We start from the raw sequence: 144,179 nt of genomic DNA on the forward strand, positions 1-144,179 counted from the left end.
TGACAAACTTTGCAAGTTCATTGCAGCTGTGGTCCTCTGTGCCCTGAAGCCTGCGGAACTGGCCTGATCCATCCACCAGGAGCGGAGAAATCGTCACTGTCCCATTTGGGGATCAACGCTGTATCTTCGTCGCGGAAAGCCACAGAGCCGCGAGATTGCAGCATATGAACCTGCAGCCGAAGTGGATTCGGCTGCTGAAGTTTGGTCCGGAGTGCGCTGGGGGTCGATGAGTAATTGCAACCCTAACTGGTGGCCCCTAGAGCATCCATCCGTATTTACACGTGAGTGGCCCCTGAGGGCCCCTCTCCTTTCCACTGCTAGTGCGAACTAGCAAACTATTCCCAACCCTTGGAATCGACTCTGCACTCAAGTGGGGACCCTCCTTGAATAATGGGAACCTATTCTGCATCACCTCACCTACAAAAGACCCTGTTTCACCCATTTGAACCACTGTGTGCGCCAGCTTCGCAAGTACATTTGAGCATTAGGCTCCCTTCATTTTAGGGATGGGACTGCCTTTCAGTTAGGACTGTGTTTGATGAAGAAGGGCCTAAAGACTATTTGCACTGCCTGCTTCCTCCCCTGTTTATGTTGTGGACCCATTTGGTGCATTCATCCTTTAGACCCCATTGGTCTTGTATATGTGTGTATAGATAGGATTGTATTGGTTTAATACTATTGCTGTGATTTTATTACTGTGTGTTGAATTGCAAAGGCCTTGTAATACATGTATTTGTATATATATATATATATATATATATATACATACATACACACACACACACACACACACACACACACACACACACACACACACACACACACACACACACACACACACACACACACACACACACACACACACACACACACACACACACACACACACACACACACACACACACACACACACACACACACACACACACACACACACACACACACACACACACACACACACACACACACACACACACACCCCCCCCCCCCCCCCCCCCCCCCCCCCTGACTGGGAGTGATTTGTAAGTGTCCTTTACTCTGTGTGCTCATTGAGGTCTTTCAGTCACCCTCACCCCTCCTGAGAACTAGGGCCTCATTCTGAGTTGGGTGGTAAGGGTTAACGGCCACCGGTAATGATGCCGGTGCCGGTAAACCCTTACCGCCCAATTCCGAGGTCCCTTAGCGGGACCCGCAAAGGACGTGTGGTCTGACCACACATCCTTTGTGGGTCCCGCTAAGGGGCCAGGGCGCTAATAACGGACCTGCTATTTGCGGGCCCGTAATTAGCACCTTCCCCATTCCCATTGAGCCCTATAGGGGCTCAAATGGGAATGGGGAATGGTCTACAGAATGGGGATTTACCTGGTCCTCCAAGACCGGAATGACCCAGTAAGTCCCCATTCTGCCAGACTGGACCCGGACCCGGGTTTGGAGGCAGCCATGGCGCTAATAGCACCATGGCTACCTCCAAACTTGTAATGAACACCCTAGTCTTGACCGCGGCCAAGCTTCCTTGATTGGTCTGGCTTGTTCAGAAGTTTACCCTGTTGCAAGAAACTAGGCTGGCCTTCTGAACCTCTGCCCACCAGGTCAGAGTTCAGAAATCCGTCTAAACACTTTGCAAGCAAGTTATTGCGAGGAAAAAGAGAGCATGTAGAAGGCATTTGGCAAATACCGGTGCAACCATTAAAAACAAGAACACAGCAAAATTCTAGAAGTTAATGTCTTCCATTTCAAGTGGGGAAGATAACATTGCCCAATGGAATATCCTTGAGAAACATTGATGTAATTATTTCAGAGAGCTATTTCTGGAGGGAACAGTCTATGATGTATCTAATTGCAGACTTTGCGCCAGTGAGTATCATTTGCTGGATCCACTGGTATTTACGTTAAATCAGATCACTGAGGCAATCATCTTTCAAAAAAGTAATACAGAATTATGCCCCAATGAAATACCAATTGACATATTCAAATCTGAACAAAAGGTATGGGCTCCTTATTTGTTGATGATAGAGACTTGATAAATAATTTTCAGGCAGGCTTCCGGAAAGGTGCAAGCACAATAAATGAGTCTTTTAGATTATTCTTATTAATTAAGAAGTATGTCACGTTGCATCGATGGACGCAATGTGGGGAAAGGATGTAATGGCAGAGGTAACACCAACTGTAATTGTCACAACTGGATAGAAGCCAAAGCAGAACATCCACAATTAGAAGAAATATGTTATGCTTATGAAGAAGAAAATGTATGTAATGTTCATCGACATTCGCACGGTTTTCGATGGAGTACCACTTGCTAAGCTCTTGGCAAACACTGTGTGGCCAGGGGATACCACATACCTTGCTCTCAGCCCTATTGCTGAAATAAAGGAATAACGAAGACGTGTTAAAATGGTGCCTTAGTGGGGAAACAATAATACCCTTTAAGGAAGAAAAGGCATGCAGCAAGACTGTGAAATTTAATCTCAGAAAAGTCCCCATTGCTGTTATTTGCAGACGATGCACTGCTTATATCGCTTATATCACTTACTCCTACTGGACTTAAAAAGCAAAATTCATCTTTTCAAAGAATTATGTAATGAAAAAGGTTTGGATATTAACTTCCATACAACAAAATCTATGGTGTTTACATAAAGAAAGAGAAGGCAATTGACTCGTCTACTAGCAGTAGATAATTGACTCGTCTACTAGCATTAGGTACATCTGACATTGAGCAAATCAAGGGGCCTCATTATAGGTCTGCCGGTCTGGAAATGAGGGTGCCTGTAGCAATGTACTGGTTCCCTTTCCAGACCGGCAGACTACAACTCTGCTTTCCTGGGCCTGTTAGCTCAGCAGGTCTGACCTACCGGGCGCAGCAGCACCTGAAAGTAGAGTTGTCACAGAGGCACCGTTAGCAACGGTGCCGGTTCTTCCGAGTCCCCATTCCCGTGGAGTCCTATTGGATTCCACGGGAATGGGGAACATTTTCTGTTGCCTGATATCCCAGGCCACCGAGACTTATAATGTCCCGGTGGCACCTGGATATCAGGCGGCGGAAACAGTATTTCAGTCCGGCTGCAAACCCGCCGGTAGCACCCGTTCGTTACTGCCGGACTTATATTGAGGCCCAAGGTATTTAATTTCTTAGGTTTAAGACTCACAAGTTCAGGTAATTGGGATTGCCATCTAGATAAACCCTGCGTCTAGCTTTCAAGATATTGTGGTATCATTTCCAAGTTCACCCATGAACACAGCAACGGGGCAATAAGGCCATCCTTGAAAGCATACAACCTGCAAGCCATAAAAGCGGCCCTATATAGGTCAGAGATCTGGAGCTATATAAAATATATAAAACTTAGTGTTACTGAAAACACCTTTTTAAAGAAAATCATGGGATTACCTAGTAGCCCATCTACAATATTATTAAACGAAGAGCTAGATTGGCCCTATCTTAATCAGATTGTTGCTCTCAAGTCTCTGTTATAGTGGGTTAGATTTTGGAGTATCCCAGAATTAAGTAAATACAGAGATGCAATAAAAGAAATACTAGGGAAGGAGGGAGTCTTCTTTGCCATGGTGTGCAAATGTTAAAAATACTTTGCACGGAATAGGGTACATGGATCTATGGTCAAACCCTTCAAGTATAACAGGCCGATTCATGTAATTCCACACAAAAGTGTCGCACGCGGCTGGCGCACAGCGTGCCCGTGCGAAGGTCTGCGCCAGCCACGTGCGATAAAATCAATTTCCGCGCACAGCGTATTCATGGATTCTCGCCTCCAAAAGCAGACGTGGCGCAGAGTGGCGCAGCGACCCTGCAGCAGCGCCAGTTACGCCCCCAAGAACGCCCTCGCGCAAGGAAAAGCCATCAAGATCGCAAAACCATCGCAAAGGGCTGCGCCAAGCTTGTACCAGTTTACCGGACTGGCAAACGCAAAGCGGGGAACGTGTATTACGGGTTTCGGGAACACGCGTGCGCGAGAAGTCTCACACGCGATCTGGCCTGGGGGAGCGTGTGCGTGTATTTCAGGGGTGCGCGAGAAGTTCCACACGCGATTGGCCTGGGCGCATGTATTCCAGAGGTGCGCGAGAAGTTCCACACGCGATCGGGCCTGGGGGAGCGTGTGCGTGTAATTCAGGGGTGCGCGAGAAGTTCCACACGCGATCGGGCCTGGGGGAGCGTGTGCGTGTATTTCAGGGGTGCGCGAGAAGTTCCACATGCGATTGGCCTGGGCGCGTGTATTTCAGAGGTGCGCGAGAAGTTCCACACGCGATTGGCCTGGGCGCGTGTATTTCAGAGGTGCGCGAGAAGTTCCACATGCGATTGGCCTGGGCGCGTGTATTCCAGAGGTGCGCGAGAAGTTACACACGCGATTGGCCTGTGCACGTGTATTTCAGGGGTGCGCGAGAAGTTCCACACGCGATCGGACCTGGGGGAGCGTGTGCGTGTATTTCAGGGGTGCGCGAGAATTTCCACACGCGATTGGCCTGGGCGCGTGTATTTCAGAGGTGCGCGAGAAGTTCCACACGCGATTGGCCTGGGCACGTGTATTTCAGAGGTGCGCGAGAAGTTCCACACGCGATTGGCATAGGCGCGTGTATTCCAGAGGTGCGCAAGAAGTTACACACGCGATTGGCCTGTGCGCGTGTATTTCAGGGGTGCACGAGAAGTTCCACACACGATCGGGCCTGGGGGAGCGTGTGCGTGTATTTCAGGGGTGCGCGAAAAGTTCCACACGCGATTGGCCTGGGCGCGTGTATTTCAGAGGTGCGCGAGAAGTTCCACACGCGATTTCAGCAAGGTACGTGTATTTCAGGGGTGCGCGAGAATTTTCACACGCAATTTCAGCAGGGTACGTGTATTTCAGGGGTGCGCGAGAATTTTCACACGCGATTTCAGCAGGGTACGTGTATTTCAGGGGTGCCGGGGAGTCCTATATGTGATCCTCCCAGGTGTCCCCTGTACACCCTCCACGGCCCCTGCAGGCAGCCCACACCACAGGGGACTACCCTGCATCCCTGGTCATGTCCCGCAGGCAGCCCAACCAACATGGGCATGCCCCCCAGCAAAGGCACATGTCTCCTTACACTACTGATCACCAACTCATGTCCCCTTGCACCCCCACCCCCAGCATTGCCGGGCACCTGCCAGCAGGCCCCCACTCATGTCCCACTCATGTCCCCCTGCACCCCCACCCCCCAGCATTGCGGGGCACCTGCCAGCAGGCCCCCAATCATGTCCCCCTGCAACCCCACTCCCCAGCATTGCGGGGCACCTTCCAGCAGGCCCCCACTCATGTCCCACTCATGTCTCCCTGCACCCCCACCCCCCAGCATTGCGGGGCACCTGCCAGCAGGCCCCCACTCATGTCCCACTCATGTCCCCCTGCACCCCCACCCCCCAGCATTGCGGGGCACCTGCCAGCAGGCCCCCACACATGTCCCCCAGCCAACATGTCATCACAATCTAGATCCCTGGCCCTTATGGTCAGCCTCCAAATGCAAAACACCCACTCGAGTACTGCATCCACCCACTTAGAAATGGCAATGACATGATAGAACCCCAATAGCAAGTTTGGAAATGAACACATGGCCCTCACATACACCCAATGGGTGTCAGTGAATCTCAAAACCCATATCAGGATATGCATGATACCAATGAGATGATACTACACATTGAAGTTTGATGAAAAAAATGTATTAAAAACAGCATAAATGGAATAAAAAATAAACAAATGACAATGGGAATCAAAAACCAAAAGCAGCATGTCCGTAAAATAATGAAAAACGACAAATCATAATCCAAAGGAAAGGTGTCCAAAGTCACAGTTCAAGAAAGTAAATCTAAGGTAAAAACAAAACCGAAAACCATTGCTCCATCGGTAAATCAAAAAAAATAAAAAATAATCCAACAGTCAACTATATACAGATAAACAAACCAGGGTCCATGATCCCAACTGAAGAAATGAAACCTACATAAAAATACTACCTAATAAAATAAAACTATATACAAAAATGTGGCCCATTGTCCAAAAGGTCCAAAATAAATAAAAAAGCAAAGGAAACCTAACACTAACTACATAACTATTTACAAGGGCAGCGGGCTAGTCCGACGGCTCACTGGTTGTTGTCATGGGCCAGAGCATCATCGAACTCCTGTTCAATGGCTTGGAGGCGGGCATGTTCCGTGGCCCCGAGGTCCCGCAGGGATAATGCAGTGTCCAGCTCCAACTCCCTGCGAAGACCCTCGAGGCACTCAGCCGGCCTCAGCGCCCTCTGCATGGAGTCCTCCGCCCTGACCATTGTGAGCCGTTCCTCCTATGCCCGCTGCCGCTCCGCACCTATCTGCTGGCACAACCGCTCCCACACGGAAGCCACTTCCATTCCAGGGTTCTCCTGCCCTCCGGCCGATGCCTGCACCCCTGATGTTGATGGCCCCGAACCATGATGCCTCCCACGTTGAGCCTGCTGCTGCCTCCGACGCAACTGCCTGTGCCAGCACGATGGCGCCGTCGTGCACGTGCCCTGCCCGATGATGCAGTCACATCCTCCATCTGCTGGGGTCCAGTTGCTGGTGTGTCCACCCCTGCTGGACCTCTGACTCCCGACTGTGGCAGGGATGGGATCCCCACCGAGGTGGCTGCATTGGTCGGGGCAGGTCCACAGGGGGCCCTGGTGGCATCTGGGCCGGAAGACGGCATGGAGTACGACTGGCGCATAGCCTCCACAGAGGAGGAGAGGGTCGCCAGAGTGCCCGACACATGTACGAGACCGCTGACCCTGACCGCTCCCAACTGGGCCACGTTGGCACAGTGCTCTTCGTGATGACGTGCGTGCTCCCCCCGGGAAGCACGCACCTCATCACGAATGACAGCCGTGCGCAACGTGACACCAATCAGGACCTTCTCCATACGGCCAGGGGTCCCCTCGTCTGCAGGTGGAGGGGAGTCAGATGACATGGACATCCCCCCTACCTGCGGACGGGCCTGGGATGGGGCATCCCTGCTGGTGCATGGTGGTGCAGTCACAGTGTCAGGGACAGTGACATGCACAGGCACCTCCACGGTGACCTGTGCTGCCTCCTGCCCCTGCCCCTGGACTGCACCACTTGCACCAGCAGGGATGCCCCCACCAGGCCCCATGTGCGGCTCAGTAGCAGCCTCCTCCTCCTCTGTGGAAACCACCAACCTGGATGGCTCCACACCGTCTTCCGCCGTTGCAAGCCCCTGTGGGGGCTCACCCACCCCTTCCGCTGCAGCCGTGGGGGCATCCCCGCTGCTTAGCTCCACAGCGCCGTCTCCGCCCTCTTCTTCACTTTGCGCTGTGTAGAGGGAGACATAGAACACAAGCAACAGGGTACTGTACAATGGTCCCCTAGACAGGAAGCAATAGCAGATGAGTGGCACTGTCAAAGATCACTTCCATCATGTCCCTCCACAACACATGGGTCAGTGCAGGCAAAACACATGCAGTAACAGGCATGGCGCATGCTATGGACATAAGCAAACATGTCCAAGGGACACTTGAGGCATACAATGTTGTTTTTGGACTCACATGCATCATGGGTCATGCCTATCACATGCACACACTTCAATGTACTTTCATCCATCTGGACTCGTACACCCCAGACACAGTGGATGCAAGGATAAATAGGCTGCATCAGTGAATCTGAACATTGTCACAGACATGTGTCATACATCCATGGCATTCACAAGTCACAGACACGCAGGTCAGAAACACAGACATGGACACCATACATGTACATGGCATCAGCACCCATCCCTCACCCACACCCATGTCCAGGAACAGAGACTGGCATGCTCTCATGTGTCCATTCCGCATAGGCCTCCCCATGTTACATTTAAACAGATACACCAACCGTGTGCTTCACACATTACAGGTCTCACATGCATGACCATGATGTCCCTGCACACACACACGCGTACATGGCCTATGTCACACATACAGGCAAGTATCAGACAACCAGCACGCTGCAACATGCCGTGTCTCACACAGCAATGCTTGGCCACTTACCGCTCAACTCCAGACGGGTCTGCCTCTCAAGGATCTGGGCATGGAGCGCTGGGCGTACGCGTTCCAGGACCCTCATCTGGATGGTACTCATGGTGCCCCGGCCCCCCTCCACGAGGCGCCGGGCCTTTATGAGGGTCCTGGACCTGAAGTCCTCCCAGCGCTTCTTGACTTGCTTGATGTTGCGGGTTGCCACCCCCTCCGCGTTGATGGCAACCACAAAGTCGTCCCAGATCCTGTCCCGTCCTTCCTTGTCAGCGCGTGGTGATCCGAAGAGGGCATCATAATGCCCCAGGACAAGCTCCACCAGGACACCAACTTCCTTCTGACTGAAGCTGGTGGCCCTCTGTGTCAAGGCGAGTTCCGTTCCACGCAGAAGCAGCACGAACTCCTATCTCCCCTTGGCGGTCTTGGTGCCTGGATTAGGCAAACGCAGGTCACCGCGACCCCCACGGGGAAAGAGGGTTGGGGTCCTTGGATTGGATGGGTAGAGGGTTATTAGGTACACCGGGTTGAGGTTTAGGGAGCGGTTATGGATAGGCAGGGGATTTCTAGGAAAGGCATGCTCCTTTGCTCTGTCCTCGGCTAGCTGTTACATAGGCAGAGGTTTTGCAGCCTTCACGGCTTTTTCCACATCACATGCATACCCTCATACATGCGTTACCCTTTCTGAGACCAAGACATGCATTCAACATTCATGCATGCGTTACCTGCTTGGTGTCGCAGCCCCACACTCTGTTATAATTAGCACAGAGGTGGAATTTGAGTTGCAGGTTAGAAACAATAACATAACAGATACTAGTCAGTGTCTCCAGTTGCTCATGAAAATAAAACTAAATACTGAATTGAGCACTCCTGCGCGTGCACAACAAGACAGACTGTTTTCATGCATAGGCAAATAACTTATTGGCACTTAGCTCTGGCTTCGCCAAGCGTCCTGCTCCTTTGCGGTTTGGACAGATTCTGTAGACTGCTAGGGCTGAGGCGTAGGCTGCTAGGGCTGAGGCGTTTCCGTTCCTGACACACACAAAAAGGAAACTGTTAGAGCGTGCCCCCCAGAAGTGTGTAGATCCTGTCTCCCAATCAGCCCAAACAATGCCCGCAACTGGCGAGCATAACGTAGCATGCAGTTAGGAGTTAGTATGGTGAAGCGTTCCGCTATTCACTCGTGGTCGCTTCCCAGAAGTTAGTATTCAAAACTGGTCAGAAACCCGCTCCGGAAAACTTCCGTAGCAGTGATACTAGAGCGGCACTTATCTCGTGAGGCGCGGGGCCAAGGATGGTGTTTTTCCGGCGAGGACGGGCCCCGCGAGGGAGGTTTTGCCGGAGCTCCGCTGACTGCGTCCTGTCCGATGCAATCTCAAGCGCGAACAAGCGTTCGCGGGTTGCGCATGCGCGGTTGCTCGCTTGCGCATGCGCGATGCCTTGGGCGTGGGCTTGGGCGTTGCCTGGGCCTTTTGCAGGTCCCGTGTGCCTGGCTTGTTCCTCCAGAGAGTCGGCTGGGCAGCTGGAGCTGTGGTCCTATGCCCGGAGGCTGCTGGGATTTGAAGTCCTGCTACAAGCCTCTTCCTGCTTCTAATTGTCCTGCTTTTACACCAAGCACATCTGTAACCTGGACACAAATGACATCTACTTAATGGCTTACCCATACCTGTTCCAGCAGCAACTTTATGCTTTCCTTTATTAGTGTTTGCCTTTACGACACTCTGCCCCTCTGGCTGGGGGTCGCCAGTGGTCTCGGATGGTGTTTGCCCCGACATGGTGACCCCCGAGGCAGGCGTGGGTGGGCAACTGGGTCCTGGGGCTGGGCTGTGGAGCGATGGTATCCCAGTCGGGAGTCTTCTGTTCCAGCAGGGGTGGACACAGCAAATGGACCCCTGCAGATGGCTGATGTACAGGCACCAAATGGCAGGGCACGGTGGCAGCAGGCAGGCAGGCAGCAGCAGATGGCTCGTGGGAGGCTGCTCGGGGCTCTGGGGGGCAGTAATTCGGCCTTTTGGGCAGGAGCGTGGTCTTCCGTGTGCTTACGCGTGGCCAGCTTGATACGGAGTGATTTGGCACGTGAAAATTCTGCACGTCGGCGCGTAATTCGAGGAAAGGCCCTTAGGGCGTAAGCGCGCCAGCACGCATACGCGATTCCATTGGACCAAAGGCCCTTAGCGCGTATGCGCGTCTGTGACGTATCGCGCACGGGCGTTGCTTTTCGTGGGGTGCGGTGCGTGTGTTTTGCAGGCGTTGGGGTTCACACGCTATCACTTCACAGCGGGTGGGTGTTGGCTACGCGTTCTTCTCCATGCAAGGCAGACGGTGAGTGGTACCCTGCTCCCCCAGGCCCGATCGCGTGTGAAACCACCCGCGAGCCCCTGAAATACGCGCGCCCAGGCCAATCACGTGTGGAAATTCTCGCACACCTCTGAAATACACGCACATGCTCCCCCAGGCCCAATCGTGTGTGGAACTTCTCGCGCACCCCTGAAATACACGCGCCCAGGCCAATCGCGTGTGGAACTTCTCGCGCACCCCTGAAATACACGCGCCCAGGCCAATCGCGTGTGGAACTTCTCGCGCACCCCTGAAATACACGCAGCCAGGCCAATCGCGTGTGGAACTTCTCGCGCACCCCTGAAATACACGCGCCCAGGCCAATCGCGTGTGGAACTTCTCGCGCACCCCTGAAATACACGCGGCCAGGCCAATCGTGTGTGGAACTTCTCGCGCACCTCTGAAATACACGCACACGCTCCCCCAGGCCCGATTGCGTGTGGAATTTCTCGCGCACCTCTGAAATACACGCACATGCTCCCCCAGGCCCGATCGCGTGTGGGACTTCTCGCACACCTCTGAGATACACGCACACGCTACCCCAGGCCCGATCGCGTGTGGAACTTCTCACGCGTGTAGGACTTTGGCGCACATTTTTTTCCTGCGCAGGGACGCTACCGCCTGCTTTCGTGTGGCGGACATGTATGGGCCTGTGCGCGTCTTTGGCCGTGCGCTGTTTTTCCCTATTCGATTCCATGAATACGTGTTGTAGGCGAGCGTGTGGGCGTTCTGCGCACTTGCCTCCTGTACTTCCCCGTGACGCCCACATTTTCCCGAGTTGTTCCCCATTCTGCGTGTAACGCCCCGTGTTACGCCTACTTTTGTTATGTGCGCCACGCTATGTGCGAATTCGCTGTGGCCTTATCGCACGGCGTTCGGTGACCTGTGCGCCAGCGTGCGCCAGCGTGCGCCGCGCACTTTTTCAGTGCACATCCCACATTTTGCGCATGCACGGACTTCCATGAATAGATGTGCGATGTTTTCTGTGCGATAATCGCACTTGCACTGCGATAATCGCACTTGCACTGCGATTTTCGCTATTTCACTGCGAATCGCACGTTTTCCCACGCGTGCGCCGTTTTTTTCGGCGCACGTTGATTCCATGAATCGGCCTGTAAGTGTCAACATGAATACATTAGTCGAGTAATATTTTTATACTAAATGCAAAATTAACTTACTGGACAGAATTCCCTTCCCAGTTCTGTATTGCTGAGTGTGTGCAGGGGGATACAATCTCATCAGGTTATAAAGCTTACCTAGATATAATAAAGCAAAGTTAATGCACTCCCTTTACATCACGCTAAGATTTAGAATTGTGCCACTCGCATATCGCTTGAATAAATGGGACAAGGCATTGAATAAAAGCCCTTGTTGCAAGACCAGTATTAAAACTGATGAGCATTTTCTTTTAATTTGTCCACTGCACTTGCACTTTAGAAAACTGTACTTGAGGCAAAGATTCCAACTTCAGGAAATAGAACTATCAATGAAGCCATGCACCTCTAAAAAAGGGCGAACAATGAAGCCACAATCTTTGCAGTCACCAAATTCTTATGTAGAGTATGGGTCAGAAGAACATCAGCACTGAAGTATGCGAGCTGAAAATGTAAAATGTTATCAAGTTATTAGCTGCCTTAACTTGCAGTAACAAGTCGTATTGATAAGGTTTGCATGCAGGTTTGTAAAACATTCGGTTCAGCATTGGCGGTTTTAAAGAGATTGTTTTATGATATTGTGGTATGTCATTTATAACTATGTTTTAATATTTTAATTGCATGGAATTCTTATGAAATTGTATGCCTAATGAGTTTTATATCCATTGTAGGCAAATAAACGACACAAAGACATATAGTACCTTTGGCAGTATATTAATTTTCATTGAATTAAGTCTTCTTATCCATGTTAGTGAAAGGTTCTTCCACAGTCTTAAATCCTTATTCACCTGCATGACTGTTGGGACAAGAGTCACCTCATCAAGGTGTTTTAAGTGGGTCGTGATATGAACCCCTAAGTATTTGATGCACTCTCCCACATCCTTTCTGGAAACAATCTTTTTCATGGCCTTTCACTCCTCCACCGGCTCGTTAAGGTTTAACATTTCTGATTTTTCCATAATAACCTTGAAGGTAGATGCCCTCTCAAACTTTACCAAAAGTCCTTGTAGCTCTAATAAGGAGGTTATACGATTGCTCAGCGAGAGCAGCACATTGTCTCTAACTGGCTGCACAAAGGATTCGATCGGCAGCGTAAATAGCAGAGGAAGCAAAGGACATCCCTGCCTAGTCCCCCTTTACAGATGGAAGGGGTCTGAAAGGTAGCCGTTTGCTTAAATTCTTGTAGCTGGGGAAGCATATATGACCATTACTGCCTTCCTCATTCTGTGGGCTACTCCAAAAGCTAGCAGGGCTTACCTCTTAAAATCCCATTCTACCTGGTCAAAGGTCTTCTCAGCATCTAAGGAGACCAGGAGGGAAGGGTACTTCCTCTTATGTGCAATGTAAACCAAGTTGAGAAGCTTTTGTACATTGTCAGCTGCATGGCGCCTTGCCATGAATCCACATTTACCCCCCTCTCCCCGAATCTCATACAATTCTGTTTGATCCTTCTTCTCAGAATAGATGCATATATCTTTGCATCAATGTTTAATAAAGAAAGGGCAATATCGGGAGCAGATTTCCAGGTTCTTCCTAGGCAAACATGGTCTCCCCCATGGATGATGTAATCGCTCCTTCTTCCATAATCCCATTAAGGGGGTTGGTCATGGGTTGGAACAGGGCCTCTTGGAGTATTTTGTAAAATAAGGGTATAACACCATTGGGCCCAGGGGACATCCTGAGTGTCTGTGCTCCCATTGCACGCATCACTTCCGCTTTACTTATCGGTTTATTGAGGAAATGTTCTTTTGGTCTGTGATAGCCTGGGGATGGATACAGAACTCAGGAACTCAAACTCTGCTTCTGCTCTGGTTTTGCTTGTGTTGAGGGTTTCATTGGAAGTTCTAAACAATTTCAGCTTGTTGATTTCCCTGTGGAATTTGACACCCTACTTGTTTACAAGCTCTGCCACCCTGTTATTTATTCTACAGGCCTTTAGTTGCTATGCTAGGAGTTTAGAGGGTTTGTTTCCAAGCCTGTCACATTTGTTATTGGACCTATGAAGCATACATTCTGCCTGATTTGTTTGATGGGATATACATTGTTTCTTCCCATTGCAGGTGGAGATGTATTTGCCTGGTTTCCTTTGGACTTATGAGCCTGTTCCAGTTCTTTGACCTTGCGCTGTAATTTCTCCACTGCTGCTCTGAGTCTTTTGTGCTGCACATCTTTTCTCAATCAGAGACCCTCATTGTGTTGCTTTAAATGCACCCCATACGGCCAATAGCAAGGTATCGTCCCTTGTATTATCTGAACAAAAGCTACAGATTTCTTGGTGAAGCTCTTTCAGATAGATCCCATGTTGGAGTATGTGTGGAGGGAGTTGTCAAGTCAGTGGTCTTTTCTCCTCTTGCTTTAAATCTAGAGTGCAAAATACAGGTGCATGATCCAATAGGATTATAGTGCCTATTTTCATGCTTCGTTTTCAAAGAATAGCCCATCTATTGTTTTCCATTGACAAGGTAGATGAATAGTATTTACAAAACATACAGCCAACAGTACTCCTCCTCCATTGACCTTGTTTCTTCTCCCTATCCCTTCCACTCTATAACCCTTAATCTTGCTGCATCACAAGGTTCCAGTTAAAACAGAACACAACACATCCTTCCCTTATCACCAGTGCATTTCGTGAACTTCACTGCATTCTCACCTTCGCCACCCTACTGCAATTCCAACAATGTCCTTTACTCATCAACACACTTTTCTAACTTTAACAACCTTAACTGTTTTACTGAAGGGAGAACATGGTTTATGCACCTTGAATGGTAACTTTATCTTAACACAATCCCCTTCCTTAACACCAACATACCCCGCCCTCCTGTTGATGTCGTAAACTCTCTTCATGCATTTCCTCTTCTCTTCCACCTTATTCAGGTGCACCTTTAGATCCACCTCAACCATTCCTTTCTTTAATAAATCTTCCATCCACACAGGGAACCTTTGAACCCTACATCACCTGTCTTTCATTATTTCAACTGGAGTCTTATACATACTGGAATGTTTTCTTGCTCTGTACGCATATAGCATCTTCCTCAATTCTTCCTCAGTATCTAATCTAGATTCCCTACTTAATTGTGTCATATTCTTCAACACTCTATTGAATCTTTCCACTAATCCGCTAGCCTGTAGGTGATATAAAGGTGTAGTAATGTGCCCAATTGCATTCTCATTCATAGAATTCATCATTTTACTGGATACAAATTGTGTCCTATTATCTGTGACAATCTCTTTTGGAATTCCTTCCCTTTGAAAAATGTCCTGTAAAAATGCTATAACTCTCTCAGTAGTGACCTCTCTAACGAACGTCACCGAAGGCTAATGACTGTAGTAATCAATCAATACCAATGCATTCCTTTTCTCTGGCCTTAGCCCATAGAATGCTACTATTATATCCATGGTAACTCTTGACCATGATTCTGATTGCAGTTTAGGCGACACCAAAGGAGGTGTCTTCGTAACCAGAATTATATCACTTTGATTGCACTGACGGCACTTCTTCACAAATCTGTCCACTGCTCTACCCATACCTAACCACCAGAAATGTTCCCTTACTAGACTTTTGGTGCCTGCCATACCTGAATGACCAATGTGTGCATTACCAATGATGGCTCCCCTAATATCATCAGGGGGCACCTCTCTCTCTCACCTGTCCTAAAAGGCCACCTTCCATGGACAACACTTCACTGATCAGCCCAAAAGATCTGATATTTGTTTTTTGATTTCTTTACCAAGGGCCATCCCTCAACTACATATTTGCACACTTGCTGAAGTGCTTCATCATTATTTTATATGCTCAACAAAGCATATTATGCTGTTGCACTACCTGTCAACACACATACCTCTGCCAAACTGCATCATCTGCTTCATTCTTGTCATCTCCTATCTCTTGAATTGGCATCAATGACAAGCAATCTGCAACTTTGTTGTGTTGCCCTTCCCTAAATTCAATATTGTAATTGTACTCAATTAATCTTGATGCCAATTTAAACATTCTCAGTGATGCCTTCTCAGCGCCCCTTCTTTTAACATTTTGAGCAATGGTTTATGATTCGTCCTCAACAGGATAGGATCTCCCCAAATAAACTGTCTATAATGCTGAGCGCCCCAAGCAAATGCCAAGGCTTCTTTTTCTATTACGGAATATCCCCTCTCAGCTTGTGATAATATCCTCGATGCAAAGCTGATTGTAACTTCACTTCCCTTTCCATCTTTCTGTGTGAGTACAGCTCCCAGTCCCTTATTACTTGCATCAATTGTGAATATAGTATTTCTTTGTGTCAAATGGCCCTAACGCTGGAGCTCTTATAATGCATGCCTTTGCTCTTTCAAATGCTTATGACTGCCTCTTCCGCCATTCAAATTCTGCCTCTTCCGCCATTCAAATTTACTTCCGTTTCTAATCAGTTCCCTCATTGGTACCACGGTTGATACACAGTCTCTCATACATTTTGTGTAAAAGTCAAATAAACCCAGAAATGACAAAAAAAATCCTCTTTATTGGATGGTTCAGGAGCTGCAATAATACTCTTCACCAATGACTCTTTGGGCTTTATTCCCAGCTTGGACAATGTATGACCAAGATACTCCACTTCTTCTTGGTACAGTTTGCACTTTAGTAGCTTTCCTGTCAGTCCGCATTCTTTCTACCTTATTCAGTACTTGCTGCATCCTCTCTTTATGATGATTTTCATCTTTTGTGTATATTAAAATGTTGTCTTGGCCCCGCTCGGGGGCCGGAGTTTCGTAGCAAAGGGCAGGATGGATTTGGGGGTGTCCCAGCTGCCTTTGGAGAGTGTCTGGGGCCAGATGGGCCGAGTTAGCAGGTCGCTGCATCAGGGCTGGAGTCCTGTCAATTGATGGGCCGTAAGAACAAGGAAGGCTGTTGGGGGGTGAAGGGGTCTGACCCATCAACCTTGAAGTGAGACTGTGCCTGTGGCGCTAGCTGGTGACCGTTGCTGGTTCAAGGATAGAGTGCCAGACAGTGCATGGTGTGCCACCCTGAGGAGAAGCAGGGATCAGGCTGCGGCAATGAGCCAAGTCAAGTGGAGGCCAGTGCGTTCCCTAGAGACTGAGAGATGGCCTTCCAGGCCAACGTAAGAAGGAGCTGCAAGCCCCAGACACGCTGCAGGCTCACTGAACTAGGAGCAGACCCAGTCGCTGGGGATCCCCCGGTGTGCCGGAGGTGCGTCAAGGGGTACACATGGGAGAACACACCCGCAGGGGGGATCTCGGCTGGGTATGCAGCCTGCAGGTACATCAGTGAGCACACTGTGGGGGGTGAGCGAAGGCTTCCACCTTTTTGCATGGGCACCCCAGAAAAATGTGCTGGAGTCCCTCTTTACTACTGCACACTGGGTCAGAAGGACTGGACCTGACAGGGAGGCCCTCGTGGTCCAGCCATGTTGCAGACTCCAATGTACATCAGGTGGGCTAATTGTGTGATTGGACTTGGTCGTCTGTGGAGGGGAATGGAGCAACCATAAGTTAAATATTTGGTTGGCCCTTCGGTGCGCAGGTGACTGATCTGCAGGTTGCCCAAGAGCCACCACTTAGCAGTTGCTTTAGCATGACACCCTCGCACCATAAGAAGGGAACCCTCTATAGTGCACTAATGGGAGGCGATACGAAAGTGAGCACTGCTGTGCAGAGAGATTACCACACTGTTGAGGAACACAGCGGACTACTGGGTGACGTCTGGGATGCTGTGGAAGGAAGACAGGACCTGCTGGTGGCGCGCTTACTCCTGTGCATGCAGACCCCACTGGGAGAGGAAGAACAGCAGTGATTACCCCATACATGGACTGTAGTGGTGCACCAAGTGAGGGGGGCAACAATGGCAGCAGGAAGACTGAGCACCTTGCAGCAGGATGTTCAAACAATTCTGCTTGACCTCAAGGCATTTAGGGCAGAAGTGCAAACCTCCATGGGTGCCATTGCGGACAGGGTCCCGAAGGTGGAAGAATGTGTGGATACCCTGAAACACGACCATCGCGTAGCCTAGAGGTGCGTATTAAGGAACTCAAATGTAGGGAAAGAGAAACCAAGAAAAAACTGAACTATGTGGAGAACAGAGAAAGGAGGAGCGATCTCAGGATATGGGGACTCCCAAGTAAAGCGGCAGAATCTCTGAGAGAGCTGGAGCACCTGCCGGGCCATGTGCTGAGGAAGTGTCTGGGATCGTCACCCTGACAGAGAGATCTGCTTTGACAAGAGTCCATAGAGGCGCTGGATTGGCAGGAGGGCCGCGCTCAGTGCTGGCTAAATGCCATTACCACAGTGACAAGCAGAGGTGTTGCTAGAGGGGGGATTAGGGGGCTACAGCCCCGGATCTTTTGGCTGTAGCCCCAGATAGAAGCGCTGGGCCTACACCCAAAAGGCTAGCTAGCCCCGAGTCCCGACAGTCCTGACATTAGCGTAGCCCCAGATCTTTTCCAGACCTAGCAACACGCCTGGTGACAAGGAGAACATCTTGCAGAAAGTCTGCAAAGTGGGAGAAAGAGAATGGAAAGGAGTCTCAGTGTCAATATTTCAGGACTTATCAACAGATTCCCTTGAGCATAGGAGAATATGCAGGCCCCTAACGCAATGGTTTCAGAAGGAAGGGGTGCGATACCGATGGCGGTTTCCCTTTGCACTTTCCTTCGACTATGGTGAAGAACATTATGAACTAAAGCAGGGGGAGGATGCGGCCCGCTGCTGTTAGAGTTGCAGAAGGAAGGACTGACGCCAGTCAGGAGGGCCAACGGAGGCTGCAGGAACACTTCAATAATGCTTTTGCGCAACCGAAGGGTCGCAAGAAGGACAGGTGTGCAAGGAAATCAAGGAAGATCTAGGAATCCCAATCCAAAGCCCTTGGTGAAGCGTGGGGCACTCATTGAAGAATGTTAAGTTACCCGTGTTAGAAGGGGGTGAAAAGGTTATTGTGATTTGAAATGTGTTGTTCGACTGGATACAGTCTCCAAGTTACCCTAGTGACCTGGGAATATGGCTGGGTGTCTCATGAAGGCTGGGCATGGGGTCCTGGCTGGGGGTGGTTATTTGAGAATGTTGGGGGAATACTCAAGTTGGGGGGTAAGGGGGGAGTGGGGGAGGGGTGTACATGTATTATTCTGTCGCAATCACAGGTTAAGGGCTGCTCGATCATGGTGGGGGACCAGGAAAGACCTTTTAGAGGAAAACATTGATAAATTCAAGGTGGCCACTTAAATGTGAAGGGGGTAAATTCCCTGAATAAGAGAGCTCTCATGGCGAACATGTTCCGCGAAACCCACTTAGCAGTATTGTTTCTGCAGGAAACCCATTACTGACGCGCACAAGAATGTGCTCTAAAGGGGACAGAAATTGAGCAGATGTACTGGGCCTCACACAAGGTTTCCGAAAAGGAGGGGTGGGGATTGTCCTGGCAAAATCCATGAGGTTGAAGGAGGTGCAAGTCTGGTGGGAGTTTGGTGGTAGGTTTGTAGCGATTAAAAGCGGTTTGGATGGGAGATTGTTTACCCTTGCGTCAACATATGCCCCAAATGTGGACCAGGTGGCATTTATCCAGAGAGTGTTTAATGTGCTGGAAGACTGGTGTGAAGACGCTATACTGGTGGGAGGAGACTTTAATATGATCACAGATACAGCAGTTGACTACTAGTCCGCAAGTGGAGATAGAACCAGAACAAAGGGAAGGGAACACCAGGAGTTTGCTCAATTGCTCTAGGAGGATTTTTGGACTGATGTATGGAGGTCCAGCTTTCCGCAGGCAGGGGGTACACCTTTTTCTTACCCTCACACCAAACATATACTAGGATAGACCTTTTGCTGGTACCCCAGGAACAGGGTAGTTCTGTAACCCATCCCAAGGTTGAGACTGTGACCTGGTCGGACCATGAGATGGTCACAATGCAATCGTGGGTAAAGAATGGGGGGAAGGGGATGCTTAGGTGGCGCTGCAATGACAGCCTCCTGCGAGATCCAATATTCAAAGATTTTATGGGAAAGGAGATTCGCTCTTATTTTAAGGATAACTATACTGGGGGGGTCCATCTAAAAGATGTGTGGGAAGTAGCCAAGGCAACTGTACACGGCCTTCTTATTACAGAAGCGATCTTGGAAAAAGAGGGAGAGGGTCATGGTGGAAAGGCGAATATGGGACAAGATTTGAGGCAGGCAGGCTCAACTAACAAAGCCAGGGGTGAATCAGGAGGTACTGCTGAGTGAGATGCGTGATAAAAGGCAAGAATTGCTGAGGTAGTTAAAAATGTGAGATATGCCAAGTAAAGGTTCTATGAAAGTGGAGATTGTGTGGGGCCCCTACTGGCGAACAGGATTTGTAAGAATAAAGTGTAGAGCAGAGTGGATTGAATCACTGATGCAGGGAGGAATTTGTTCATTGCCCAGGGAAATATCCAGGAATGCTTTGCAGAGTACTATGAACGCCTTTATACACAGCCTTCCCTGGCTGGGGAGGCGAGCATACAGGAATACTTGGGCAGACTCCCCATCTCACAACTGACTGCAGGGGAGAAGTCCATGTTCTGTAACCCATCCCAAGGTTGAGACTGTGACCTGGTCGGACCATGAGATGGTCACAATGCAATCGTGGGTAAAGAATGGGGGGAAGGGGATGCTTAGGTGGCGCTGCAATGACAGCCTCCTGCGAGATCCAATATTCAAAGATTTTATGGGAAAGGAGATTCGCTCTTATTTTAAGGATAACTATACTGGGGAGGTCCATCTAAAAGATGTGTGGGAAGTAGCCAAGGCAACTGTACACGGCCTTCTTATTACAGAAGCGATCTTGGAAAAAGAGGGAGAGGGTCATGGTGGAAAGGCGAATATGGGACAAGATTTGAGGCAGGCAGGTGTCGTCGGCCTGTACACGGCCGGGGACAGCGGGGCGTATCTCGCGCAGCGCGGGCCTCGCCACAAATAACACGCGGGGAGCCGAGGTGATTTCCAACTTCCTTTATTTTAACAGATGCGGCAACTGCCGAACTTCCCCTCCCGCCCCTCCCCTTCCCCTGACGTCACGTCCTGGACGTCGTCGCGTAACGGCCGCAACGGCGGCCGGCCCACGCATAACGATGCGGGTGGGCTGACATCTCCCCCCTTTTTAACATGAGGGGTGCTCCCATTTCCTTACCCCATCTCTTCTATCAGGCGGAGCGGCTTGATGCGACTCCTTTGAGGGCGCCTTACCCCACACGGTGTCGCGCAGTCTCTGGCCGGGGTTGCACCGTCCTTTTCGGTCTCTGACTCCTCGGCGTCTCCCTGGTAGGGCTCCTCTGCGAGATCATTTCCGTCACTGTCTCTGTCCCATTCCCACCGCTCACCATGATGAGGTTTTACTCGCTTGAATTGTGAGCTGTTTCGGGTGATGGACGTGCAGTCACTTCTTTGTGCTGTGACCATTGTTCCTTTCTTATGTGTGATGACGAGTGGTTCGGGTGCGAATGTCGCTTCTTCCTTCCTGTGTTTGGGTTGTCTGACCCATACTTCATCGCCTGTCTGCATCGGATTTTCTCTCGCCCTTCTCTTTCTGTCCGCTGCTTCCTTCATTTGTGCTTTGTTCCTCTCGTCGTTGACCCTTGCATAGCGTTCAAGGCTTGTCGTACCCTTGGGTCTTGGGTCCTCTGGTAGCCTTGTGGTGATTGGCCTCCGGAATAGCAAGTCTGCTGGGCATATGCCCGTGGTGCTGTGTGGTGTGTGACGATACTCCCTGAGCAGTTGATTGAGGGCCTGCTCGAACGGTTTGTTTTGGATGTGGGCGATCTGTAGTGTTCTCTTGATGTTGGTCATGAATCTTTCGACCATGCCGTTTGCCTGAGGCCATCGGGGAGTTATCTTTTGGTGTTGGAATCCCATGTATCGTGCGAACTTCTGGAACTCATGGCTTATGAATGTGGGGCCATTGTCTGACTTTATCACCTTGGGGATCCCGTATGCTGACAGCATCCGGTTGAGGGCGGGGATGACACTTGAAGTTGCGCTGCTGTCTACGATCTGGGCATCCGGGTATCTCGAATGTTCGTCCATGAGTACCACGACGTGCGCTCCGTCGTTCAATGGTCCGAACAGGTCCACAGCTAGTTCCTCCCATACTGTGGTGGGAAGCGGAGACATTTGTAGCGGATTTGGGTGTGGTGGTGGAGCTACCTGTGCACATATGTGGCATCCTCCTATGATTGTTTCTACTAGGTTGTCGAGTTGCGGGAACCACACCTTCTGCCGAAGAAGCCGTTTCGTGGCCGCTATCCCCCGATGTCCTTCATGGGCCAGATGTATTGTTCTTTCCCGGAGCGCTCTCGGGATGACGACCTTGCACCCTTTTAATAGTACCATGCCTTCCACCACTGTCAATTCGTCACGGACTAGATGTAATCCTTTGACTTCTTCCTTGACTTCGTCTGTTTCTGTCTTCGCTTGCTGTTTCATCAGGGTCCTCTTGTCTGTTAGAAGGCAGTGTCTGACGATGCGTAGGGCGGGATCGACTTCCGACTGTGCCGTTATCTCTGCCCATCCTATGGGTAGTGGTTGTAGGTGGTGAATGACATAGTTAATGTACGCATCCGCGATAGAGGGTTGAGATGCCGTGGATGTCGTGGGATGACGAGAGAGATAGTCGGCGGGATTGTCCTCCTTTCCGGGCTGGTGCCGGACTGTAAATTGGTAGTCTTGTAGCCTCAAACCCCATCTAGCTATCCTCGGTGGCATGACGGCTTTGGGGTTTCCATAGATGGTCAGGAGGGCTTGGTGGTCCGTGACTATTGTGAATTTCTTGCCGAAGAGAAATAGGTGAAAATATTCGCAGGCCCATACTACCGCCAGACTTTCTTTTTCCGCCTGTGAGTATGCCTGTTCTGTGGTTGTCAGGCTCCTGCTGGCGTACGCGACTATGTGGGCATTTCGCGAGTCCTCCGGATCTTTTTGTGTCAGGATGGCGCCAAGGCCTACCGGGCTGGCGTCTACAATTACCTCGGTGTCGCGCCGGGCGTCGTAATATGCCATGTCCTCTGCCTGTGAGATGGCTCTTCTGATGGCTTCGAACGCCTCTTGGCACTCCTTGGACCATACGAACGGCGTGTCCTTTCGCGTGAGCAGTCGCAGGGGGTTGCTGACTGTTGCGTAGTCCTTCAGATATCTAGAGCAATAGCTGGCTAGGCCCAAGAATGAACGCAGGTCCGTTGTGTTTGTGGGGGGGGGTGGCGGTGTTTAGCGCTTCAACTTTCTCCGGGTCTGGCCTCATGCCATTCTCCGAGAAGATGTGACCAAAGAATCTCAACGACCCCTTGGAGAATTCGCACTTCGCCTTGTTTAGCGTGAGGCCAGCGTCTTCCATTGCCTGACATACTTGGTGTAGCGCCCTGTCATGTTCTTCTTGCGTTTTGCCATATACCAGGACGTCGTCTGAATAGTTCAGACAGTTCGGTATGTGTCGAATTACTTTGTGGATCTCTTCCTGAAAGATCTCGGCCGCCGACGAGATGCCGAAACTGAGTCGTTTGTACTGAAATAATCCAAGGTGGGTGACGAAGGTGGTGATGTATCTGGATTCGGCTGCAATTTCGATCTGGTGGTATCCTTTGGTTAGGTCCAGTTTTGAGAAGACTCTTGACCCATGTAGAAGGTGGATCATGTCGGTGATCCTGGGCGCCTGGTGTCTCTCTCTCTCGATGGCAGTGTTGGCACGTCGCATGTCGACGCACAAGCGGATGGACCCGTCTGGCGACTTCTTGGGGACTGGGACGATGGGTGAGACCCAGGGGGTGCGCCCCGAGACTGGTTCAATAACGTCCATCTTGATCAGTTTGTCCAGTTCTTCTTCCACTTGTCTTTGGATGTTGAATGGAATGCCACGGTAGTGTTGGGCCACTGGTTTGACGAGTGGGTCTATGTGCAGGTGTACTTTCCGGTGTTTTAGTTTTCCCAGGCCGTGGAATAGTTTAGGGAAAGTCTGTTCGATGACCTCCGGCTTGGCAAAGTACTTGTGGGCCATCAACTGATAGAGGATGTGCACCAGTCCCATCTCCACTGCTGTCCGGAAGCTTAGGATGCAGCCACTGTCTGCTTCAGTTTTGAGGATGTGCAGTGGGATTCTTGCGGAGTGCTGCTTGTGGGAGCACCACGCTGTTATGGTGCCCTTGCACGGTAGAGGCGTTGTGGATCCATATGGGTAAATGTCTATGTCAGCCTTCCTGATTTTGGGAGGTGGAGTTAGTGCTTCATAGGTTTGTTCATTTATGATATTCACCGTGGCCCCGGTGTCGATGAGGAATTTCACCGGCGTGTTGTTTACCGTCAAGGTGAGTATGGGGCTATGCTGAGTGGCTGTCATATTGGTCTTGACAGCCCACACGTAGCCCTTTTTCCTCAGGTCATCCCCTGATGACGGGGTGTCGCTGCTGGTGGGGGATCGCGTTTCTATGTATCGGACATATCGTCTTCTGTGAGAGCGACGCGTGTCCTCTGACGGTCTCCTGTCGTCCCTGGAGTAGTGGCCGGATCTGCTGCTGTCCTCTCTTTTGGTCGGCTTCCTGTCGCTCTCTCCTCTGGATTTGGGCGGGCTTTGCCGGCTGTATCGACGTCTGTCTTGAGTTCGGGGTCTCGCCTGTGCATTCATGGGGGCGTTCTTGCACGTGGCCCTGAAGTGGTCCATGCCTCCGCATGCCGCACATTGTTGTCCCAGGGCCGGGCAGTCCCCGACGTGCGGATATTCATACCCGCACTTGTAGCAGGTGGCTTCTGCGCGTCTCCCACTCTGGCTGGGGCTTGTGTATAGCTTGTTGACGGATTCTGTGGGTTCTCCTGGTTGTTGTATGGAGACTTTCCCCAGGTTGTCTAGTTGTGAGTCCACGGCGGCCTCCATGCGAGCCAGTGCTAGGATCTCTTCGAGTGACCTTTGTTTTTGCAGGAGCTGTTTGCGAAACGGTTGCGAGATGCAACCTGCGATCACCTGCGATCTGAGGGCTTCTTCGTTTGAATACCTGTGGAATTCGCAGTGTTTTAGTTTTATGCGCAGGCGCATCACGAAATTGTCGATGGATTCGCCCTTTTCCTGCCTGGTTGTATGAAATACGTGGCGTTCATAATCGACGTTTGTGTGTGGAGCGAAGTATTCGGATAGTTTGGTGTGAAGTTGGCCGTAGGTTACTGTGTCGACATCGAGTAGCTCTCCGGCTATGTCTCTCACTGCTGGCCCAACCGCCATGAAAAGAGTGTTCTTCAATCTGGCATCATCGGTAAGTCCTATTGCTCCCGTGTAGAATTTGAAGTCCCTGAGCCATATCGTCCAACGGGGCCCCAAGTTTGACGTGTCCCTGATATCAAAGGGGTTTGGCATGTGGATCACCTGCGCCGCCTCAGAATGAGGGGGCTGATGGTCGCCATTTCCTGGCGCAGCCGCTGCGGTGCTTGCACCTCCAGTGGACGATGCGGGCGTGCTAGCGGTGTCAGACATCTTACCCGCTTGCCGCCGTCCGGTGTGCCCTTATTGGTGGTGTGTGTCCACACCTCTTTGGCAGCTGCGGGGCTGTGCCTGCTGGTCCTGCTCCTGATGAGGCAGTTGTGCCGTGCTGGCCGTCCTTGTGACCCTGCTGTGCCCGTGGGGCAGGGATTATATCTTTTTTTTTTTTTTGATTCTTGCGGCCGTGGGGGCGGGGCCTGCCGGTGCAGCACCCCTGCCGTGTGCGCGGGGCGTTAGCACGTGTGGTCCGGCGTCGGCAGCTCCCAACTGTCGTGGAGGTGCGCCGACGCGCCGAGCCGCCCGACAGCGGGCCTCCCAACGGCACACGTGGGCCGCGTTACCTCCTCGTCGCCATTGTCGTCGGCCTGTACACGGCCGGGGACAGCGGGGCGTATCTCGCGCAGCGCGGGCCTCGCCACAAATAACACGCGGGGAGCCGAGGTGATTTCCAACTTCCCCTCCCGCCCCTCCCCTTCCCCTGACGTCACGTCCTGGACGTCGTCGCGTAACGGCCGCAACGGCGGCCGGCCCACGCATAACGATGCGGGTGGGCTGACAGCAGGCTCAACTAACAAAGCCAGGGGTGAATCAGGAGGTACTGCTGAGTGAGATGCGTGATAAAAGGCAAGAATTGCTGAGGTAGTTAAAAATGTGAGATATGCCAAGTAAAGGTTCTATGAAAGTGGAGATTGTGTGGGGCCCCTACTGGCGAACAGGATTTGTAAGAATAAAGTGTATAGCAGAGTGGATTGAATCACTGATGCAGGGAGGAATTTGTTCATTGCCCAGGGAAATATCCAGGAATGCTTTGCAGAGTACTATGAACGCCTTTATACACAGCCTTCCCTGGCTGGGGAGGCGAGCATACAGGAATACTTGGGCAGACTCCCCATCTCACAACTGACTGCAGGGGAGAAGTCCATGTTAGAAGGGGACATTACGGCACAAGAGGTGTTGCAGACCATAGGCCATTTTAAACTGGGTAAGGCTCATGGGGAGGATGGTTACACTTCAGATTTTTATTAACAGTTCCAGGAGATCCTCTCCGAACCCTGGCCCAGGTCTTTAACTCAATTCGGGGGCCGACGACATCCAGCCCACATTTTTGGAAGCACTGATAGCCATCATCCCCAAGCCGGGCAGGGACTGAGTGAAGTGCTCTTCATATCTCATTACTAAATGTTAACCACAACATATATGCACGGGTCTTAGCGTCCAGGTTAGAAGTGCATGTCCCCAGATAGGTCCATCCGGACTAGAACTGGGTTCATTCACAATAGTCAAGGGTCAGATAACTTACAAAAGACCCATCACATATTGACCGCACTGGTGGTAAGGCATAGTGGGGGCCTGATTGTATCACTAGATGCCAAAAAGGCTGTGTACCATGTCAATTGGCCTTTTATGACTGGTGTTTTAAAGAAAATAGGTATGGGAGCAAAGTGGTTGGGATGGATTGCGTCATTGTATTCTTCACCAAGGGCTAGAGTGGTGGTGAATGGGGGAACGTCAAGGTTGCTGTTGCTGAACAGGGGCACCACCCCTGCTATATGCGCTTGTTATGGCACCATGAGCTATTGTACTGTGGATCAAAGAGGAATCACTAGTGTGCAAATGGGATGTATGAACTATAAGATGAGCCTCTTTGCTGACAATGCTCTGATTTACATTAAGAACCTGTGCACCTCAGTTCCCTACTTCAGGGTCTCGAAGGATAAGATCAGCTGTCAGGGTTCAAGATCAAACTGGATAAATTAGTGGCATGACTGGCGGAGCATGGGGTCAGGCGGATAGAGACTTTGTGAAGAGCCTTGGCTTCAGGATACAACCGCACAGGTTTCCATATCTGGGGGTTGAAATTACCAGAGACACTAATTTGACAGGAACTATCCTCCTCTTTGGGATAGTTCAGACAGACCTGCAGTCCTGCGGACGGTTAAATCTTTCATGGATGGCGTGCCTAAATTGCATCAAAATGATGGTTCTCCCTAAGTTACCATTTCTTTTCCAAATGCTTCGGACGATCATTCCAGCTTTCTTTATTGTGATCACTCAGAAGGCTCTCCTACACTTTCTATTGGTGGGGCGAAACCTAGGGTGGCTTATAGGACACTAGTCCTACCAAAAGCAGAGGGGCCGGTTTCCCGAACCTTATGACATATTACAAAGCTGCGCATTTACTCATCATGGTAGACCCTTTAGACCCCAGATCTCAGAAGCAGTGGGTTCATATGGACAACACAGTCCTCGCGCTGGTCACATTGGGAGAGTGGCTGTGGGTTCCAGAGAAAAAGATTCCCAGAAGGGTGTTGACACATCCCATACTGGAGATGTGCTGGTCGATATGGCTAGAAAGTAGCACCACATGTTGGCTGTCCATTTGTGGCCCTCGCCCCTTAGTTGTATCTGGGCTCCGCCCATGAGGAACTTGATTGTTGACCCATCGCAGTTCCAATCTTGGTAAGAAGCAGGCCTCTTGAAGGCTGGACAAAGTTGGGAAAAGAGTGGTCACTTACCCCTAGAGCAACTGGAGGAATTCCTCCATATAGGTAAAGGAAAAAGGTAGGGCAGCAGAATATGTAGATCACTGCGTTGATAAATAAAAGATTGTGCAGGGACCCTGCTGTCTATGATGGGGTTCAAGAGAGATGGTGCCCTTCCAGCCCCAATTGGGTAAAGTAGAAACAATGGTAGAGCCCTAGTCGCATTGGTGCTGGGTTAATAAGTAGTTCAAATTAGAGTATCATACGGTGTCAACGAATTGACCCTGAATACTAATGTTCATCATACGAGATATTTTAATCCAAATTCCAGCCAACACTCGTTTCAACCCTCCTGGGTCTTTATCAAGGCTGTACACACCATCATGCAACATACACATAAACATTAGCATAGTTACATCACCCCAATAGTGAATCCCAGTAAGGTGGTATATGTACCCATAGTGAGGAACACCATACATTAGAATTGTTAGAAAGAATTGAGTTGAGCATGTGTCTCAACAAACGGTATGGACACATCATAGATTGATAAAAAAGCAATAGCAACAATGACAGTTAATGTTAGCATACATAGAAATCAATTGTATATAAGACCTGTGGTGAGGGCTTACATTATAATGGACGAGCGAAGGAGATTGACCAGGGAGAGAAGAGCAGAACATAGTTAGTATCTTATTAGTCAATTTCTGGAAGGCTCAATAGGCCCAATGTGTAATATGCCAGTGGCACCCAATGGCATGTGGGTAAGAGCTTACAGTACGGTTTTAAGTAGGGTTTAATTGGTCAAGATGGTGGTTTTATCAAGTATAGATTCTGTTGAATCGCATATGATGTGCAGAACTGTCAAGGTAAAGTATAGGATGCCTTGTTATTAAAACATTATTTTGAATGGAAATTTGTTATAGTTAATGCATGTAGCACTTGACTGTTTGCCCACTAACACAGTTGTTGAGGCCCTATTACGGCCAGAGATATTGGCGTCCTTGAGAGTTATCCTGGACAGAAGTTGATTCTAATGTGGAAGGTCGCACACTTGTTCTGTAAAGAAACAAGCAATGATGTGGGACCAGTCTGAACAAGGTGAGCGTTAGCTATTGTTAAGGTAAGCGTCTCAAGGGTGCTGTGCACCTGTTTGTCTGGTTGAAGATTTTGGATTGGCTGCCAGACTGTCTTGCAGAAACACTGGTGAAGTTATGAGGCGGAGAACCGGCCCGACTCCAACCCAGAAAAGACACTGGGTTGAAGGTGAACCAGCTCCCATCGCCACAATGCGCTTTTCCCTGATTTACGTGACGTCAGGACAGTGCAAGCACTGGCAGGGGAAGAGTTGTTGTTTTACGTAGTCCAAAGGTGGTTGTTGTTGGATCTGGTAGGTAGTAAGTCTGGAAATTGTAATGGCCGTTGAACCTCCATCTTCAAAACTGAAGAGAGATGTAGACAGGTGTAGCAGAGGATCCAGAGCCTCTCAGGCTGGGCAGAGGGCAGGCGAGGCAAGGAACCAGACTGAGGCAAGGTGGCCCAATTCTAAGACAAGAGACAAGGACCCAGGCAGGGGAAAGGGAACAACCCAGGGCAGCAGAGGAAGCAAGGAGATGGAAGGAACTGGAGGGGGCCCCTACCCCCCTAGGAACTAGAAGGGAACAAGGGGAACCCAAGGCACAGGAGCACAAGGCAAAGACCCATAAAACAGGAGTCCTAGGAGGGAACAAGGACAGGAACAGGACCAAGGCTGACAGGGTTACCAGGAGCGAAGACACGATCAGGTAACCAACCGCGTTGAGACGCGACTAGCAGACTGCTTCTGCTCCTTTTATATGACAACCAGCACCTGGGAGGCTTGTAACGCAAGCCGTGTCATTCCCAGGTGCTGGAGTCCCCAGAACGAGGCTTGGAGAGCAAGCTCCAGCCGCTCCGAGTGCCCAGTGAATCACGCATTCGCGGAGGGCGGAACACGGTCACTCACGCATGCACAGGGGAGCATGATCACAAAACCCGGAAGTGCCGGGTAAGCGACACCCCAAGCGCGAAAGCGCAGGTAGACCCACCAATATGGAACTAGCCGGGAAGGGATGGAGTACCCCGGTCTCAGAGTAAGTGGCGTGACACTTTGACCCCTCCCAGAAAGACCCGGAGCCCCAGTTTTCCAGGGAAACCAAAGGTAAAATTCACGAACAAGATGGGGAGCGTGCACATTACTGCGTGGTTCCCAAGTTCGATCGCAAGCTGGGTACCCCTTCCAATCCACCAGGAATTGGAGCACACCCCGATGTATGCGTGAATAACATATCTCCTGAACCTCAAATTCGGGGACCCCCTGCACCTGGATGGAAGCAGGACGGGGGCAAGCACGTCCAAAGATGTCAGCCACAAAAGGCTTCAGGAGGGAGACATGAAAAACTGGGTGTATCTGCCAGGAAGGGGGTAACTGTAGGCGAAAAGCCACAGCGGACAAGCGTTTTATGATCTTGAACGGTCCAAAATAACGGGGAGCCAGTTTGGTAGGTAGATTTCGTACTGGCAGGTTTTTTGAGGATAACCAAACCAGATTCCCCACCTGGAAATTAGGTTCTGGGGTCCGACCCCTGTCAGCCTGCTTTTTCATGTGCTCTCGTGCCTGTGTCAGGGCTCTGGTGACATTGATCAGCAGACGGAACAGCACTGGGTAACACAGGACGAAAAGGAATCATTTTCGGATGTTGTCCAGTCGAGCAGTAGAGCGGACTGACCCCGATGGAAGCATGGACAGTATTGTTGTAGGAAGCCTCTGCCAGATCTAGATTTGTTTTCCAATTTGACTGAGTGGCATTCGCATAGCATCTAAGATAGTCTTCCAGAGTCTGGTTTGTCCTTTCGGTTTGGCCGTTTGTATGTGCATGATAACCTGAACTTAATGCTCTGTGAATGCCAAGGTGACCACATAATTTTCTCCAGAAAGAGAAAAGGAACTGAGATCCTCGATCGGAAATGATCTTTTATGGCAATCCTTGAAGCCGGTAAACATTGTGTAAGAAAGCCAAGGCCATCTGGGCTGCAGTAGGTATCTTGATGAAAGGAATGAAATGTGCTGTCTTGGTAAAACAATCCACCACGAGCATTATGCAGGTGTATCCTTCTGAAGGCGGAAGTTCGACAATGAAGTCGGTGGCGATGGTGTGCTATGGAAAAGGTGGTGTTTCAATGGGACGCAACAACCCCAAGGGCCTCCTCCTAGGTGTCTTGATCTGACGCAGACAGGACAGCTCTCAGTGTATTATTTGATGTCTGTTGCCCAACCAGGCCACCAAAACTGTCTGGATACCAGTTCCTGGGTGGCTTTGATACCACAATGCCCACCTACTTGTGAATCGTGGAAACCATGGCGTATGTTGGCACGGAGAGTACCTATGGGGATGTACAACCTGTTCCGAAAGAAAAGCAAACCATTGCGTTCTGTGACAAATGCTCGTTTCTGAAGATCCGTACGTCCCGGGTCCAATAAGGTCTCATTCAGAATAGTCTGGAGATGAGGGGATAGTGTACACAAAAAATGTTTGGGTGAAATCAATGGCGTATCCCGACTTAAGTTCTCATCTTCCTTTTCCAGAGAACGAGACTGGGCATCTTGTACGTTATGTGGAAATCCTAATGGGAGAACAAGAAAGCCCACCGAGCCTTGCGGGCAGTTTGACACTGTAAGGAACGCAGATACTGCAGGTTGCGATGATCTGTATGTAATTCCACAGGATAACAACCCCCAAGTAAGTGGTGCCTCCATTCCTCAAATGCAGTCTTTATGGCCAGCAATTCTCTTTCGATAATTGCATAATTTCTTTCACAGGAAGAATGCTTGCGGGAGAAGTAAGCCACCGGGTGTTCGATAGTAGTTTCAGGGTCTTTCTGCAGATGGATGGCACCGACACCAAAATCCGAAGCGTCAGCCTCAACAATGTATGGCAATTCGTCGTGTGGGTGACGCACAATAGGGGCTGTACTGAATGCTGTTTTCAGCAAGCTCAGGAGGCCCGTGAATCCCAAAGAAACGAAACCTTGTTGCTGGTCAGTCGTGTTAGAGGGGCAGTAACATGAGAGAAGTGGGGGACAAAACGCCTGTAAAAATTGGCAAACCCCAAGAAGCGCTAGAGAGACTTCACATTGTGAGGTTGTTTCCAATCCCGGATGGCTCGAACCTTTCCAGAATCCATGTGTATGCCTGAACTACTGATCACATAACCTAGGAACTCCATGTTCTCCTGGTGAAAGGAACACTTCTCGGCCTTGGGGAACAACTGATTTTGTGACAAGCGTTGGAGCACCTCACGGACGTGTCTTATATGTTCATCCAAGGTGCTGGAAAAGATCAGAATGTCATCCGAGTAAACCCAGACTGATATGCCTATCAGATCGCCAAAGATGTTATCCATAAGGCGCTGGAAGACTGCCGGGGCGTTACACAAGCCAAATGGCATCACCCTATATTCGTATTGCCCAAAAGGAGTCTTGAAGGCCGTCTTCCACTCATCACCTTCTTTGATCCGGACCAGATGGTAGGCTCCACGGAGATCAAGTTTGGTAAAGATTTGAGCTGAATGTAATGTTTCCAGGATGCTACGGATCAAGGGCAACCGATACTGATCCTTCTGGGTGATGTCGTTCAATGGACGGTAGTCAATACATGGACGTAATGTTCCCTCCTTCTTCTTGACGAAAAAACAATGGGAACCCCGCAAGTGATTTAGAAGGCACGATGCATTCAGCCAGGTAGTCCTGTAGTACTTGTCTTTCGGTCTGGGTCAAAGCATAAACCTTCCCATGGGGAATTTCAGCGCCAGGAATCAAGTCGATTGAGCAATCGAGAGATCGGTGAGGTGGCAAGAGTATGTCTCCAGGCTCAGAAAACATGTGTTGATAGTCAGCATATGCCTGCGGGACTTGATATACAGAACACAGGTCAGGCAAATTGCTGCCAGATTCAAGGGAAGTGATGGAATCATGAGACGAACCAGGCAAACAGCATGGCCTAAGACAAAATGCGGAGGTGAATGCCAAGGTACGAGTCTCACAATTGATTGCAGGATTATGACGCGAAAGCCAGGGTAACCCCAACACCACTTGTCTCAGGTTCTGTCTGATCTTTAATATCTTCACCAACCCCCTCCTCACCTGATGTCTTGAAGGTATTGTCTGTATCTGTGTCCCCGGAGTCGTCCGAAGATAGCTCTTTCCTTCTCAATCTCCAATTATCGATGGGCTTCATACACGTCCTTTTCCCCTATTTGGAGTGATGAGAGCGAGCTCCACCGGAGGCCACTTTGCCAGAGATGCGGCTTGCCTGGCAGCGGGGACCCCAGGGAGCCCATCCCAGGCCAGGGAAAAGCCTTGCCGAAAAACCCTGGCAGATGGTTATGGCTGAATGGACAACAAATCCCAGAATGCACAGTGGTGTTGATGAAGTGTTCCGTGATATCTCCGGGAGAAGATCCGAATGCTTGAATAACACGGACAGATGGAAACTCGGAGACTGGAGGTGAAAGGGAAAGGTAGCGTGGCGTGCACCTTGCGTAGATAGAACCAGCGTGCACGGGGAAGAAGGGGAATACAAGAGGTAGGCAAAGTAGAAGGCACAAGGAATACAAGCCGTCTGAGAACGGCAGAAACGAAGGGTATGCCGTTTGGGAGCGGCAAAGAGTACACACACACAGGAGCGCTGGATTGACTTCCGTAGCACCGGAAGTTGCAACGCAAATGCGTTAGTTGCTTCCTGGAAGATAAAGGCCGAATAGTCCTTCCTCTATTGCTCATGGTGACATGGCCGGCAAGCATCAAATGTCTAGACCGCGTACAGCGTTCTCAGGGAATAGTCCTTCCTCTATTTCCTCCATACTCTCCATGGCAGGCGAGCCGTGAGTTTCCATGGTAGGCGTGTCGTGACAGTATGACCCCTTCTTAGGTTTCCTCCCCCTGGTTTCCTGGGATGAAGGCAATGGAACCTTTGTATTAGCCGAGCAGCAGTAATGTTCTTAACAGGTTCCCAAGTGCATTCTGTCTTTGGATATCCTTTCCAAAATATCAGATATTGAGGAACGCCTCTTTTGTATCTGGAATCAAGGATGTTGGAAACTTCATATTCCTCAGCGATTTCTGTGATCTTGGGAGGATGTCCTTTTGTCTTTCGAAAATGAGGGTCCTTAACATATGGTTTGAGGAGTGAGGTATGAAAGACAGGATGGAGTCTTTTAAGAGTTGGAGGAAGATCCAATCTATAAGCTACAGGATTGATCTTGGCTGTAATACGAAAGGGTCCTAAATACCCGGGCGCAAATTTTCCTGAATGAACCCATCTGGGTAAGTACTTTGTAGCTAGCCACACTCGATTCCCTACTTCCCACTGGGGGTTTGGACTTCTGTTCTTGTCTGCCCATCTTTTACAATCCTGTCGAGCCTTTGTGAGATTGGATTTGGATTCTCGATGCATCCTGTGTATGGTATCTAATAGATGGTCTACTGAAGGCGTATTTGTAGGAGGAATACCAGAGAGAGGTATATGTTTCGGGTCATAACCGTACGTGCATTTGAAAGGACTCATACCTAGAGAGGCATGTGTAGTGTTATTGTATGAGAATTCCGCCATGGGTAGAAGATGAAACCAGTCATCCTGCTCTTGGTTATAAAAACACTGTATGTACTGTTCTAGTGTGGCGTTTAAACGCTCGGTTTGCCCATTACTCTCCGGGTGGAACCCTGAGGAAAGAGATCTTCGGATTCCTAGTGTTCTGCACAGAGTAGTCCAGAATTTGGACGTGAATTGAGGGCCTCTGTCGGACACTATATTGATGGGTATTCCATGTAGTCTGACTATGTCTTTAAGAAAGACTTCTGCAGTAATGCTGGCTGTAGGGATTCCTTTAAGAGGTGAAAAATGAGCTAATTTGCTAAAGGAATCAACAGTGACCATTATGGCAGTGTGTCGACTTGACTCCGGTAGATCTACTATAAAATCAGTAGAAATGTGTTGCCAAGGTCCTTGAGGTTGCGTTTCTTGCTGTAGGAGTCCTAAGGGTTTGTGGTGGTCGTACTTGTTTTGGGCACACACCGGACAAGCCTTAACATACTCCTGACATCCTTAATCAGAGAAGGCCGCCAAAATTGACGGGATGTTAAGTCCAAAGTGGCTCTTTGGCCCTTATGTCCTGCAGAAGCAATATCATGACACCAGGACATTGCTTGTACTTGGAGATTCCGAGTTGGTATATACAACGCATCCTTCTTGAAGAGAAGGTTGCCCTTCCAGTTTAAGTCCGTCCTTACGCCTCTCTTGTTCTGTTGTTCCGTCTTTACTTGTTGCAAAAACGTGTTTATGATATTGATGAATGTCTTTCCTGCCAACATGAGTTCCGGTTCTGTTGGATCTCCTGTTTCCTCACTCATGCTGCGAGAAAGGGCGTCTGCCAGAGTGTTGTCCTTTCCTGGAAGGTAGGTAATCTCAAAGTCAAATTGTGAGAAGAAATATGCCCACCTGGCGTGTCGTGAATTGCGACATTCCATCTTTTGAAGTACTTTAAGGTTCTGATGATCCGTACGGACCAGAAACGGAACTACAGAGCCTTGTAGAAGTTGTCTCCATTCTTCGCAGGCCTGTCGGATGGCCAGGAGTTTCTTTTCTAGAACGGAATAGTTACGTTCACTAGTGGTCAATGTGCGGGAATAATAAGAGACCGGATGTTCTAATCCGTCTTCCTCTTTCTGTAGTAAAGCTGCCCCAATAGCACCATGGGAAGCGTCGGTTTCCACTATGAATGGGCGTGTTTGGTCTGGTTGTCTTAGAACTGGAGCTGTTACAAAGGATCTTTTTAGTAGTTGGAAGGCCTGTTCAGTGCTGGAATCCCAGAAGAATTTCACCCTTTTCTTCAAAAGATGGGTGATAGGAAGAATAATCTCAGAGAAATGAGGGATGAACTTTCTATAAAAGTTCGCTAGTCCTAGGAATCGTTGCATCCCTTTGACATTGGAGGGTGCAGGCCAGTTGGTAATTGCATTAGTCTTGACTGGGTCCATCTGTATGTCATCTGCGGATAATATGAAACCCAGATACGGTACAGTGGATGACTCAAACACACACTTTTCAGGTTTAGCTAGCAGACAGTTTTTTCTTAAGCGTTGTAAAACTTCTGTAACCTAGATGCGATGTTCCGACAAAGTGGTAGAGAAGACAAGGATGTCGTCCAGGTAAACGACCACTGAGGAATAGAGCATGTCTGAAAAAAGGTTGTCCATGAATCTTTGGAATTGTGCTGGTGCATTGACAAGCCCAAAAGGCATTACTCTATATTCGTAGTGTCCTAGTGGCGTCCGGAACGCAGTCTTCCATTCATCTCCTTCGCGGAGTCTCAAAAGGTGATATGCCCCTCTCAAGTCCAACTTAGTGAACACCCGAGCACCCTGGACGGCTTCAATGATATCCTTCATCAAAGGCATAGGATATCTGTCCCGCACTGTAAGGCTGTTTAGACCTCTGTAATCTATACAGGGACGTAGTTCTGTTGTACCTTTCTTGGAAATGAAGAATAGTGAAGCTCCTGCTGAAGAAGTCGACTCTCTAATGAGCCCATTCCCTAAGTTGATTGCAAGATACTCTTTTAGAGCTTCTTTTTCGGGTAGAGAAAGTGGGAACATTCTACCAACGGGTTCAACTGCTTCCGGTATCAAATCAATCTTACAATCTTCCTTACGGTGTGGGGGCAAAAGACGTGGTTGTGCATCTGTGAACACATCCATGAATTCCCTATATGGGGCTGGTATCATGTTGACGCTGAAGGAATGATATAGTGTTGCTTGAATGACCCGGAGATCTCCTTAGTCAAGCAATGTTGATCACAGTATTGTGATCTGAAGTCTACTGTGTTCAGACTCCAGTCGATGTAAGGATTATGCTTTCTTAACCAGGGAATTCCCAGTATAACTGGGAAATGTGCTGCCCTGATCAGATCAAAGGTAAGGTATTCCTGATGGTTAGCCATCCTTATCTTCAGTTCCTGTGTTTTGTGGCTAATGGGACCTGAAGTGAGTGGGGTACCATCGACTCCTTCCACCGGTATGGACCTAATCTTTGGGCGTCTGGGTATTAGATGTTCCTTCGCCCACTTGTCGTCCACAAAATTGCCTGCTGCTCCACAGTCCAACATGGCTATGCATTCCACAGAACCCTTTGGATCCCATTCTATCAGTACCTTGATCACCATAAGACTGCAGCAGTCCAACATCGGAGGCTGTGTCATACGACAGGGATTTATGGTATTCACCCCTTCCCTTTCCCTGTTTAAGGTTGGTGTCTTTCATTTATCTGCCTTCTGGGGGGTACTTCTGGACAAACCCTCAATAAATGGCTGTCTGATCCACAATACATACACAAACCAAGGTCCTTTTTTCTTTTATGTTCGCTGGTAGAGAGTGGTCCTCTTGTAGTTCCAATCTGCATAGGTTCTTCCGTGGATCCCTTTTCAGGCACCGAGGGGGGGCTTGGTCCTGATACGAAGGTGCGTGGTCTTCTCCTCTCTGCCTTTCTTTCCGCCATACGGTACTCTATTTGTAAGACCAAAGAGACCAGGTCTTGGAAAGTAGTAGGTCTGGCTACTCTCGCCAGCTCGTCTTTAATATCTTCATGAAGTCCTCTTCGGAATATAGTCTGTTGGGCAGTTTCGGGCCATCCTGCCTCTGCTGCTATCCTTTGATATTTCATAACGTAAATCTGGACATCAGATGATCCTTGTCGTATGTCGAGCAAGTTTTCGAAAGTGGAATATAAGTCTTCCGGTCTCTCGAACCTCTCTCGCAGTCTTTGCACAAATGGGTCGTAACTGGTAAGGACTGGGTCCGAAGTAGTGACTAGAGGTGTGGCCCATGCGAGTGCATTGCCTGTTAGATTGGATATTAGGAACCCGACCTTCGTTCTGTCTAGTTCGTAGGTTTTAGGACGAAAGGTAAATTGAATGGTACAGGCGTCCAAAAACTCCTTTATCTTCTTTGGGTCCCCATCTCATTTCCCACATGACAGAGGAAGGGGAGGCAGTTCTCCTCTGATATCATCCCGCTGCGGAGCCTGTTGTCCCACCTGTTGGATCTGTTGCTGCAACGTAGTATTATCCGCTCTCAGAGACTGTACTTCAGCTGTCAAGGCTTGAATAGCGTTTACCATTTCTTGATATTGTTCTAGGGAGGCCATTTTCGTTTGGCGTTGCAATCTCTCAGGTTCTGTCTGATCTTTAATATCTTCACCAACCCCCTCCTCACCTGATGTCTTGAAGGTATCGTCTGTATCTGTGTCCCCGGAGTCGTCCGAAGATAGCTCTTTCCTTCTCTGTCTCCAATTATCGCTGGGCTTCATACACGTCCTTTTCTCCTGTTTGGAGTGATGGGAGTGAGCTCCACCGGAGGCCACTTTGCCAGAGATGCAGCTTGCCTGGCAGCGGGGACCCCGGGGAGCCCACCCCAGGCCAGGGAAAAGCCTTGCTGAAAAACCCTGGCAGATGGTTATGGCTGAATGGGCAACGAATCCCAGAATGCACAGTGTTGTTGATGAAGTGTTCCGTGATATCTCCGGGAGAAGATCCAAATGCTTGAATAACACGGACAGATGGAAACTCAGAGACTGGAGGTGAAAGGGAAAGGTAGCATGGCGTGCACCTCGCGTAGATAGAACAAGCGTGGACGGGGAAGAAGGGGAATACAAGAGGTAGGCAAAGTAGAAGGCACAAGGAATACAAGCCGTCGGAGAACGGCAGAAACAAAGGGTATGCCGTTTGGGAGTGGCAAAGAGTACACACACACAGGAGCGCTGGATTACCTTCCGTAGCACTGGAAGTTGCAACGCGAATGCGTCAGTTGCTTCCTGGAAGATAAAGGGCGAATGGTCCTTCCTCTATTGCTCATGGTGACATGGCCGGCAAGCATCAAACGTCTAGACCGTGTACAGCGTTCTCAGGGAATAGTCCTTCCTCTATTTCCTCCATGCTCTCCATGGCAGGCGAGCCGTGAGTTTCCATGGTAGGCGAGTCGTGACAACTTGATATGTGGGAGATTTGATCACATCAAGAGCAATCCGTTCCTTGTGTTCCTCATTCTGAAGAAACAATCCCACTGTGTGCAAAAGGATGGGACCCGAAGATAAGGGTGTCCCATCGATGACCTCTATTGGCAAAGCATTGCTTTTGGAAAACAGTGGTATTCCATTTGTTGCAGCAAACACTTTGTCGATGTAATTCCCAGAAGCCCCACAATCCAACAGGCCATGGACCTCCAGAGATCTGTCAAGCCAGTTTAATTGGATCTTCATAGTCATTAAGATGGCCGGTTGCATGGGATAGGGAAAGGAACAAGAACTGGAAAGGACTGAAAGCGTGGTAGGACCTGTCGTTGCCTTTCCTGTACACGACAGGCCCTCTAGTTTCCCGCCTTCTTTGGGGGACATAGGGCACAAGTGCCCAGATAATGGCCGGCAGCCCCACAGTACAAACACAACCGTAGATTTCTCCTGCATTCTTCTCTTCTTCTGACAAAGGACCCCTTATGGCACCCAACTGCATGGGTTCAGGACCAGGAGGCATAGTCCCAAAAGTACCGGCTGGAACACTTGGAATTCTGGTGTTCGATCTCTCAAACCGACGTCTCTCACCTCTTCGTTACGCCAATCTCTGGTCTATCCGGAGTACCTGTTCAATGAGACGTTGAAGAGTTTCAGGCTCAGGAATGTGCAGCAACTCGTCCTTGTACTCTTCTCTCAGGCCACAGCGAAACAGTGTTTTCTGGGTTATTTCTGGCCATTGTGAATCGGTTGCTTGTTGACCGAAACGGCTAATGTAAGCGATTATATCAGTGTTTCCCTGTTTGATGTCCATCAGTTGATTCTGTGCTGCCGAGGCCAAGTTGGGAGACTGAAAAACCTCTAGGAATGCCTTTTCAAAGGCCACAAAATCATTTAGAATGGGGCTGTTGGTAGCAACCAGAGGTGAAGCCCAGGCAAGAGCGTTTCCGGCTAGATTGCCCAAGATGTAACCGATCTTGGCTTTATCATTGTTGAAATAAATGTATCTGAAGAGAAAATGTATCCTGCAATGGTTACAGAATTCTGCCACACGTCGAGGATCACCATCAAACTTGATCGGTGCAGTATGAGCCATAGAACTTTCTGCTTGTGAAGCCACCCTGGCCCCCTGCGTCACTAACTTTCGTAAAGCCTGATTTTCCTGGTGCAACGCAGTCATCTCAGCACGAAGGGCCCGTAACTCATCTCGAAGACCTTGATCTTCCTCCATCTCAGAATCTGAAGGCAGGCATCTCAATCTGTTAAGGTAAGCGCCTCAAGGGTGCTGCGTACCTGTTTGTCTGGTTGAAGATCTTGGATTGGCTGCAGGACTGTCTGCGGAAAAACTGGTGAAGTGATGACACGGAGAACCGGCCTGACTCCAACCCAGAAAAGACACCGGGTTGAAGGTGAACCAGCTCCCTGTTAGGGAGAATTCTCATTCTATGGCTAATTTCCCTTACCTATAGAGTCCCCCAGCAGCTTTGCTTGGTTTGAAGGGTTTGTTTATTTTTCCTGCTAAGAGTGAGACTCTTTTTCCCACTCTTCGGCATTTTTGCTATGTGTGTTCTAGGCTATTTTTATGTTTAATGTCTATGGCATTTTCTCACCCCCACAGAAACCATCTTTACTCACATGTGTTACACAGCACCCTCAGTTCAGTGGCACAGGGGTGTCGTAGCGACCCCCAAACATAGACTCCATACCCTAGGACTGATTACTGTCTCCCAGGGCAAGTCCCAATTGACTTTACTAGTCAATATTTATGAACTAAACCAGTACAAACCATCTTACTATGGAGGTACTGGAAAGGGTTAATAGTTTTTCCCTTATGCTCATTTTCGAGAGGGTACCGTACAGGCCCTCTCTCAAAAGTTTCTGGCTGGTGGCAGTGGTTACTACCGTAAATATTCGACCGCATATATTTCCTTATGGGATTTTCCCATTGTTCGAGGCTACCACTTTTACTGACAGCCTCTAACATACCGCCAGTGTATTTTATATTAACCCTACTCCGGTAGGTTTTTATTGCCAGAACTTTAATATAACTTCTTTCTCGTGTCTTCCTCTAAACTCCTAACCCAGGTCGGGGATCCTTTGTTCGTCATTTTGGCAGGCTTCTGCTGAGAAGCCCTCCTTTCGGCGCCACTGAGTCTGGGGTGGGTCCATTGTGTGGGAGGGGGAGTAGGACCCTTGGACAGGGTTGCGTCAGCAACCCATGTCGCACTCTATCCTGATAGGCTGGAGGGTCTCCCGCCAAATGACCACTCCACTGTGTGAGTGACAGCTAGGCTGTATGAATGGGGATCTTTTTGCATAAAAGCAGGGTCCTGAGGACTGGAAGAGCAAGACTTCGCCACTGGAACTAAGAAGCCGAAGAGGAGAGAAGCCAAAGACATCTGCAACAACTGAACCACTGGTGAAGCCCTGCTGCAGCGTCTCACCACTTTTCTCCACACGACGAGAGAAGATCTTCACGTGCAAGAGCCTTCTTCCCTTGAACTGGTGGGGCCAACCAGTTTTCCAATCGCCTTCCCGGACCTGCCTTGGTCGAATCTCCCGTACCCTGTACTCGGAGGCCGGATAGCCAGGCACCAGTCCACCCGGACCGTGATTTAAAGGAGCGTACCTTTTATTCGTCGGGCAGCACCGTGGCTGGTTTCATCCCTGGGTAGTGCAGTAACTCGAACCTTCCTCCACGACAATAGCCTCTCTTCCTCTGCTGGATCACCCGAACTGCAGGAACTACCAGGAAAAACACCACCGCAGGAGCCACTTCTCCATTTTAAGGTACATTGTTCCGCCAGGCCGCCCTTTCTTCGCGGTAGCACTAAAGGTGTTTTCAATCCTTTACCTACCTGTTGGGTTGGCCGCCCCTCTCTCTTAACATTGTCTTTTCAACGTCTGCATCCGCCTTTTCCACTTCGTTAACCAAAGACTTGACTGCAGCTACAAGAACATTTTGCTCCTGGCCCCTTGCCCTGTACCAACTGACTTTGGCACAGGCCTACTGACTGTGGTCACATTTGTTAGATCTGCCTTCTTTAGATTGATTCTCAGCTAGAACTGTGTGGTGCACCTATTTTCTTCTAACTACCCTTTCCTTCCCATGTTCTAACCTTGTGAAATGCCATTTTGCTCAGTTTTCATTTAAGTAGTGCTTATACTGATACACTGCCTTGCTTAAACTGGTTCACAAACTGATGGGAAGTGTTGCTAGGGTGTGTAAGAACCTATTTCTTTATAACTTGTGCTTTCCCTCCCTTGTGAGGAATTGTTAGAGAATCCCTTGTGTGTAGTTGTCACTGTGCCGTTTTGCTCAGTTTTCACTCTGGTTCACTTGGTCTACAATTTAACTTGGGAGTGTGTATATTTTTCCTTTGACTTAATTTAACTTGCTTGGGGACTGTGATACATGTGTTTTATTAGAAATATATAAAATAAATATATATATATACTTTTTAAATACAAAGCTTTGGTCAGTCATTCCTTGTTCCATAGTCTAGTGGGCCTATTGTGTAAACCCTGAATACTTCTCATCTCCCTCTTGAGATAAGTCTGACTGCTAAGCCACAGCTACTAACTAAATCTTTCTGATACAAACTGATACCAAGGGGGTTTTATTGCTATCACCTGTGGTCCTAATCTTGTGTAGTGCTCCCCAAGGGAACTGCAGAGGATTCTGCCTAACACTTCCAACGCCACAATGTGCTTTCCCCTGATTTACGTGACGTCAGGACAGTGCAAGCACTGGCAGGGGAAGCGTTGCTCTTTTACGTACTCCAAAAGTTGTTGTTGGATTTGGTAGGTAGTAAGTCTGGAAATTGTAATGGCTGTTGAATCTCAATCCTCAAAACGGAAGAGAGATGTAGACAGGTGTAGCAGAGGATCCAGAGCCTCTCAGGCTGGGCAGAGGGCAGGCGAGGCAAGGAACCAGACAGAGGCACTGAGGCAAGGAGGCCCAATTCTAAGACAAGAGACAAGTACCCAGGCAGGGGAAAGGGAACAACCCAGGGAAGCAAGGAGGGGGAAAGAACAGGAGGGGGCCCCTATCCCCCTAGGAACTAGAAGTGAACAAGGGGAACCCAAGGCAGAGGAGTGCAAGGCAGGGACCCATATGACAGGAGTCCTAGGAGGGAACAAGGACAGGAACAGGACCAAGGCTGACAGGGATAACAGGAGCGAAGACACAATCAGGTAACCAACCGCGTTGAGACGCGACTAGCAGACTGCTTCTGCTCCTTTTATAGGACAACCAGCACCTGGGAGGCTTGTAACACAAGCCGTGTCATTCCCAGGTGCTGGAGTCCCCAGAACGAGGCTTGGAGAGCAAGCTCCAGCCGCTCCGAGTGCCCAGTGAATCACGCATGCGTGGAGGGTGGAACGCGGTCGCCCACGCATGCGCAGGGGAGCACGATCACGAAACCCGGAAGCACCCGGGTAAGCGACACCCCAATCGCGAAAGCGCGGGTAGACCCGCCAAGATGGAACAAGCCGGGAAGGAATGGAGTACCCCGGTCTTTGAGTAAGTGGATTGACAGCTATGCGATGGGAGGGAAAACCGTATATCATATTGGGTGGTGGTTGCCCTATAGAGGCACATGGGGTGCGAGAGAGCATAAGATCATGATCATACTTGGTGACTACCATGGCTGAATATTTATTGCCCAGTTTGTTGAAATAAAATCACTATTCACTCCGAGAGGATCAACTGTTTTCAGACCAAGACCCAATGCACCAGAAACCCTCAGACAAACGTTTGTCAGACTAGAGAGACTATGGACCAGGGAAATAAATACATTTTGGGAGAAGGCCACTCTCCAAAACTACTTAGAACAAGAAAGAATTCCTAAGGGGATCAGGATTATTATCTTCCCAGACATTAATAACCTAGAGAACGCAGACCTCTCACAGAACTGGGAAAGAAATCCAATATCTAGCTCTAAAGTAATGCTGGAACTACTTGTAGAACACACTGACCGTGAACACAGGAGAATAGTAACATCAATTGATAACCTCAAATGTGAAATAGTGACACATAATGCTCCAGCTACTACTAGTAGAGACATTTTTTTTGCACCTACATTATGACACGATTCACCAAATAAAACACGGACACATTCGCAAAACCATGCTTTCAAGTCCTTGCCAATGCTCCTTGCACAACATTCCTGCAAATTCATGCATGCTTTATTTTTGGAAAATGTGTCAAAATATACATACATAGAAGAGGCATTCACAAACACAAATCCAGAACTAGAAGGACAACATCAGGTCACAAGGTCCAGAGTCCAAAAGCAATAGAGAGAACAGCAAGTTTAGTACAGAAGCTGTCTAAACATATTGACACCCATGGAAGAATCAATGCTTAATACAGGCTAATCCTTTGCTCCGACGAGCACAACCTTGCAGATGCACATATTGATCTGTTTAAATACACTCACAAACGTAAGCTTAAAAAATTCTTTGCTAAGAAAATCCTTAGAAAGCTGCACGGACTGTAAAACCACAGTTCTGTGACATGATTATGGAAAACATAACACACACACATCTACTTCTCTCGTTAGACGACAGGGAGGACACTGACAATTTCCAAATGGGAACTAATCCAATATCTGGATATAGACGAACAGAGTATGAATATACCTGCATTATTAATAAGAAATTTCAAATTCACTCACAACCGTGGTCAACACAATTGACATATTGCACAAGGCAGTAACCTTGGATTTACATAAATTGGAAGACAGGACAAGAAAAACCAGGAATAGAGTAGTTAAGAAGGTAAGCAATGCAGAATTACAGGCTCTAAACGCTTTGAAAGACAATCACAACATCATAATCAATGAAGCAGACAAAGGTGGGAACATTGTCATTTTTGATCAAAATCAACTATATTCAAATGAGTACTAATCACATGGAGACACCAAATTGCTATGAACCCCTAGAATCCAATCCTACTGCAACCATAGTGACACAAGCCAAAGAATGAATTAACAAATGGCACAGACGTGGCCTCCTTACAGACAATGAACAGCAATACCTGGTGGTGGGGCACCCTCCAATGCCCACCATTTACTTCTTGCCTAAAGTGCATACACAGTTTGACACCATCCCAGAAGGGAGACCAATACTCAGCGGAATTGGTTGGGCAACAGAACCCATTGTAAAATATATCAACAATGTGATTAAAAAAGAGGTAATTAAAATTCCAACATACCTAAGGAACACCATGCACATGATACAAATCTTACAAGGCATAGAATGGAAACCTGAGTATCAAATGTTGACGTTAGACGTTGTGGGGTCATTACGAGTTTGGAGGCAGCCATGGTGCAAATAGCACCATGGCTGCCTCCAAACCCGTGTCCGGGTCCTTGGTGTCGGAATGAGGACTTACCGGGACATTCCGACCTATGCGGACTCGTTAAGTCTCCATTTCGAAAACCATTCCCCATTCCCATTTGAGCCCCCATAGGGCTCAATGGGAATGGGGAAGGAGCTAATAACGGGCCCTCAAATAGCGGGCCCGTTATTACCTCCTTTGTCCCTCAACGGGTCCCGCTAAGGGCGGCTGGTAAAACTAGCCGGCCCTAGTGGGACCCGCTAAGGGACCACAAAATGCGGCGGTAGGGGTTTAACAGCACCGGCATCCTTAACGGTGCCGTTAAGCCCCTACTGCAGTACCCAGAATGACCCCCAGAGTGTTGTACACATCTATCCAACATGCACTGGCAGTGGAGGCAAAAGATTTCACTTATGCCAAAACATAGGCATTTTTTTTCTGCCATCTGGAAATGACAAAAGAGTTGCTTGGATTCTTCCTATTTAACAATGTCTTTCTTTTTGACGGATGTTACCACCGCCAGAATAGAGGGAATATGTTAAAAGGTTCAATAAATGCTTCAGAGAGTTCACTTGAGTTGAGAGGTTTTATTCAGATAGATACATCCAGGAGAACGGCCCCCAGCAGTGGACCACGATGTCTGCTTCCTCCTTCTCCTCTCAACCCCTCACTCTTGGAATCCGGAACCTTTGCTGAATCATCACAGCAAGCATTCCTTTGTAGCTAGGTTACAATACAGGGAACAACTATTATGATTTAACTAGACACCTCGCAACACCTTCCTTCCTTTCATACAAAACAGGGAAAAAACAAAATAAATAATAATATAACACACTATATATATATATATATATATATACCACAATTGAAATTTTTGAGACTGCTGCAAAAAACAGTGCAAGAAGTTAGAATAACGAGGATGTTAAAGTGAAAAAGTTACCAGGGCAGTAATTTTAAATTACATTGGTGCTATTAACATGCTTGTAAAGTGCTATCCTCTCCTTATTCCAAACCCCACCTCCTTTGACAAGAACAGAAGATCCTAAGTCTTTCACAACCTGTTTAGGCTGAGAAAATAGTGATGCACCTTTGCGCACTTTGGTAGGCAGTTTAATCTTAATCCAGTCGCCTTCCTCAAGTTTGAACTCTCTACAAGCATTTCTTTTATCATACCACTCCTTAGATTTTACACCAGACTCAAATATCCTCCCTCTCACTCCTTCCAAATCTACTCCTACCAATTTGGATTTTCCCATTCAGCCCGGACACATGTCCTTTCCCTTAGTACCTCAAAAGGAGACACACCCGTAACACTGTGCATAGCCAATCGATACTGAAATGTCCTCTCCATTATAGTCCTTATTCAACCACCTCCTGTGGCCACAGCAATTCTGATGGCATCCATGAGGGTGCGGTTAAAGCGTTCTACGCACACATTGGTTTGAGGATGATATAATGAGGTGTTTACCTGTTCTTTGCCATGGCTACTCAAAAACTCTCTAAATTCCCTGGAAACCAATTGGAAACCATTATCCGACAAACATTTCCTGGGGAATCCTTCCCTCCAAAACAATTGCTCCAAATATTTAATGATGCCGCAGCTGGAGATATCTTTGAGTATAAATACCTCAGGCCATTTAGACAGTAAATCTATGACTACCAACACATAAGTATCTCTCCCCCCTCTGATATTAAAAGGACCCAACAAATCCAAAGCAACTTCATCCCACGAGACCGTAGGAGACTTCCTCACAGTCATGGGCACTTTCTGTACCCTGAGTCCCTTATTCCCTTCAATGCAATCACTACAACGGTTGACCAGTTCCTCTGTGTCTCTATCCACACTGGGCCACCAAAATTCTGCCCTAACCAAACCTTTGGTTCTAGCCAGTCCCAAGTGCCCGACATGAGCTAGATCTGTTATTAATTTCCTCATCTTGAGAGGTATCACCATCTGATGTCCCCTATGTAAATACCCCTTATCAATCCAAAGTTCTTCTTTAACTTTGGCAAACCCACCTAGATCACCAAGATAATTTCTTATCTTGCCTTCCGCTACCAATGTCAACACTCTCTGGTATAGCTCATCCTCAGAACATGCACTGTCCCACTCATTTTTCTTTACCGATTCATGAACTTGAAATGTTTCAACACCACCCTCACGACTCAAAGAACTCTCTTCAGTCATAATTTCTCTCAGTACCGATCTGGACAAGGCATCAGCAACTACATTGGTTTCACCACTGATGTGAAGCATGTTATATAGTAATCCTTGTAAATAAGTCACCCACTTCATGATGCGCCTGGAAACACCCTCCAGGCCACCTTTGGTAAATATCCCTATCAAAGGCTTATGGTCTGTGCACAATGTGAATTCCCTGCCCCACAGATACCTTTTAAATTTTTCCACTCCCCAGACACAAGCCAATGCTTCCTTTTCTACAACTGAGTATCTGTTCTCAGGTCCTTTGAGAGATCTAGATGCAAATCACTGGCATCCACAAATAGTAACGAGTGTTTACCTTCCTCAAGCGTTCTCAAAATAGGTGCATTGGCAATGGCATCCTTAATCCATCGGAACTCCTCTACACATGAATCATTCCACTTAAAAGTAACACCTTTCTGAGTCAACATCCTCATATTCCTTGACATATTTGACAGACCTCTAACAAACTTGCCATAAAATTCAACCAGGCCAAGAGAAGACATCACATTTGCTTTTGATTTTGGTGCTTCCTTCCTACAAATGGCTTCTATGGCCTTTTCTTTTGGTTTGACCCCTTCCCCTGTGATTTCATGACCCAGATACTCAACTTTGTCAGCTTTAAATATACATTTCTCTAAAGACACTGTAAGACCCACCTCTTTGAGTATGTTCAACACTCTCTAACCTCTTATCATGTTCTATTTCATCTTTTCCACACGCAAGCACATCATCCTGGTAGCACATAACACCTCTCTCACCTCCTAATCACCTGTACATTATGCTCTGAAACGCACTCGCTGCCGAAACCAATCCAAAACGGCATACGTACACATCTGAAAAGACCAATAGGAGTAATGAATGCTGCAAGGTCCCTGGAGTCAGGATGTAGCTCCACCTGATGGTATGCAGATTTTAGATCAATAAGGGAGAACACCTTGGAACCAGACACGCCTGCTAATAGATCATCTATCCTGGGTAATGGAAACTTATCAGCTACCACCATTTTATTCAGATGTCCGAGATCAATGCATATGCGTAGGGATCCATTACTCTTTTTCGCTATTACTATGGGGATGACCCACTCTGAGGAATCAATTTTCTCTATCCTTCACGTTCCATTCTTTTCAATTCACCTTCCACATCTTCCCTAAGAGCTGGTGGAATGGTGCGCAACTTAGCAATTTTAGGAATGGCGTCTTACTTCAATCGAATCTTATGCACAAACCCTTTCAAACACCCTAATTTATCAGTTGTGGCATTGGTTTGCACTCTCGCATCCCCTGTCACAGTACTGAGGACGGACTTTTCACTCTCGACAATTAACACCTGATCTGGGCGACTTGCTTCAAGCCGTATTTTCAGTTCTGTCTGATCACTCCAGGACAGGAGTTCTCCACCTCTATTGGCCACATGGACGGTCCCTGTTGCCTTCCTGTCCTTGAATTGCAACTCGGCTTCAAAGCAACCTATTATTTCTATTGGCACATCTCCATAAGCATTAGCTCTCACAATGTTCTCCCACAATGTACAACATCCAAATTTCTCTCTCCACACATGCACACTTATCAACGTGTAATCCGCTCTGCTGTCCATGAGCATTGATACAGGTACACCTCCAATTAGCACTGTTGCATATGGTTTCTTTTTCTTCACTTTTCCGTCAATGGCATTGACTGAGAACACCACTTCCCTACCAGCATCATCATTTGAGTCATAGTCATGTTCTACATTGACCTCATGTACTTGGCCTGAGGTAGCATTGAAATTCCTGCAACATCTGGCCATGTGTCCCCTAACCCCACAATCATTACATACAATGTGGATTGCATAAGATTCTTTGTCAGATGCTATGTGAGATAGACTCCCACATCTAAAACACTGCCTTGCTGGAGCAATTCTCGGGTAACCAGAGTCTCTACCACCCCTAAGTGCATTAGTCTCACTGGGTGGTGCCTTGGCCACCTTCATGGATGACCATTGTTGGCCCCATGCTCTGGTGGTGGGACTTTGACGACTCTCAGGCCTCCTGCCCATTTTCCAAGAGCGACGTAAAGTCCCTGCAACACTTCTCTGCACGACTTTTCGAAACCTTTTGTATCTCGGCCTCAGTGTCATCTGTCTTGGGCTTATCAAGAGATGAATTGTCTAGCTGAAGAACTTTTATACATTTATCTGTATGTTCTACCATCTTCGCAATCTCAATTGCCCTGTCAAGGGAAGGATTCCTTTCCTTCCACAATTCCTTTCTGATATTGTCATTCGAACACTTGATCATCAATTGATCCCTTACATGCTCGTCTTGACAATGGTCAAATCTACATTTAATAGCCAAGCCTCTAAGGGCAGTTATAAATTCCTCAATACTCTCTCCAGTTTTCTGGGCCCTGGTGGCAAACTTGTACCTTCTAGTATTATATTCTCCTCAATGCAATAATGTTTATCCAATTTCGCTAAAGTCTTCTCATATGGCCCCCCATCAGGAATGTCTGGAGGTTCTGGGAGTTTTTTCAACACTTCCTGCCCAGCAGCACCTAAACAATGAAAGAGGAGCGCCTCTTTGCGCTCATTTGAAAAATTGGGACCAAATGCAGCCAGCACATATTCGTAAAACCCATCCTTCCAGTCTAACCAACGCACCCTAGGTTCACCTGGCATTGGAAGAAAGAAAACTGGAGCTTGTATGTTTGCCATGTTTCACACTGGGCACTGTCAACCCCAGGACACAAGCAAACCCTCTCCTCTGAAGCACTGTTCCCCACAGTAGCAGGTAATCCAAACACTCAAATCTGCAAAGTTTCTCTAATGTATTGTGCATGCACCCAGCAGTAATGCCCTGTCCACAAGTTTCACTGTTGAAACTGTCACCACTTCATGCCAAAATCACGTATTCCAACTGAAACAAAACTTCCGTATGGTTGCGAAATATGGCAATCGATACGGGCCAAAGATGGCCGCCACGCCTCGAGGTCCCTTTCTCTAACGGCGTGATGATGTGCGGCTGCAGGAAGTAGGACAACCTGGAATACAGTCGCGTTTTGAGAACAAAGGACTGCAGTGACGTGTGGACGTACCAGCAGGTAATCACAATGCGGCGTTCTGTCGGTGTTCCTGAATGTAAACAATGGTGGCGGGTGCATCCAACAGTGAGATCGTACGATGACAAGATTTCGGGGCCTTGCGCTCAATGAAGCATTTGAATAATGCAACTCGTGTGAAGCCAACGCTAGGCTTCCCTCGCTAAGCGCTGCTTTTGTGAGCCACGCGGGCCACTCCCCGATTCCAAATAAAAATAAATGGTGCTCTTCTCACCTCCCAATTCTGAAAATAAGCGATGCCTCGCCAGGGCCCGCACTCAGCTTCAGGATGCACTCTGTCCGCTCCGGGACACAGAGTAGGTCCACAGGGTCAAACCGACCATGATACCCTTCCTGTGCTTCCTTGCACCGGGTAAAATCCAAACTGGTGACGGATTCTTGCTGTTGCCAGGGGCCGTGTCTCCCGGGGCCCAAACCTCGTCGCCAATGTTAAAATGTTCAATGATTGCTTCAGAGAGTTCACTTGAGTTGAGAGGTTTTATTCAGATAGATACATCCAGGAGAACGGCCCCCAGCAGTGGACCACGATGTCTGCTTCCTCCTTCTCCTCTCAACCCCTCAATCTTGGAATCCGGAACATTTGCTGAATCATCACAGCAAGGATTCCTTTGCACCTCCTAACAGAATGCTATGGCGCCACTTATGCACCTGCAGTTGCGAACTTATTAATGCATCATTTTGAAACTGTACACGCATTTGCAAATCCAGAGTTTAATCCCAACATTATTTATCTGTACCGATATATGGACAACGTGCGCATGATCTGCTCTGGTACCCTGGCACATTTAGAAATGTTTTAAAATGTCCTGAATTCCAACTCGTTTGGTATTCAAATGACGGGCAATCACAGCTATGAAAGCATAGACTTCCTAGACATAAGAATAGCAGCGAGCACCAATGGACTGCAAGCCAAAACATTTAGAAAACCCACCTCAGTCTTCTTTTTAACAAGCTGTCATAGAAGCAAAGTGATGCATAATATCCCAAAAGGGGACTGTAATAATGAAGGTGCATACCAAGCAGAATTTCAAATGCTCAAGGACATATTCACTACCAGACGATACCCAGCCAGGATTGTGGCGCAAGCAGAAAAACCTGTGGCCTAACTACCGAGTCATTACTTACTCCCAAAGAGAGATGTAAACAAGAGCAGGACACTACCTTACGGGTTGTAACACAATACAGGGATGCTAGCAATTGACTCAAACATTAAGCAATGGGTCTCTGAGAAACCTCCATCTTCATTCACCAAGGCACCCACCCTGAAGACGACCTTGAGCCCATTATTCATGAAACCCATATTCGATCCTTCCAAGAATTGGCTTCAAGCACTACAAATAGTGGGATTTCACAGGTGCGGCACATGCTTCATTTGTCCGTTTGCACACAACACAGAACAATCTGTCTTTAATGGGTCTAACAACCATAAGATACAGCAATTGATCAATTGTCATTCTAAATAGGTTGTGTTTGTGATCGTTTGTGTGTGCCAACTAATGTACATAGGAAGCATGATAAGAAAACTGAGGACAAGAATCAGAGAACATCTTACCATGTTGAGCTCACAGGACTCAAGATACCCCCTGGCAACCCATGTCAGAAAGAAACCAGACTCATCTGTAAATATAGATGTGTAACTGCAGGCCTTAATACTGAACATGAATTAAATGTCTTCTTGTAATATATGTACCATGTTGAAATAAAATTATTTTAGCTATGACTAACACGCTGCCCAAACAAGAAACCAAGAGGTACCAAGAGGTAGTTTTGGGGGATTGTGGATGTGCAGGGGCGGCCGCTGGCATGGAGGACCCACAATAGCTATAAGATTAAGAAAGGGCACTGTGCCCCCCAAACCGTGTTGTCTATTTCTAAATAAACATTCAACCAGCTATCCTCTAGATGCAGTCCATGTAATTATACTATTTAACTAGCTGTTCCCGGTGTAACATGTGCCGTTCTAGCAGATATTAAAGGTCAATATTTGTCCCCTTTCTTAAATATTGGAATTATCACTGATCGCTTCCAGGAAGGGGGCGTAGGTTCCTGTAACTTATTAATAGTAATCTATAAGGCTAAACATATGGCAACTGTCGTCTTTTGAATTTGAAAGGCCTGCTTGTATTGGATGGAATGGGGGGTAGGCGCAATATAAGAACACTATCTAAGTTCCACCAATTACACAAACCTCTATGGTGTGTCTTTGTAGATGCATAATTGTTAACCTTTTCCCATTGCAGATTCCATGTGATGGCATAAGATTACGTGGTAGCATACTTACAGCACCTACTTTCAGTTTGAGCTTGTGAGGAGGCATTTGTTCTACAGCGTTTAGCTCTTTAGCGACTGCAACGTTGAGCCAGTAATTAACTGTTCATTGACACTGGAACCGCCATGCCCTGTATGAAGAGAAGTAAGGGTGTAAAAGAGTAACTTGAAATTATTCTGAATGATTGCGATAGTGGAAGGTGAAGGTGACTGCGTAGAACCGTGTTCATTCTGTTTGTTAAAATGATAGCTGTTGTTGAAGTGGAAGGGCACACAGAGGTGCACTTTGCCATTTAGACAGCAGAGGGCAACCTAACACTGATGAATTGGATCAGCTGATTATGGAAAAATACCTACGCGTTTTATATATATATATAGATAGGCTACTTCATAGAAGGAATCCTAGTCCCATACTCCACATTCAACCCCCCCAACCCATGACACCCCTTCCGAATTGGAGATGTATAACCTGCCCCTTTACTTCATATACTGACTAACAATTTGGGCCAACATCACTAATTTGACTTAGCACACACCCTGTTTATAAGTATAAGCATTGGTATCTACTCGACGTCTTTTTTGTAACTATACACTTTATTGTTGAAGATAGAACCTCTGTTTTCCCAACAATAGACTTTGCTTTTTCTCTCCAAACTAACAGACAGTCACAATTTAGCAGGCTACCCATCACTCTATACTGTTTCTGGCAACCACCTGTCACAGTTGCACATGCGCACAGCACCACTTTGACGTTGCACTATTTAAAGACGTTCCAAAATGGTGGGCGTGATCGAAAGATCATCGTCACGAGACAAGTCTTGCAAGCAGGCCCGACACAGTCTTGCAGATAAGAATGGCTAACGCTTAATTTCTATTTCACTGTGCACGGCAGCTAAATTGTTCAAACTCAGCCATTCAGACACGATCCAAATGGAATGATGTATATTAAATATCTAACAATACAGTGTACAGTCATACTTCCCCTCGGAATGCTTGGCTGTACATTAATTTCCCGACCAGCACTGCCCGGCTGGCACTACGATTATCTTTCACCTAACTTGGACACCCTGCACTGACATCCATTATCATCAATGGCCTCTTTATACTCTACACGGGTAGTCATAGTCCCAGTTGGAACGCTCGGCTGCACATCCACCTCCCGACTGGCACTGCCATGCACAACAAACCTCCATTAACCAATTTGCACACCATGCACAGACATTCTTAAAAATCAACTGCCTCTGTATCGTACTCTACATGGGTGCTCCTCACTGCCAGACACGGCGGCCGGACAATATAAATGGCGATCTAAATGCTAAGTAACCGATATTGGGCCTGCGACGTACTACTACTATACTTCTCATCATCATTTCTGAAGCCATATATTTGGAGTCTTTACATCTAAATAGATGGAAATTGACACTTAGAGAGCAATTTTACACTTATGCTTTCACACCCCATATGCCTCTACAGGGCAACTGGCACCCAATATGATATGTGGGTTTCCCTCCCATCGCATAGCTGTTCAGACTAGTCCCACGTTATTGCCAGTTGTCGAAGTGAGCGGGAGCAGACGGGAGCAGTGCTCCTATACTTTTTTTAATTAAGTTTACATCTCCTATACTTTTATTTTAAAAAGAAACCGTTCCGGAACGGTGTAGTTAGAGGTTGTTACTTGCACTTTCAGTGCACTGCACTGAACATTCCCTTAAACTGCAGGCAAATGTGGTTGGGGGTTTGTATTGTGTGTGGGAGTGGGCAGGGCGATGGGGTTTGGGAGGGGCGGGGCAGGCTAGCAGGGAACATAGTTCCACTACTTCTTTTCTTACACTTCGACCACTGGTTATTGCTCGTTTCTTTACAGAACAATTGTTTGACTACCAAAGTAAAGATCAACTTCTGTCCAGGATAACCTCCAAGAACACCAATATCTCTGGCCATAATAGGGCCTCAACAGCTGTGTTAGTGCACAAACAGGCAAGTGCTACATGCATTAACTATAGCGATTTTCCATTCAAATGAATGTCTTAATAACGAGGCATCCTATACTTTCCCTTGACAGTTCTGCATGTCATATGTGATTCAGCAGAATCTATACTTGATATAACAATCACCTTGACCAATTAAATGTATTTATTTTATTTATTTGCATTTATAAAGTGCCCAACGAGGCCCGCGAGGAGTTAAGGGCGCGCTGTTGTCTGTTGTGCGGCTGGAAGAACTATCTGGTGCCCTGCTGGTGCTTTTGCTTGCCGTGACTCTGTGCATCTTTGAAAACATCATTTACACCCGACCCGCTCCATTCGCGTAAGCCTATCAGCATATCAGCTGGAGCTGATAGCAGTTTGACGCGAGCGGGCCGAGTGATTGCTTGGTCACGTGACATCGATCACGTGACATTTGAGACACACCCCCAGGAAGTGACATTTAAATACAGCACAGCGCGACCCTTGCGGCGTGAAGCCCGCGAGTAGTTAAGGGCGCGCTGTTTTCTGCTGTGCGGCTCGAGGAACTATCTGGTGCCCTGCTGGTGCTTTTGCTTGCCGTGACTCTGCATCTTTGAAAACATCATTTACACACGACCCGCTCCATTCGTGTAACCTATCAGCATATCAGCTGGAGCTGATAGCAGTTTGACGCGAGCGGGCCGAGGGATTGCTTGGTCACGTGACATCGGTCACGTGACATTTGAGACACACCCCCAGGAAGTGACATTTAAATACAGCACAGCGCGACCCTTGCGGCGTGAAGCCCGCGAGTAGTTAAGGGCGCGCTGTTGTCTGCTGTGCGGCTCGAGGAACTATCTGGTGCCCTGCTGGTGCTTTTGCTTGCCGTGACTCTGTGCATCTTTGAAAACATCATTTACACACGACCCGCTCCATTCGTGTAAGCCTATCAGCATATCAGCTGGAGCTGATAGCAGTATGACGCGAGCGGGCCGAGTGATTGCTTGGTCACGTGACATCGGTCACGTGACATTTGAGACACACCCCCAGGAAGTGACATTTAAATACAGCACAGCGCGACCCTTGCGGCGTGAAGCCCGTGAGGAGTTAAGGGTGCGCTGGTGTCTGCTGTTTGCGGCTGGTCGCGGTGGTAAGTACTGATCAATAGAATTGGAATCCCTTCCTGTGACCTAAGCACAGTTGTGTTGTCGAGCCCACCAATGGAAATACAAAAACCAAGAACTAGGCTCCAAGGGAAGCTAGAGGAATCCACTGCACAAATATCCAAAAACCTCGCAACTCACATGACAAGCGAGGAATGTACTCAAAACGAGGATAACAAAACAGAACATATACTGACACAAGGTAACAAACAATCACCCAAAAAAATTCTCAGCCCAATACTGTCAGAGGAAATTGCTCTCCGATCTCCGATAGAGCAGTTGCCGAGTATAGAGAACCGAACGGTAAACCACCCAACAGACTCAAATCAACCCATTACACACAAGATACAAAAATTGACTGCAGTGAAACATGTGGAAACGAACACTTCTACTCCTATAAACAGCTATTCATTGACTCCACATCTAGACAGACCAATGAATACTAGCCAAAGAGATACAAGCGTGGCGCAGATGAATCCAGCTGACGAGATAGTACACCCAGAACAACCAATAGATAAAAAGCGAACGATAGTAGACGCACAAGAATACTGTGGTACCCCGACGTTACAAGATCGAGCCATGGATTTTGATCCTCGTCGATGAATATCAAGATACGGCAATCGAATTAACTGTAACTGAATCTGACGAGGAAGAGGCATCGAACCTTGAATTGGACTATTCAACAATATCCAACGATGAAGCGTGGATAGCATTAGAGATGCATTCTGAAGATAGCACCCATAATAGCCTGTTGTCTCAACCTAGTCCAATTTTAATTAGACCTAAATTTCAAAAGCTGCAGGATACAACAGCCGCCTATAGAATAGCTTTATATCCAACGACAGCTAACACAGAAGATCCGGTAATAATGAATAGAGCCAACATTTTACAGCTGTTTAAAGCAATCCCACAAGTGGAGAAAATAAAATCGGATGATCTAGACCTAGTTCTCTTTCCAAATAAGCAAGATATGGAAGAGGTCCAAATTGATTTTTTTAATCCAGATATAATGCTAAAGGTTCTAGCAACGAAACATCAGTTCGAGAAACTAGGATTCGGCATAGAGGAAATCTTTGTATCACGGGCAGTGGCAGAAAAAAAAGCAAAAAATCTAGCTCCATTTAGGAACCAGAAAGAAAACAATAATGAAGACCAGAGCAAAGGGACAAAGGTTTCTCGAAATCATAATAACTCAAGATCAAAGAGGCACGCAGAAGATGTTTCGCTCCATCATCCCATATGGCGAGATTACCGGGAGACCCCACAAATGAAACCAAACTTGTTGTCTAAACAAAGTGAAAGGAAAACCTATTTATACCAACCAAAAAAGAATGAAGCCCAAAAGTGTAGAATAGCACTGGGCTCGTGGAATACAAGAGGAAATAAACATCTCCTAGAAAAACACTCGAAATGCCTGGATAATCTGGATATCATCTGTTTGCAAGAAACATGGCTAACGGAAGAGGTGATTTGCGATGGGTTTAGTACCCTTATGAATCCGGCGATTGTAGCACAACAAGGTAGACCAGCAGCAGGAATGTTGATACTAATAAAAATAGCCCCCACATGGACAATCATAGCAAGTACAAATATACATCCGTGGGCGCAATATATAACTATCAAAATTGCAACAGACAACAAGGATGATACAGCTGCCCCCAGGGAGAACAATGTGTTATCCATATTCAATATATATTGGAACCCAAATGCAATGTCGGAGACGAAATTTATTGATTCAATATACGATGAAATTGACAACGTGGCCATCACTAACAGAGAAATGGAGTTCATTATAGTAGGAGACCTTAACTTTCATTTATTCGATAAAGAAGGAGAAATGTTAGAACCTACGTCACTGTCGAGTAGAGCAGAAAAATGGATGAGAGAAGTGAAACAGAGGAACATCTATCTAAGTACCCAACCAACAGACAGTGAAGGCAAACCTTTACCAACTTGGTCAAGTGAAACTTCCAATTCAATTATTGACTACATATGTACTTCGGAAAGAATCAGAAGATTAACTACCTCAACAGGAAATTTAACTCAGCAAGATAGCGATCATCATTTAATCCAGATCGAATGGGCCAGTCAGCTAGGATCTGATCAACGCCTAATACTACCTGAATTGGAGTTAACAAATGGGATGAATAGACTCAGGATAAAACACACCCAAATGGCGGAAATAGTCGCAACCTTTGAAGGAGCACCAATCCTAGATAACATAAAAGTGGACTATGGTTGGATACTAGAAAAATACCAACAGAAAGATCAAAAGAAGAACCAAAACCTAATGCACTCCCATTACTTCAATATTGAAGTCCAAACAAAAAAGAAACAACATTACAAAGTTCTACGAAAATTGTGCAAACCTAGTGCTCCTAATTTTGAAATGGAAATAAAAAAACAAAAGAATAAGTATTCTAATGAAATAAAAGCTATCAAAGCATCGATAAAACAGAACGATGCAGAAGCGATCTTGACAGCACTAAAACAAAAAAATATGCGAAATCTATGGTCAATGTTGAACATATCATCGACAAATCAAAACATGATTCAAGAAGTCGATGCAAGCAGATGGGTGAAGCACTACTCAACATTATACAATAATACGGCACAAACCAGTACGAAGCTTATAGTAAGAGACGATGGTCCGTGGGACCTTAAATGGGAGACTGAAGACATTATTAATACCATTAATCTACTCAAATCCTCGAGAGCTCCAGGACCTGATGGTTTAGCAAACAGTGATCTAAAAACAGCCCCAGTCCATTGGGCCAAATTCATGAGTCATCTATGAGTCATCTATTAAGATTAATTGAAAAAACGAAAAAGATACCTCAGACTTGGACTACAGCGGTCTTGATCCCAATCTTCAAAGCTGGAGACCGATTGCCTTACTGGACCCGTTGGGAAAATTATTTGCTGGTTTCCTCCAAACAAAGCTGACTCTATGGGCGCGAGATAACAACAAAAAAGCCAAAAGACAAACAGGATTTGTAAAACGAATAGGCACCAATGTCAACCTCCTGTTGCTGAATATGTTGAAATATGAAGCAATGGCCAAATCACAACAACTATATGCCATCTTCAAAGACTTAAGAACTGCCTTTGATTCAGTCAATAGACAACTGTTATGGGCTAAGTTAAGAGATTGGGGTTGCCCTGCAAATATTCTGAATCCTATAAAAGAACTATATTCAAATACGTCGATATGTGTTCGATTGACGAAAGAGGGGAGTGTGACCGAATTTATTCCATCTGAAAATGGTCTGAAGTAAGGGTGTCCATTGGCCGCGTGTCTCTATTATCCTTTTACTTATGATTTTGGAGAAAAAATCCAAAACAACATTGCGAATCCACCAAAAATCAACAATGAAACAATCCAAACGCTAATCTATGCAGATGATATTATTATTTTGGACAAAACATTGAAAGGATTGCAACAAACAGTGAATAAAGCGCAAGAGTACATGGTGGATAACAAGCTACAAATCAATATTGACAAGACAAGAATAATGAAACTGATTAATTTAAAAACAAAGAAACAACAAAATGTGAAGATTCCAATAGAAAATCAAGTGATCTTGTCAACCAAAACAATCAAATATCTAGGAGCTATAATCAATCCATCAGCAAATGAAGCAGAATGGCAACACCACATTGAAGCAAAAGCGAGATCTTTGGCAAAACAAGGGCGCTTCTTCCATCCAAAATATGGGACCTTTTCACTAAAAGCCACAATTCTGCTGTATAAACAGAAAGTAATCCCAATTTTGACATATGCAAGCGAGACAATCATCAATCAAAACATAATGAGATGGCCGTACTATGAGACATTATTCTGGAGGAAAACCCTTGCCCTACCTAAAACATTTCCAATGAACAGACTAAGATTCAAATTATCCTTACAATCAGTACAATCAATAGTACTGTGGAAACAAATGGCCTTGCTAAGAAAAATCTTGTCTGAAGAAAAAATACCAGCCTTGGAAATTTTAAAAGAAAAAAAGGAAGCTGTTCATACAGCAGCATTATCAAAATGGTCTAATAAAATCAAAGTGAAAATGAGAGCGGAAGATATCACAGAGGAATTGTCAGTGAATAGACCACAATATGCAAAACGGAGAAAAAGTACAAACGGCACATGCATGCAGAAACAGAGGTGAGGGCACTTAATCAATTACCTAAAAATTGTTACAGTTCCCCAGCTACATTATTCGTGACTTGTTTCTGCGTTTTCGATTAAATATATTGCCTACCTGTGAATATCAAGCATTGATAGACAAAACACAAAACAAATCTGATGCCTGTCGCTTCTGCAAACAAACTAGACCAGATACTTTGTTCCATTTGATCATGGTATGCCCGGCCTTGAAAGAGAAAAGAGACTTATATAAAGATTTCTTTAAAATTTCTGAAAAACAATCGACAACAGAGGAAAGATGGGCAGAACTTCTTGAAGGAAGCAACCAACGCCTTATATTCACTGTGATCAAATTTTGGAAAGACATTACTAGAGGAAACGTAGATGAATAAATTGAAGGGTACCGTCTGATAGATTTGATATGTATGGATAAATGAAAAGTTTGTTAACTCAAACAAAACATTTTAAAAATACATTTTTTTTAAAAAAAGTGCCCAACAGCCCTTGGGCATCGTGGCGCTGTTACAGAAGGCTTACTTAGTTGCATAAGTGTTGCATAAACATACAGGTTGCCTAACCCCATGTTGCAGGGCGGCCTACTTAGTTACATAAGTGCTTGGAAAAATGCTACTAAAGACCACACAGTAACCTCTTACCTCCATGCCATTGGGTGCCACTGGCACATTACACATTGGGCATGTTTGGCCTTCCAGAAATGGTCTAATAAGATACTATGTTCTCCTCTTCTCTCCCTGGTCAATCTCCTTTTTTCGCCCATTATAATGTTTTCCCTCACCACATGTTCTACATACAATTGATTTCCATGTATGCTAACATGAACTGTCATTGTTTATGTTGCTTTTGTATCAATCTATGATTTATTTATTGTTTGCTTGTTAGGCACATGCCATCTGTTGGGACACATGCTCAACTCAATTCTTTCTAACAATTCTAATATATGGTGTTCCTAACTATGGGTATAAATACCACCTTACTAGGATTCACTATTCAGGTGATATAACTATGATTATGTATGTGTGGATATTACATAATGGTGTTCACAGCCTTGATAAAGTCCCAAGAAGGTTGAAACACGTGTTGACTGGCATTTGAATTAAAATATCTCCTATGATCAAGATTACTACTCAGGGTCAATTCTTTGATACCATAGGAAACTCTATTTTGAACTACTTACTAACCCATTTCCGTTGTGACTAGGGCTGTACTACTTCTTCTATATAGGTAGGCTCTTGGTCTTTCGCTATCTGCAGCTTAGAGGGGTGCTTCTGGGGCCGAAATGGGGGAACAACCTGCAAAGATAGATTAGCGCCTTTTGAGAGAATACTATTGCAGAGCACGGACACAAAGAGTCAGATAGCTAAGCTATATGTGGAATTAAGGTGTAGCAACCCAGCTGGAATCCTGCCGGTGAGTGGTAAGTGGGCTACAGATCTGAATAGAGAAATTCTGTATCAGTTGTGGTCTAGGATATGTACGAGTGTCAAGTTGTCCACAGTGTCTTTACAATATAGAATGCAGGCGGTTAAACTCAGCCATTGGTGGCACTATCCACCGGCTGCCCTGGCCAGAATGTATCCGGGGCGGACTTGCGCTGCTGGAAATGTAAACAACCACAGAGCAATTACTATCATATGTGGTGGGAGTGCCCGTACATGCAGCAGTACTGGGCTGAGGTCGTGGCATGGCTTAAGGGGTTGGTTATTGTTATTTGGGATGTGTGTGGAGGGTGAGGAGGGGAAGGGGGACATGGTGAGCACATTATTGGGGGCGACTAGAAGCTACGTCACCCAGCATTGGAAAAGAGACAAAATCCCTACTGAAAAGGAGTGGGTGCAGAAAGCGCATGCCATATATGATATGGAATACTTAACGCACTTGCTGGATGAGGCGCGCACAAACATAGAGGGGGCCTGACATCCATTCTTCACAAAATATGGAAATTAACCTGCCATGAGAGAGTCAATGTTGTGTGCAGTTTTGTGTGACTTACGACAGAGTTTTAACGTGTATGTATTGAATTGCGTGGGGGAGGGAGGCTGGTGTGGGCTGAAATTTACAAGAATCATATGTTATTTGAATGTAACCTTTTTTTTAATGTGCAATTGTATTTCAAGAAAATGATAATACAACTTGATTTTGAAATAAATGTAATCTTGGAAGTACATGACTCCATGACTGATGATAAGCACTGCGCAGGCCGATGGTTGAAAACACACAGGCGTCTCCAATATCCTGTATCATCGCCCTGATATTCGGCAACATATGGGTATCAACATCATTACTGTTCACACCCCTCAGATTTATGCATAGTAGGCATGTAGGTAAATTCTTTATTTCGGATTAGCATGAATTCATAAAAGATACAACACATTGAGCATATACAACAATAAAAGAAAAGATTATAATTCATTCTTAGTTTCAGTTCATATCAAATCACAAAACAGTACATTAGTACTTAAAGTATCCCACAAATTATAAAAATATCAGTATAGGAACACAGGTACTTAACCTAAGAAGAATTAAAACATTTGAAAACGGACTTCAAGATGGCCGCCTGCAGGGGATAGACGTGCCGGCGGAGCTCCCGGGTCCCGAGGCTGGGGAATGCCCACCACCCAGCGATTGGGGAAGGAATTGTGACAGCGGGCACAGCGGCGCAGACTTTGTGCACCCCCCACAGTGCGAGTTGAATTGGGAGCAGTGCGGTAGTCCGTCTCCAGTGTCAGTCGGAGCATCGGAGCGGTCGGGCCGGGCCCAAGGATCAGGGAAACTGTTGCGGTCCTGACGGGCGGTGACCTGCTGCGCTCCGGTGCTGAAGGAGCCGCAGTGGAGGTCGTGGAGTGCCTGGTTGTGTGGCGGAGAAGCGGGTCGCGGCCAGCCGCGGGGCTGCAGGGCCCGCGGTGAAGAGATCAGGAGGAGGCGGGGCGGTGCACGGCTGTCCTGGCGCCCGGAGAGGTCTGAGAAGGGTGCCGGCCGGCCGCAGCATCCAGATTGGGGGCGCCCTGTGAGGAGCTGAAGGACCCATCGGCAGTGGAGGAGGTGGGGGTGCCCTCCACGGGGAGTTGAGAAGGAGCCCAGCGGCGTGTCCTCCGCCCAGCAGTGAGGGCTGGGAGAGCCGGCACCAAGAAGGAATAGAAGGCGGCCCCATGTGGGGCTGCGGAAGGTACCTGACAGCGTCGACAGCCAGACCCAGTAGGGCTAGCATCGTGGAGGCCCGCTCTCTGAGGAGAAGAGGGCGGGCTGGTGGACGGCCCCATAGCAGGCCCAGTAGAGTAGAAAAGAAGATCAGCACCGGGCCAACAGTGCAGAGGGCGACCCTGCTGGGGGGTCTGTGGAAGCGTTCACCAGCGGCACTGGATTGATCACCCCTAGGGGAGGGGGCACACTGGCGACTGAGGTGTTTGAGGAATTGGGCGCCTAGAGAAGCGATCTACCGGAGGAAGCACAGCAGGGAGAAGAGCCTTGATAGCCCCCTGAAGTGTAAGCATGGCACCCCGAGTAGAGGTGAGGCTCCGGCGGGGCAGAAGGTGCACCGCACGGTCAGACCCTGCACTGACATGGCTGCGAAAACTAAGGGAAAATGCGGTAGAGCACTGCAAACCTCAGGAGATGCCCCAGGTACTCTCCCTACCATTTGGCCAATGCAGGAGGTGAGGGAGACAGCTGAGGCCACGAGGGAGGACTTAGTAAGAAGTGTCTCACCATCCGAAGGGGAGAGCACAGCCACAATGTCACGGCAGGACTTTAGGAAGGAGATGCACGCCCTGCAGACCAGCTTAACTAAGACATTTCAGGATCAATTCCAACTTCTACGAGCTGACCTCAATTCGGCGTTGGGGGGAAATAAAGCAGGAGCTGTGGCAGCAGGATGAGCAGACGGACCTACTGGAGAGAGGTTTGCAGGAAATGGACAAGGAGGTGATGACCAACAGCAAAGCAATTGAAAGACTGGACGCAGTCACGCACAATTTGGAGATTCAAATGGAGGACATGAAAATAGGTCCCGTCAAATCAATATAAGGGTCAAAATGCTACCGGAAACCGTCCAAGAGAAAGACTTAAAAGGGGTAGCCCAATCTATCTTCGCAGAGATCTTGGGAGTCTCGCCTCCATAAAAAGATAGAACTTGATCGTATTCATAGAGTGGGCAGAGGGGGCACAGGGTCACAGTCGAGACCCAGAGATGTTCTGGCAGCGTTCACCAGGTATGCCCAAAAGGAAGCAATTCTCCGGGAGGCAAGGAAACAAGAGCCAATCATGTTCAATGAGCACTGCATTACGCTGTTTCAGGATTTGGCGAGTAGCACCCAGACAAAGAGGCGTCAAATAGGACCGGTTCTCAAAGCGCTTAACGAGAGGGAGATTAAATACAGGTGGACCTTCCCATTTGGCTTGTTGTTCGAGGGGTCTCAGAGGTGAATACCCACATTACAGGAAGGGGCGAGCACTCTGCGACTGGACTTGGGTGATGCCCCCATGGGATCTGGAAAACAAACCATGCTCGCTGGGCTAGAGTCAAGGCCATGAGCTTGGACAACAGTGGGAGAGAAGAGAAGGAGGGTGAAGTAGAGTGGTAAGCCGGCCAAGGAAAGTAACAAGAAATGCTTCGGGGAGGCGGGAGGGAATGCACAAGAGGAGACCTAAATCACAATACGCTATAAGGGTGGTGGGCCACTAAAGGGAGTAATTGGCAGGGGAGAGCATCCATCTATGAACCAGAAAAGGTGGGTATACCCGAGGAGTGGGGGGAGAGGGAGGTGGGAAGGGCACGTCCTTCTAGGGGTGGGGGAGGGAGAGGGGGGTTTGGGTGGGGGAGAAGGGTTTGGGGGGGTGGGAAGGGCAGCGGAGGCCTCGCACAAGGACCAGGTTATGGAGAGCAGAGATTCTACCCAATATCAGGAGATGCAGGAGGGATCAGGGGGGGTGACTAGAATGCTCCGCCGGTTGGGCACCCCTAAAAGAGGAAGGCCTGGGGAGATCTAAGGTATCATGGAAGTAGAGGTACATTAACCCATTCTCAAGTGGCTAACACATAACGTCAGGGGCCTGAACACCCCCCTCAAAGAAAGAAACTAGAGCAATTCACGAGAAAAGAGAACCCGGACATCCTGGGATTGCAGGAAACGCATCTTAGACCCAAAGACCAGGAGCGTCTCAAGCTACAGGGGTTTGGTCAGATTCTGCACGCATCGGGGGAAGCAGGTCGGGGGGGTAGCCCTAGCTATCAAAAACTCGGTGGACTTTAGGGAAGCTGAAACTATAAGAGACAAGGTGGGTAGGTATATAATAGTCATAGGGGTGTATCAAAACAGCCCATACACCTTGGCAGTGGTATATGCACCAAATGCAGGTCAGGATCAGTTTCTGAAACGGGTTCTGGAAAAACTAGAGGACAGGGCCCGGGGGCAAATAATTTTGCTGGGTGACCTTAACATAGCCTGGGAGAGGGACCGGGACAGGTCAGGGCGCCCCGTAGGAGGAGGTGGAGCAGTGATGTCGACGGACCTTAAAGATGTAGAATATGCGCTGCAGTGCTGAGAGATGATTGGCGAGAAGTTAATGGGGAGAAGGAAGGGTACACTTTCCTATCTGTGGTCCACGGATCTCAATCTAGAATCGACTGTAGTTGTGTAACTTCGAGTCTAGTGGGCATGATTCAAGAGGTAGTGATGGGCCTCATCGGCATAGCAGACCACAACGTGGTGTCTATGACAATGGACTTAGGTCATAGGGAAAGAGGGGTATGGACGTGGAGATATCCAACACATCTTCTTAGAGACCCGATAATTAGGCAGGAAATAGAAGAAAAGATTAGGAACTTCTTTGCAATTAACCAGAGAGGGAACACCAAGGAGGAGATAAGATGGGACGCTTTCAAGGCTACGCTGAGGGGGAACTAATAGCTGCAGCGACTCATTGGGAGAAGCAATTGGAGGTGTTGGAAGCGCAGTTGGAAGAGGAAGTCGAAACAGCGAGCAGGAAGGCGTGGGTGACCCCGACTAGGGCCTCTATGAGGTACTATCGCAGGGCACTAGGACAATTGGAAATCCTCCGAACCAAAAAAGCTGAGGGGGCTCTCCTCAGGGTTCGCCAGCAATTTTATGCTAAAGCGAACAAGGCAGATACTCTTCTCGTGCGCTTACTAAGGGGAGTGAAAGCTAGAAACGCGATTACGGCTCTAAAAATAGGATCGGGGAAATGGTAACAGAGGCAGGGGAGATACGAGAGACGTTAGTGGCTTTCTATGAATCTCTATACGCATCGCAGGACCCCGGGACTGCTCGCAGCTAGAGTTTCTAGATAGGGTGGAGCTGGGGAAGATTGGGAAGGAGGCAACGGAACTTCTGAGCGGGGAGATTAAAGACGAGGAAGTAGTGAGGGTGATCAGACACTTACCTTTAACTGAAGCACCAGGCCCAGATGGCTACACTGCGGCTTTCTATAAAACGTTTGCAACTGAACTAACCCCACATCTATGTTACCTTTTTAACACATTTAGGACAATGGGGAAAATAACTCTGTCCATGGAGGAAGCCAGACTAACCCTTATTTTGAAGCCCAATAAGAACCTTGAGGAGAGAAAATCTTATTGACCCATAGCGTTGATTAACATCGACGCCAAGATCTTCACAAAAATATTGGCAAACAGACTGGAGGGCTTTCTCCCGGATCTGATCCACCCGAACCAGGCGGGGTTTATAAGAGGCCAGCAGACGGCAGACAACATCAGGAGGGTGGCCCACTTGGTGGAAAAGACTCACAGAAAAGACATTCCCGCAGTCCTCCTATCTTTGGACGAAGAAAAAGTGTTTGACCGTGTGGAGTGGTCTTTCCTGTTTAAGGTGATCCGGAAGATGGGTATTAGTGGGAACTTTTTACGCATGGTCCAGGCCAACTACCAAACGCCCACTATGAGAATAGCAGTAAAAGGGGCTATGTCTAGGTCCTTTAGAGTGAGTAGGGGTACTAAACAGGGCTGCCCCCTGGCTCCTATGATTTATGCAATCTATCTAGAGCCCCTATTGCAGGCTATCAGGGAGGCGGAGGGGATAAAGGGCATTCCATTTGGGGGAGTAGAACAAAAAGTAGCACCCTTTGCCGATGATATGTTATTAACCCTGACGGCGCCGATAGAGTTTATTCGACTTAGTCGGAAATTACTGGAGGAATTTGGGGAAGCTTCTGGTCTTAAGATCAATTTTGGCAAATCGCAACTCCTGAATTTGACTCTAAGGGCGGAGAATTGGGAGTCCCTGAGGGTGGCTACCCCATTCATATGGAGCCCAGGGAGAATCAGATATCCGGGTGTGAAAATCATGCCGACCCTGGCAGGTTGGTACCGAGCTAATTACCCACCGCTGTTGAAGGATATCAAACGGGACTACCGCAGGTGGAGGGGTCTTTGGATCTCGTGGTTGGGCAGGGTGGCGGCGGTTAAAATGGTAACTCTCCCACGCTTGTTGTATCTTTTCCAGGCAATACCTCTGGCAATTCCTGCGGGCTTCTTTAAGCAATTGGGATCTTTGACTAGAGATTTCCTGTGGGAAGGGAAAAAACCACAGGTCAGTAGGCACCTGTTGATGGCTCCTAGACGGGACGGGGGATTGGCACTACCCATTTTTCAACAGTATTATGAGGCAACACAGTTACGAGTAATTAGAGACTGGCTCCGGGAGGGGGAGGCCACACAATTGAAACAATGGGTGGCAATGGACAGAGCGGTAGTACATCGCAGTCTGGCGGAGGTCCTGTTGCTCCCAAAACAGCATAGGCCCAAGCATGTATATGAAAGCACCATTGCGAAACTGATGGCAGAGAACTGGGACAAATTGGTAAGAACTAAGGCAATCACGACCTTTCCTTCCCCCTTTACACCCCTGTTTCGCAATGGAGACTTCACCCCAGGGATGGAGGGAGGAGCATTTAAGCAGTGGCAAGAGGGGGGCTGTAAATGGCTGGGCGATATGTTTCGGGGGGGAGGATTCTCTCATTCAAGGATTGTAAGCGGGAGTATGGAGTGAAGGAGGGGGAAAGGCTTAGATGCGCGCAGCTACGTCACTGGGTCTTGAACCCCGTGAACAAACAGGCCGCAACAAGGGAAAAGACACGGTTTGAGAAGTTTCGCCTGGCTAATGACGGATCCAAGGGTCTAATATCTAATCTATATAAGATCTTGGACGAAGCAACTGTTAGAAGCCAATGGTTGTATATGCAGAGATGGGAACAGATCTTGGGGAGGGCAATCGAGCGAGAAGAATGGGAAAGGTTATGGTGGAAAATTCCCAAACTGATCAAAGCATCTCAGCTACAGGAAATGTGGTACAAGATCTTATTCGGTTGGCATTATACACCAGCCCGTCTTCGGGAGATATATCCCACTACCTCTGGGATTTGTTGGCTGGGATGTGGGATGGAGGGCATGGCGCAGCATATCTGGTGGACATGCCCAAAAATTAGGCCCTTTTGGCTGGAGGTCCAGAGGGCTCAGGAGCAAGCATAAGGGCCAGGAAGTAGCAGACCCCCAGAGGAGGTCCTTTTAGGAGTTGGGCGAGGCATCAGGGTGGGGGAGCCTAAGTCCTGGGGGAAAGCAAGGGCAATCCTTACGATTGCAGCTCTGACAGTAATAGCACAGAGGTGGAAGAGTATGGAGGTTCCCCTCCTGCAGGACTTGTTGCGGAAACTCTGGGAAATTGTGGCACTTGAATGGGCAACATATGCGAAGGATAACAATCTACAGTCCTTCGCAAGGGACTAGGAGGAAACTTTGGCCTTTCTTAAAGATGACTTTCGGATCAGGTGGTGCCCTCAGCGCTTGCGACTACTGGACCTGCAGTGAACATTAGTGAATGACCCATGGTGGTAATGGATCATGGACAAGGAGGAGCCACTCCCAGAGGAAGGAGGGGGGGGGTAGTTGGGAAGGGTTGTTTCTCTTGTATAAACTTGACAACTTGGGGTGACCGGTCCATGGCGCTAATGGACTACAGACATAACGCAGCTGCCTTCGGGGGGAGGGAGGGTGGGGAGGCGGGGGGAGTTGGGAAATGCATTTTTCTGTGTTGTAAAACCAATAAAAAGAAGTTTTAAAAAAAATACATTTGAAAACAAGAGGTTACAATTTAATAAAATTGATGCTATAAATGCCCTTTCTTACATACAAAAAGTTTGAGATCAATTCAACTGGTTCTGTCATTACTTCTCGGAGCATATCCTTGTTTTTAAGCTCCTCTCTCGTATTCACCAGGCGATTCTTATGTATAGCGACAGGTTCCAGGCTATAGCAGGTGTACTTGCATTCAACAGATAATACATTGCTGGCCTATATTGGGAGAAGCCTCTACCTATAAATAGTGGTAATAGGTTATTTTCCTCTGGTCACAATATGGTGGACAAAAGAAAAGAAAGTGAGCTAGGTCTTCTAGCCCAGCATCACACATGGGGCATCTAGCTTCATAATTCTCGGCCTGATCTCAGATTACGGAGCGCGCCTAAATCCAGGCAACCAAAGCATGCTCTTGTAATTGGCGCTCTTTGATATTTACAATTCATCCAGATGAGATATTCCTTCATTTTATTTGATGATAATCTCATCAATTCCCTATTTAATGGTTTTGTTAATTCTTCCATCTCTCTCATATCGTGTACCCACTCAGTTATGCTCTTTATCACAAGGCGACATCTAATCTGTTCTAGAACAGGTTAATTAAATATATTACTAGCACCCACTTTCCCCAACATGTTCTTTATGTTTTCTATACAACCAATGATGTTGGCACCCTTTTTACCTATTAGATGCTACAGTAGGTCCTGCCTTAGGATTACACCATATGCGTAGCCATAGTCTGCAGGGCTCTAACACCAATTGGTCCTCCAGGAAAGCCCAACCAATCTCTTTATGACATGCAAATTTTGGCGCTGATACTGGTAGACCCAGTAGTGATTTTTGTAAACCTATTTTACTCTTTTTGTAGCATGTTAAGGTCTCCATACCCCCATATTGCGGCAACATATTTAACTGCCCCTATAATGCTGGATTTATATACTTTTCCACTATACCAAGTGGTTGTTGCATGTGGTTCTTCATAAATCTGTGGATGCCCCCTTTCAGTTGTCTCATCATAGGGGCTTGTTTTTGTACATGGGCATTCCCATAAAACTTTTCATTGAAGCCAACCCCGAGATAATCAAAATGGGACACCCTTGGTATAACCGATATATTGCATCATATTTTTGGGAAATTGCATAATCTTTTCTTACCAAGGCACACAATTACAGACGATGTGTTGGTATTGACTTGAAGGTCTAGGTTATTCATAAAGATTCCAAATCTGTTTACCAAGCTCTGTAGCGCTCTCTGAGTCCATGCAATGAGAACGGTATCATCTGCATAAATTAATGCAGGAAATGGCGTGTTACCTATTCGTGGTACATCAGTATTACAGTCTAGTAGAGATTCTAGTAGTTTATTAATGTACAGGGAGAATAACAGTGGTGCCAAAACACACCCCTGTCTGACCCCAGATTCAATTGAGAACCAGGCTGTGCAATGGCCCTCACTGTCCGAGTGAATACATGCCTCATTGGGTAGTCTAATAGGCCTGTCCAGTTTCATGACAATCACCACAGGAGCCACCCATTCTGAACTCTACATGTCCTATAGTATTTGTTGCTTTATAATGACTTTTAGCTCTAGTTGTATCTGTAGCGGTCCCACCAGTCTTAGTGCTGTCTTCCTTACTTTGCTCTTAACTGTTTGAGCGCCAGCCTTTAACTTGATGTAGAGTTGATACCCTTTCAAAGCCACAATTCTTTCTCAAACACCTGGGGAAACATCTCAACTAATTCCTGTTGCTTAAAGTCTTGATCTATAGCCACCACCTGTTCCATCACGCCTGGCTTCAACTCCATCCCAAACTCTGCTGTACGCTTCCAGCTCAGAATGGGCAATCCCCTTTCCACCACATTCACCTTACCCACAATGTCTCTATCCTTACATTTGAGTCTCTCCACAAACCAACCTATCAACCCTATTTGATTTCCATGGCACTTCAGTCACTGGGCTAAGGTTCTTCACTATTTCCACCAGCTGTCCCTTAGACATGGTCTATAGTATTATTGTGTGTAGAGAACCTGACTCTGCCATCAATGGTATGCAAACTCCTGTAATTGTCACTTGACACATAGTTCTCCCAATCTTTGCAAAAAAGCATTTTGTGATCATCCCATATCACAACTACATCTCTCCGATGTGTGTTCTAGAGCTATTTCTTCCATTTCAGTTTCCCACTTACTCAGCGCATCTTCACTTAACAATGCAACTTCCTTTCTCTCACTTATTGCAATGTTTTATAACATTTATTCCTGCAGGCACTTAGCAATGTGACCTGTTCTCCCACTAATGCTACATATTTTTCCAATAGCAAAACATGTTTTGGAAGTAGCAATGTGATCTCATGCACCACATCTGTAAACACATTACACAGCCTATCCCCTCTCTGTGGTATCTTTGTGTTGATTCTTGCTTCTGGCCCCCTCAACAAGTGTTGCGCACACCTGCATGTTGTCTGCAGTCTTATCTTTTATCTTCTTAGAAGCTTCTGATTATCTTTCTATACTTTTCACTATACTAAAAACTTTGTCAAGATATGGCTCCGATTCTTCCCATATTCTCTCTCGTATCTGGTCATTTGATGTGACCATAATTTGGTACCTCAGAACTTCATTTAGAAATTGTCCAAAGTTGCAACGTGTTGCAATACCTCTCAAGGCTGCCAGAAAATCATCTATGGAGTCTCCTGGCAATTGGTCTCTCGTATAAAAATTGTACCTTTCTAGTATCACACTCTCTTTTTTCTTTCTTTTAATAAGCTTTATTTAATTTTCGGTCACATGACAAGACAAGGTAACATAATAGGAGCAACAGTGAATGGTCTAGTGACACTTTTCTCTGAATCCATCCACCCATTAAAAAAAAAAGACTTAGGCGATGTACAGAAGGCAACGTTGGGCTTCGGACTCTTGGACTCCAGTCACCTGCTCCCAAAAGAGCAATAGCATGTATCATGTCCCATAGCAGTTAAGAGATCAAATATGTCTTGTGTTGCACTTTCAGTCCCCATAGTGTTTCGGTGTTCCCCTCCTCCCGACACCCTGCATATAGGCCCCCCCACCAAACCTCCCACCTCAACTGATCACAGAAGGCTCATGTTTCACATAATGCAGGGTCTGAATAAGTGGGCCTCCCTGTCCTTAAAGTGTTCCAGGAATGGGTACCAGGTGCGCATGTATTTGGGAATAGTGTTTGTCACATGCGCCGTACTCCTCTCCCTGACCAACATCTCCCAAACCTTGGCCCACCAGTTAACCGGGGAAATTGAGTTATCAGGGCGGCCTATGAGCACATGAGCGGGTATGAGCCGTCCTCCGGCACATCAGCAAGCAGAAGCACCAGGGGGTTGTCGGGGAGTTGGGCTACAGTTATGTTTTTTAATTTGCGCTCAGGCCTCCTTCCAGAAAATAGTCATAACAGGCCAGGACCACCACATATGTAGCATGCTACCCACCTGCCCACACCCGTGCCAGCACCGGTCTGACAGCTCTGGGGATATTTGATGGAGTCTCGCTGGCGTGAGGTACCACCTACAACAGAGTTTGATTGCCCCCTCTTTTGCCTTTGTGCACCTTGAGCTAGCGTGTGTTCGCCGCCACATCTTAGCCCATGAGTCTTCTGGGATTTCTCGCCCCAGTTCTTGCTCCCACTTCATCATATAAGGGAGTTTGCTTCCCCACTCTGAGCTCCCCTGAAGCATATATACATGGGGAACACTCCCACAGCCCCTCCCCTCTAAGGCTGAGAGTTCAATCCCCTTGGGTTCTCTGGCAGCCATTCTCTTGGTCATCGGGTTAGTGATCCAGTGTCTAAGTTGGATATAGCGCAATCGTTCGGTTTCGGGCAACTTGAATTTGGCCTTGCAATCTGCAAAGGTGAGGGGTTCATGGGGAGCGCGGGTTGTTGTTGAGAGATACAGGACCATAGGATGTGCTACATTGCTACATTGCCTACCACAGGGAGAGACAACCTGTGTTGCTTCCCCCCCAGCAGGGCTGAAAGGGATTGTAATGACTTTGCACCAAGCCCACATGATAGTTACATCGTCACCTTTAACATTCCAAAAGCCCCCATTACAAATAGCCCTAAAAAAAACAAAAACAAAAACAAATAAAAAGGGATACACGTATCCCCAGAAAAACATCCCTCGGATAACAATCCTCCATTAGGCGTTGGTCTGGGATTGCTTCCCCACAGGGCCCGATCATATTGATAGATTGCCCAAAACCAACTGAACCAGGAGCCATAACTTGACTAGAGCTACACAGTTTAACCACAGCATCCCTCCCCCCAGTGACTGTAGCCCGACTATTCACCAGCAACTGCAACTCAAGTGAGTCTGGTCGGCACATTGTGCTCAGTCACCAAGAGTCACCAATCTCCCAATCACTGGAGGGCTCTCTTCTTCGAGGACCCCCTTGGGCCCTTTGGGGGCTCTCTGCAGATCTTTCGGGTGGGGGCGGTCTCCTTCCTCCGGTTCGTCTTGAGTAGGGTGAATGTCACTGGTTGTAGGGCTCTGCCTACCATCATCCGTCTGCTTAAGGAATTCCTCTGCCTCCCTCTCAGATCTGATCACAAGTTTCCAGCCACAGTATTTGAAGAGTAATTTACATGGGAACCCCCATTTATACTTTATCCCTTGCTCTCACAGCAAGTCTGTGAGGGGGCTGAAGGGGTGCTGTCTGGGGAGAGTCCCGGGGCTATGTTCTGGAACCGCTGAAGGTCAGCTTCGTGGAAAGTCAGGGACTCTTCCACTCTTGCGGCTGCCAGAACCTGCTGCTTCTGCTGGAAGAAGGGGACCTGTGTCAGCATGTCACGGAGCAGATTTCTCTGTACCTGGGCAGAGGAGTATACTCTATGTGTTCTGTCCAGAATTAGTTCTTCCTTGTTCTCCAAGTCCAGCAGGTGGCAGAAGAGCTCACATACGTACTCCTCCAGTTCCTGGTCCATCACCCGGAGGGGTATCCCCCAAATGCGGACGTTGTTGCGTCGGGAGTGGTTCTCTATATCTTCCTGATGGATCCATATTTGTTCCACTTGGTCCTCCACAGTAAGGGGCCGATGCAGGAGTTCCACTTGCACATGTTCATGGCCACATTGCGCTGTCTCCAGGTCATCTAATCGTCTTTCCGCCAACCGTACGTGATCATTCAGTTGTGCTATGGATTTTGAGAGCCGGTCTCTTGAGCTCTGAATTTTGCTGCTTCAGTTCTGCCAACATCAGGTCGGATTTGGTTGCCAGACCGTTCTCGCAATCTCCTGCAGTCTCCGGTGCATGGACCTGTGCGGAGTTGGTAGCACATGCTTCTCTTTGGGGTCCAGCAAGGTCAGCATGGTCTTAATGTCCCCCTGCTTCGACTTACCCAGTGACTTAGCCATCGCCAGGTGAGGGTCCGACCACTCATCTCTCTTCACTGCAGGCAGATTCTCTGGGACACTGATCAGGACCCCTCGTCCAAAGTGAGGCTCCCCTGGGCTAGGGCTCAGATAAATTACAGGCTACTGAGCATTGTGGGGTGACAGGCCCCTTACTCTGTAGGCTGCTCCACACTGCTAGGTCTGCTATATCGCTGAAGATCATGCCCAGAGATCCCGACCGCCTTCAGGGGTCAATGCACGTGAGCCGATATAAGCTGGGGTGTCTCCCAGGTGCCTGAGTGTGGCCGGGCTCCCTGGATCACTCACTTGTTGGGCCCGCAACACCTGCTGCCCGGGTGGTGTTGAGGCACACCAGCAGGGTGTCTATAAAGGGCCTGGCTTCTTCCACCCCAATTGAAATTGGTTTGCATGAATGGGTTGCAATAAACAAGTCTTTTGCGGGTGCTCTGGGCCATTCAGTGCGGGGGCCTATGTTGGTGTAAGACAGAGCAAATGAGCCCCTCCTGGCCGCTGACTGCTTGTTGCCCCTATTTCACCAGAGGGGGGATGACACTGCCACTCACTGCGACCAGGCTGCCGGCTGCTCCAGTGATGTTGTGAAAGAGGCTTGGGAGTGTTGTGCATATGTGTGCGCTCAGCAGCGCCTTCTTTGCCTGAAGCTGCCGCATCGAAAGTGCTCCACGCAGGGAGCCCCCTGCCTGCAGGCCCGAGGTCGGCCCGGACACTGTGCATGGGGCACCGCCGCTCTGGAGTCCAGGGGGGTGTGCCGATGGAGCAGTTCTGGTCGCTCTCCCACAGCCCCCTCACCGTCGGCTTCAGTTGCAGCTCTCCCATGGCTCCTCACCCGCTTGTCACATCGGTCTGACTGGCATTTGCCCAGGCCTCGGATGGTAGCGGCAGGGTCACAGGCCATGGATAGTCATCAGGGCGAGTCAGCTCCTCAAGTTCCGGTGGTGACCGCAATTTTGTTGGACCTGTCGGAGTACGGGGACTGCGCTGCATCACTCGCACCATGTTTGGAAATGTCCCGTTGCACGGATTGTTGGCAAGCAGTTGACCTAACTTTGTGGGCGGATTACCGGCATTGCAGCATCACTGTTGGGCCCGTGGAGAAGCGTCTCCCGACAGCCTACAGCAGACACAGCATGTTGGAAATGCAGCCAAACAGAGCTAACTTTTGGCGACTCCTACTTTAATTCACTATAGGGGTGGTTGTCAAGCAGAGAATTTTCCCAATGGAGTGTGGCTGCCACACTTATTTTAGTCAGACAAAAGAAAATATTGGGATTAGTTCTCAATACACCAGCCTAAAAAAACAATCAATTTGTGAAATAAGATTCTGGTAGCTTGCTGGTGAGTCAAGACTTAGAAACAAAAAATGAAAGATTGCCACCGAAACATTGCAACCTAGAGTTGACGTTACGCAAGGGTGGAGTCCACTATATAAAATGCAAAGCAAAGATGGACTAAGAGAGAGAGAGACCCTGTAAAACAGCAGAACACCAGCCAATCCTGGGAGATTCAAACCAGGAGTCGTGGAGGCTGGAAACTGTCCCTCAGAAGGGAACATGCAGAAGGCGAGACGTCACCTAAGGATGCGGTGAGCCGGCGGGGAGCCATCTCAAACCGAGACTGTGATAGTCATGTTGGTTGCATGAGTGCAGAAAGATAGATAGTTTGGTCCAGAAACAATGAACTGTCAGCCAGCCAAAACCTGCAGCTGAGCCATGCAGAAACACAGAACCACGGAACTGAGCGCCCGAGAAGAACCAGAGCCATATCCCCAAACAGAAGCAGGTAACGGGAATGGCGGGAAGACCGGGTGGGGTTCGAGGCAGTTCTTGAGCAAGCGTGTTTTCAGGAGTAATCTCCTTAATCACAGTGGTGACAAAGAAAGTCATAACAAGCAATAGTGTCTCAGGAGTCATCTTCTTCGTCAAAGTGGTGACAAAGAAAGTCACAACAAGCAAGAGTGCATTATGAGTAATCTCCTTCATCACATTGGTAACAAAGAAAGTAATTCCAAGTAAGAGTGTCTCATGAGTAATCTCCTTCATCACAGTGGTGACACAGAACAGAGTATCTAGCAAGAGGGCATCAGAAGTAATCTTTGTTGTCACAGTGGTGACAAAGAAGGTCATTCCAAGCAAGAGTGCATCAGGAGTAATCTCTTTTGTCACAGAGGGGCCATAAAAGGCACCAAGAGTCAGGAAAGACTCAGGAATCATCTCCTTTGTTACAGTGGTGAAACTCACAGAGAAATGGGGGAAGATAGATTGCCTTGAGAAGAATTTGAGACTATAAAAAAGGGGAATAAAAACTGGACATTGACATTCAAAAGTTTGTGGGAAGAACTGAAAATACTTTGTGAGGTTCATAGATGGAATTGCCAAATGTCAATTTGAAGAACCCTTCCATTTTGACCAGGAGACAGGAGACATTCTCCTGGTCATAAGACATTGATAAATCAGACCCTAAAGCAAGAGACAACGGTGGAAACTACGCAAAAGTGGATCACGTCAACAGGAGGTGGGAGCCATTCCCCAGGTGTTGCTTGAAGCATTTGACTGAACATTGTTCATGTTGTTTAGTGATAGGGGCAGAGTAGTGCATTTGAAACAGAGGACGGGGTATAATTTACTTTTGACTGACATTATGACGAGCAGCAAAGTTTTCCCTAGGTTGAGGCAAGGAACCCCCTCTAACCATAGGGAAAGATAGGTTTGTATTTTTGTATAAATTAAAGTCTATAGCCCCAATCATGATACATTCTAGTACAAGTCCTTACTATGCCTCGCTAGATATGGTGTCAGAAGAGGGATCCTGCCCAACTGATATAAATTGGGGGACCATAACATTTTCTAAACTGAGCACTAAAGCTTCCTTCCCTACTGTCACTACTGCAGAATCCATTACTTTCTATTTACATAGCAGTAGGGGTGTTACCATTGGAGTAGGAAAACACCAACTAATTCGTACAGGATTAATCTTATCTCCCCAAGGAACATACACCGAGTTGGTGTCTAAATCAGGACTAGCATAGAGGTACGGTTTGGATGTGATGGCAGGGGAGATAGATTCCGATTATCTGGTTGATGTAAAGGTATTGCTTCATAACCACCGGAAGCAGCCCTACCAGGTGAATACTGGCGAAAAGATCACCCAAGGAATCCTAGAGTGTAAAGTCTGCCCCAAACCTCTAGAATTTCAAGAATGCAAACTTACGAAAAGGGGCACTAAACGTTTTGGGGAAGCAGATAAAAATCCCCCAGAAGAACCACCATCTAACACAAATAGATCAAGCCTGGAAGGAACAGAGATCGTTCGGATTTGGCCTTTGCACAGCAAAATGATCCAATCCTCTCAGAAGCTTTTTCAAAAGTAATCTCCAAGAATGAAGGAAGATTACAAGGGGGAACTTTTTTTTTCTTAAATAATGATTCTTTTACTGGGGAGATATCACACCATTAGGAACATCTAGAACTCAGATAGTGGTCTCATGGAGCCATCAAAGGACAGTTCTAGAAATGGCACATGCACATTGGACATCAGGACATTTAGGTATGTCAAAAACCCAAAGTCAGAACATACCACGCTGGCCCGGATTGCATGCCGACATTAAGAACTTTGTCACTACGTGTGCCTTGTGTCAGAAGATGGCCATCCATATAGCACCACCAGCACCATTACAACCTCTCCCTATTATAGAGGTACCCTTCTCAAGAATTAGGATGTACATTTTAGGGCTGTTGGAGCTTTCAAAACTGGGGAATAAGTACATTTTGGTAATGTTAGACTACGCTACCCGATATCTGGAAGCGTTCCCCTTGAAAATCAATATGTCCCAGCAAATTCTTAAACACTTAATTAATTTCTTGTCTCGGTGGGATTTCCGCAAGAGACATTTTGACAGATCATGGTAGTACTTTCATCTCCAAATTTATGGCAGAAATCAAACAAATCCTCCAGTTTAAGACCCTACGCACTTCTGTATACCATACACAGATGGATGGATTGGTGGAATGTTTTACCCAAATGTTGAAAAACTTTCTCAGGAAGTTAGTAGAAGCAGATGGGCGTAACTGGGACACAATGATACATTGGGCTCTTTTTGCCATTCGAAAGCCTCCTCGGGCTTCCTTGGGCTTCTCCCCTTTTGAACTCCTTCATGGCCGTGATACAAGAGATGTCTTCTTCCCATGTCACAAACTGCACAACACCTGAAAGAACAAATGGCTATTGTACAAGTATTTGTACAGAAACATCTGGTCCAAGCCCAAGAGAATCAAAAGGCTCAATATGATCAGAAAGCCATACATCGATCCTTCTCTATTTACCCTCTCCCGAACATAGGATGCTGTCAAAATGGTATGGGTCATATGAAATATTAGAAAGAACTGGCCCGTATTATTATAGGGTGGCCCAACCAGACCGGAAATCCAAAACTCAAATATATCATGTAAATCTCTTAAGGAGTGGAAGGAGGACCCAAAGGAAACCTCTTCCATTCTAATGGCTGCATTATCAGAGGAAAGCTCTGAAAATAGTTTAATACCCTCCGGGTTTCCCTCCCACCAACAACAGGACATCCAGGATTTATTAGATCAGTTCCTGGATTTGTATTTTGTATTTTATTTGTCTTTTATAAAGCGCCTTAAACCAAGGCGTTGTACAAACGATCAAAAATGCTACAATACAAATGAATAAGCAAAACAATTCAGAAAACAATCAATCAGAGATATTTCAGCAGATGAGACTTCAATGACCCATGGAATAATGAATAGTCAGAAATAGAATAGAGAGAGTAAGGATATGATATGATATGATAGTTTATTTATATAGCGCCTATACACAATGTGTTTCAAAGCGCTTCAAAGCAAGGGAGGGAACAAGGAAAAATACAAAGACATTCTTACAGGCCATAAACAGTAAGGATGTGAAATTAACTATCGTACTCGGCCTGACGACATTTCAGATAGTGCAAGAGCTAAGACATAGATAAGGAAGGGAGGGGGAGAGTGGGAAGGAAATGGAAACAGACAGGCGACTACCGTACTAGGCCTGACGACATTTCTGATAGAGCCGGAGAAAAACAAAAGGTGAGGGAGAGGGGTGCAGAAAGGGAGGGGAGGAACAAAACAAGCGACTATCGTACTAGGCCTGATGACATTTCAGATAGTGCTGGAGGGGGGGTGGCGAGGAAAAAACAGTAATGGGAGGGTGGAGGAAACAGACGAGGTTGCTATCATATTAGGTCCAAGGACAATTCTGATAGAGTAAGTGGATAGAAGAAAGTAAGGGGAGGAGATAGGAAAAAGGAGAAGGGAAAGGAGGAGAGAACAGAGAGTAAGCAGTCAAAAAGAGTGGAGAAGCAAGAGTGGAGAGCGAATACAATTGCAGAAGTCAGTAGTAACATATAATGTTGCAAGCCAGGATACAAAATGAAGATGGGAACAGCATGATTCAGGGCCACCATGAGTACAAGATGCAAAGGAAGTCCAGAATGAGAGTTGAGAAAGAGTGACGCACCGTGAATGAATGAAGTCCATAAAAGTCTAATCCAGCCTTGGCCACAAGACGGTGATGGTGAAACCAGAATGTACCAGGACAGACTCCTGCAGAAGTAGGCTGGAGGAGGTTGAGGGGGAGCAGGGTAGAAGAATCAAACAAAACAGGTGATACCTGTGTGCGAGAAGGGGGGCACAAGGGAGCATCACAAGGGGACCAGAGGGGGTGGGGATGGCCTGTGGAGACAGAGGGGGTAACACATGTTGGTGCATGCTTACCTGCTGTCTGAGCAGGGGATCGGGCCCTGGGTCCTCCTGGTCAGAACAGGAATTGCCCTTTTCTTTGTCTGCCCTTCACTGAAGACGCCCGGGTGAGAGACGCCCTTGATCTAATAGTTAAGAGCAGGAAGGAAGAGGCAGGGCTAAGAAGGTGGGTGGTGCTTAGACCAGGTGACCTAGATCCACTTGCACCTGCTCCCCATCTGCTAAAGGATGGCTTTAGTAGTGTGCCAGGAAGGGTTCAGAATTTCATATACTACATCCGCACACCTCCAAGAAATGTAATGAATCTGAAGCCCTATAGGACACCAAAGGTAAGAAGAGAGGTGATCCTCCAGGAGTTGGAGAAGATATTGGAGGCAGACCTAATAGAACCATCAGAAAGTCCCTGCTCCTCGGTGATAGTCCTAGTCTTCTAACCAGATCAGTCGTGGAGATTTTGTATAGAGTTCTGGAAACTGAATGCCATATCCCAGTTTGACAATTATCCTATGCCTAGGATTGACGATTTAATTGACAGACTGGTAACGGCTGTCTTTATACCCATGATTGATCTGATGAAGGGCTATTCGCACAAGGAGAGCAATGGTGGTTGTACCATACCCATAGCTATACAAATGGACTCAATTTACAAGAAGAATGGAGTCAACATAACAGATAATGGATTGTGTCACCAGTTTCTGCTTAACTACCTTTTTATTTATTGAGAAGGGAACAATATAGATTGGTACAGTAGATGTTCGAGCAACATCAAATATATGAGTCGTTTAGTCCATGTTTCCGTTCACAGGGACTATGCAGTTAATTTAAGTGAAATGGTACCCTTTGCTGCTTTTCACATAATATAGTGGTCTGTGTTTTTCAAACCCTGTAAAAAATCTTGCAATGAAAGATACATGGTGAACGACCCAGGTCCTCTTTCTATGACGACAGTAAGAGGTGGACATTCGTATACAAACAGAGGAGCTGCCTCAGTCCATGTATAATTGTCAGCATTAGGTGAGGGACAAAATGAAATGGTACCCTTTACTGTTTTTTACATAATATAATGGTCTGGGTTTTCCAAACCCTATAACAAAAAATCTTGCATTGAAAGATACATGGTGAATGACCGTAGCCCTCTTTCTATGATTATGGTAAGAAGCGGACATTCGTATAACGAGCAGAGGAGCTGCCACAGTGTTACTTCTATTGTCACCATTAGGAGAGGGACTGGGAGTTGCCATGCCTGATTCTATGAGTCCGGAAGCAGAAGCAATCGCAGGGAAAACGCAGCACACCAGGACCCCTAGAGAGAGCAGTGGCAAAAGCAAAGACTGCCTAAAGTGGAGGCCAGCAGTTAAAGAGACAAGACCCCCGAGCCCCAAAGAGAGGATGGACGAGGGCTAAGTTCCCTGAAGTGGCATGGGGTTGTATGGAAGGCATGGTATCAAGCAGTAGACCCAGGCACAATGGACACACGCAGGGACGTCATTTCACCAAAATACCAGGGGTAGCGGAAGTGACATCACACGACCCTTGACCCCCTGATGACATCACAGGAAGTGATGTCATTTGACCCCACCCTGAAGTGATATCGCGGGATGCGATGGAACGCAACCTTTCACCCGTTGACAAAACAGGGAGTGCTATCACATAGCATTGTACACTACAAAAAATATTGTTACGATATTGCTATAATGTGATGTACATTTCATATAAGAATGGATCTCCATATGTATCGTTAAGATCAGTGTATATAGGCCCATATTACCAAATGACTGTGAATGCAAGCAGACGTACATGACCAAATGATAATGATGTGTTATTATATAGCACTTACGCGTAAGCGCTTTATATAGAAAAAATATACACCCAATATCACCCAACCTGTGTTGGTACTCATTTATCGACCTCAGAAGGATGAAAGGCTGAGTTGAGGCGTTTAAGAACAGACTAAATCAGTGACTCGCCCCTTGAAGTGTGCCTGAAATAAACCTTTAATGAGTCTAGCAATTATTGAATAGAATACCAGAAAGACACATTATTTGGTATTCCTAATCTTTCTTATTTAGGGTCAGTGCTGAAAGTGTTTTTGTGTGACTCCTTTTCTTCATTTTCTTCTTTTTAAGGGGCTTTAACAAGAAAGTCAGCCACTCCAGAACTAAAGAGCCACATGGTGCTGGCCACAGCCCATGAGCTTACATTACAAAAAATACAAAAAAACCCTTTTTTTTTCCGCTTTTTTTTTCTAGAGGTCGCAAGGGTGACCACAGAGGTCGCAAGGGAGAACTCAGAGGTCGCAGTTGCGACCTCTGGCGACCCCCAAATGACGTCCCTGGACACACGTTTAGAAAACATTTATTCAATGTTTTTCTTGGGATGATAGAATTCCTAACTGGCCCTAACTAAAATAAGAGTAGTCTCGACCATCAAACAATAACGAATACATCCAAGTCAGTCTGGTCAAAATAAAAAGGCCTATACTAAGAAAACATAACTTTGCTCACCTTCTTAAAATAACCAAGTGGGTTAGGGAAATACAAAAGGAAAAAAGTGTCTCAAAAAGAAATGTCAGAATGGCTTCAGTGCTTGCTCCCTTTCCCAGGTTCAGACCCACGGGGTCTAGAGAGTCTTATTACAGGAATAGGGCCAATGTAAGTCAGGGGAAGTAATCTCGTCAGCCTCATTCCTCATCTTCCTTGGTGCAGTACCTTTGTCAAGACAAAATGGGGAAGAATTATGGGAGTTGTAGTTTCCCACAAAATACGCCAGGATAGGGGTTAGATGTGTTGTGGAAAAAGGGGGATACAATGTCTTGCCATTGGATGCTTCTCCCCCACTCCCTGAGGACCCCTTACACAGGTGATCCTCCCTGGCTTGTCCAACCCCAGGGTTGGGATTAAAAAATGATGGCCTTTTCCTGGCCACCTGAGTACGGGATCCCCGGGGACTAAGTTGTGAAACACCCTCTGGTTTTTCACAGGGCAATACGAAGACAAATAAACTCACGTCTTCAGAAAGAGAAAAAGGCAAATCCAAGACCCCAATAGAGATGAGGGGCGAATAAAGAACAGAAGCAGGGGAAGAGCCATGGAACTGAGAGGGGCAAAATCCAGGTCACCTGAAAATGAGAGGGGCAGAGAGAAAGAAAGAAGGTCAAGAAGAAAGACTCCTGAAGCAAAGAGAAACAATGCCAAGTTCTCTGAAGAGGAGGGGGGTAACGTAAAAGAAAGAAAGGGAGTCCTAGGGTAAAGAGCCAGCAAGTAAGAAATTAGAAGCCCCAGAGTGGGGGTGAGAGAAGCACGGGGGAAGGTAAACATCCCTGAAAAGAAAAGTGGTAAGGTAACGTGAGGAACTTTGGATATAGGAAACTTTTATTTTAAGTCTGGGGAGTGGGGGAGGTGTGGCCTTTCAGTTTACTCTAACAATACTTTGGGCACCTTTTGTTTTCCATAGGAGAATTGCACCTTAGAATGTTATTTACACATGGATGGACTTCAAAACTGTTTAGGTTTGGATCCTTTGCTTTATTCTTTAAATCCAGTTTTGTTACACTTGCTTGATAACATATTCTCTTTCAAAAGACCCAAAGACCCTTCTGCTTGCCATGCTCAGATAAATACAAGCTAACCAATAGGCCACGGCATAGTTCCTCCCATGTTGGAATGGTACAAAACAAATAGCACCCTTTCCACTCTCTCTCGCTATCTCTCTCTCTCTCACTCTCTCTCTCTCTCTCTCTCTCTCTCTCTTGCTCTCTCCCTCTCTCCTGGTATCACACCCTATTTTAAGTCCCTCAGGGATAGAGCACTTTAATCTTGAAGGGCCCAGTATAAAAATAGGGTCAATGAGAGACAGAATGTAAGTTGTAGGGCTACTATGTGTAGGTGTGAAGGTGGACCAAGGTGAAGCACAGTGCTGAAGAGTTGGTGCTGGAGTTGGAGCAGAGTACAGGTGTGGTATTGGTTGTGAGAGAAAGTGGTATATGTTTGTAAGTTTGACACTGTGAATGTGGGCGTGTATTGGAAAGTGATTACAGTAGCAGAGCGACGAGGTTTTTCTTTAACTTTATTTGTTTCAGTTGTACATTAAAACTTTTCAAATATCATAATTCTTGTTATTAACATATTAAAACAGATACAGATATATTAAAACAGATACAATTTATATTAATCTAAACCAGGGTTAACAATTTCATGAATTTTACTTAGGAGTTTCTGTTAACATTTCAGCATTGGAGAGTTTGAGAAAAACATTGAAAAATCGCCACTGCTTCACATGTCATTGTTCACTGATGGGATGAGAAAGGTTATTTCTGATAACATTTTCTGTCTATTGGCTAAGACTCTGATTTCCATGCACAGATTATTCTCAACTCACATATACTAATAATTAAACTCCATCTGTCTTCGTCATGGTTAGACCACCGATACTGCTAAAAAGCCATCTATCTTAGAGACTTTAAACGCGCATTCCTTTGCCCTTTCTTACCATGCATATTTATGAGAAGGTATAAGATATATAAAACTGAATATGAAACTGGAGTGAAATTAGCGATTTCATAAAAATTATGTAAATTCTTTAGGTGCAGATCTATAATAAAAAATATTTGAAGAATATACAAAGAACTTATTGTAATTGTGACCACTTCACAAATTATTCTCTCGGCACGATGTTGCTAATGCAATTTAATAAGTGAGGCTCATTTTTCCTGACTTGGCTTCTTAATACTTCACATATGTTAGTATTACACTTAGTTCATTTTCATTCATATCGATCAAGACTTTCCCCTTCATGACGTTTGGTGATTCACATTTTGTTACATTTAAGTCGAGGCTACACAATGAAAGCCTTGCAATAATATCATCTATACATTTTCATTTTTACCTCGTCTAAAAGCAGCTGTAATGGGATGTATGCTTCCATCATGATGCTTCTTTAATGATATTGCCATGTATATTTGAGTGTTGGATCATTCAAAATTGACCCAATATTGGCATTACTGTAGTGGTTTTATTGTTTAGTATGACACTTTTCCTTAGGAGTGCTAGGGCTTTCCAAATGACTGTTGCCTTAAGAGATGATAGACCCATTTCATAGCATAAGGGTGCTATCGGCACACTATGGGCCTGATCACGACTTTGGCGGTAACGCCAGCGGTATTACTGGTGGCAGTATTAGCCCTACCGCCGAACACCCCGGCGCTAATAGCGCCGGATCACGAGTTCGGCGGCAATGTAATTCCTAATTCCCCATTGAGCCCATTCGGGAATGCCCCATTCCCCATTGGGCTCAATGGGGAAAATTCACGCTCTTACCGCCGGCGGATTTCCCGCCGGCAGTAATAGCGCGAATTTTCAGCGGATTTCCCCCCAGCCAAGAGCTGGGGCGAAATCCGCCGAAGTCCTGATTTGGTGGACCCTTAAATCCGGCGGTAATAGTGCGACCGCCGGATTTAAGGGTTACCGCCAAAGTCGTGATGAGGTCCTATGTGTTAATTTAGTATTCTTTTCCAATATTTGCCTTCAAGCACATCCCAGTTAGGCTGATTTTTTGCGTAGATTGCTTCTGCACCATATCCTATTGCTGGAAGTACCTTTTGTTTATAAAAATCTATAGCAGGTACAAATGAGAATTTGCCTAGAGTTTTTTCTGGCGAGGTTAGAGTGGTCATTTCATGCTTGAGATTTTCTTTATATGGTTGCACCGCTAGGTTATTACTCACTAACAGGCCTAGATGTTTGTACTCATCCACAATTATTAATGGTTGTTCAGCCAGTTGTTGTTCAGCCAGGTGCCACTTGAACTTGAACTTTGATGTTTTGAGTAAACAGCATTGCATTCAATTTAGATACATTTATGACTAGCCTGTTGACTTTGGTGTATTGTTCAAGTGCATTCAGCTTCCTTTGGAGGCCTATCTGTGTCTGATCAATTAAAACCAGGTCATCAGCATAAAACAAACAATCACATTTAAAACATCCTATCTTGGGTGGAAATGATTTGTGTTCTGTAAGGATTTAATAAAATCTCTATTATAAACGTTAAAGTGTTGATGCTAAAACACAACTCTGTTTCAAACCATTAAAAGTATAAATATCTTCACTTAAAAGACCTTCTTTCGTTAGTTTTATTTGAATGGATGTATTAGTGTAAAATTGGTAAATGAGATTAAAAACATGCTGTGGACACTGCTCTTCCTTTAACTTACACCATTGTGTTTCTCTGTCTATGGAGTCGAAGGTCTGTCTAAAATCTATGAAGGCTAAAAATATATTTTGTTACATCGCGGTGGCTTGTTATTTTATAACTGACAGTAGCATTAGATTTGATGATGTTCCTACGCTCTTTACAAACCCTGATTGGCTTATGTCGAATAGATTATTCTCTTCTATCCACTGAGTGAGTTCTTTTAATATTAAGCGAGCATTGATCTATCCATGTATGTATAAAAGTGCAATGGGGCTGTAGTCAAGAGGGGTATCCAGTTAATATGTCGAATCCATAATGTCGAATGACAAAAATGTCGAAAATAATTGGCCGAATGTATTTTTTTTTAATACGTCATTTTTTAATTTATGTTTTTTTTGCTTTCATGTGTTAAAAAAAGGGTTAAAAAGGGGGGGGTGTTAGGCGAACCCCCCCCCCATTTCAAACAGAAAATAAAAAGAAAGACATTCGATTTTTTTTTTCTGCCATTTTTTTTCGACATTTTTGCATTCGAGATTATGTAATTCGAAAATGTCACAATAAACCGTCAAGAGGGTCAGTTTGAGTTCCTTTTTTAAAAATTGGTAAAAGAATAGATGTTTTACATGACTTTGGTATTCTACCTATTTTTAAATATAAGGGTGCTAGCCCATGCCTCTCGAAGTTTTTGAGGGCCCAATTTGAAAGTCCATCAGGTCCCTGGCCCTCCGGCCCGTGAGGAACTGAGTTTCTTGATGAGCATCACAATGTCAATCTGATCAAAGGTAATATGGCAGCCCCTCTGTGTTACATCATTCAATTTTTTAGTCAGGGTTTTCGAACTGGCGTGTAGTGTGGAGAAATGGGAAACCCAAATGTGTTCGCTAACTACATTAACCATAATTACCTTTATTTTTTCTGTTTGAGAGGATTCTTTTCTAAGCTGTTGGTGCATTTGAGTCTTGAGATTCTTAATGTGAATATCACATGGATACTTATGCATTCTTTCTAGAGGTTTCCATAATTATATTCAACATATCTGCATATTCCTTGCTCAAGGGGCGTGGATCCTCAAATGTAGCCCTAACTTGATCAGATAACGAGATAAGTGAATAAAGAGATCATATCATTCTGTTTCTACCATTGTTTATCTTCAGGGGAAACTGATATTTGTCATATTTTGCTTGCGTAGCCTGAGTCCATAATTATATTCAACATATCCGTATATTCCTTGCTCGAGGGGAATGGATCCTCAAATATAGCCCTAACTTGATCAGATAACGATATAAGTGAATAAAGGGATCATATCATTCTGTTTCTACCATTGTTTATCTTCAGGGGAAACTGATATTTGTCATATTTTGCTTACTTAGCCTGGGTCCATGTTATTTCTTGAATGTTATGGTCACTATTTTTATCAGGAATAATCTCAAATGATGAAATTTTGTTTACTGCATGCTGTTACAAAGTTGCCGGTCGTGCAGTTATGAATACCTCCGTCCCCAAGTACCACACAGGCAATTAAATGAATACTGCCTGTGCAATCTTTGGAGCCACAGGTGTGGTAGTTCGTCGAGGCTGTAGTCAGGAACTGCCGGAAGGACCCTTTGAGCGCTGTAAGGCAAGGAGGGATTAGTACAGGGCGAAATGCAATTCACAGGGTATCTAGAAATAGAAACTAAACGTTCTTACCTATGTGCACTGTATATGTACTGTGGGTCCAGCCGGAAAGGAAGGAGAGTGATTGGACCTGAACTCAGGTTAGGATAGGTTTCCACAACCTCTGGTTGATGACGGTAAGCACTGGGATTTGAAGTGCTTGATCAGGCGAACGCCTAGTGAAAGGCCAAAGGCCCAAGTTCCAAAGAATCGTGGTTCGTGGAGAAAATCCGTTAATCAGGCCGTGGTTGAGTAAACCAAGAGTTCCAGAGCTAATCAAGGCAAGTTCAGGGTTAAGAAAACACTCCGTTAGGCAGACCGTTGTCGAGTAACCAAAAGTTCCAATAATGTTCAAAGCAAGTTCAAGGCGTAGAGAAAGCAATCCGTTAAGCAAAACCGTTGTCGAGTAACCAAAGTTCCAATAGTGTTCAAAGCAAGTTCAGGGCGTAGAAAAAGCAATCTGTTAAGCAAAACCGTTGTCGAGTAACCAAAAGCGTAGCAATGTCCAAGAGAAAGACCAGCTGTGAAGCACCGTGTCGGTGTTTCTGAATGCATTTCAACCATTGGGGAAAGTCACGTGATGTTCAACAAGGAACGTTGAGGCGTGGGGGGTCGTCACGTGATACCGATTACGTTTGGTCTCCTCACGTGACGATTAGGTCCACATGGGCAACAGTGATTGCGGCCAAATGAGAACCTCCTATTACATTGCCAACGGAGAGAAGGGCGATAGACACCAAGTCTGCCATGGACCCCCCTGACATTACGAGTGCACTGGTGTCGCCTTGTCTGCGCGCCCAGAGGTAAGCCTCGGGGGCTACGTAATGTGGGTGTGTGGAAACGTTAGTCTGTGGGAAACATAGGAGTTCGTAAGGTAGAGGACGTGGACGTGGAAGAAGTAACAGAGTCCCCCCTCAAAGGCCCACGACCTCGTGGGCAGGAGGGATGGTCCTTATGGAAGCGCGCAACAAGAAGCGGGGCCTGGACGTCCCGAGATGGAACCCAAGAGCGCTCCTCCGGACCATAGCCCAACCAGTCCACGAGATATTGGAGTCGACCTCTGTGCAGACGGGAACCCAAAATGGCACTGACCTCAAAGACATCGGGTGTGGAGACTGAAACAGGAGCAGGAGGAGTATGAACCCGGGTAGGTGCAAGGTATGGTTTAAGGAGGGAAGTATGAAAAACCGGGTGTATACGCCACGCAGATGGAATAGCAAGGCGCAAGGCAACAGGGTTCAGGACTTTAGCAATTCTGTAGGGGCCGACAAAGCGGGGCAGAAGTTTGCGACAGCCCGGGATGTGTAAGTGGCGAGTTGACAACCAAACCCGGTCCCCTACATGATACACAGGTGCTACTGCTCGCTTCCTGTCCGCCTTCTTCTTCATAGCCGTCTGTGCCTCACGGAGATGGATCATGGTTTGGGCATGAACCTTAGTAAGATCGCGGGCACAAGCAGTGGCAGCAGGGGTGGCAGAAGGAAAGTCCGGAAGTGGAAGGGTGCGTGGGTGTTGGCCATACATGGAATAGAAAGGAGAAAAACCTGTGGCTGAGTGCCATGCATTATTGTAGGCAAATTCAGCGAGATGGAGCAGATCGAACCAGGAATCTTGATACTGAAGGGTCAGGCAGCGCAAATATTGTTCTAGAGCCTGATTCATCCTTTCCGTCTGTCCGTCACTTTCCGGGTGATAGGCCGAGGAGAAGCAGGCTTCAATACCCAGGAGCTTGGTCAGAGAACGCCAAAAACAGGACGTGAATTGTATTCCACGGTCTGATATGATGACTTGTGGGAGGCCGAAAAGACAAAAGACAGACCTAAAAAACAAACGGGCCAAGGTCGGAGCTGATGGCACACCAGTGCAGGGAATGAAACGAGCAATTTTAGTATAAGAATTAACGATGACCCAGATGGTATCATACCCCTGTCTGCAGGGTAAGTCTGTGATAAGGTCCATAGAGACCGTGTGCCATGGTTTGGGGGGAACGGGTAGAGGTTGAAGCAAACCCAAAGGACGTCCCCTGCGTGTTTTACATTGGGCACAGATCGCACAGGTGTTTACATAGTTCGCTACATCCCTTCTCATTGACAGCCACCAACACCAGCGTCGTAATAACTCCAAGGTACGTTGTTGCCCTGGATGTCCGTTGATGGCAGCATCATGAGACCAGGCAAGTGCTTGATTGCGTACATCACTAGTGGGGAGGAATAATTTCACTTGAATGAATGGCAGTCCCTCCTGGAGTGTAATGTCCCATTCAGTGAGTATGTGCGGGTGTTGGCAGGTCCAATCTTTAATCGTGGTAAGCATGGTTGGGGTCGGTGTACATAGGCAGATGACATGGCCCTTTCCCAATAATGTGTCCGGAAACGTGGAAAGCGATACTCCCCCAGGAGAACGTGAAAGTGCATCTGCTTTACCATGAGCGAGAGCTGGCCTATGCTTTACCACAAAATCGAATGCGGCGAAGAATAAATGCCAACACACCTGCCTACTGTTCACACATTTCAGAGAGGCAAGATCCTGCAGGTTTTTATGATCTGTGTACACCACCGTTTGATGCTTTGCCCCCATGAGATGATGACGCCAGGTTTGAAGTGCATCCTTAATGGCTAACAGTTCCTTTTCTGTTACGGTATAATGGGACTCGGCTGTCGAGAATTTTCGTGAATGATAAGCTATAGGATGCAAAAGCCCAGTAGCAGAACAAGGTTGAGAAAGAATAGCGCCTAACGCAAAAGAGGAGGCATCCGCCTCTACAACAAACGGCACCTCCGGATCAGGGTGTTGTAGCACAGGGGCAGAAACAAACCTAGACGTGAGTGCCTCGAAGGCCTCTTGGTGGTCAGGTGTCCAGATAAAGGGGACATGAGGGCTGGTGAGGGCGGTCAGGGGAGAAACGATGGCAGAAAAGCCGGCGATGAATCGCCTGTAAAAATTGGCAAAACCGAGAAACGATTGGAGTTGTTTGAGGTTGACGGGACTAGGCCACTCCGTGATTGCACGTACTTTTGCCTGCTTCATGGTCAACCCACCGGGTGTAATGTGAAAACCTTGGAACTCTACTTCTTGAGAATGAAATAAACGCTTTTCAGGTTTGGCGAACAAAGCGTTTCTTTTGAGGCGAGAGAGGACTTCTCTTACATGCCCGATATGGTCTTCCAGAGAGGATGAGAAGATCAAGATATCATCTAAATAGACCACCACGAATACATCAAGAATGTCAGATAATACATCATTGATGAAGCGTTGGAAAGTGGCAGGAGCGTTACAGAGCCCAAAGGGCATCACAGTGTACTCAAACAACCCCTGTCGTGAACAAAAGGCCGTTTTCCACTCGTCCCCCCGCCGCATACGGATCAGATTGTATGCCCCTCTCAGGTCCAACTTGGTAAAGATAGAGGCGGCTGTTAGCTTATCTACCAGCGTAGAAATGAGTGGAATAGGATACCTGTTTTTTATGGTGATGGCATTCAACCGTCTATAGTCCACGCACGGGCGTAGATCACCTTCCTTCTTTGGCACAAAGAAAATGGGGCTAGCAGCCGGGGAACAGGAGGGACGGATATGACCTAAACGCAGACCCTGCTGTATGTAATCCTTCAGGGCTTGTTCCTCGGAAGGTGACAACGAGTAAATCCTCCCCTTTGGTATGGGGGCATCTGGAATGAGGTCAATAGGACAATCGTAGGCCCTATGCGGGGGCAAACCCTCCGCGGATGCCTTATCGAAAACCATGTGGAAATCTTGGTATTCAACAGGGATGCTAACCGAGATGGCCCCTACGGTATGTAATGTGGTAACCTCTGCTGTGTCATCAGTGAGTCGGGAGGAGGCCATGGCGCCAAGAATCGTGGCAGGAGAAACAAGGGAGCCTGATTCTATCAGGCAAAAATGTTGACATAACTCCGACTCAAACGATACGTGACCTGTTCCCCAATTGATCAAAGGGTTATGTTGCCTCAACCAGGGGATACCTAGAATGATACCGAACTGCGGTGTAGTGATGAGATCAAATGACAGAGTCTCTTTATGTGTGCCTTGTATTACCACCTCAAGGGGGGCAGTTTGATGTCTGATCGGGCCAGAAGTCAGGGACGTGCCATCGACTGCTTGTACGGGCTCAGGATGCTCCTTTTTGATTAGCGGTAGGTTAAGACTATGGGCTAAAGCGATGTCCATGAAGCAGCCAGTGGCCCCTGAATCGATCACAGGATAGACAGTGTGTGTGATTTCCCTGGTTGGTTTTAATAAGGCCTGCACTACTATGGGTCTGATTGGACCAAAGGCGGGTTCAGTGGGGGTCAATGAAGGGCTCGCCGGTGCCCCCTCTCTCATGGGCGAGCCTTCTGAAAAAGCGGATTCTTGTTTCTGGGACGTCGAGGGCATTCTTTCACATAGTGCCCATTGAGTCCGCAATAAAAGCAAGCGTTATCGGTCCTCCGACGTTCCCTTTCAGTTGGTGTTATTGGACTGCGGACCCCGCCTATTTGCATGGGTTCGGGACTGGTAGATGGAGGGGCCGGGGAAGAGCGACTAGTAAATGTCGCTTCTGCCTTCCGCTCGGATCTGCAGGCGTCTAACTGCAGTGTGAGATCAACTAAATCCGAAAAAACAGAAGGCAGAGCAGGAACCACCGATAGAGCATCCTTCATGGCATTGGACAAGCCCCGGTAGTAAACAATCGCCTTTTTCTCTTCTGGCCAAGAAGTTTCTGCGGCCAATTGGTTAAAACGGGTGATATAGTCTATCAGTGTTTGCCTACCCTGTGTGAGATCAAGTAATTCCAGGTCCCGTGCTTGGGCCTTGTAACGGGTATCGAATACCTTTGCCATTTCTGCGACAAGCAGATCGAAATCGAATAAGGCAGGGTGACCGTTTTCCAACAATGGATTCGCCCAAGTGGCAGCTACCCCGGACAAATGAGACAGAAGGAAAGCGGCCTTAGTGACAGAGTCGGGGAAAGCCTGAGGTTTGCATAAGAAGTGTAATTTGCACTGATTTACGAAGGTGCGAAATTTCCGGGGTTCACCTTGGAAGCGTTCTGGAGCAGCAAGAGGGGGGGTCAACGGGAGCAGCACTGGAGTGGGAACGGGAACGGGGGCTGAAGTCGGGGCATGCTGGGCTGGAGAGGCAGGACCGGGTTCATCGTCATCACCGGGCAAGGGAAAACATGTACTCTGGAGGGCATCAAGGCGGTGGTGAATGGCGGTCGTGGCAGTGGCCATATCGGTCCTAAGGGTCTCTAGGGCCTGCATTAACGCGGTCACAGGGTCCCCGGCGGAGGGATTCATAGTCCGAACGAACCGGGAAGGCTTTACAGTCTGTTACAAAGTTGCCGGTCGTGCAGTTATGAATACCTCCGTCCCCAAGTACCACACAGGCAATTATATGAATACTGCCTGTGCAATCTTTGGAGCCACAGGTGTGGTAGTTCGTCGAGGCTGTAGTCAGGAACTGCCGGAAGGACCCTTTGAGCGCTGTAAGGCAAGGAGGGATTAGTACAGGGCGAAATGCAATTCACAGGGTATCTAGAAATAGAAACTAAACGTTCTTACCTATGTGCACTGTATATGTACTGTGGGTCCACCCGGAAAGGAAGGAGAGTGATTGGACCTGAACTCAGGTTAGGATAGGTTTCCACAACCTCTGGTTGATGACGGTAAGCACTGGGATTTGAAGTGCTTGATCAGGCGAACGCCTAGTGAAAGGCCAAAGGCCCAAGTTCCAAAGAATCGTGGTTCGTGGAGAAAATCCGTTAATCAGGCCGTGGTTGAGTAAACCAAGAGTTCCAGAGCTAATCAAGGCAAGTTCAGGGTTAAGAAAACACTCCGTTAGGCAGACCGTTGTCGAGTAACCAAAAGTTCCAATAATGTTCAAAGCAAGTTCAGGGCGTAGAGAAAGCAATCCGTTAAGCAAAACCGTTGTCGAGTAACCAAAGTTCCAATAGTGTTCAAAGCAAGTTCAGGGCGTAGAAAAAGCAATCCGTTAAGCAAAACCGTTGTCGAGTAACCAAAAGTTTCCTTGTAGATTCAAAGCGTAGCAATGTCCAAGAGAAAGACCAGCTGTGAAGCACCGTGTCGGTGTTTCTGAATGCATTTCAACCATTGGGGAAAGTCACGTGATGTTCAACAAGGAACGTTGAGGCGTGGGGGGTCGTCACGTGATACCGATTACGTTTGGTCTCCTCACGTGACGATTAGGTCCACATGGGCAACGGTGATTGCGGCCAAATGAGAACCTCCAATTACATTGCCAACGGAGAGAAGGGCGGTAGACACCAAGTCTGCCATGGACCCCCCTGACATTACGAGTGCACTGGTGTTGCCTTGTCTGCGCGCCCAGAGGTAAGCCTTGGGGGCTACGTAATGTGGGTGTGTGGAAACGTGAGTCTGTGGGAAACATAGGAGTTCGTAAGGTAGAGGACGTGGAAGATGTAACACATGCATCGAAATGAAGGCATAATCAAGAACTGCTTTAGAGAGTCCTCATTCACATGTGGGTGCCGGAGGGCAGTCACCCCTAACGGTTCAGTTTAACATGGTTAATGCCCAGGTATCCATTAACCTGATCCATTTTGCAGCTCGACCTATTAAAGGTTCAGACTGTGTGGGTATGCATTTTATATTTAGGTCACCTGCAATGATAGTTGTGTGTGTTTGCCCATCTAGGGCAATTGTTTCTAGCATTTGAGCGACTAAAGTGATAAACGTGTCTTCATCGCTGGCCTTGTGGTTACAGTAAATGTTGAGTATCGCTGTTTGGGGGCTAATAGGAGACTTTGGATTTAAAGAGACTAGCCTTACCAGTTGGATGCCTGAATATGGAGAGACCCACGGTATAACTGTTAGATCACCCTCAAGATGTGCGGCTGTTAGTAATCCTGCTGGCGGCCGCCCTCGAGATTGCTTCGTTGCTTTAATCCAGGCAAGTTCAAAGTTGGGCCAGACTTGTTGCGTCAATATCCATGTTTCTTGCAACATAATAACATGGTATTTGTTCAAACCATTTGTTTGGTGGGTCATTAAATGAGAGAACCCTCTGGTGTCCGTTCTGCAAATAAGTACACAGTATCAGGCATTTCCCCGCTTTTCCAGATTTGGGTAAACAGGAGCAACAATATCTTGGCCCATTTTAAGGGATTTCTCTTGATCACAATATTTGCTAATTTATCCGGGCCAGGAGCCCTAGATGTTTTCATCTTCTTAATTATGGCCAAGATATTATGCAAATTGAATGGAAAGATTCTATCCTCCCAGACAACCACATTTCATGTCCTATATCAGGTACATTTTTCACATAATATAGGGCGTTAATATGGTCAATCTATAGTTCCAAAGATATGGTATTAATATCCAAATCGGAATCCTCAGTGAGATGTTGTCTATAGAGATACCAGAACTTTTTCGAGTCTTGGGTGCGGCATAAGCACAAGATTATATTCCAGTTGGCATTTTGTAAATGGCTCTTATGCGACCTAATCCAATTTTTACATCTTGTGCGCAGATTTCTGACCAACAGAATTTTTTCTGTATTCAGAATGTCCCTATCTTTTTGAATCTTATAAATATTCTTCCTCAATAGCTTTTTCTTTTCCTGGATCTGCCGATCATAAAGATTCTTATGTTTCTTTGATTTATTTTTCTTAAATTGAGTCAATATAATCCTGCTATTCGTTTTCATCACCATATTTAAGAGATCTCCAATCACCTTAAAACCATTTGAAGTGATCTCCTGGTCCAATATAGGTAAATAATCAAACAGCTCATCGAATCTATTTAGGTTCTTTTCGGTCCAACAGATACGATTTAAGGCTCCAATTACTTGTACATTCAGACTTTCGCCTACCTTAGCCTTGTTATCTCTATTGCCTCTAAAATGGCATTTTAAAACCTTATGATTATTTTTTCACCTGGTAAGAATGTGAGCCTTTTTTCCCACTCTTACATGTATTTTGCTAAGTGTATTTCTACTTTATGTGTGATCTTGGGCACTGGAGCCTCACCTACTCCATGTGCACCACTTTTTGTGTGCGTTACACAGCACTTTCAGTGCAGTGACACAGGGTTGTCTTTGAGACTTCCCCCTGACTCCATTTTTCTGGGGCTGACTACTGTCCCCCAGAAACAGGTAAAATTGTCATTAACTTTATATAGTCACTTTAAACCACAGACCCAGTACACCCCGTCTTACTTGAAGTATTGGAAAGGGTTAACTCTTATCCCTTTTTGTCTGTGCCTTTTGGAGCCTTGTTTCACTCCCTTAACATTAAGACTTGGCTGGTGGCAGTGGTATCTACCCTAACTCTTCTACCGCGGTTATCTTAACGTGGTAATGATTTAGGCTATTATATTAGCCTCGAACATAAACCCGCTTGACCAAATACATTTTATTTTGGTTCTGGATGGTTTTAGTCACCATTTCTTTTTGTTAAAGTCTTTCTCGTGTTTTTCTCTATGCGCCAAACCGGGGATGACTCCTTTGTTCGCTGTCTTTTCGGGGGCTTCTGCACAGAAGCCCTACTTAAGGCGCCTGATAGTGTAGGTAGGCAGGATGTGAGGGAGGGATCTTCGGACCGTGCCATGGGTTCCCTTGGTAACCCAAGTCGCACTGTTGTCTGATTGGCTAAGGGGACTGGCCTTGCCAGGCCAGCCCCCCTGCTGTTTGATTGACAGCCAGGCTGTATGAATGGGGGAAAACTGCATAAAAAGCAGGTCTCTGGGACTGGAAGAGCAGAGTCGTCCCTGCAACGAAAGAACCAATGAGGAACTGGAAGAAGAGGAGCCCTACAACGACTAAACCGCCCGCTGAAGCCCTGCTGCAGGTCCGAATCTCCAAATCCGACGACAGAGAAGATCCTCCAGGAAACTTCTTCCCTTGAGCTGGTGGGACCAACCAGTTCGCCCAAACTACAAGCCAGGACCCCTCCTCTGGTTGAATTCGCTGTACAGAGCTACAGCTGGCCGGATAGCCAGGAAGGTCGGACCATGCTTGGGTTTTAAGGAGCGCACCTTTTATCTGTTGTTTGGCGCTGCTGCTGGTTTCTTCCGTGGGTAGTGCAGGACCCTCCAGTCTTCCTACTTCTGATCAGTCCGACAGTCGCTTCAGGAACCGTGAGCCTGCAGGAACTACCAGGAACATCTGCCTCAGCTACAGACCCCTCTCCGTTTTAAGGTACTCTGCAAATCTGGTTGTGCGTTTCGCTCAGCCGCGGTGAAAGTGTTTGAAATTTTTCCCCAATCCGAGGGCTTGTCCTTCTCTTCTCTTTGAACTAACCTTTCTTCCAACCAATCTCGTCCGGAATCTGTGCCACAAACTTTACCGCAAACTACTCTGAACTGTGTGATCTTGAGCAAAAGACTTTTGACCCATTGACTTTGGCCCTAAGCCTTTTCTAGCTGATCTCCTTACTGTAGTCTCTCTTGTTCAATTGCCCCGAGTACTTACCTGTTGGTTTTGCCTAATTTCTAATAACTTTGTCTTTCCCTCCCTTTTAAATTGCTGGAGTGCCATTTTGCTCTCACTTCATTTTGTGAGCTTAGCTTGTCTGGAATTTAAGGGGAGTGGTGTGGTGTATTTATGATTGTGATTTTGATCTTGCTCAGAACAGTGAAATGTTATACAACTGTTGAGTAAATAAATATATATTCTTTTACTTAGAAACCTTGAGTCAGTGTTTGCCTGAATCATTGTAATTGCTGTCCTTTGTGTAACTATTTGTACTGCTCACTTACTCTTGAGATAAGTCTGGCTGCTCCGCTACTGCTACCACTATAACTGCGTAGTACAGGCTTGTACCAAAGGTGAAATTGTACTGTCACGTGTAGTCTTAATTGTGTGTAGTGTTCCCAAAGGGTACTGCACATTTAATTCAGCCTAAACACTTGCCACAGCACTCGACTGTGCACTCCACACGTGTGAAGAGGGTTGAGAGTAGCAGAGTGAGGAAAATAGTTTGTAGAGAGGCGAGGATTGATTGATTGTTTATTTATATAGTGCCTATACACAATGTGTTTCAAAGCACTTCAAGGCAGGGAAGGAACATTTGAAAATACAGTGACATTCTTACAAGTCCTTGATACATTCAGAATGTGATAGTTAACTATTATAATCAGCCTGGCGACATTTCAGCTAGTGCAAGTGCTATAGATAATGATGAGGAGGGAGGGGGGTGGGAGGGAGAATGAGACAGACATGCAGCTACATTACTATGCCTGACGACAATTGAGGTAGTGCCAGAATTTAACAAGATGAGGGGGGACTAGAGAGGGGTTGGAATAAAGGGAGAAGAAGAACAAAACCAGCGACTATCACACTAGGCCTGACAACATTTCAGATAGTGCTGGAGGGGGAGAGTGAGGAGAAAACAAATGGAGGAGGGGGGGAGATACAAACAAGCTGCTATCAAATAGGTCAGGATACATAAGTGATAGAGTAAGAGCTATTGACAGTGATAGGGAGGGGAGGAGGGGTGGGCAGGAGAATGAGACAGACAAGCAGCTACATTACTATGCCTGACGACCATTGAGGTAGTGCCAGAATTTAACAAGAGTATGGGGGGGTAGGGGGATTGGAGTAAAGGAGAAGGAGAAGAACAAGACTAGCGACTATCATACTAGGCCTGATGACGTTTCAGATAGTGTTGGAGGGGAAGAGGGAGGAGAAAACAAATGGGGGAGGGGGAGAGACAAACAAGCTGCTATCAAATAGGTCAGGAGACATAAGTGATAGAGTAAGAGCTATTGACAGTGATAGGGGGGAGGAGGGGTGGGCAGGAGAATGAGACAGACAAGCGGCTATATTACTATGCCTGACCACAATTGAGGTAGTGCCAGAATTTAACAAGAGAGAGGAGGGGGGGTAGGGAGGATTGGAGTAAGGGAGAAGGAGAATAAAACAAGTGACTATCATACTAGGCCTGATGACATTTCAGATAGTGCTGGAGGGGGCGAGGTAGGAGAAAACAAATGGGGGGAGACAAACAAGCAGTTTACAAACAGGTCAGGCGACATATCTGAATAGCATAAGTACTAAGCATACAGTGAGGGGAGGGGAGAGAGTGGAGGGGGGGCAGCAAAAGGAGGGAATTCAAGTCGGCAGACATCTCAAGCCAACTGGGGACCAGGGGGGCACACGGACATCACAGGGGATAAGAGGGGTACACACGGACAGCACGGGGGACCAGAGGGGTAGGTAGGGTGGCACACGGACATCACGGGGGACAAGAGGGGTGGGTGGAGAGAGGTGGAGAAACAAGAGGGGACAGTGAATACAGTTGCAGGAGTCAGAAATAGCACATAATGTTGCAGGAGAACAATCAAATGCAAACCAGGATTCAAGATGTGGAAGGTCACAGCATGATTCAGGGCCACCATGGGTACAAGAGGAGAAAGTTGTGTAGTGAGTTGTGTAGTTAGGTGAGGAGAGAGGTGAGGAGAACAGTCTGTAGAGAGGTAACGAGGGGGTGGGGAGAGAAGTGAGGAGAGACTGTGGACATTGGAGGGATAGAAGAGGAGAGAGAGCAAGGAGAAGAATATGACTGCAGAGTGTGAGAGAAGCTGGGGAAGGGACAGGGGCACGAGAATAGAGGGTGAGGTGGGAGGTGTAGCAAGATCAGGACAAGGAGAGATGTGCGCGAGAGACAGTCCAAGGTGGCTGTTACTGGCACAAGAAACCCATGATTTTTTATTGAAAACCTGGGAGTGTTAAGTCAGGGCGCCCATAGAAGGAAGATGGTCTGAGCCAGAGAGACAAAGAAAGCCCATAATCTACAGCCAGATTTAGACAGTACATTTTACTGATTGCTAGCTACAAGACCTGGATTCTTGGGTTAGGGTGGCAGGTGCCCACAGGAGGTTGAGAGAGAGAAGTCCATTAGAGCACCCTGACCAGAACAAAAACAGTGTTTCTGACCCTTTTAAGATTTAAGACCCTCAAACCCCTCCTTAAGAGTGTGGGAGTGGTTGGAGCCATTGCGACACATCCCAGACTCTGGGCTTGTCTGGCCAAACTAATATAAATGTGTGCCGGCATCTTGAAGTCAGATGGTCCCGTCGGGGCACTTGCCAGGCTCCCTCAGGGCCAACACGTGCTCACAAGTGTGTTCCCTGCTCTGCCCCAAATCTTCCAATGTTCTTCTACGCTTGCAATCGGTTTATTTTCTGAGTCACATTGCTTGGAAAATTTGGTGAGTGCTGCTGCGGTGCTGTTTGCAGACCACACGCTTTTGTTCCCGTTCCGTGCTGCAATGCCTACTCAGTCCACGGTCTTGGCTTGTGGACCATTCCTGTCCACCGATGATGTGCAGGGTATATGTTTTTTGTGTTTAGCATCTCTTCGTATGTTTAGGTGGGCCAGATCAGCAAGCTAGGAATGGATGAGAGGCTCTCATGGATTCCCTGTATGGTGCCAGCAACAATTTGCTGGGACATTACCTTGCCACCTATTGCCCTTGTTGGCACACTTATTTGGTCACAGAAGCTTCATTGTTTGTATTCATAGGAGCAGCATACACCCCACCATTTGTTTTGGCTATGTGGTGACACTCTCAGATTAACCCGAGAGAGCCAATCATATTGGAATAGACCTATGGGACGCGGTATACAACAGACAGGCCCCACTAAAAATCACTTCGAACAAGTGGCAGTGGTGGGACTAGGATGCGTGTGGAGTCGAAAGATCTCGGAGATGCTGCACTCCTCTCCCCAGGCAGCGCTACTTGGGCCAGGCAGACCACCTCCACAGTCTGTCTGTCTGCGACCTGGAAGAAGACTTGCATGGCTAAATTACCCTTTATTAAACTAAATACTGTTGGCTTTGCTAGTCCATGTTTCTTTTCTGACATTCTCCAGCTGAATTCGTCGGTCTGTCAGTTTTTTGCATTAGATGAAGTTCCAGCAACAAAGCCATGTATTCTCAATTATGCTTTTAGTTTGCACCCATAATGTAGGCCTTAGAATACAATGAATAACCAGAACGAAAACCTAAATCCCCCAAAATAACGTATTTGAATACTTTAGATCATCTTGCACCTGCTCTGATAGCTACTTGAAGAATAGTTTGTTCGTTAATACAGTATCTGTCTCCGGTATCTTATACCCTTGTCTCCATTATGTGCCTGGTGACTTATCTTCCAGTGGCTCTGACTGTTAACAAACGACATGTTAGTAGTAATAGTGTTCTTTTGCCAAAGCCGTACATTTGACAGGTGGCTAAGTGCATCAGAAAAATGTGACTAACACACTTCTTACTAGACTGTGCAAACAGACTTCACACGTTTCGCACGTTTTACCAATGCAATTTTGCTTTTCAATTTTAAGGAGTGCACAAACCATTGCTGCGATGCTGCAACGTGCAAAGTGATGTCCTCCAATATTGCGTGTTCAAGTGGACCGTGCTGCGAAAACTGCCAGGTGAGAATATTAAATTGAAAGTCATTAAGTGGATTATTTTATAATCGATGAAACGGGAAATTGAGGCGTAAAAGCAAGGCATAGTTCTTTTACGCCTTAATTTTCGGGTTCAGCCCATTTTCGAGAGCACATATGGCAGAGTTGCAGAGAAAATGGTGGAGGGAGCTTGACGGCAAATTTTACAGACTATCTAAAAAGTGTCAATATATTTGTAAATATGCAAAGGAAGACATATCTTTAATTGTCAATGGTACTTACCGCCCTGCTGACTCTGGCTGACTGAGAGCTTGGAACTTAAACAGAACAGACTTTCATTTCTCTGCAGCTCAGATCAGAGTGAAGCCTTGTCGTTGGCATTGCAGCCCACAAATCAAACATGTGTGCCAATTAAACCGTTATCATATCTTCTCTAATGCCCAGCAAATGCATTTCAGATATGTATGTTTATCTGGTAGGCGAAAATGCATTCGGCCCCATGGGTGCTTGTAATTCTTTAATTACAGGCCAAAGGCCAAGAGCTGCTACTGTGTTAGCACAGGAAATATTGAAATGGCAACTTGTAGTATTAAATCCTGTAATTTGTCCACTCACCTAGCATTTTAAAAGCCTACATTCTGGGATTGTCACATTTATGTGTGATTTAACATACTGAGTGTTGCATGTGCTGGCAGCATGTGAGAATGTAGCATTTCGCATGCTTGTGCTGCAAAAACCAAAGGACCACATGGATTATTTTTTAGTAAATTCCATTTCTTTGAGAGTTAAATCCCTCCCCCCTCCTGCAAGCTTTTACTCCTTAACTCCCAGTCTCTTAGTCATCCAGAGCTTGCAGAACAGTGCCATTGAAAAATACAGAGATGTCTTTGCATTTTTGCAAATTAATTGATTCTCTTTCAAATATTCTGCATAATTAACCTTCAAACTCCTTTCACCATTTGCATTGCTATTACTCTTTTTTACATTTTCTGTATAACTAGCCTTCAAACTTCTCTCACCATTTTCTCTGCAACTCAGGTTGAAGCCTTGTCATTGACATTGCAGTACACACATCATATATTTGTGCCAATTTAACCTATATATATATATATATATATATATATATATATATATATATATATTAATATATAAAACACAGGGAACATTGCCTTTAAGTTCTTAAAAACATCCGCAACCAGGAATACAAATTATTTCGTGAAAAAGTCCGCCCAACACAGTATCCAAATGATTCTTCTTCATTGAAACATGGTTTAAAAGCAGGCTTGTTTTACCCTACACAGAGGGTTTCTTTTAACATATATTGTTTTATATGAATGCATACTAAGGTTTTAATACACTTATTCCTTATAGGTTCTACATTATCACGAATTTGCACCTATGGAAGTGCGCTGAGCCAATCAGGTGGAAAGAACAGTGGACGAGAATACACATTCTCTGCCCACTTTTTTCAGCCACCCGAGTCCCAGGTTGCACAATTTATTTATTTTTTAATGTGGGAGGCAACAGGGAGCCTCTCCCTGTTGCTTTCCCAGTCCCCCAAAACAAACCCTGCCTCTTCCCCACTCCGTCCCTGCCCCCCCACTTATCTGCTGAATCAGAGCTTTGTGCTCTGGTCTGGCGCACCTCCCGCTACCAGGTGCCATAGAAATGGAAAAGGGACTTGGGGCCTCATCAGGGGTTGGACGAGGCGGCATTACTGCTGCATGTATGCCATTGCTGCTGCATTACCACTCTGCCCAATCCCGAGTTTGGGCAGAAAGCTGGAGATTTACCTCCAGCTCTAAGCTGGAGGTAAATCTTCAGATTTCCGCCCATTTTGGGCGCTATTACAGGTGGCGGCAATAGTGCCAAAATCTCCATAGAGTCTTATGGATTGCGTGAAAATTGCACCGGACCAAGTTGCGGTAATGCCAATTGCGTTGGGCGGTATCCCGGCGCTGTTACCATTAGGATACTGCCCAACTCATGATGATGCCCTTAGTCCCCTTTTCCTATGGCGACAGCCATATTTAAATTTTTATTGTGTGAGATTGGTGACGAGCAATTTTGTGAGACCAAAAAACCCAAGAATCAAATCCATATAAATATCTCTTTGAATTCATACATGTAATTATTAATTCTTGATGCACACGGCAATTTATTTAAGATGTAAGCAGCTATAGAGCATTCAAATGTCATCCTTAGTTAAACTAATAGTTATAAACAAATGACTAAAGTAAGTGCTCAAATGTATAAACTTTTAGTTTAGATGAGAACAATTGTAAGGTCTCCAAATTTCATACTGGTTCTACATATTGAAGGGACAGTTGCTCACACAATTCAGAATAGAGAACGGATTAGATACTCAATTTCATTAATACAGTATTTTTTTATTTTTTTATTTGTTTTTAGTGCACAAGCACCTTTACAAAAAAGTTTCATTGCATCCTGTATAAAGCTATATATTTAAATATACCTAAAACATACATTTCTAAAAGCATACATAACAAACATAGCAAATTGGAACTAATATAGAAACACAGAGCTAAAATCCACATGAGTAGCATAGGCCTTTGTGATCCAATATAACGTAGACCTTAAATAAAAGTAATAAAATCAACAAAATGAGTACAAAACCAATCACAAAGAAAACATACCAAGGAGGAAGAAAGTAGTCACATAAAACTTGTATTGCATTTTACACAAGGCCCAGGGATAATTGAATTCAAATAAGATATTACAGAATTAAAGCTTTGTCTCAAAACATTCAGACATCTATCATTACTTATTCAAATCAAACGAAAAAGTCAGTGCAAGAGTAGCTGTCGAATAAACATTAAAACATAAATCAAACTCCTGTTTCATGCTAGACAGAGGACTGGAGATCATTGAATCAGGTATACAGCTCTGAATAGCAACTTTGTCTCATAAACAGTAAACAGCCGACATTTCTTGTACAGGTAGGCAAAAATGTCAGTGCAAGAGTGACTAACTTGCAAGCATTGGGCAAAATGCAATAAACTGTATTGAGGAAGGATGGATGTCAACAATAAATGGATGCTCAAAACATCACACATATAATACAGTATTTACAATATTTAGTGAATCTATTTTAAAATATTTCAAGTAAAAAGGTATACAGTTCTACATCTGGGACTTTGGTATTGAAATGCCCAATGATTTTGGTTTCTGATCTCCTCAATGTCAATGTCCGATTTACTGCACGAGGATGAATTTGACTTTGTTTTAGGGAAAATAAAATTAAATGAATTCAGATTTTTTTTAAGTATTAGACTGAAATGTTTTGAAATTGGGTATGAATGGTCTTCATATTTTATTGCTTGTATGTGTTGCAAAACCCTTAGTTCTAATTTACATGCAGTGCTTCCAATATTACATTTGTCACAGGAGCACATTAGGGTATATACAAGAAAATCTTTTTCAGAAGTCATATTGTCCCTAATCCTTATATTCTTGCCATTACCCAGATATTTAAGAATCTACTTTAGAAGCATAGTGCCATTGTTTAATGGATATTTAATGGAGATTTCCTGAAAGTCATCAATAGATTTACACCTAAGTCTCGGCTGAGATCATTATCTGACATTAAAATGTGCCAATGTGTTTTTATAATGGACCTCACCTGGTTTGATTTATCAATGTACATGCTGATCACCCTGATTTTATCAGACTTGTGAGGGATCTATTTTGAAAATTCTTCTCCCTCTTTGCAATCAGCAAATTATTTTGGTTTTTCGATTTCGACTTGCAGAATGCTGTCTCAATTATTTTTGGGGGTCATTTCTGACCCTAAATCTGCAAGCCGTGATTTCAGATTGTTGAAGGAATTGCCATTTATCAAACAGTTACTTCTCATCCTCAGAAATTCTCGATAAGGGATACTGTATTTGAGATTCATTGAATGACTACTGAAAGGTAGCCCATGCTTACAGGGGTACCCCTAAAATACGGGTACCTCTAATCACGCTGACACCAGATTAATAGTTCACCCCTCTAGGGAATAAAGGCCAAGAGTTTATCTTGCAAGGATAACAAATGTAATCTGTGCAAAAATGAGGATGGGGGGCAAAGGACTCTCGCCCACCCCCCCCCCCCCGACCAGCATTCTGTCCTTCTTCCGTGGCCGGCTCCTGCAGACTGGTGCGAAGCAGGCGCCTTATATACTGTTTGACCTGGTCACTGGATACTGGCATAGCTTATCCAAAACTGTCCTTCCCATATAAAGGATGCTGCAGTCGCCCTTCTTTTATGCCCGGGTTTCCATTTAGAACTAACTACTTAGCATACTGCTGCCTATGCAGGAATACATTGCAGCTCCTGTTTATCATCATTTACTATATTATAAACATGTATATATAAACACACCTTCCCACCATACTCTCCACACTTCACTCAATATACTCATATTTTATCTGGTCCAGTAATTCGACTTAAAACCCTTGCTTTTCATACTCTGTATGTCATGCATTGAGTTTTTATTCTGCATGGGTTTTTGATGGACACTCCGTGTGCTCTGACAGAGCTAGCCGGGCCCCACACAATGCCTGTAGTCTATGTTTAGCACAGGCTGCATTCCTTTTGGCAGAGAGCTCTTTAACATGCTCTGATATTTTAAAACTACACAGAATAACAGAATAACATTTACAAGTGTATTCAACTAATGGTTATTTGCACCTTATATTTGAATACTAACTATCTTCATTTAGTGCCTGGCCATGCCTGTGTGTGATTATGTTTGCATGAAAAAAGCTTTCTCAGCGTTTTAGTGATTTGTGAAGTCTTGCTTAATTGTAAAGCGCTTGGGGGTGGGGGTGCAGGAAGGTGCTAGCCAAGGGGCTAGCTCCTCCCCAACATTCCCCCATTTCATTACTTCTACAGTAACAAACCCATCCCCACCCGACATATCTACAGTCCCAGAAATATTACTTTGAGTTTCACTGTTTATTGTATGGCAAGGCGTTTTAGATCCCCCAATTGATACCATAATCTTTGCACTATTAGGGATTGTATGAACACAACATCGGAGACCCCATTGGCACGTGCAGAAGAGGACCAAGAAGACTACGATAACAAGGACCAGTGTTTTTACTGCTGCCTTCACCCATGATGGGACCCAATCAAAGGCAAGCGATAGCCAATCTGTGTTCTAAACTCCACCTTCTTTATTCATTTGAACACCTAGATTGTGCACCGCCTTGATGATGTGGGATAGTGACCCATTCTCAGCATCCTCCGGGGGTATAAAAGTGCAACAGCTGCTTGTACCCCAGGAGCCAAAAAAAGATGAAAAAGAAAGTCTCTGCTGAGCTAAAAGGCTGATACTCGCCAGGTATTCCTCTGAGCAGTGCTGATCAGTCTTCTGAGACAGTTTGAGCTCTTCTTTCTTCGCCACCGTTGAGATCGTCTTTTTCTGTCAGAATACCAAATTCTTGTGTGATCTGCAAGCTCTTTCTGCTTCTTTAGGTGCTAGAGTGGCTGTTGGCACCTCAACAGGCATTTCTTCTCCCTTCAGGTGTTCTTCCAGGATTAGTAGTAGCACTGAGTGCAGGGTGGCCACTGAACCCTTGCCCCTCCATGAGAGTGGGAGGTGCAAGTAGGCTTGTTGGCCACAAACCCAGTAGTAAGCCATCAACGCTGCCATTCCTTTGATCATACCAGGGATCACAAGAGTGTGGTTGCACTGTGTGATTGCATCACCAGGAACTGTTCCTTCATTGAGTCTATGGCTCTATGTATTTGCACTGGCTTCTTCATTGTTGCAATCCATGTCAGCCTTGTGATGTGTTGGGACCATATTTGCGCACACACAGTCTCTATTTGGGATATTGCTTCTCCACTGTACTCAATCAGTCCATCTGCCGGGCATGTCACTGTGATGCCCTGCCTTTTGTCGCTCCCAAGGAAAAATATGATACTTGTAGACACTGGCGTTATTTTGTGTTGCCATTGCGGCTGGGTATATATCAATGCTCCTCAACTGCATGCTGTGTGCCTGGAATGTGCCCTTTATCCCCCATAGTGCAAGATTTACTAGGCATTGTGCCTCTGTAATTGGGAGTAGATGTGGAACTAAATCTTTAGGAGCCCCTGATGTGTGCGTGATAAGTGCACACACGTAACAGCTTTCATTGATTATATTCCTTCCTCCAATGTGCATATCTGCGTACCAGCTATTCAGTGTTTCTAAATGCTGGATGTCAGAAATAGTGTCAAAGCCCAACCCCTTCTGTAAATCATATGCCATTCATACCTCCCGTTTCATTCGTCTAAGAAAACTTGTATGAGTGGCCGGCAAAAAGTGAGCCATTTTGTATTTCCTTTTTTATAGACCTATTAGCATTTTATTTTCCAACTGTCCATCCTGCCACTTTTATATGGCCACACCATATAACAGACATACCTTCATCCACCACAACAACCATGACCAGTGTAATACAAAACAATATCATACATCATATAATACATAGGGCCTCATTACGACCCTGGCGGAATGGGTTAACGGTTTCCGCAAAAGGATGCGGACCCGTTAAACCCTTTCTGTCACATTACGAGGTCCCCTCGCGGGACCCGGTAAGCACGCCTGGTAAAACCAGGCGTGCTTACCGGGTCCCGCGAGGGGAAGAGGAAGCAAACAATGGGCCAACTCGTAATCGGCCTGTTGTTTGCTCCCTCTCCCATTCCCATTCAGCCCTATTGGGGCTGAAATGGGAATGGGGAAGGTCCGTGTCCTTGGAGGGAGGAATTACCGGGCCCTCCGAACTCGGAATGGCCCGGTAATTCCTCATTCTGGGAACCCGGACACGGAGGCGATTTCGGCGGCAGCCATGCCGCCAATTGCGGCATGGCTACCGCCGAGGTCGTAATGAGGCCCATAGTTCCTAGAACAAATTACTTTTGTCGTAATCATATCCCTACATAACAGAGAAGTTTGAACATGGTCAGGCCATCCTTGCTTATTCCTGGAGAGGAGAAAAAAGGTTAGCAAGAAATAAAGAGAGAGAGAGAGAGAACGAGAGGGAAGGAGAGCGAGAGAGAGAGAGGGGGGGAGAGGGGGAGAGCAGGAGAGGGGGGAAAGGAAGAGGGGGGAAAGGAAGAGGGGGAGGGAGGGAGATGGAGAGACCCTTTTTCCACCAGGCTGACCGGGTTCTGGACCTTCAAAAAATTGAAAAACTGAAAGAAAATGAAAAAATATAACAATAAAAAATGAAAAAAAAGAAAGACAAAAGACAAAATCAGGCGTGTGCCACTGCATACCACCGTATATATACTGGAGGGTTAATCCCCTGGTCTGTGGGGGACTAGGGAAAGATCAACAAGAACCAACAAAGTATGTCCCCACAGGGTGTAATCTATCGGTGATGTGGTATACCTATTACCTATGCACACCTTATTTTCTCTGAGCAAAGGAAGCAAAGAAGTTTTGCACAAAACTGTTTCAAAGTGAAGGATCACTACTATCTGGGTGGACCAATCCGTAATTCCAGATGGTGTCCTAATTTTATCTGTCTGTTCAAACTAACATCTTACATGCATATAATAATACAAATAATGTCAATATCAAGAATCATTTCCTTTTAGTTTTGTCACTTAACTAAACATAAGCTCTGACCAGAGGCTTTGAAAATATTTTTCATTATTTAATATAAAACATAAAACAATCTTTTATACAGGAACCTCAACTGCATTTTGCAAAATATTTGGCAATGTTCTCTTAAAGTGGGCTCAACTTCAAATACATAACATATTACAAAGAAGCATACAACATCTGAATAAATCATAAACCATAAAACATAATAATAGTTGGAAACAAATAAGACAAAAGCAAGAAAAATTAGAAGAAACAAAAAAGAAAAAGAAAAAACTTTCCATTGAAACAAAACCACTGAGTATCACAGAGGTTAAATTCCTCTCCTATATCAAGGGATGTTATAAGATTACTCAGTTTCCACCCTATTTCAATTATGGAAGTCCACAAATATATATTCCAAGGTTGCCATAGGAAAAGGATTTCCAGCTTATTCCTTATGGGGATTGAAGATAGATGGCTGGTGTCAATTTAGTTCGTATATTCACACTTGCCAGTCGTTTCTTACAATAGTGCTCGGGTCCGAGTAGGGTGGTAATAATGGTCCAGTTGTAATATGGGCAATGCTGTGTATGGAACTGTGGTCTCACTTTCTAAAGGGGTGGTCACTATTTCTCCGCCCCTTTACTGTGCCCCACTACTGCCCCTGTGTGCCTCCGTCTCGTCCCCTGGTCAATTATTTATGACCCATCAACATATAATATGTCTCCTTCCGTCAATGCATGAGCCGTTCATCAGAGGGGGAAAATAAATAAAACTCCTGTATATAATCCGGAGTTGCTAAACCAGGGCCGTGCAAATAGCTTCTTTTAAGTCCTCTGTCCTTCCCTGAGACTTTGTAACAGTGGCCTTGTGTAGACTGCGTAGTCTAGGATCTATGCCCTACAATAATTACATAAGCCCAAAAAACTGCTACATTTCTTTCACAGTACTGGGCCTAGGGGTGTCGCGTACTGCCGCCGCCCTATCTGGTAATATTTTTTCCCATTTACAAAACATGGGTTGTCCCAAGTATAGTCCCTCCTGTTGGCAGTATTGCAGCTTCTTTTTATCTGCCTTGTACCCTTTGTGAGCAAGCAATTGCAATAATTCACCAGAACCCCTCCTGCACTGATGTTCATTTTCACTACATACCAAACGATCATCCACATGCTGGATGATTGTGCTAAGCACCTGACTTCAATGTAATCTTGTACTGGGGTCACATCTCTCAGTAACCCAGCATCATGTGGATTAACAGTCCCCAATTGTGCTGGCACATATCGCATGTCCTCCTAAAAAAATAAAAATGACTGGGTCACCACTACAATCAGGGGGCACAATACCTCCCTATACTGCACCATGATATCAAAGGGGATGCAAATTCCCAAAATAATCTCCCCATTTTGCTCACTGTCCTCAAATAACTCCTCATCGGAAATGTTCTTCAATTGTATTGTCAGGTCTACACATAGGACTGTGCGCCACTGGCAACCGTCCTGTTCTGTTCCAATCAGGACTACTCCTTTGTCTGATACTACTAGTCCATATACATCTAATGACAATTTTGTCCCTGCCACCATCTTGGGTGGCACCATAGGTCCGAAAATAAAATCTGTGGGCACTCCCCAACACTTTGTCATAATTTGAGGCACTGCATTTACTAATACCTTAATACCATAGAAAAATATATCTGGGACCACATTAACCCCATGGACTACTGACTCCCTTGCTATTGCATTGATTATTACCATTGCTTGAGTTACACATATCCCTGGAGTGGAACACACTACCCCTTGATCTGTGAATGATATAGTTATGTTTAGTTTACTGAGCAGATCCCTACCCAAGAGGTTCACAGGGGAACCCTCTGAATATAACGAGGGGGCTCGTACTACCTCCCCTCCCACTTTTATATCCAGCTACTCAGTGTAGGGAACTATATAAATAACGCCAGAGAATCCCTGATAATGGAAAGTTCCTCTCCATAATGCATGATTTAATTACACCTAAATCTACCATAAATATAAATTGCCTATTTCCTATTTCCTCCTCCACCAAGGGCTCCTCTTCAGGGTGTGCGGTTGCCAATAAGATTGTACATGCCAGTGCTCTCTGTGGGCTGTCCTAATCAGAATATGTATTTGCCCCGGTGAATGAAAAAGGGGCACCCCTGCCATTGCAACTCCTTGGAATGGGGTGCCTGTTCCTCCTGCCATCCTGTTAAACTGTTCCCTCGTCCTGCTGTAGTTGTTGCCCATGTTGCCCTTCCCTGTCAGTCCCACAAGGTAACTGATTTTGACCCCCTCACCCAAAATGCTGTTCTCCCATTCCTTGAGGCCATTGGAATCCCTGCCCTGGGAGTGATGGCCCATAATTAAATCCCATCCCAGGCCTGTTGCTGCATTCCCTTTTGAAATCCCTCCATTTCCCGCAATACCAGCACTGTGATTTTCCCAATCCTCTTCCCCGGGGCCCTATCCTCCCAAAGCCTCCTGCTCTTGCTCCTCAAAATCCCCCTCTTCTCCTTGGTGCTCCTTCATACTGCCACTGTGGGTCGGAGTACTGTCCCCCCACCCCATTGTCCCTGACCTCCTTCACCCCATAGTGCCGTAATTGTGGCATTCCCAATTTGTTGAGTGTCTCCTGTCCTTTCCCCATGAGCCAGTGCCGTAACCGGTGCTTGAATGACAACCTTATTTAGTGTCTTTTCCCCTAGTGTTGCCTTGTCTGTTTGCCGCTTATGGGCTGTCTCCTTTTCCCGCTCCTTGATTCTCTTACAATGGTAGACTATTATATGTTGTATCTCTGCCCACCCTTTGGCTTCAATTCCCACAATTGTATCCAGTGGGTTCTGGACCTCTTTTGGTAATCCCCTCTTTACGATAAAATAGGAAAATGGTACTGTATCAACTCTCCACATTTCCTGTAATTTAAGAATAAACCTAACTGGGTCCTCATCATCACCCATTGTGCATTGCATTAAAGAATGTAAGTCAGGGGTGTCTGGGTACGTCCTTCATAGGGCATCCCATACTCTTGCCCTTATATCATCAAATGCTTCTCCATCATGTTCATTATCTGCAAGTCTTATCCCAGAGTACCCCGCCCTTGCCCATGTGTCCCCAGCCTGGTCCCCAATGGTGACCAGTAAACTCTTAAAATCTCCTAGTGCTAAGGCTACCCCTGCTATTTGTTTTTCAAATTCATAGATCTTTTTACTAGCTCCGGCTATAAGCTGGGGAGAGCTTTAATCAAATTATTTTTGTCCATTTGAGGCCATGGCACATACTGCGTTATCCCTACTACTTTATGTATTAGCGGCATCTGCATATCTATTTTGTTTTATGCCCCTTTTTTCTTCTGATCTTGTATTACCACCATTACATCTGGTCTATTTCTTGGTCTGTCCCTCCTCACTGCCTCTTGTGGCAGGGACGGGTTTCTCACCACCTCCTCTCCTGATCTCCTTCTTGCCCTGCCATTATTTCTACTACCTTGATCTTCCCCTCCATTCTCCTTTGCTTTTTCATGCATGTTGTTCCAGGACTGTCCATACCCTCTACCCATCATCTTTTTCAACACAAACATGTCTTATTGCCCCAGGGTTGAATCTAAACAAAAAATCTCCTGACTTCCCATCCCCTATTTTCTGCACCGGTACCCTTATTTCTGGTGATACTTCTTCAGGTTCTTGTAACCTGACTAACATTTCCCACAGTGCTTTAAACTCATTATTTATGTCTACTTGTGGGCCCTCTGCTCTGGGTACACCAATGCTACGGGCATATCAGCGCTTGTGGATGGATTATATGGAGGTGCAAAAGCTCTTAAATTCCCCCCCTAGTTGCTAATCCTGATAATCTTGTCCATACTCTCTCAACCACTGGATGCTTATGGACTGGGTTTGTATACCCTACTGCAGGTTTAAGCGTTACAGGGTATACTCCCTTACATTGGATCTCTTTTTCACCTTCCTTATCTTCCATATCGTTGAATAATTCCCAGAGATCTAAAACCTCTTTTCTTTTTTGGGACTTGTTCCCTTTATATTTTGCTACTAAAAAGATGGAAATTGTTTCTCGCATGTTTCTGTTATGGGAGCCCTGCTCTGGCCACGGACAGGACGTCCCCCCTTCCTTTGTTTCTACTATCCATTGCTTATTTATTCTGTTACAACACAGTGGCAGAACCCTATGCATGTGTTTGATTGGAGTTTCTTCTTCCATAATGTTGCACGCGTCCCTAATACTTCACTTAGACCCTATTGCATGCTTCAACTTTTTACACAAAAATACAGATCAGCACACTTTTTTCCCCCAACCCCCTCATACTTTCTGCACTTTGATTTCATACATTTACACACACACCGTGGCTCATCCACCTTCCTTCCTTTTTTACCATAAAAAAGACAGCAAGAGAAAATATACATAAAATAATGGACTAAAATCCAGGCCCATTCCTTATTCCGAGCCACTAATGTTTTTTCTTATATCCTTTGTAATACCACCTATTGCTTTTTATCATCATAAAAGAATGCGTGGTAATACCTTCTCAACCTGTTATGGCTGAGGATCCCTTACCTCCCAGTCCTTATAAGCTTGGGCTCCCTTTCATCTCAGTCTTTTATATGCTGAGGTTCCCTTTCATCTCAGTCTTTTACATGCTGAGGTACCCTTTTCCATTATAAAAGTAGAAAACAGAAATACGTGACAATTTCAATACATAACCCACCTCCTATCCAATCTACACCTTAACACATCACCTGAAATCCTATTCCATCATACATCACCAAAAGTCCTATTCCATAATACATCACCAAAAAGTCCTATTCCATCTATTCTATTGACTTCGTACATCATCCACATCACCATACTATCATTCACATCACCATAGTATCATTCACATCACCATATTATCATTCACATCACCATATCATACATATTGCAAGAGTATACTCACGTGGGTGTCGTTCACTCGAGTTTCCTCTGTTACGAAGCTGGCCTGTCTTTCTGGAGCCAAGCCCTGCTTCAGTGAGCAGAGAGGATTTCTTTTAAAATGACTTCTACTAAAGTCGCTCAATATACATGGGGTTTTTGATTAAGGGGACTGATCACTATAGATGGGCGTGGCTTTTTTCTTGGTTACTGGCCTAGGTCTTCGCAAAGTACGGGATGAACGCCAAGGGATCACCACTGAAAGGTAGCCCATACTTACAGGGTCCCCCTTAACTAAGGGTACCCCCAATCACGCTCACACCAGATTAATAGTTCACCCCTTTAGGTAATTAAGGCCAAGAGTCTATCTTGCAAGAATAACAAATTTAATCTGTATAAAAATGAGAATGGGGGGCAAAGGACTCTGCCCCCCAGACAAGCATTCAGTCCTTCTTCCGTGGCTGGCTCCTGCATACTGGTGCTAAGCAGGCGCCTTATATACTGTTTGACTTGGTCACTGGATACTGGCATAGCTCATCCAAAACCATCCTTCTTCCCATACAAGGGATCCTGCAGTATCCCTTCTTGCATGGCCAGGTTTCCATTTAGAACAAACTACTTAGCATACTGCTGCATATACAGGAATACATTGTTGCTCCCGTTTATCATCATTTACTATATTATAAACATTTATATATCAACACACCTTCCCGCCATACTCTCCACACTTCACCCAATATACTCATATTTTATCTGGTCCAGTAATTCCGCTTAAAACCCTTGTTTTTCATACTCTGTACATCATGCATTGAGTTTTTAGTTTGCATGGGTTTTTAATGGACAGAAACAGCTGCTCAGCTACTTTGTGTGCTCTGCCAGAGCTAGCCGGGCCCCACGCAATGCCTGTAGTCTATTTCCTTTTGGCACAGAGCTCTTTACCATTCTCTGAGATTTTAAAACTACATAGAATAACAGAATAACATCTGCAAGTGTATTCAACTAATGGTTATTTGCACTTTATATTTAAATACTATCTTCATTTAGTGCCTGGCTACACCTGTGTGTGATTATTTTTGCATGAAAAAAGCTTTCTCAGTGCTATAGTGCTTTGAGAAGCCTTGCCTAATTGTAAAGTGCTTGGGGGTGCAGGAAGGCGCTAGCCAAGGGGCTAGCTCCTCCCCAACACTACTGTAATAGTATACCATCGGATGGGCGGTAATCGTGTCAACAATACCTCAAGTTAGCAGAGTATCTGGGACCCATCCAGAACCTTCCCCCCAGCAATAATGGAAAACTCAGCCATGGGGCAAATACACTGGGCCTCATTACGACCCTGCCGGTCTGGAAAGAACAGTGGCGGTAAAACCGCTGCCACCATTGTTTCCGGACCGGCTGATTAAGAGTCCTTCAGGCGGGAGGTGTCACTCCCGCCAGGTCTGATCTGGCGGGATTTACACCACCCGCCTGCAGGCGCAAATGGAAACACTGGCTCTGTTATAGACAGAACCAGTGTTTCCATTGTCCCCATCCCCATGGAGTCCTACGGGACTCCATGGGAATGGGGATTTACAGAATTCCGCCTCCAGAATTCCCGAGTCACCGGGGTCGTAATGCCCCGGTGATTCTGGGAATCGCGGAGGCGGAATGGTAATACGGGTCCGGCGGTAGCCTGCCGGTTTTTCCGGCACGGTTACTGCCGGACTCATAATGAAGCCCACTGTCTTTTATTCTCCATTAGACAGGGAACATACAGGAAACAACTAAATCTCCGGCAATCTCAGTGTCTGAGCCTGTGTCACCCGGTTTTGTATCATGGTGACACGCAAACATTAACACCATCTGAAAAAAACTTAAGGGGCATCCCCGTTGGGTAGCTCGGGTGCTGTTACCTATAGAAGTCTGGAAATGGGGTTGTGTTAGTAGGGGTCACAGCAGATTTTTCTACAAAAAATGACATTTGCCAAAAAATGAGGGTAAAGATGGAGAGAGAAAAGAGAACAGTAATCATCATCACCACTTTTAATAATGGCATCCATAACTTACTCGGCTTCGGAATCTTGTGTAGCTCCTTATTTAATGATGAACCGGCTGGAACTCACTAGAAATGCATTACTATGTTGTTAATACGTATTAGCTCAAGCACCGCAGGCATAATATTGTGCAAGCGCGATGAAAAATAATCATTCCCACACAATGCGTATTCTAGGGTCACTGAATATTTAAATTACTGAAGGATTTCCTCAGCAAAGTCGGGGGTATGTTTGGGCCAAGTGGATCAGGAAAGCACGAAAGAATACACTGGGAGATGGTCTTCATGCTTGTTCGAACCTTCTAACAAAATGGGCAAATTGGCCTTGATACGTCGTGGAATGAGGGTCCTGGGAAATTATGGGACACTAGAGCAATCACAGTCGCTACTTCCACGATGAATACCTGGGTGTAAAGAAAGGAAAAAATGAATGGACAGTGTGTCCTCACTCTGGATGTAGTCCTTTCCCTATCTCTCCCTCTAGAGCGTGTAATCATTGGTTGGCCCTTGCTGGGCTGGGATAATACTTGCTGATATTCTTGTCCTTCTTCTTGCATGATGTTGGCCCCCTCCTCGTCGCTGCTGGGAGAAGCCGCTCCTTCGACAGGGCTTCACATCCCCAAGAAAGTTCCAGGCCTTCTTCCCTCAGATCTTAACTGCTCTTTCAGTTACATCTTCGACAATGTGATGTCCCATGAGCCCAGACTTCTACCAGATCCAGGTAAAATTACGCAATAAAACGACTCCCCTGGGTAAAGTTGTGGTTGCTTGAGACGGTTTTCGCTGATCTCCGTATTGTTATCTTCCTCATTCCCTTTGGGCCTCTCCCATCGTGCCTGCAGTTGGCAAGAAATAACAGATGCGCTAGTCATCAAGGCAGCAGTGAAATCATACATTTCTTTCCCCAATACATTAGAGACCGCCTCTGTGTCTGTTAAAGCCCTAGTGGGAGGAGCCAAGGGAAGTCACATGCGTTGTCTGGTTACCACCTTGTGTGGGGTTATGTGGTGGTTGGACCCTGGTTTGTTTCACAATGCAAACCAGGCTAAAGACAGACCGGTAAGCCAACACTTATTCAGGGTTACTTTTATTTTGGCGATGGTCTCCTTCAGCAGCCGGTTGAGGCACTCGCACACCCAGTTTGCTTGCAGGTGATATGCACAGGAAAATTTGTGTTGAATTCCTAGCAAAGGGGCCATGCGCTTAAGCATCTCGTCTGTGAAGTCATGGCCGTTGTCAGACCACATGATTTCACACATGCCCCATCTTGGGAACATTTCTCAACCAGGAATGTTGCCGCTCTAAGGGAATCGGGATGGGAACAGGGACCAGCTTCGATCCATCAAGAAAATGGGCACACAACTCCTATCATGTAGCGGTAGACCTGGCATACTTGAAGGCTGTCAACATAGTCAACATGAAGGTGTTGCAATGGACCCAGTGTGCAAGGTATTGGTCCTCTCACTACCCTCATGGTGTGACCTGCCGTGAAGCTCTTGCAAACAATACAATTAGTCATCAATTGTGCCACATGGTCCGCCAGGTTGGGACAAAACCAATCTTCTCCAATGTGAGCAGCAAGTACATCCTTCCACATGTGGGTAGGATGGTGTAGTTGCGTCAGTGCTGTGTGTAACAATGATAATGGCATCACTACCGTACCCGTGTTTTCCTGTCACCATAGGGCGTCTGATGGGGATATAGAACACCCCCTTTTCACCCATAACTCCTTTTCCTCTTTTGGCGCATTCCTTTGCAACTCCATTATTTGTGTCACTGGTAATGTATTGTACCCTTCCTTCAGTACCATAGTTTGTGCATAATTACGCGCTCGGGATGGAGTATCCATATCTAGGATGTCCTTAAAATATGCTGCATGCTTTACCTCTGCGTCTGCTGCTTCGTTGCCCCTGTAGATGGGATCCTCCCCTTTGTGTGGGCATAGCACTTCACGACTGCTATGGCTTTTGGGAATCGGATAGCCTCTATCAATCTACCCAATAAGAGCGTGTGCCGCACCGGTGCGCCGTCATCATGTTGGAAGCCCCTCCTCAGCCAGCATGACAGTCCAGAGTGGACTGTAGACGTCACGTAGGCTGAATACGAATATACTGTCACTTTCTGATTTTTACTCTGTTCCAATGCCAATATAAGAGCCACTAGTTCGGCAGTCTGTGCTGAAAAATGCGATGGTAAGCATGTACTTATTACCACTTCACTTATCCCATCCTCCTTTAGCCTGATTACTGCTGTCCAAATATGTCTTTCTCCCGTGGTCTGGTCTATTATTGATGAACCGTCAATATAAAGTGTGTCTCCCCCCCTCAAGTGGCTTCTCGCTCACTGTCGGGATGTCGTCGCAGCTTTCTATGTTAGTGGTTCAGTCGTGTACACAATCTCCCACCTCTATGGGCTCAGCGACAAAGGTCGCTGTGTTCACAGTTCAGCATCTCACTATCTTTATAGCTGGGTTGGGGGATATTTTGACATTGGATCCCAACAAATGATTACAGATAAAAGCTGGGCGGCAATTCTTAGCGGAAAGAATAATAAATATATATATACAGTATCTCTCTACCTTCAACATATCCTTGATCTCATGAAAAAGAAATCTCAAAACTCAGCGGAACTCCGCAGCTCTGCTGCCTCTCGACACTGATGTCTATATCTTCAGCTCAATGGCCATTTATTCTTTCTTTCTCCTCTTACGAATCAAAATGATGGAAAAGTTTGATGGAAAAGTTTGAGACCAAACTAAAACATAAAAAAAGAAATAGCTGGGTTGGACAATAATATTTTGTACCCCAAGTCTCTTTGTGTAGTCAGTGTGCTCTTGGGCCGTTCTAGTCCACGGTAATACTTGTTGACTTCTCTACTGCAAATGCGGCAGCAGCCAGTGCTTGCTCGCAGGAGTAGTGTCCTCTCATTACTGGATCTATTTTGACGCTGTAGTAAGCTAGTGGTTTGTGACTCATCATTGTTTTTTGTGTGAGTACTGCAGTCATCACTACTCCGTTGGAGTGTGAGAACAAATAGAATTTGTCCTGATAGTCTGGGATCCCTAACACTGGAGCTGTGCATATTGTTGTCTTCAGCTCTTCAAATACCCCAGTCATTTCTTCTGTCCACTGTAATGTGCTCTCTCCTCTTTGTGTTTCCTTTAGTGCGCTTAACAAAGGCCTTGTGTATATGATGTAACGAATACCAATGCTCTGCAATAATTGCAGAGACCTAAAAACTGCTGCATTAGTCTCATTGTCATGGGTTTTGGTGTCTTGCGAATTGCCTCTGCCTTTTCTGGTGTCACTTTTGCCCCCCTGCGATATCAGCTGTCTAATATATAACACTTCTTTCTGGTAGTACGCCAATTTTGCTTTGTCTACCTTGTACCCTCTATCTGCCAGTACTATTAACATGTGCACCAAGTCATTTCTGCACTACATTTCTGTTTTGCCGCTGATCAAAATGTAATCTGCATACTGTATGACGGTACTTTTGAATTGTGCATTGCCTAAGTCCATTTGGAGGACCCTATTGAATATGGAAGGGGACTCGCAGTACCCCTGGGGGAGCCTAGTAGGTTTAAACTTGTTATTTCTTTATAGATATGAAGTCAAATCTTGTGAGTCTGGGTGGATTGGTATAGAGAAGAAGGCATTCTTCAAATCTATAACCGTAAAGTGGGTATGTTCCATAGGAATGCACAAAATTGTTGCCGGATTTGGAACCAAAGGAAATTCGACTCGACAATCTTGTTTAAAGGACGTAAATCCTGTATAATATGCCAAGATACCCCTGTTGCCTTCTTCACAGGGAACACCACAGTATTGAGCTGTGACTCTGTACCAGAAGGCCTTGTTTAACTAGGGACGCAATCGTCTTGTAGATGCCCTCATCTGCCCCCCTTCACAGGAGACATTGCCTTGCTCTCAGTAAGATTGCTCCTGTTTTGAGCTTTATCTTTACTGCTCCCTATCCCTTTCAGGAGCCCCACCTCATAGGGATTTGTGGTCCATAAGACACTGGGGACCTTTGCCAAGTGTTCCTCGAGAAATTGCGGCAGTGCTTGCAGCATCATTGCCATTCTCTGTGGCACTTCCCTGTAGTGTACCTTCAGCCAGTATGTGATGCTAATGTCAAATACCATTTAGTGGTTAGAACGATTGTCCTGAAACGTTTTTCGTCGGTCACAGTAGTCAACCTTTAACCCTGTCCCACTGCAATGACTGTTCTCCATGCCCGTCCTCGGTCATCTGTTCCATGCACTGTTATTCTGTCTTCTCCCACTATTTCTGCCTCTAGTTCTAGTGGGACGACAGTCCCTTCTGGCTCGTCTAATGGTAGTTCTGGTCTTAATATGTACTCATTGTGAAGGTTCCATAGTTTTCCCTGAATCCCCAGAAGCCATGCTATTATTACTTCCACTCCCTATTGGAATAGCTCCAAATCTGATGGTACCCCCCTCTGTACTGTGCGTCCACAATAGGCCTGAATAATCTCTTACATTTAGAAAATGAATGCCCGGTGTGGAACATACTATGCCTTGGTCAGTCAATGAGATGATCATGTTGAGGTTCCTCATGATTTCCCTTCCCATTGTGTTTACTGGTATCTGTCGAGAATATAATAATGGTAAAGCTAGGTTGTGCTGCCCTATAGAAAATGTAAGATCGTCTGTAAAAGGGACCAAAACCGTCGCCCCAGAAAATCCCTGCCCATTCATGGCGTTGCCTGACATTGGATACCTCCCCTCCCTGATACAGGACCTAGTCGCCTCTGTGTCTACGAGAAAGGAGAAAGTCTTATCACCTATCCTCACCCCTATATATGGTTCCTCTGCCAGGTTGGATGTACTCGATAGGATGGAACACATCAGGTACATCTGTGGGCTGTCCTATTGTGGGTAAAGTGAAATTCAGTTCTCTGTGAATGGGTTGCCCCCCACCACAGTCACCCCACCCTGTGAATGGGTTGCCCCCCACCACAGATACTCCCATCAAATCTGCATGTGTCAGTGTTCCGTCATTTTGCTGTGCCACGTGCAGTGATTGCATGCCACTCTGCATCTGCGGCACAGGTGGTGCCTGTGAATATGATTGTGCAGGTCCCTGCATCTGGGGTATCTGTGCCATAGGCTGGTATGCATGTGTGTCTGTGAGCGTCCGAGGTCTGCGCTTGTTGCTGTGTTTGGTCTTGGGCAGAGTAGTCAGTCTGTTCTCCCTGATATGTGGGCTGATATTGCATTCCCCCATTCTTTTGCCCCCTCTCCTGCTTCTACACACTCAAGAAATGTGCCCCATCTGTCTCCACACCCAACACTGGGGTGGCCCTCCTATTGGTCTCTGATAACCCCCTGGAAACTCCTCTTGACCTTGCTGCATCTAATACCCATGCTGCCTTCCTTCTGGTGGCCCTCCTCTCCCTCTGAACCTGTGGTACATGTCTCCCCACCCCATAAAGCCTCCTGGAGGTGGCGGTCTATACTGTGCATGCAGTGACCTGGTCCTTCTCTGCTGGTTAACATCGCCCCTTCCTTAACATATTTTGACAATTTCTTCTGCACCAACGTCGCTTCTTCCTGCTTCCTTTCCGTGCACTTCTTTCTCGCGTTTTCTTGCATTAGCCTACAAAAGTGTACTATACTGAGTTGAATATCAGGCAACGGTTTAGCCTCCATTCCCACTAACTTCTTGAGCTGTTTTTGCACCTGCTCATGTAACCCTTGACATAGTATATGATAGAACAACCCCACTGTTTTATCACACGGTGCACGCATCTCAAGTTGGCATTTCTCTTGAACAGTCTGAATATACTGTAGGGGATCTTTGTCTTCCCCCATTTTGCGTGACCTAATCACGCTGATGTCCCAAGTGTCTGGGTACTGCAGCCTTATACCGCACAGCATGGCCACTCGGCAGTTGTTAAACGGCTAGCCATTGTGCGCCTTATTCTGTGCGGTTACTCTTGGTTAGCCAGCCCTTTTCCATACATTGTCAGTAAACTCCCAGAGAATGGCTGAAAGTAGGCTTTTCCTATCGCCCACCTGTTCTTTACGGGACACGGCTGCTGCGGCTAGTCCTCTTTCTTTCTCTTCGAGTGGGCGGCTCCCGCCTCTCTCGCAACTGGGCTCATATGTGCCGGTGCACACGCCCGTGTAGAGCTGAGAGGTGAAGTTGTCCTTAGCGGAACTACCATATTAAAGCCCCTTGCTGTTTCCTAATGACATTCTGTTAAGATTGCACCATTGTGTTTTAACTGTTTTCTTGACGTTCTGAAATTGTAACTTGTTAATATTACGAGTATTCTTGACGGGACACCGCTGCTGCGGATAGTCCTCTTTCTTTCTCTTCGAGTGGGCGGCTCCCACCTCACTCGCAGCTGCGCTCGGCATTTATGTGCCAGTGCACATGCCCACATACGGATGTGCGGGGTGTGAGGCCATATTTTACACATAGGCCTCTACTATCCCTTGCATCTATGGAGACTGTGTTTCCTCCAGGATGGAAGGGGGACACTGATCCAGTTAGGATACCTATAGGACAACAGCCTGTTCTGCAGCTTCAAAGCTCTAAGGATGCATGGCTAATGTTGCTTAATACTCGCTCCTTACCTGCTCATGTGGCTGAGGTCCAAGACCTCTTGTCTAACCGCCTCCCTGAACTGCTCTGTATCACGGAGACATGGCTCCGAGACAGCTCGGTTCCTCCTCTGATGCAGGGAATTCCATGAATTTGGTAATCATTGGACTTAGTGTTGGCCAATGCTAATCTAGTCACTGCTCCATCTATAGAACAAATACTCTGGTCTGACCATTTTCTGGTCACCTGCACTCCTAAAAATAACCAGGTTTTGCCCAAAATTCGCCCATCGCAGGTCTGGCAGCGTGGCTGGTGCTCGGCAGATTTACAGGGTTTTGCCTTGTTGGCAAAAACTAATTATCAGGCCGGGTCTGATTCCTCTTTTTCCAGCTTGTCTCGCTCACTGTTGGCAGCTGCTGACATATTGGTTCCTCGGCGGCTTGTTCAACCACGCAGACTTCCAACTCAATCTTGGTTTACCACTTCCCTCAAAGCCGCACGCCTCAATCTTAGAGAAATGGAATGCAAGTGGCGCATGACCTATGACCTATGATCTCACCGCTAGAGCACAATATAGAGAATGCTCTGCTGCTTATTTATCCGCTATCCTTGACGCTAAAAAACTTAACTATTCTCAAAAGATGGAGATTGCTCTGTGTCAGCCTAAGGCTCTCTTCTCAGTGGTCAGATACCTGTCTTCATCTGAGAAACGTACTCCTGTGCTAACTCCCTCCCAGGACCGTTGTCATTCTCTGGCCCAATTTTTCATATAAAAAATTAAGGACATACGCTCCATGATCCAAGCATCTGTCCCGCCCTCTAGTTCTGAGGGAGGCCCTATTATTACAGGTGTCCCGACTACAGTGAAAGAATGGTCCTCCTTTCAACCTTTCACTGAGGACATGGTTATGGGGGCCATTCAGCATATTAAGTCAGGCTCCCCCTCTGATGTAGTGCCACTGGCAGTCATGAAAAATATATTTAATGATATACTTGTGGAACTTACTGCGGCAGAGAATACCTCCTGTCAGCTGGGGGTCATTCCAGCTGAACTTAAGATCGCCACTGTAATCCCCCTCTTGAAAAAGCCCTTGCTGGATCCTTCTCTTCCTTCCAATTTCCGCCCCATCTCTCTCCTTCCTTTTTGTATGAAACTGCTGGAATCCCTGGTATCTCCTCTGCTCGCTTCCTTCCTTGAATCATCTACACTTCTCGACCATGCACAATCAGGCTTTAGGCCTGGTAGGGGCACAAGAGTGTTTTGGTGTCAGTTCGGGATGACATGGCAAGGCTGGTTGACGCTGGTGGGGTGGGGGCCCTGATTTTGTTAGATCTTTCAGTTGCCTTTGATACCGTTGACCACCCCACCGTTCTGACCCGCTTGTCTCAGATTGGGATTGCGGGTCAGGTTCTAGCCTTGTTCTCATCATTCCTCAGGTGCTCTCTCTTCTTCCCTTCCTTTCTCGCTCCTTCCTTCACACCTGTGGCGTCCCACAGGGCTCAGCCTTGTCGCCCATTCGCTTCAACATATATATCTGGCCCCTCATCGTTCTCATCCGCTCCCTCTGCGTCAGGTGCGATTCTTATCCTGACGACACCCAGTTTTTGATACGTCTCGACCTTGATCCTACTGAGGTGTCGTCACATTTCCATCAGTGCCTGGCTGCTGTGGGCGAGTGGATGGGCCAGAACTGGTTGAAGTTGAATGGGAACAAGACAGAAGTAATGGTGGTGGGTCCCCCTCCTGATCCCAAGCTCTGGGTGTCTTCTTTCTAGCACACCTTCTTAGGTCCTCATCCTGTTCCAGTGACGAAGGTCAAGAACCTTGGTGTGACCCTCTCTGCCTCGCTATCCATGAATGATCAAATCTCTGCCATTTGCAAAGTGGGTCATTTCCATCTTAAACCCCTCAAGAGGGTCCTTCCACTTCTACCTGCTTCTCTCCATCCACTGGTTGTGGCTGTCATGGTGCTCAGGCGGCTGGATTATTGCAATTTGTTATATCTGGCACAGCCTAAAGGTCTAATCCAACGCCTCCAGAATCTGGCTGCCCGTGTTGCCACCGGGCCACCTTATGGCGCACATATCTCCTTGGTTCTGAGCGCCCTGCATTGCCTCCCGGTCTGGCGGAGAATTGAGTTCAAGGTACTCTGAATTGTGCATCGAGCGTTCCATGTACAGGGGACGGAATACCTTCAGTGTAAGTTTATCCGTTACCACCCCTCTTGTTCTCTTCACTCAGCATCACTGGATCTGTTGGTGGGTCCCTCCTATCGTCGTGAACGAATTGGATGTCGGGCCTTCTCGGTGGCTGCTGCTTGTATGTGGAACAATCTTCCACCCTCAATTAAGGCCCTTCCCAATCATCTGCCCTTCAGAAGGTCCTTAAAGACTTTGTTGTTCTAATCCTGTGGTGGCCTGTTCTGATGGTACTCGTCTCTCTCTCCACCAGCACCAAGATACCCCTGGTGATCGTGCGCTTATAAGTTCCAATAACATAACATAACAAACAACCCACGGCTAAGGTCGTCCCTCACGTCCATTGTTCTATCTTATAGATCCATTTCCCAGCTCCAAGGGTCAACAAAGGTAACTTACACCTCAAGTTATCCATATCAATCTGTTGCCATGGTATGTATTGAGGTCGCCACCCTCCCTTCTCTAGTAGTGGGCATTGCATCAGTCCTGCCTTTCCACCCTGTCTCCCCGTGTCTTTAGTGGTGGTGAACGCTCTCGCTAATTCTCCCCTTCTTCATGCTGGGAGATTTCTGAGCCTTTGCATAAATGGGGTAACGCTGCCTGCACTGCGCAATATCTCACTATAATGCTGTGATCCTTCCTGCTCTTCCTCCCTTACTCTCTCTATACCCTTCTCGCCTCCCCACAACGCTTCTCTGTCTGAGCTCTTCCCTTGACAATGATGGAAGGACGGCCCTGCCCCCTCGTCCTCACTCCCCACTAAGGGGGTCATTACGACCTTGGAGGTAACCATGCCGCAATTTGCAGCATGGTCACCTCCTTACCGGGTACCGGGTCTGGGTTCCTCAAATGAGGAATTACTGGGCCATTCCAACCTTGGAGGACCCAGTAATTCCTCATTCGAGGAACCCGGACCCGGTACATCCCCATTCCCATTCAAACCGCCATAAGGCTCAATTGGAATGCGGAGGGAGCCTCACAACGGGCCCGTTAATAACAGGCCCATTGCTAGCGGGTGCCGCTTTGAGACCAGTGAGCTAAGTGCACCTGGTTTTACCAGGCGCCTTTTGCGGGTCCCGCGAGCAGACTCGTAATGGGGCGGTAAGGGGGTTGACGACTGCAGCACCATTACCGGCGCCGTTAACCCCTTACCGCCCACCTCGTAATGAGTCCCTAAATCATCATCGGACCCTGTATCTGAATTAGTGCTGTTAAAGTTCTCTTGGAAGCTGAGCCTTCTTAATACTGCGCCTCCCTTCTACGTCTCTTCTGTGTTACTTGTACTTCCTGTAAGGAACTCATGGTGGCAACAGTAAAGACAGACACAAGTAATCACAGTTCAAGGGTGTTTATTAAACTGTATAGGAAGGTTGAGAAAATGCCTAATATAAACCTAAAACTAAGTTGGGAGCAAGCTACTACCATCAAATAATAATAAGGCAGTCCTAGTGGCGTCTTGTCAAATAGAAAGTGCCTATACTAAGAAAACCTATTGCCAATCCTTACACTAAATACAAAGAAGAGTGTGGGATAATGTTCACAAGAAAGAAAGAAATGTACACAAATAATAAATCAGGATGTGGTAGCCCGGGGTTCTCCCTTCCCCACGCTTTAAACACGGGACAAGGTGGGATTCCAGAGCACAGCACATGCTCGAGCTTTCTTTGCACGAGCCAACAGTTCCACTCTCAGCTATGAGGGCCTTCGGTGGTTAAGTCTGTTTTCTACAAAAAGTCTCTTGCCTCTGAGGACCTGATGTGTCGCAAAATAATAAACAAAGAGTTCCTTTTAATATGCTTGCTGGGTGATGATTTCTGACCCCTGGATCCCTCTCTTCCGGGCTCAGATCCGCAAAAATGTTACTTGCGATATAGGGATCTTCAGTGTTTAAGTCTCTTGCTTCCGAGGGCCTAATATATTCAAAATTACCAGCAACAGTTCCTTTCTGATTGTATTTAGAGTGATGATGCTTCATCCCCGAGTCCCCCTCTTCCGGGCTCAGACCCCTCTCGAATGTCAGCCTCCCTCCGTCGGGTTCACTATGGCTTGTATTCAAAAGATTCCATTTGCCATATTCACGTGTCGTTGGATGATGGTTTTTCTTCCCTGAGCCCCCCTCTTATGGGCTCAGACCATTCTCACATATCCCCCTGCCTCTGTCGGGTTCACTATGGCTTCTGTGACATTCACAAATCTTAATGCATTTTTAAACAGTTCACGGTGGACATCCCTCTGCGGGGTTCACTCTTGTCAACACACTGTACTTTGGGACTTCAGACTTTGCCCCCTTTTCATCGGCATCCTTCTGTCGCGTTCACACTTGCCAACCTTTGCAAATCACACAGTGCGGGATTCACTTCTCTTAGATTTACCTTCATTTGCCAGTCAAAGACTTTCTACTGTACAGTGGATTTTGCTAGACCTTGAACACTTTGACCGTTTTCTCGCTCCTTTCCCAAGGCCTTTTGGTAACAGTAGTTTCAACAATAGGGTAATTGCCTAGAGTTTCCTGAGTGAGCACCCATGTGGTGCCTGACTCCTCTGTAGCTGGTTTTCCCCTCTCACATTAACAGTTCTTTATACTTTCTTCAATTAGTCGTTTGTTATTTTTGTTCAACACAGTTTGGTTTCTTATCGGTTCTCCCCTCAACTCACCGGCTGTGATGAACTGCTTGGCTTTTCTTGTCTCTAGAGTCAAGGCCAGTACCACGGTAGCAAGCGTCTCTCCCCGGCTTTGTTATCAGCAGAGGAGGGCCCTGTGTACCGTTGACATCTGGCCTTGTTCATGGTCTTACGATTCCTTCCGTGGAGTTTTCATGTGCCTGGCTCGGAAAGGGCAAGGTCGCTTCTCTCCTTGTCACCCTCTCGGTTTGTGTCTTTCTCCTCCCTTTGAAATGCCGTGCTGAGTTAGCTCTCTCAACGTGTGGTATGCCATGCTCATATTGTGCTCTCGTACTCCACCTTTTATCCCTGTGGGGAAAGGAAAGGGCCATCAGGTGTGTGTGATTCTGTTCAATTGCCTGACTTTTCCAAACCCTTGTTTGTCTGTCGTCTTTCGCGGTGTGGGAAAGTGTTTCTGTCGGAAAGGGGGGAGAGGAGAGGGGTAGAGTGTTTGAGTATCCTACGTGGTAGGATGGGGAAAAGGTGTTATAAGCAGGGGGACACTTTGTCTCACCCGTTGGTGTCCCACTTCCACTCCCCAAAGACCCCCCATCCAGGTGATCCTCCCTCACTGGTCCACCCTCAGGAACTGGATCAAATAGCGATGGCCGTTTCCTGGCCACCTGGATGACAGATCCCCGGGGACTAGTAAGTGAGACACCTTCAGGTTTGTCACATTCTGCACTCCCCCCTCACGGAGGAAGCAATGTCATCTCTGCCTATCTGCGGGGCTGTCATGCTGCTTTTCCTGTCCTGATCTCGCTCTCGCCTCCCCTACGTCTCTCCCTCTTCATCACCACTAAAACATGCTAATCCCATCTTCACTTGTGTTAGGAAAGATTTCATATTTGAATGTAATTTTCCCTCCATGTGTCAACCCCCAAACATTTTCCTGCTGTTTTGCACCATTGACTAAACTTTGCCAGAGAGGCACAGCCATCAGCTGCGCTCCTCTGGGCTTTCGCTCACTTTTTGTGGGGAAACTGACATGCCCTTAAGACAGTCAGTACTGGGAGACTTTGTTTCCCTTAGTCCTTTTCTCATGTTGCAGTTTTTGTGCAACATGTAACCAGTGTGCAATGTAACTTACCTTACAGCACACTTGGGTCTCTAGTCTTTCCAAAGACCCTAGAAACTCTCGCTGGACTTTATATGAACTGTGCAGATGTGTCATGGACAGGACTGGTGGCAGCTTTCGTTTTCTTATATTTTTAACCCTTTCTTGCCATGTTAACTGCGTTTACCGCGTTTGGAACAAATAGGTGGTCTGGCTCCAAAATGGCCATGCCACGAGGTTCTTTGTCCTGTCCTTTGGCCATCTTGCCCCTTCACCTTCACCTTCCCCAGGTCGAGTCGACCCGGATCAGTCCTTATTTGGGCATGCACTTTCCCACGAAACCCAATGCTTTTGCAGGCTTCTGCATGTTTTCTGTGTGTGCCTCCAGGATGTGGGCTGGGATGTCTGTTCCCAATACACATCCTGTGTGCCAGAGAGTCTGGAGTGTCCTGAATGCCTGGGACCACAGTGGTCCTTGATTGGTCCACGTATGGAGTGAGTGTTTGTGAGCAGATCTCCCATTGGGTCCTCTCCATTTTGGCGCAAAGGGAACTTTGGATAAGAGGAGGCTGAAAACACCACTACCATGTCGATCTCCTGAGTTCACACGAACAAAGGATAAGGAGCCAAGTATCCTGCAACAAGAAGCCGAATCGAGAAACCACTGGTGACCCGCTGGAAGGTTTGGCACCCTGAGCCTGCTGTCGTCCTGTGGGACCCCTCAGCATCTGATCGTCCTAGAAGGTCGGCGAAGACGCGTCGACCCATTGGAATAGTGGGAACAACTATTCTCGGCACCTTCATCAAACCCTGCAATTAAGCCTCTTCGGAAGTGTCCCTGGGTCAACCAGTGAGCTGACCAGCTTACACTGGATGTTTGCTCTGATCCCGCCGCTGTTTCGAGGAGGCCCTTGAAACTTGGTATACTGCTTGCTCTGTGTCCACGGCACCCTCACACCGAATTTCGTACACTTGGCGTTCCCAGGTCTGAAGTGAGACGAGTGCGCCCGGACCGGAGTAAACGCGGTTACTGTGTTGCCCTACTGCGGCAACAAACTGTGCAAGTTCGCTGTATTTGTGGCCCCTTTGCCCCTGAAGCCTGCTGCAGTGGAATTGGGCTGATTCCTCCACCCGGAGCGGAGAAATCGCCACTGTCCCGTTTGGGAATCCTCGCTGCATCTCGGGAACTACACAGTGTCGCGACGTCCTGATTGTCGCATTCGAACCTGCTAGCGAAGTGGACTGCACTGGCAAAGTTTGGGTCTGCCTGCGTCGGGGACCAGTGCGTAATCCTTACCCCAACCGGTGGCCCCTAGCGCAGGAGCCCACTTTTACGCACAAAGTGGCCCCTGAGGGCCCCTTTCATTTCCACAGCTATTGCGAAATAGCGACTCCATCCCGCACTCTCAAACTGCCTCTGCCGTCAAGTGGAGGTCTGGCTTGAATAGTGGGAACTTGTTCTTCATCGCCTTATCCACCTTCCTGAGCTGCTAGTGACCCTTGAAGAGACCCTATTGTGTCCATTGGCACAAGCGTGTACATGTACTATTGAGCATAAGGCTCCTCTCTTCGTAGGGCTTGGACTGCCTCTTAGTTAGGTGTATTCTTGATGTTGAACTGGGTCTAAAGATTACTTCTACTGCCTGTGTTCCTCCCCATCTAGGTGGTCTACATATTTCGTGCTTTTAACCCCTTACACCCTATTGGTCTTGTATATATATTGTTTTGATTGTGATGTATTGGTTTAATCTAGTGATACTGTGATTCTTTGCTATGGTCTATGTTACAAAGGCCTTGTAATAAATGTGTCTATATTTTTAATATAACACCTGTCTGGAGTTATTTCTAAGTGTCCTTGCTTTGCATGCTCATTGAGGTCTTTCAGTCACCCTCACCCCTCTTGAGACTTAGTCTTGACCGCCTGCCATAGCAACCGTGATTGGTCTGGCTTGTCCAGAGGTTGCCCTGTTCCAAGAAACTAGGTTGGCCTTCTGAACCTCTGCCCCTCCAGGTCAGAGTTCAGAAATACTTCTTTTTTTTTAAAAGTTTGTTTATTAGTGGTCACAAAGAGATACACAGCACTTTTTCACATTGCACCTTATACAATTGGAAAATATACATTTTACGGTCATTGTATTCATATATAATCATATAGTTTCATCATCATCAGAGGTCATATTACACAGGTAAACTCTAAATGGGCCACAAATATCTTCGGCCCTGCAGGTCAGGGGTCAGGTCAGGACATACTGTTCTTCAGTTTCATTTACATGTGTCAATTCACGAAGAAATTGGTTCATACCGGGTGGACCCGCACTCTTCCATTTTTGTAGGATGCACTTTTTGGCCACCGCACATGAAATATTAAACAGTCTTCTAGTCTTCTCAGAACATTTGCCTATGTCTCCAAATAGATATTTTTGGGGCATCAGGTTCTCCAGCATCAAAGCCACTTCTTTCCAGAAGCCCACCACCACCCGACATTCCAGAAATCCTTCTTAACAACTTGCACTTCCCTCACAGCACGCTAACCTTCATCCCTGCGCCGTCGCTCTCTAAGGAGCCGCTTCGAACGTCCTCTTGTCTTTATTTCCACTTGCCTTTCCCTCTCTTCTTCTGCCCTCTGTCTTGCCATGTCCTCACTCTCTCTCTGTCTCTGTGCTTCCCGCTCCTCGCGCTTTCATGCTTCTGCCTGCTGTCTCTCCCTTTGTACCCTTTCATTCTCTTCCTTCTCCTCTTTCTCTCGTCTCTCCACTTCTTCCATTACCACTGCCGATTCTCTTGCTTCATCTACATCCTTGCAACCCACTGCTTCTTGGTTAGGGCCTCCCATCTCTCCTGCTAACTTCCCCTCAAGTTTAAGCAATATTTGTCCGTCTACCCACTCATTTGGGACTATATGCTCCAGTCCCTCCATTCTTCTCCCTGTCTCCATGTCGATCTTTTTTTACACCTGCCAGAATCTCGCTGCCCTCCTTGCCCTCACCCCCTGCGCTTTGGGATCCTGTGGCCACATGTCCAGTTTCATCTTGCCCCTTCCTCTTACTATATGCTTGAGGTGCGAATGTGGAATTGGTATACGCTCGCGCCGCTCCTAATTCCCTCTCTGGATATAATCACTGGGTCCCTGCTGTTGCGCCTTCGCTTTCGCATTCAGGAGACGGGGGTTGAGTAGAGGCCGAGGGCTTTTCGCCACTGGCCTCCTGTTGGTTCAGCATCCAGTGATGCCTCGCCATATCCCCCCAATCGTCCTGAAACATCTTCCACAGCTCAAATACAGCCATTCGCTTCCTCAGCTTTTTCTCCCTTGTAAGCTTTGTGTATATGCGCATGTAATGGTTGCTGCACACATTTGGAGAAGCTCCCTCCTTTTGGCCATGGCTTAGGCAGTTTACCCTCTGTGTCTCGTGTCCATTCTGCGCTATATTTACAAATCATCTTGTGTTTATAGCGTGGAAGGGACCTGTACATGTGCTGTAGGGGCAAATCCCCCATGCTTTTACCGGAATACATTACTTCAATACTTACTTGACCCCAAGTTGGGGTTTTTGACACTTCCGCTGTTACCAGACAAACTCATTTTGCTTTACCTTAACACCAAATGTTCAAATAGCTCTGCGAGCCACAAAAATCACTAGCTTCTCCTGCTTTACACCACTGCCCTGGGAGTGTTCTGCGCACGCCCTTCTGCAATTCTCTGCCTCTGAAGACACACCCGCCACTCCTGCTCATGCACCTTTGCGCACTGCCACAAAACACAACTCCATCAATCCTCAGTTGTTGTTTACCACCACTAAAGAATTCTGCACCCCTTATGCATCCCAATTCCTATACGCAAACCTGATTGGTGACCTCACCTCTACAATACATGAGACAAAAGAAAATCACTGACACCCGCCCCATCAATGAATTTATTACAACATTTCCCAACTTGACCAACACCGCAACAATGACAAACAACATATACACGGCCGTCTTCCTGCCTCCTAACAGGTGATACCAATCTTTCACGTGTTCAACCTGTAACTACAGCGTCGCCTTGTATATAAAACAGCTCTATGAGACTTGACCAGAAAAACACCTTCTGTGATTCAAGCTTGCTTCACCTGTTAAGCCCTATACACGGGGATACCATCATCCATGACCCGAGCTACAATGCCCAAACCACAGGAAATCCAATATTTACATAACTTCTGACATCCGTACCCTTGAGCCAATCGTCTAGGCAAACTGCCGAAACTGGTCACCCCAGGTTAGAATGTTCCCTAGCCACAAACAATTAACATCCTCCTCAGCATCTCCCCACCCCCAAAATATTCAACAGCACCCAACATCTGGTTACCCCTTACCCTATTTGCCGTATGGCTGCGTCTATACTTACACTCCATGATCGGCTGATGTTGCTCGGGCACTGGCTCTCTCTCAACCTGCCACTCTGCCTTTCCGGTCTGCTGGGCATCCCATGGACAGCAGGCAGAAATTTACCTGTGCACCTCCTGTGTATCTCTCGGTCTCCGTGGGTCACCTCACAGCCCTCCAGGCGTTGCGATGGGACGAGACGGCTTCCTGCCGATCGAACCAACCATCCTCTGCTACCACTTTGTAATAGTATACCAGAGGACAGGGAGGTGTTCACATCAACAATACCACAAGTTTGCAGAGTATCTGGGGCCCATCCGGAACCTTCCCCCTGGCGATAACGGAAACCTCAACCATGGGACAAATACACTCGGCCTCATTACAAGCATGCCGGTCCGGAAACAACGGTACCAGTAGTTCCGTACAAGCACCATTTTCCGGACAGGCACAGTTGCGATGCCGGTAACACCGGCACCACAAGTGACCCACCGCATCCGGCAACAGCTTTGCCGGTATCTGCGGAGTGACACGACAGCCCTGCCTGACATACCGCCATGGCGCTACTAAGTGCACATTACGAGCAGCACGGCCATGTCGGTATCAATGTGAATGTCATGATGCCTGCCTCCATGGAGCCAAACCAGGCCCGGCACCCTCAGAGACAGACACCATGCATTCAAGGGAAGTCCCAGCAGCCCCAGATGGGGGCCCTTTGGACTCAGTCCTGGCGCTGTTGGCGTCAGGCTCATAGGGGACATCAGTCCTGGAGCCATCGGCGCCAGGCTCATATAGAAGTAGGTTGGGAGTAGTGCTTGGTGTAAACTTACCTGTGCAGACCATGCTGCAACTTCCAAGACTGGAAGGAACTATTTTTCTAGGGACTACTTGATCTCTAGGGTGTGACCGGTGGAGGAATACATATTTCTGGGGGAAGAATACATACCTGGAACAACTTGAAAGGCTATTTAAGCCACACCCAAGCAGCAGACCACGCTTCGCGTTGTTCTGCACTTAGCAGCTGGACGCTAACCGTGCCTGCTCCTGCCTTGGTCCTCCATCACGCCTGCCAGCATCCTGGAAACACCTAAAGAAGAAAAGGGAAGAGAACAGGTGAAAACAAGAACCTTACCTGATACATCTGCACTCCGGATTCTGCACGCCGACGATCCTGCAAAGAAGGCAAACATTTTAAACGCGCATCGCGTCGCGCGCAGCACGCTGCATTTCACTCACCTGCACGTGGCGTTTTCAAGTCCTGCGACGTCCATCCGGAGCTTCCACCGCCATCCAGCACCTATTGGAAGGAAGGAGAAAGAGAGGTGAGAAGGGAAACACGAATCTAAGTAGAACTTACCTGTGGTTCAATTCCCTCTCCGCCTTCGGGTTTGTGCCATACCTTCGGCATCTCAGCACCCCGGCCCCTAAGGGGAAAAGAAACAGACATTGTATTAGTGAGAGCATGTGAGAACATTAGCAATACGCTCACTCAAGACTTACCCATTTGCAAGAGAGACACAGCAGCTCTTTTCGGGTCGGCGCCTTACCTCCGGCATTGCCGTACCCCGGCCCCTATGGGGAAAAAGACATTGGACATTAAAGGAGATACTTAAAACTGCAAAGGAATCTCTCATCAGAATTCTTACCAGAATTTGGCTTCATCCAAATCGCCTGCAGCCCGGAATCTTCTCCAGCACTTGCGAAAGAAATGAACAGATGAGTGAATATAAACCCAAACTTGCCATAAACATTTGCGGTACGACGGGAATGGACAAACTAGTTTAAACTCATCAATCCAGTGAAGTAACTGGAATCACAACGCGCCCCTGCATCAGAAGCAGGATGGAGAGCTCGTCATTTTGGTCCCTAAGGTGAGTCTTTGCAGGGAATCCCAAAAGGGTTTCACGGAGGGAGAGAAGGGAAGTGGGAGGTCGGAACATCACCCGCAGACTATTAACCCTTCCTTTTCATACACAGTGGGATATTCCTCTGAGCCAGAAAAGCCAGGTTGGGGAATCCATTCCAGTCCATCTTCCGGGTCTTACGCATCTCTGCAGAAGTGGTCACAGCAGTCCCAGCCACGCCCGCGCCTCCGTGGGAGCCAGGTGAGCGTTACAGTGAAATCGATGCTGGAAACACTGGCTTCGCGGACTAGGCGTTAAGTAGATTCATGTGTGTAGAAACTTGCCACAGGTGCAAAGAATCAGCACAGGTGCTACAAATGGGCAGTGCTACAGTGCAAAAGGACCACTCCCACACCCACTCCCCTTACAGCACCACAATGCTAGCAGTAGCAGTACTGGAGCTGGAGGCCATGCCATGCCTGCAGGACTATCACTTGAAACGGCAGGAATGCCGCAGATTATCTTGCGAAGGAGGGCCATCATGGCCCAGCAAAACCCCATTGTCCAGCCGGTTGCACCATGCAGACAGCCACCAATCCATTGGTTAAGGACCACACCATTAAACCTGAGCAAAAGGCAGATCCACACCCTGTACCGGCTAGACGGGGGCACCATCATTTATATAGTGGGCATGATCCATGAGAGCCTGGTCAGCCTCATAAATATACGAACAGCCACCCCTCCCCACCCCCCCTTGCTCAGGGTAGTGTCTGTGTTACATTTCCTTGCCAGAGGCACATACCAGCACACAGTTTGCGAACTGCATGGGATATCGCAACCCTGTTTTTCGTGTGTCCTGTTTCAGGTCATTGATGCACTCCTGCGTCACGTTTGTGACCACATCAGCCTACCCAGGACTGCTGACCAGGTTACTGTCACGAAAATAGCCTTCCATGCCCTTGCAAGCATGCCTAACGTCATCGGTGCTTTGGACTGCACACATGTGGAGCTGGCTGCCAGGCATGCTCTGGAGGCAGTGTACCGCAACAAAAAATGCTATAATTCACTGAACGTGCAGATGGTGCCTGATGGCCGCCACCTCATCACCCATTGCTGCGCCAGATTTCCTGGTACAACCCACAAATCCATGGTGCTGCGCAACTCCACGCTACCTCGGTACAGGGCACGTCACAGTGGACAGCGTACCTGGCTGCTGGGTAAGTCTAACTACAAGGCCATGTGCACAGTTGAATAGTGGGTGGGGGGGCAGGAAACAGCATAGTGTACCTGGCTGCTGGGTGAGTCTAACTACAAGGCCATGTGCACAGTTGAATAGTGGAGGGGCAGGAAACAGCATAGTGTACCTGGCTGCTGGGTGAGTCTAACTACAAGGCCATGTGCACAGTTGAATTTGGGCCATATCTAACACACCTCACTAGTGGCTGTGCACATTGAGTGCTTCATTTCATCGTTCATCCCACTGCTCTGTGCTCTGTAAATTACAAATACACCATGAAATAGAAAATGTGCAGGATAGGGAGGGTAAAGGAAGGGTTATCATGAATAAGAATAATTATCATAATTGAAAGCAATAGTACAACACGTACAGTTACTAAATGAAAGGGGATAAGTAACTACTTTGTATTGTGCGTGCATTAAACCTGAAAGTGTATAGTTGTGACTCAAGGTGCTACACAGTAATAGCATGCCTGAGTGCAAGGCCTTGACAGGCGTGCGCACAATTTAGGAAATAGATCCAGCGCATGCATGAGATCAACAATTCTGCACAACTATAAAGAAAAGAACAACATGTACCACAATGCACCACAACGCACAACAACAGAATGAGAACAAGAAGCAATAACACAGTCAAGCAAACACACAACAGCTGATGCACAGACAGAGAACACTTCTGCACCCACCCACATAACAGCGTTTGCCAACACACCAATTTTTCATCTCCCCTGTGTTAGGGAGAATTCTCCAAAATAGCTAATTTCCCTTACGTTCTGAGTCCCTCAGCAGCTTTGCTGAATTTTTAGGATTTATTTTTTTCACCTGGTAAGAGTGTGAGCCTTTTTTTCCCACTCTTACATGTGTTTTGCTGTGTGTTTAACATTTTTGTGTTCATAGACTATGCAGCCTCACCTACTCCATAGGCATCATCTTTTTACTGTGTGTTACACAGCACCTTCAGTGCAGTGACACAGGGTTGTCTTTTTCAGACTTCCCAACTAATACTCCATTTTCTGGGACTGACTACTGTCTCCCAGAACATGTAAAGTTGCCATTGACTTTATTAGTCTTTTTAAAACTCACAGACCCAGTACAAACTAGCTCACATAGAGTTCTGGAAAGGGTTAATACTTATCCCTTTTTGTCTGTTTCTCATGGAACATTGTTTCGTTCCCTTTTCATTGAGATATGGCTGGTGGCAGTGGTAACTACCCTATTTTTCCTACTGCGGTTATTTTAAATAGCCTTGGTATTGTTTTAGGCTATCTTGGTAGCCTCGAACTTAAACCCGCTGGACCATATACGTTTTTATACGGTTCCGGCTGGGTTTATTCACCATGTCTTTTTGTAAAAGTCTTTCTCGTGTTTTACTCTGCGCGCCAAACCAGGTTTGGTTCCTTTGCTCGCCGTCCTTTCGTGGGCTTCTGCACAGAAGCCCTCCTTAGGCGCCTGAATGTCTGAGGGGGACAGGATGTGAAGGAGGGGTTTGAGACTACCTGCACAGGGTATCCTTGGAGACCCATGTCGCACTCTGGTATGATTGGCTGTGGTGACTGTCCCAGCGGGACAGCAACCCTGCTGTGTGATTGACAGCCAGGCTGGGTGAATGGGGGAAAACTGCATAAAAAGCAGGTGTCTGGGACTGAAAGGGCGAGAGAAATGAAGAGAAGCTGACAGAAGAGGACCTCTACCATGACTGAACCTCCCGGTGAAGACCTGCTGCGGGTCCGAATCTCCAAACTTCGATGACAGGGAAGATCTGCAAGGAATCTTCTCCCGTTGAGCTGGTGGGAACAGCCAGTTCACCAAACTCCAAGCCAGGCCTCCCTCCTCTGGTCGAATTTGCTGTGCACAGCTACAGTGAACCAGATAGCCAGGAGGAACGGACCCTGATTGTGTTTTAAGGAGCGCACCTTTTATTCGTCACTTTACCCCACTGCTGGTTTCTTCCATGGGCAGTGCAGGACCCTCCAATCTTCCTCCTTCTTGTCAGTCCGACAGTCGCTTCAGGAACCGTGAGCCTGCAGGACCAGCCAGGAACTTCCGTTGCAGCTACACCATTCTTCTGCTCTAAAGGTACTGTGCTAACCCAGTTGTTCGCTTCGTCCAGCCGCGGTGAAAGTGTATGAAATCTTTCACCAATCCGAGGGCTTGTCCTTCTCTATTCTTTAAAGTAACTTTTCATCCGACCAACTTCGTTCTGAACTCTTGGCAAAGTCTTAACCGTGAACTACCCTGAACTGTGTGATCCTCTGCAAAACCTTTGGTCCATTGACTTTGGCCCTGGCCTCTTGATTTGATTTCCTCACTGTAGTTCCTTTTCTAGATTGCCCTGCTTACTTACTTGTTGGTGCTGCTCAATTTCTGTCTAACTTTGTCTTTCCCTCCCTTTTGAATTACTGGAGTGCCATTTTGCTCACACTTCATTTTGAGCCTAACGTGTCCAGAATCTATTGGGTGTGGTGTAGTGTATTAGAATCGTAATTTTTCAACTGCTTGATAATAGTGAAATGTTAAATAACTGATGTGTAAATAAATGTATATTCTTTTACTCAGAAACCTTGAATCAGTGTTTGATGGAATCATTGTAATTGCTGTCCTTTGTGTAACTATTGATACTGCTCACTTTACTCTTGAGATAAGTCTGGCTGCTCAGCCATCGCTACCACTTTACTGCGTAGTACAGGCTTGTACCAAAAGTGAATTTGTACTGTCACTTGTAGTCCTAATTGTGTGTGCTGTTCCCAAAGGGTAATGCATATAATTCTGCCTAACACCCTGCCTGTTAGAACCACACAATCACACATGCATCTCATTTTAAATCTAACAGTACCCTAGTACATGGACATCTTGTTAATGTTTCCTTCATAACACAATAATTACAGATCCAGCATTTCAATTTCTGTCTTTTGTACTAAAAGGGTCAGAGGTCATGTTGTCTGTGAATGGCCCAAGTGAATGCCATTTCAGCCCACACACCCCACACGCATTTTGACATAGTGCATTTCAGGTACCTGATAAAGGACATATGCTAGCTGAACTACATTTTGCATGTGCATGTCTGTCCACTCAAATTAACACTATAGAGCCCGTGCCAACATGACATGGACAGAAGAATTACATTGTACACTTTCTGTTGCACCTGTGCAGGTGATGCTGGTTACCCCCTGATGCCATGGTTGATGACACCCGTGAGGCAACCACACAACATCCACGAGCAGACATACAGTTGTGCCCATATATGTACTCGGGGCACAATTGAACAGACATTTGGCCTGTTGAAGGCGAGGTTCTGCTGCCTGAGCAGATCGGGGGAGCACTGCTGTACAGCCCGGAAAAGGTGGGAAAGATAGTACTTGCCTGTGCCATGTTACACAACATGTGCATCAGATGCAACGTCCCCCTGCCCCCTGACATGGACATGCACCCACCAGAGGCTGAAGACGTTAGTGATGATGATCAGGCAATTGGCCAGCGCCGTGATGGCATGGATCAACTTGTTGCACAAGATGAACCACCTTGCACACTGGGCACTGCACGTAAATAAATACATTCACACTGAATAATCAATGCCCAGTCATTATTTCGGTTTGCCACACCAACTTTTGTGATTTGAAACTGTGTACAACTGTGAAGTGACTACACTACTAATACTGTGCACCCCAGCTATACCTCCCCACAACCCTTCCCCAACTATCTCTCCACACACACCCTCCCCAAACTGTCTATAGCCAACTCCTGGCCTGTATAACTATGTACATTTCCATATGTCACTGACAGGGCACCTATGGGTCCATGGCCTATTTGCAGCCCCTTTTATTCTCCGGTGTGGGGATGTGTACAGAGCGAGACAGCCGCGTGGAGCACCGCCTAGGGCTGCTCTGCACTGAACTGCCTGGTGTGGTACTAGTTGAGGGAGCTGGTGGTGTTGACAGAGGCCTTCGGTCCAGGAAGGCCTGGAGCAACATGGTCATAGTTTCTGCAGTTGAGGACATGAATCTGTTGCCCTCCCTCACCCTGAGTGACATTTGTACTATGGCACGTGTGCATTGCCCAAGTGCCTGTGCATTTCACCTTGAGCTGGCCTGTAGACTCTCTCGCATCAGCAGTGCCTCATTAAGGTGCTGTTGCACCAGTGATGTAAGAGCATCCTGGCATTGCTCCATCCGTGTCAGATGGCCTTCTATGTCCCTCACACTGCGGAATGGTTGAGGTTGGGGGTTCATTGGGCCCATGGGACTGAAGGGCATGGCCTCGTCAATGCTGTGGTTTGTGTCACCAGTATCACGACCACCCTCGTCAGCAGTGTTTTCATCAAGACACCCTTGTGCACGTCCTTGTGGCTGTGGTGGAGGTGCCACCAGTATCTGAGGCAGCTGTGGTGGAGGTGCCACCGGGATCTGAGGCGGCTGTGGTGGAGGTACTACCGGGATCTAAGGCGGCTGTGGTGGAGGTGCCACCAGGATTTGAGCCGACTGTGGTGGAGGTGCCACCAGGGATGTAAGGTGGCTGGAGGGATGTGGCTGGGGTAGAACTTTGATGTCTAGCTGTTGAGGCTGTGGAGTCCTGAGTAGAGGTGGCGGTGGTCCTTGGGCGGCGAGGCCTGTTGCCCTTCGATGTATTGGGCTGGCGGTCCTCATTGCCAGATGATGTGCCTGAGGGAGTCAGAAAGGCAGGGTAATAGTGATGCGTATAAATTGATTAGACAGACATGAATGCTTTGACTTTTTGATGACAGTGCTGTGTCAGGGACATGGTGGGGGAAATAGCATGGTGCCTCCATGCTTGTGTCATGGATACTGTGCGGGTGATGTGTGATGTGCCTACATGGTGTGTGCAGTGCGAGATATACGTGGTGTACTTGTATTTTCTGGGTAGGGTGTTAGGGGTGTGGCACACAAGCTGTATGATGTTGTGTTGTGGCGGGTTGTGGCATGGATGTGTTACACATGTGGCTGCAGCCTGTGGCACTTAGCGTCAGTGATAATTTGGCATCATGGGTCGTGCTGGATGGGGCGAGGGGGTCACATGTTTCCTTGGTGTGTGACGCTGGTCATTTGTTGGTGGTGTAGGTGCTTGCCACTGACGTGACTTTGGGCCTGTGCTATCACGGCAGAAACAACACAAGTTATGCTGTGGCAGGGGGATGTCTGTCTGAGTGTCAGCAGCAGCATGTTGTGAGGGCGATGCAGGGTACCTGTGATATGTTCACTGTGTGAATGGGGTATGGGTGAGGTTTGGGGGCAAGGGGTATGTTGATGCGTGCAACCTGGTTGCAAGGTGGGGGGCTGCCCGTCACAGATGCACTGGTGTTGTGCACAACGTACTTGATGTGTTTGGCTACTCTAGTGTATGCAGGGTGGACAGAGAGGTTGAGGTGACATTGGGGCTACGTGTACTCACCAGCCTCCTCGGATGTCACACCTTCAGCCTCTGCAGCACCAACTCCCTCGAATGATTCAAGGTGCAGCACACTGCTGCAGGTCTCCTCCCAGGTCTGCAGGTTGATGGGGGATGCAGTGCTACCTCCTGTGGCCATGCCCTGGGTGCGCTGACACGACATGAGGTTGCGCACCCTCAGGCTCCGATCTCCCCACTTTTTATGGCATTCATGCACAGTGCGGGGGGTTGAGCCAACTGCAGTGATCTTCTGTGCCACCTCCTCCCAGATGGCCTATTTTCCTATTTGGTCCTGCCTTCGTAGGTTTATGCTGAATAGTTGGTCAGCATGCTCCACAATTGTGTCTGCCAGCATGTTGAGTTCTGCCTCGCTAAAGCAGAGCTTGCGCCTCTGGGTTGCAGGTTCCCTTGATGTCATCTCTGTTTCTCAGGATCCTGTGCTCTGAGGATTGCAATGGATTGTGTTTTATTAATGGCCGCCGGTTGATTTCCTGTTCCGGCGATCACTGTATTTCCGGTCACTGTAATAGCGACACCATTGTTACTGGTGCCGGTGGGACCGGGAGCGTGATGCTGGAATCGGAGTCACCAGCACCAAGGGTGGCGGTGTTGGGATTTTGGGAGGAGTTTGGTGGAATTACCGGCATGCCCGTGTCACTGTTTCCGGCATGCCGGAATGCGCATGCACGCTAACACGGAATCAACCGTTGTTTCTGGCACCAGTGCTTCACGGACACGGTAGCACCGGCATGCCGGTAATTACGACTTTTTTACTGCTGGGCCCGTAATGAGGCCCACTGTCTTTTATTCTCCAATAGACAGGGATCATACAGGAAACAAAAAAATCTCAGCGTCTGGCCTGTGTCACCCGGTTTTGTATCATGGTAATGCGCAACCATTAACACCATCCCCAAAACCTAAAGGGCATCCCCATTGGGTAGCTCGGGTGGTATTACCTAAGTCCCCATTGGTTTACCATGCCAGGTGGCTTCGCCTGAGATTTCCCCAAAAATAATCTATTGCTTTGTTGCAGGGTCGCCCAGGGACCATTAGCCAGTGAAACATTCTACACCACCCCATGATCTGAGTGTCTGAATTAGCTGGCGCAAGTTCCCCCAGGCGTGGGACCCTGTTCTTTTAACAGCACTCGGTGTACCTTTTCAAGATAATGGGAAATACTATGGGCCTCATTATGACTTTGCCGGTCTGGAAACAAGGGTGCCGGTAAGCTTACTGTCACCCTTGTTTGCGGACTGGCAAATTACATGTTTGCCTGCTGGGGCTGCTGCGCCCGACAGGTCTGACCCTGCCGGGCGCAGCGCCCACGGTAGGCAGGCTCTTCACGGAAGCGCCGGCAGGGTTACCATCGGACTCGTAATGAGGCCCTGTGTGTCCCCATTGTTGCCACTGGTCTGATTGGCTAGCCTGAGAGAGTGCCTGCAGGTTGCAGTTTTTGGTGGACAACACATGTATCAATCTTGTCTGCTTCGCTGGGAACAGCTCCTCTTTTCACCATGTTAATGTTAAAGGATATTTGTACCGCACACTATCACCACCGGAGTGGTCCCCTGGCGCTCTGGCGGTTCTGAAAAAGGGAGAAAGGGGGGGTGAGTTAGTGGGAATAAGCTGGAAAAGTGCAAGAGAGCAGCGATGTGCTGTTGGCAGCCTCAGCCCGGTGGGTCAGTTTGCTGGGCTTGGGGTGCTTTACGGTCGGTAGTCGTTGTGTGCTGTTGTGCAAGTCTATGTGTGGCTTGTTTTGTTGTTGCAGTGTAGTGACGTGTGTGCGGATTGCTGTGTTTTAGGCTTGTGGTTGTGTTTGGTTAGTGTTTGAGAGGTGTATGCAGAGGGATGAAATTGTTAGTGAATTGGTTACAATTGTGTCTAGGTGTGATGCTTGCTATGATTCACTATTCCATCTGAGTGTGGCACTTGCTAATCTTCAGTATCCTGTCTAGATGTGAGGCAGGCCAGTGATCGCGATTCCATCCAAGTCTGGAACCTGTCATCATTCACAGTTTCATTTAAGTGTGGTGCATGCTAACATTCACATTTCTATGTGGATGCAACGCATGCCAAAGTCAGGAATTCCCCCTAAGTGTGGCACATGTTAACATTCATAATCCTGTCTAGATGTGACAGAGGCTAAAGTTGGGAATTCCATCTAAGTGTGGCACATGCTGACATTCACATTTCTACCTAGATGCGACGCATGCTAAGTTAAGAATTCCATCTAAGTGTGGCACATGCTAACATTTACAATCATGTTTAGATGTGACGCGAGCCAAAGTTGAGAATTCCATCTAAGTGTGGCACATGCTAACATTTAGAATCCTGTCTAGATGCGACACAGGCTAAGTTAAGAGTTCCATCTAAGTGTGGCACATGCTAACATTTACAATCCTGTCTAGATGTGACACGAGCCAAAATTGAGAATTCGATCTAAGTGTGGCACATGGTAAGAATTCGATCTAGTGTGGCACATGCTGACAATTCACATTTCCACCTAGATGCGACGCAGGCTAATCTTTACCGTTCTCTATAAGTGTGGCACTAGTTAACATTGGCTGGTGTGTTAGTGTGTAATGGAATGCAACATTTTTCATTTCAGCCAAGAATGGATTTAGGCTGGTGGTCACTAATCTCTCTGAGTATGCATGGTGTAATTCCATGGCAGTTTACGTTATGGAAAGTAAGGTAGAGTGGTGAGGGCTTTCTGTGGTAGAGTAATTGCTCTACATCCCACCCATGCCACACTTACAGTTTTGTTGGTGTCTGTTGGATGCTGGCTTCCTTTGCTTCACCTGCGGACACCTGCAGACACTACTTGGAGCCACCTCAGTAGGAGCCACCCTTTGCCTTAGGCCCTTAACCCAGGAGCTGCCAGGCAGAGGGCTGCCTTAGTCATTTTAGTTAAGGCCAGACAGTCAGCCAATCACGGGTGGAGGGAGGTCTGGGAGGCGGACAGAGGGAGGGGAAGGGGAAGCAGAGGAGACGGGGCACGGAGCGACACAAGTGGGTCTGGGGTTGCATGGGGGACATGACTATAGTTCTCAAAATGGCAGAAAGGAGTAGGGGGTCCCTGCAGCTCACCTGGGATCGCTGTGCTGGTAATGGTGTAGT

Source organism: Ambystoma mexicanum, chromosome 10, assembly GCF_040938575.1.
Source record: "Ambystoma mexicanum isolate Mex_15411 chromosome 10, UKY_AmexF1_1, whole genome shotgun sequence".
NCBI classification, from domain to species: Eukaryota; Metazoa; Chordata; class Amphibia; order Caudata; family Ambystomatidae; genus Ambystoma; species Ambystoma mexicanum.